The 138640-nt window shown below is 49.4% G+C and overlaps 3 protein-coding genes across 5 annotated transcripts; 2 read left to right on the top strand and 1 right to left on the bottom strand.

Moving 5' to 3' along the window:
• The first annotated feature begins 20967 nt into the window (after window positions 1–20967).
• LOC122392290 (zinc metalloproteinase nas-15-like) lies at window positions 20968–45020 on the top strand. Of its 2 annotated transcripts, XM_043386981.1 has the most exons (10): window positions 20968–21260; window positions 31340–31421; window positions 31730–31761; window positions 34437–34569; window positions 38610–38858; window positions 42152–42251; window positions 42677–42813; window positions 43261–43542; window positions 43645–43755; window positions 44217–44514. In XM_043386981.1, the coding sequence occupies exons 1-10, from the start codon at window positions 21042–21044 to the stop codon at window positions 44495–44497; spliced, it is 1626 nt and encodes a 541-aa protein (XP_043242916.1). In that variant the 5' UTR covers window positions 20968–21041; the 3' UTR covers window positions 44498–44514. The 2 variants fall into 2 exon arrangements, with proteins under 2 accessions (XP_043242916.1, XP_043242915.1); XM_043386980.1 differs by having other exon boundaries at window positions 43261–43755; window positions 44217–45020.
• LOC122392289 (CUB and sushi domain-containing protein 3-like) lies at window positions 45009–101937 on the bottom strand. The gene is made up of 18 exons (XM_043386979.1): window positions 101531–101937; window positions 82869–82983; window positions 68388–68446; window positions 62560–62769; window positions 60572–60787; window positions 58228–58506; window positions 57819–57968; window positions 54948–55124; window positions 53986–54165; window positions 52719–53069; window positions 52246–52419; window positions 51759–51969; window positions 49960–50095; window positions 49489–49738; window positions 48899–49075; window positions 47922–48101; window positions 46630–46810; window positions 45009–45990 (listed from the first exon to the last, which is right to left on the bottom strand). Exons 1-18 carry the CDS (start codon window positions 101625–101627, stop codon window positions 45555–45557), a joined length of 3579 nt encoding a protein of 1192 aa, XP_043242914.1. The 5' UTR covers window positions 101628–101937; the 3' UTR covers window positions 45009–45554.
• Window positions 101938–122247: 20310 nt separating this feature from the next.
• Window positions 122248–129837, top strand: LOC122392300. Of its 2 annotated transcripts, none has more exons than XR_006258494.1 (2): window positions 122248–129533; window positions 129736–129837. XR_006258494.1 is itself a non-coding variant. In XM_043386996.1 (2 exons), the coding sequence occupies exon 2, from the start codon at window positions 125138–125140 to the stop codon at window positions 129014–129016; it is 3879 nt and encodes a 1292-aa protein (XP_043242931.1). In that variant the 5' UTR covers window positions 122248–122388; window positions 122591–125137; the 3' UTR covers window positions 129017–129837. The 2 variants fall into 2 exon arrangements, 1 of the variants encoding a protein (XP_043242931.1); XM_043386996.1 differs by having other exon boundaries at window positions 122248–122388; window positions 122591–129837.
• Window positions 129838–138640: the final 8803 nt, after the last annotated feature.

Below are 138640 nucleotides of genomic sequence, written 5' to 3'. Positions count from 1 at the left end.
CGGCGTCTGATTTTTTCAGATTTATTTCGGCTGAGAAAGAACACTGTAATGTAACTGGCACGGTGCTTTAGGACAACGCGAGCATCGATCGCAAAGTGGGTCTGATGCTTGATTTGTGTCTTTGAACTTATGAACACGGAACAAATAATTTAACTTCACATGAAAAAAAAATATGCAGCCACCAGAAGTTAAACTACCTTAACATTTACTCTTCTTGCTGACCGGCGTTTCGATATCCGAATCACTGTCCTCTGACGACTCTTCTTCCTCAGCAGCATAATCCTCTGAGCTATCTTCGTCCTTGTATTTGGCTTCTAAGTAGTCGCAAAACTCTGAAAAGTTTTGTGACCGCCGCTGAGCCATTGTTCCCATATCCTGTCTAATCCGTTTTGCTTCAAGAGCCTCTTCATTTGCTTTTCGTTTCCTGTTTTCTCTCGCTTCAAAATCGTTGTGAAACTTGTCGAACGCCGGCACTGTTTTCTGTTCGATCATTTCTTCGATAATTTGTCTGATGCGGGGTTCATCGGCGACGGTTGTACACATCACGTGTTCAAGGATGTAGTCCATGCAACCCCGACCCTTGATATAAGCATCTTTGATCGCTCTTTTCTCGTCGCTAGAATTCCGATATCGCTGGGCAAAACTTTCGATGTCGTCTGTAGTGATTCCAGATCTAAGTCGCCAGTTATTTTTACTGGAGCTCGGCTTTTTGTCCATATTCGAGAAGAGCTTATGTTTGAACGTTTGAGCTGATTTACCTTTGATTTTGTAAATGTGTATATTTACCTGCAATTTTGTTTATACATTGAGTGTCGCTTTATATTTTACGGATTAATTTACGAAAGCTGCACATTTGATACGGGCGCTTGAACTGTTTTTGCGAGATTAGCACACCCTTTTATTGTTGTGGTGCCTCCGTCAAAATATGATTACGATGTGACGCCCGTTTGCTGTATTAACGTGCTCACGAAAACTTCTTGGACACATATAACCTACCTGTCAAAACTATTTTATTCCTGTGACATCTTCATTACTCTCCATGAATATCAACGAGGGACAGGCAAACGATGCTCTTATGGTCGGGTAATGTTGGCCTTAGAATGCCTTAGTGTCAAGATATTGGTAGGCCACGTTGCGTTCTTTCGCCAAATGGAGGGATTTAGCACTTAGCATGCTGTGCTATATAAGTCGAAATAATTATTTTCCTTCTATATCTTTGTCTTGGCAACTGGCATGTATTTCTTTTTTCTCCCCCTAGGTATCTCTGACCTTCCCCCTCCCTCTCCCTCTCTCCTCTTCCTCTCAACACCCTCTTCTTTGTTGAAACGACAAGCTTGATATTGACCAAGCAATGGCGACTTACGACTTCATATGTACCTACGTATGTGCAGGATGCCTTTAAAATGAACCACTTGAAATGAACCACTTGATATATGTCCCTCTCATCACCCGGCCTTCGGCGATTGCCGGTATAGGTACACAGCCCAGCTGTGAGGCAGCATCGGCACTAGGAGAGGGTTAATGCAAACGAGGCGGCACTCATGGTGCAACACTTAGCGCTGTGAGTGGACGGCCACTCGACTGGGCAGGGTCGCCCGTGCGCAGCCGGGGATGTGGCGTGGCGTTCAGCAGAGCGGTGAGTGGAGCTCTGTTCCCAACAGACCGGTCTTATCACACAAACCGGAACATAATGCAATGGTGGCGTACGTAAATCACAACGGTGCATGTGGGTATGCAGGTCTTATGTGTCCACCTAGGTTAATTACTTACATCCCCATAAACGCAGCGCTCACCTTAAAGGGACCCTCCCACCTTAACATTAGATTTGAGTTGAGATAGCCAAAATGGGGTCCCTGGCTCACAATTACCGGTTTCGGCACTCACAACATCGAGAAATGCCTTAAATAGGAAATATTGAATTTCAAAATTGCAGCATTTTGATTCAGAGGGGCTAATGCATAGGAATACCCCTCTGAATGTGTGACGTCAGCGCAGATATCTAACGATTTTTAAATGTTTGACTAAAACGTTTTGTAGCACGCGGTGGTACCTATATGCTGCTTTGCGCGCAACAAGTGCTGCACTTTCAGCTGCCAAACTATAGCTTCCAAATAAAGTCGCTAGGAATAGCGGAGCTCAACACATCTAAGGCGTTACGCTGTTAGATACCATTCGTGACCTAAGATGACCTCAGGGCATAAACAGGGGTCACGGACACCATTTTCATGTTCAGCGTGTCTAAACCACTTGCAATTCAGTGTTTGGGAGTGTTTATAATGTCTTTCGTCCAAAAGAGGCGCATTTCAATTTTCTCCCATTGACTCCTATAATGGGGAGGTCGCAAAATTGACCTTACCTTAGGTAATCGATATCAAAATTCTGAGATATACATTTTGTACATGCTATTGCTCTTAGCAATCGTTGAAAGTTTCAAAGCGATCGGTCACTCGGTGTAGCTATGACAGACATTGAAACTTTTTATGAGGTGAGGTCACTTCAAGTGACCTGGTGACTTGACCTTGAATGACCTTGGTCTGAAATTTTTACAACATGTGTAGAATTGATGTATGATCCGTTATTGAGATATTCGCGAAAAACCACAAGGGGGGGTGTTCACTGTTCAAACATCCCCCCCCCCCCAGCAGGGCGCGGGTTAACCTTTGATTTTGAGCACATTTTCGGAATCCTCAGATTCTCTTCTTTCGTTGGACACCCAATTTTGCCGGTTTTATGCATCCTGCCGTCCTCTAGAAGTTAGAAAGCTTACTTTGAGATCACTACTCATGTGCTGGTTTTTGCCTTTGACCTTGACCTCTGACCTTAAAAATTGACCTGAGGTCAAAAATTTTGGGTGCTTCAGAAACATATCGTAAGGACCTTTCGTTTGGTATCACCTTTGTTTGCCTAGCTCCCTTATTTACGTAGTAAGACGGGGGGGGGGCGAAAACGCCCCCCCCCCCGGGCTGCGGTGGTTGGGATTACCCCCGGGCCCGGCCGTTATATATCGACACAAATAAAATATGCCTCTTAAACGGTAATTCGCTCACCTTCACTTATTTATCGAGTCTGTTTCCCAGTCCGCGCGCCCTGTCTAACTTCCGAACAGATGGTCTTAGAAAGACGGGGAAAGCGGCAATGAAAAGCTCTCAACGAGACGGAAATTTGGAGCAAAAAATTTTTTGCCAAGTTGGTCAGGGGTCAGCTCTAGGTTAGGTCAAGGAAACGAAACGCAAGTTTCTAGGGGAGAGTGGGGTAAGATGCCCAGGGTGGGAAAGACGCCCCACCCCCTCTAGCGGCGAAACAAAGAATCGAACCTGGAAATTAATGTTTTTAGCGTAAAGCGGAAGCCTGCCTTGTTAACTGCACAAAAATTTGCGGAGCTCAGTTGGGCAACGGCTGGCTGGTGATTGCATGTTTTTTATTTGCTGCTTTCAAAAAATATTTTGGTGTCCAAACATTGTAAATATCAAAGAAGGTAGATAATTTTTGCGTCCCTTGCTATAGTCGTCATACATTTACATGCTTGTACTGTGTCCCAAACAGTTTGTTTCAGGGTGTAGTTTTATGGCTAACAAATTGTACTGATTTAATGTTACTTCGGTACCTTGGGGTAAGATGCCCCCTGTCCTGATGGGGAAAGACGCCCCCCTAAATCCGTAGGCTGTCCTTCAATCAGCCCGTCAAATAATTTATTACATACTTGTGATGAGAGACAAAAGCCGATCTGGGACTATTGAGAGTCCAGTACGGTCGGGTGCTCCCCATGCCGGTCTCTCGGCCCACACAGCGACTTTTTGGGCGGCATCTGACTCTGAGAGCCTTCACGACGGCCTCTGTGGGCCCCATTATTGGCTCCAGGGCCCCTTACGACATCCTTTGAGGGCTCCCACGTTGGCTTCACGGGCCGCCCTGGCATCTGAGGTCCCCATGCGATGAGCTCGAGGGCCCTCAAGCATCATGAAGACCTATAAGGGCCCCACAGTGGTCTCCGAACGCCACCACAGAGGCTTGTTTGGCCGCGCTGGACTATGATGGCCCTAACGATGACCTCTGAAGCCCCTTACGACTTACTTTTGAGGGCCCTTACGATGACGTTTGGTGTCTACTGCAGGCTCGAAGGGACTACTGATTCGTTCAGGCGATTCACGTGCCCATTTATGTCACTTATAGTGCAGGGGGCATCTTCCCCAACGCCAGGGGGCGTCTTTCCCACCCTGTGGGGTAAGATGCCCCCTTTCACTTCTTCAGGAAAATGCTTATTAGCAAAAAAAGTTATCATATTTCAGGCATTGAGGTGTGATATTTTTGGAGAAAAATGATGTCGGCTTCCGTTGAAACTCCAAGTTTTTGCTTTCCGATCGTCATTTTCGAATAATATATGACATAGTAAAACCCTGGGCATCTTTCCCCACTCTCCCCTACCTTATCGGGCTTGGAGCGCAGTTGACGAAACCAGGATGGTTTATCCAAAACATGTTCTCAGGCTACCAAGACAGGATTCGTTGCATAAAATGTCATCAAGGGTCAAGGTAAAGCTCAGGTCAGGCCACCAAAAACGGAATACAGAATAGAACGTGTACGACACATTTTGTATGGGTCATTTTATTTTTATTCATAGAATTCAATGGGTACCTACACTAGTTTAGTGATATGGACCACAACTGGATATTAATTGAAGATCGATGTCAGGTCAAGGTCAGATCAAGTGCACACAGAAAAATAACTACCCCTCTATGGGATTTTTTTACATATGAGGAGTACCAGTACCCTTATTTCTCAGGTATGAAAACCTGAATAGGAATATTCTTAGGTGTTGTTTTTATCCGCTGGGACTGAGAGCGTGAGATGATGTTTTTCGTACTCCAGCGTAGATGGGTAGCCATTCGGCTTCCACGGTTGACAGTGATGACATCCGTCATCTTTTGCAAACTCGTTAAAGATTTGGGCTGTACGGGGATTCGAACCCCGGGCCTTTGGATACCCCGGGCCTTTGGATCCAAAGGCCCGGGGTTCGAATCCCCGTACAGCCCAAATCTTTAACGAGTTTGCAAAAGATGACGGATGTCATCACTGTCAACCGTGGAAGCCGAATGGCTACCCATCTACGCTGGAGTACGAAAAACATCATCTCACATGAATAGGAATAGTTACACACCGTTTATTTGGGGTTCCCGTACACCAATGGTTCTTTTTACACACACACTAGTAAATGTACCTTCAAAGTTCACAGTACCCTGCAAATTCGGGGTATCATTAACAAACAGAGTGGTATCTTTACCCGAAAAATCAGAATCGGTCGTGATAGAGCTACTCTGGCAGCATGTTTTTTTACTACTTGTCACTGAAAAGCAGGTACCTGTAACATGCATCAACTCATAAGGGTGTATAAGTACTTAAATGCGGTTTTCTGACTACTTATTTTTAGGTAGTTACCTTTTTGTTAGTAATTTTACCTGATGCTGTCAGAAACTCAGGGGGCGTGACCTAAGTCGCGCATGCGCAGAAGGGTGTTGCTCTCCACCAATCATCGTTCCACGTTTGACTGTTTTGGCGCGCAGGCCTGAACCGGAAGTCGCCCTCCGCCCCTCCACCCCGCCCGGCCGGGCACTCTATCCCGAGCGAGCGTCGATACGCCGACGCCGTCCGGGGGACTAACCCCCGCTGCTCGGGACCTCAGGCTGGACCAGGGCAGCGCTCCGACCCGAATCTGACCCCGCCGCTCAGATACGGCAGTGGAGCTCCCTCGTCCGTCGCACACAGAGTCGACGGAAACTGTCACGGCACCAGTCCCCCAGACTGTCCCCACCCTCGACGAGACGGACACGGTCACAGAGACTCCGAAGGGAGCAGCTCAGCCTCTGGCCGAGGTGCCAACTGAGACCCAGCCAGACCACGTCCACATGACCCCTGCAGCAGAACAAACTGACGCGGTCGCTGTAGCCAAGGCATCTCTCGACGACTCAGAGTCGGTGACCCCTGTCAAGGAGATGCCCATTGAAACCCCTCAGGCTCCGCTTCCCGCAGGCTCCGCGGTCCCAGAGACCCCAGACGTTGCCAGCACGTCTGTTGACTCCGCAGAATCTCTAGATTCTCTTGACTCGCCCAACGATACTGTCGTTGAGGAACAGTTCACACAGGAACTTTTCGAAAGCCTCGTCTCCGCCGACCACCCAAAACCCAGGCCCATGTCTTCTCGAGCACCCTCTCCCGCTCGTATTCGAGAAAGGTCTTCATCTCGCTCCAGCTCTCGCTCCCTTTCGACGGGAAGACGACTTACTCGGTCGCACGCTTATACCCAAGAACACCAGTAAACAAACACACACACGGTAAATGACTCAATTTTCTGAATTCTTTCTCCAATGGAATACGAACTCGTTGGTATCCCATTGGGGGGAATTCAAGAACTATATGTTAAATAAAAAAACCGTTACTAGCCGCCATCCAAGAGACCCATTTTAAAGATTCAGATACATATAATTACAATTTCAACATTCGTGATTTCTCTTTATATACAAATAACGTAAATGAAACCCACCGCCGGGGCGGCTCGGCTCTTTACGTTTCAAATAAACTTTTGCATCATGAAATTTTCCTCCGAACTACGCTTAACGCAGTCGGAGTAAAAGTTAAAATTGCACAACTAGACCTCACTGTCCTTTCGATCTACCTTTCACCTAGCCTCCCACTTTCCTGTCCTCTACTCCTAGACCTTTTCTCCCAACTTTCTCCGCCTTTTATAATCATGGGGGACTTCAATGCACACCACCGCACATGGGGGTGCACAGAAACAAACTCGCGCGGAACACAACTTCTTAACGTAATTAACTCACTCGATTTAATACTCATTAACAATCTCACGCCCACATTCACACGCACACGCAATGGAGAGGTCGTACACTCCGTCCTAGATCTCGCCATTACAGACACAAACACCGCGACACTTTTTACACAACACGTTGAAGATGACTCTCTTTTCAGTGACCACTACCCCATACATTATTTACTCAACGTCCCTTCAGGACAGACAAACTTTAATTTTTTGCCAAGGTGGAACTTTAAGAAGGCCGACTGGGCGTCTTTCCAAAAGTATATTGACGAATCATTGTCTACACCTCCACCAGATATAAACACATTTCTTAACGTCATTCTTGCCGCTGCGCATCAAAACATCCCCCATACTGGCCCCCCAAAAGAACATAGAAGAGCTCCCTGGTGGAATGCAGACTGCCAACGCGCCGTAGCCCTTCGGAAACGCGCACTCCGCCAGTTCCACCGCCGCGTGTGCGAAGCAAATGCGGAAGCCTATTGCAAAGCAAAACATGAAGCCTCTTTGATAATTAACCATGCTAAAACCACCGGCTGGCAAAACTTTTCAAATAACTTTAATCGTTTTACTCCTTTGTCCAAAATTTGGTCACTAATAAAATGTTTCTCGGCAAGACGCAGCAACCCTTACAAAATCCCTCATCTTCACATCAACAACACCCACTACACTATCCCTTCAGACGTTGCAACACTCTTCGCACAGCATTACGCGAACATCTCCTCAGCACAACAATACACACCGCAGCTCACCGAAACACTCGCACACGAACTGTCTACACTGAACTTTCACTCAAGCAACCGTGAACTGTACAACACACCATTTACGAACCACGAACTTACACATGCCATCTCGCGGTGTGGCAACACATCAGTAGGTCCGGATCAGATTTCTTACTCCTTTTTCAAAAATCTGACTGAATCCGGTCTCAATACCTTTTTGTCTTGCCTAAACTCTCTATGGGAGAACAACAGCTACCCAGAACCCTGGCGCACCAGCACACTTATACCTATCCTAAAGCCTAGGAAACCACCTTCTAACCCATCTAGCTATCGTCCTATCTCTCTAATCAGTTGTGCCTCTAAAATAATGGAACGTATGGTCAATGGGCGAATTAGGGCTTACCTAGAAACGAACTCCCTTCTCTCTCCGTTTCAAAATGGCTTTCGTCACGGCCGATCAACTGCAGACAATATAACATACATTGTAGATGATATCCAACGTGGTTTTCAAACAAGAAAATATACCCTTGCTGTCTTTATTGATCTCCAAAACGCATTCGATAAAGTAAATAAAATTGCCCTTCAAATAAAACTTCATAAAAAAGGATTGCGGGGCAGAATGGCCTCATACATTACGAACTTTCTGAGCAACCGAACTTTTAACGTAAGATGCGGCAACACATATTCACCTCCTTTCCGACAGGAGCACGGGCTACCACAAGGCAGTGTGTTGTCCCCGACCCTTTTCCTTGTAATGATTGATGACATAATAGAAACACATAATGCTAAACTTAAATTTTCAATATATGCCGATGACATAGCCGTCTGGGTTACTGATTCATCTGTACAAACGGCGTATGCTTACATGAACACAGCACTTGATGATATTAGAAAGTGGTGCGACAAATGGGGACTTACCGTGTCCCCAATTAAAACAGTGGCAATGATATTCGCTCCCCCTAGAAGCCGTTTTACTAACCCCCCTAGACTACAGATAAACAACATACCTATTGAATATGTAAACCAATTTAAATATTTGGGAGTCACCCTAGACAATAAACTCACATTCAATAAACACTTCGAAGATATAGCCCAACGCTGCGAAAGACGTATAAACATACTTAAATGTATAGCTGGTAAGAAGTGGGGCGCAGATAGAAGCACACTTCTCGGACTATACATTTCCCTAATTCGCCCTATCTTGGACTATAATGCTTTTCTATTTGATGATATAGCTTCTAAGAAAATTGAGTCATTGCAAATAATCCAGAACAAAGCACTCCGCATAGTTGCGGGCGCGATGTCCACGACAAACATAATATGCCTCCATATTGAACTAAATCTGCCTCTACTTGTACAGCGTCGGAAATACCAGCTCCTTCGGTTCTTCGCTCGGTCGTGTTCCTTCCCCTCTCACCACACATATAAAATACTAAATAACCGTTACACTGAAGATCTGCAGCCAACTGCTCCTCAAAGACGCTTCCTGGTTATCGCCTCTCGAATTCAAATGGTACTCAACGTCTTTCGAATATCCCATCCGAACATCATGCCCTCACCTCCACTTTCCTCTTTCTTCTTACAACAAATCAAGCATATCGATTTCCTATTTACCGATAAAAAGACAAAAATTACAAAAGAGGAAGCACAACAGCTGTTCTTTGAATACAAAGAAGAACATCAGGCAGACGCATATATTTATACCGATGGTTCACGGAAAGACGGACACTCTGCCGCAGCTATAACTTCGCAAAATTATGAAAAAACAAACAGACTTCACGACAGCCACAGCATATTCAGCGCTGAATTGATAGCGATTAGTTCAGCTCTTAAATATATTGCAAGCAAACATTTTCAGAAAGCAGTGATATGCACAGACTCGGCTTCCTCTGTTAGGACTTTGACGACAAGAAAAACGGAAACACATCCTTTGGTATACAAAATAAAAAAGCAGCTGATTGCTCTGCAGAAAGAAAAGAAAGAAGTAAGAATCCTCTGGATCCCCGCACATATGGGGATCCAAGGTAACGAACGGGCAGATAACCTTGCCAAAACTGGACTCCTCTTCTCGTCTCGAAATCATCTTCCTCTTCCAGTTATAGATTTCATCAACCATATTTACGTCTCCTTTATGCAACTTCGACAAAGAGACTGGGACACAATCAAACATCCACATCTCTATCCGATTAAACCATCAATTTCCCATTTCTCTTCTTCAAATCAACCTACAAGACAAAAAGAAACCGTGCTGGCCAGACTGAGGCTAGGACACACGTATCTTACACACTCGCATATATACGACCGTGTACCACCTCCAATATGTCACTATTGCCCCACACATCCAAGATACACAATACAACACTTCATACTCCACTGCCCACGCCTACAGCACCACAGAAGACACATTATAAGACACATTACCACACATGGCCTCAGTCTGGATTTGCCAACTATCCTTGGCGACCATCATCCAGAGCTTCATGATTTGCTTTTTATCTTTCTCCAGGAGGCACGTCTTATTAACAGCATATAGAAACCATCTCACTGAGACAAAAGGAACCCCGAGCACGGGCATGAGTGGGCGCCGTGGGGACGATAGTAACGCGGCGCCCAGTTCCTTACTCGTACAACCTAAATCCCGGTCGTTTATTTACATTTTCTTTTGATTGCATCGTGTGCTCGCGCTCTAGCCATTGATGTTTCTTGCACTGTGTAACTGGCATGTGTAACTGGCGGCCCCCTATTGCGCTCTCCGACCCGCTAAGGCGGAGTCGTTGAGAGCCAACGCCGACTGGCAGCCAAGGTGTTTACGCCTGTGGTCGCCGGGCGCCCCTCCCCAGCACGGGGCCGTCATTATCCCTTCCCTTTTACCTCCTACACATTAGATTAAACAACTGTAGGGGTTTTTCCCCGCGCTCTTTGGCTTCAGCGCGGGGTTTTCCCCTTTGCAATAGGCGTCAGGTTTTTTGTTATTTAGGACTTTTTCCCTGACCAATACACCCCACACCAGTACACTGACACCTTACACAAGTGTATGAATATGTGATGTAAATAAATGTCACCGTTTCTTCATCTTTGTTTTGTTCCGGCTTTTTCGGCACTTCGGCAAAAGTAAGTACCCCCATTAGATTTGCTCACACACACTAAGGATAGGCTCCCACGTTGCTATTGCTTCCGGGTTCACATAAACCGGCTTAACGTAAAACTTTGTTCCTGGCCAAAATTGCCAGATGTAATGACCCCCGGCTCCAGACTGGCTTTAGGCTGGCGGAGCAAAAAAAAAAAAAAGCTTTCAGTTTGTGCCGCCGTGGCCGGCGTGATGGGTGTGTGTGTGAGGCTGGGAGCCGCACGGCGAGTGCTAATGGCGTTTCACGCGTTTTATTGTGCAAGTGAGCTGCGCGACTTTCTTTCCCGGTCGAGTGTGGTGGTGGATCGTGTTTTGCAAGGGCACCAAGCCGTCAAGTCAACAAGAAACAGCACTGGGATGTCAAGAAACGCCGTCTGCAGTACCAGACACCAGGTGAGTGCAAACGAGTGTGGCTGAAATAAAGCCAAATGACCATGTCACATGTGACAACACATGCATGTGTTTGGAAAGTCAAGTACGATTTTTTAAAATTGCTTGCGACGCAAGAAAAAACGAAAATTTTTCGATTCCATTCCCACCTCTGCTAGGATAACGAATATACCAACGTTGGTATATAACAGATGGCGCAACTAAGCGGCACGAAATACAAATATTTTGTCGTGCAAGACGCCTTTATTCTCAACGAATAATTCATTTAAGCGATTCTGTAAAGGAAAATTATTTTAAAACATCATACTTTTCAATTTACAAAAATGCCTACCAGCTTCCTACCAACTAAGCGCTCGACCAAACAGATCGCTGGAATCGCCGGCCGTCCCGGCGCCGGCGTTTTCCCCGTCTTTCTACGACCATCGGTTCGGAAGTTAGACAGGGGGGGCAGAATCTGCCCCCCCCCCCAGCAGGGCGCGTATGGCTGAATAGCCCAGCGGGGCGCGGGATATACTGCGGTGTGCGTATATTTTAGCAGATTGTTCCGGTGAACTGCGTAGCGGAATGTAGCAGAACCGACGCGTGGTGTACAAGTACCTGATGACACTGGATACGAGCACCTGGTTACGAAACCCTCAGAACCGTGGTACCCGCAAAAATGGCAGATTTGGCACTCTGCAGAGCGATTGGCGTACATCTACACCACATTGGGTTATCCGACCCATATTTATGCGCTCATAATAGGTTACACTACCCCAAAATACGAGGTAAATGAACCTGGGGCATGGTACAAAAACCCGAAAGTAGTGTATTACTACCCGTAATAGTTGCGTAGCGTTACCTCAAATAGCGGAGTACCCTGAAAAGCGTCTTCGAATGAACGGAAAATCAAGAGTAGGAAAAAGATGTAATGGAATTCGGGTACCTTGATTATGGTGGTAGCAAGACACGACTGGGATGGGATTACCTGCATTTTTAAGGTAAACATACCCGAAATAGTAGTGCAGAATCGGTACTCTGTAGTACCCTATTTTTTGGGGTGATTTTTTCTCTGTGTGTGGGGTCAAATTTTGAAGTTGATTGATTGTTAATCCTCGCCAGGCGAGGGCCTTGTTCATAATGCGGACGGCGAAGGGTACGACCCCGCTCGCTATTGGCTCCTATGGCACTTAAAACGCCAAATTTGCAGGATAGGTGGGTCCATAGGATATCTCACCCCTATGCAAATTTTATTGCTATATGTCACTAATTAGGGGGTTTGGGGGTATAATAAAAAAATCGCTGAAACATGTCAAACGTTTCCGCTTAGGTATGTCTTTTTATCTAGTACCTAAAGAGAGCAAAAATAAAAGCACCAGTGAACTCAGCACGTCCGTGCGCATCATACGATAGGTATAGGTGCCTACTTTGTTACCAATTTAAATGAACTCCAAATTGTCTTAAAAATTAAGTGAACTTAAAGTAATTAATTAAGTTCAAGTTAATCAAAGTGCATAATATCGCATATCATTCAAATCACCTGATTGCAAGGAACACAATGACACCATTTTGGAAGCTTTAGCTTCATTGTGTGCCAAGATATGAGTAAAAATGTAATTTGAACTTAGTTGACCTCAGTTGACCCGACCTTAGCGTTCTTGCAGCTTGCAAACACCAAGTAGATATAAGTCAAGGTAGAACAACACAAAGACGTTGAAATGGAGCACAAATCTCCCATCTTTACACACTTAGACGGGCTAGACACATTCGGGCAAATTTCCTTAAACTTTGTCATGACCTCTGGATGACCTCAGGTGAACCGAATTTGGAAAAAAATGCGATGCATATGATGGCACTCGGTGAGCTAAGCATGTCCTGCAAGTTTGAATGATAGCGATGAAGAACTCTAGTTTTCTTGAACAAATAATGCATTTTTAGTACCATTTTGACAGTGTACCGTTTTTTTTTTTTACCTTGTGCCGTGACCTGAAGTCACTGAAACTCAAAACTCCCGGGTCATGTGACACATAGATGCACCAAGTCGTGTCTAAAATTTGGTAGCGCTACGTACATACCATTGCACTCACGCTATCGACGACAACCTCTGGCATTCAGTTGCCGCTTAACTAGTCCAATTTTCCCCAGACCTTGTACCGGTATTTGTGACCTGGTGACTTGACCCGAAAAGACTGCGACCTGAAATTTTCAGAATATGTGTCAAAAGGCTGCCTCAGAATGTATGCAAAATTTGGTATTTTTGTTATTTACGAAAAAGCTTAGAGGGGGCGGGGGGGGTGCATCAGATAATCAGTCGCCGGGCTGCGTATTGAGTGCTGCGTATCGTAAAAGGTGAGCACGCTGCTACATCCAATATCCACCCTCACCCCCCCCATCCCACCCCTATCTTGAACGGGCCGGAGTATGTAGTGAAAACCGATAGGTATGTCCGGCGAGGGTTATAGTCTCTGTCCCTTTTATCCCCTGTTTCCAAGCCTGGGTCCCTCTAACCAAAACTGTCATAACCCAACCCAACACCTGACCTAACCTAACCTAACCTAACCTAACCTAACCTGACCTGACCCAACCCAACTAACCCAACCTAACCTAACCTAACGGAATTGGACCTCTCGGGCACATGCCTCTTATATCCCTTGTTCCCCAATCTATAGGTATCCCTAACATCCCCTGTTCCTGAGGCCGAGGCGGATCTGCTGACGTGTGAACTTGGCTGGCGTCAGAGCGGCGGCGAGTTCCCAGAACTGGCCCGCGTCGGCACTCGGCAGTGACCGCGCGGCCGAATCCCCGGCTCTCGGCGGGCCGATTAGATAGCCGACCGAGCCACCGTGCGGCGCGAGCGTTACCAACACAGCCCAGCCGCAGCTGGGACAACAAATACACTCGCCGTGCTGTCATAAATCATCATGTCAGTGTCATTCACCCGATTGGGCGTTCAAGATATATGTTCCATCCAATCGCGTCGGTTGATCGGGACAACGCGATTAACCCACACCGGGACGGGGGAGGGGAGCGTTTTTACGTTCCCTAAGGTGTTATTACACCTTATGATCCCTTCTTCTTTTCAGAACATGTGGAAAGTTAATGTCATTCAAGGTCAGGTCACCTGTTCACGTCCCGTCTAGGGGCCGCACACAGCTATGGTGAAACTGGATGAGACTCCCACACGAGCGGCAGTTTATGTCTGTGGAAGCCGTCCACTTTATTTTAATTAGTTAAAGGGACCCTCCCACCTTCAAAAAGTTAATGAATTGGCATGAAAGTGATGTCGCTCGGTTCAGAAAGAGCGAAAACGAATATCTACCAAATTTCATCGAAAAATATTCACTGGTTTTCAAGATATTAGACCTTTACGATTGTTTACTTTTTGGGATCTCCGCTGTTCCTAGCGACTTTATTTGAAAGTGCGGCATTTGTTGCGCGCAAAGCAGCATATACCACCGCGTGCTACAAAACGTTTTAGTCAAACATTTAAAAATCGTTAGATATCTGCGCTGACGTCACACATTCAGAGGGGTATTCCTATGCATTAGCCCCTCTGAATCAAAATGCTGCAATTTTGAAGTTCAATATTTCCGATTTAAGACATTTCTGGATGTTGTGAGTGCCAAAACCCGTAATTGTGAGCCAGGGACCCCATTTTGGCTATCTCAACTCAAATCTAATGTTAACCCGGCAGGCGGTGGGCCTACCAGCCACCTTCCGCGCGGTGAGGGGGGGGGCACTTTTTTGCCCCCCCCGTATCTCCGAAACTACTGGACGGATCCGGAAAATTCAAACGGCGTTCGATAGCCCTGTCAAATTTGTCGAAGGAAACCAAATTTCATTGACCTCTGGGTCACTGATGACGTCACAGGTCAGGTCAAAGATAAAATGTTTCACCGTTCACTTGGCTTCTAGGGAAAGCGCTATAACACCGAGTAAAACGCATTTTGTTGAAAATCAGCGATAAGGCGTCAGTTGTCTAGTACATATGTTGCTATTAGAGGTCACTGGTCATACCAGGTCAGGTCACAGGTCAGGTCACCAAAGGTCACCAAGGGTCACCACATGAGCCCAACTTTACTAAGGTTATGCGATGCATGTTTTATGGCCAGTTTTTCATTTCCAACTCAATGGTGTTGGTTATAAGACCATCAGGTACGGTTTAGGTCACTTTCTGGTGGAGGTCAGGTCAAGGTCAGGTCAAAAAAGGTCAAATTTTAAAGTTGATGTTTTTGCTTAAAATGGGTATTGGTTCGATGCAGCTCGTCACGGGGAGTCTATGGTGGTCTTTGTTTTGTGCTACGAGGTCTAGAATTGCTAAAAATTGAGTTTGAAAATTTGACGTCATCAATTTTGAACAGTTTTCTCGCTATAACTTGGCCACAAAAAGAGGTATCGATCTCAAATTTGGTATGTAGATAGAAGGCGGTAGGGGCTATCACATATATTCCGTTTTTTCGAAATTCAAAAAACTTTTTGGATTTTTTGGCTATTATATTCAAAAAATCTATTTTTTTATTTCTAGGGGTCAAAATCCAAAAAATTCGAAAAACCGAAATAGCAGTTTTGTAGCCCTTTTAATTCCACACCTTTTATGTCCGAAACATTTTTCTGTATCTCTAAAGCTGTAGGCCTGACAGCTCTTCCCGCGAAACCTTTTTTTGGGGGTCGAAAATGGCAAAAATGACGTCACTCTGACGTCATTGGCGGCCAACCTATCATAGCCTTTGGAAAAATATTTGGTCACCATGTGCGCTAGCTGCTCCCGGGAGGGTACTGAAAGTTTGGTGACAATCGGCGCAGCGGTTCTCGAGATATATTGAAAAAACTAAAGGGGGGGGGCAAAAAAATGCCCCCCCCCCCACCGCCTGGAAGGTTAAGGTGGGAGGTTCCCTTTAATTAATATCTTGTGGGCATCTAAAACAGAACAGAACAGAGTGAACAGAACGCAACAGCCTTCAGGCTGTTGCGTTCTCTTCACTTTTTTCATTTCCCTGGCTTAATTATTGTAACATTGAAATGCTTAAGTAGTTAGTTAGATAAGTAAAAATGCAAAATCATCGCCAGAATATTCCCAGACGACAGATCTTTGAACACAGTCGGTGTTCAAAGGTCTACGTCCTAATGTAATGGAATTTGCACCCACTCTCCCGGGAGCTTTCACATTATGCCACTTGATCTTTTGACGTCTTGTAACAGTGCTGCCGTTGTGCCGCGCAGCGTAACAGCGCCCCGGAAAGGCTGAGTCATCCCCCGAGTACCATACCCGCGCCACCGCTCGTTCTTTGGTTTACGCTCGGGCGCCGGTCAAAGTCCCGCCGCTCTGTCCTAGCTCTTCACCGAGGCTCCATTATGAGCGCGCGTCCATCGGCACATGGCAGCTGGGCAAAACCGGATGCCGGGGAATCAGGACGACACGCCGTCTTTGATACTAGTCCGCACAATAAGGCTGTAGGTGAGTGGACCGTCTTATGGGAGCGTTATCAGTGGGGTAGCCACACATCGTGAGCGAACCTTGAAGTTGACAGCTGTTCATGCGTACGTCTCATGACACGTCTCATTCACTAGTATTGAATGAGGCCTTGTAGGTAGGCGTGGAGACAACATTTAACTTCAGTTTAGCCATTTTCTTTTTATAATATTTTACAACCTGTATGCCTATAGCCTATAGGTTTATAAAGATATGCTCTGATTGCTGCATGAAGAGTCATCAGGTCTTTTTTAATGCAAGAGGTCCCATAAAGCTCAGATTCAGTTGGGAAAGCCGCGGACTCCCGGTGGTGAGAGCCCGGGCTCGCGGGACTCGAGTCGCCGAATAGAGGTTTGCCAATGGTGACCCTGTGTGACCTGGCCAGACTCAGAGGGGCCACTGTGACCTGGCCTGACCCATAGTGTCCAGGAGCTGCCTCTGTGAACTGGCCTGACCCGATGTGACCACAGGTGACCCCTTTGGCCTGACCCGATCCCATGTGACCCCATGAGTCGACCCACTAAAGCCCTTGGAATAGCCATGCGGCCCAAAATGTTCCCCTTCCTACACACGTGTCCGCATATATTTCTGATTCTACATATGCAGACGTCCCGGGATAACCCGGCCGGGCCCGGGGGTGACCCCAACCACCGCAGTCCGGATGGGGACAATATTTACCCCCTGTCTAACTCCGTAAATATAAGAGCTACGAAAATTAAAATGGTGCAAAACGAAAGGACCCTACGAGATTATTCTAAAGCACCAAAAGTTTGTGACCTCAGGTCAATTTTCAAGGTCAGAGGTCAAGGTCAAAAGCAAAAAATGATGCAAGTTCAAACGGGTGGGGCACGGCAGCAGAGAATCTGGGGAATCAGTTGATGTGCTTAAACCTCGAAGTCAGGTCAAGATCATACTCAAAACTGACCTCAAACTTTGCATTTTTTCGTATATCAATTGCATACTATTTTCCACAATGTTTTGAAATATTCTGAAGGTTATATAACCTTCCAGGCGGTGGGGGGGGCATTTTTTGCCCCCCCTTTACTTTTTTCGATATATCTCGAGAACCGCTGCGCCGATCGTCACCAAACTTTCAGTACCCTCCCGGGAGCAGCTAGCGCACATGGTGACCAAAAATTTTTCCAAAGGCTATGATAGGTTGGCCGCTAATGACGTAAGAGTGACGTCATTTTTGCCATTTTCGACCCAAAAAAAGGTTTCGCGGGAAGAGCTGTCAGGCCTGCAGCTTTAGAGATACAGAAAAGTGTTTTAGACATAAAAGGTGAGGAATCAAAAGGGCTACAAAACTGTTATTTCGGTTTTCGATTTTTTTGGATTTTGACCCCCAAAAATAAAAAAACAGATTTTTTGAATATAATAGCCAAAAAATCCAAAAAGTTTTTTGAATTTCGAAAAAAACCGGAATATATGTGATAGTCCCTACCACCTTCTATCTACATACCAAATTTGAGATCGATACCTCGTTTTTTGGCCAAGTTATAGCGAAAAAAAAACTGTTCAAAATTGATGACGTCAAATTTTCAAACTCAAATTTTAGCAATTCTAGACCTCGTAGCTTAAAACAAAGACCACCATTAGACTCCCCGTGACGAGCTGCATCGAATCGATACCCATTTTATGCAAAAATATCAACTTTGAAATTTGACCTTTTTTGACCTGACCTTGACCTGACCTCCACCAGAAAGTGACCTTAACCGTACCTGATGGTCTTATAACCAACACCATTGAGTTGGAAATGAAAAACTGGCCATAAAACATGCATCACATAACCTAAGTAAAGTTGGGCTCATGTGGTGACCCTTGGTGACCTTTGGTGACCTGACCTGTGACCTGACCTGGTATGACCAGTGACCTCTAATAGCAACATATGTACTACACAACTGACGCCTTATCGCTGATTTTCGACAAAATGCGTTTTACTCGGTGTTATAGCGTTTTCCCTAGAAGCCCTGTGAACGGTGAAACATTTTATCTTTGACCTGACCTGTGACGTCATCGGTGACCCCGAGGTCAATGAAATTTGGTTTTCCTCGACAAATTTGACAGGGCTATCGAACGCCGTTTGAATTTTCCGGATCCGTCCAGTAGTTTCGGAGATACGGGGGGGGGGCAAAAAGTGCCCCCCCCCCCCACCGCGTGGAAGGTGGCTGGTAGGCCCACCGCCTGCCGGGTTATCGGGCACCTACTTGTGATTCATGCTACAATACAAGGCTGTCTCAAGGTCAAGGTCGGGTATGAGTATCCTTGCTAGAGACTATTTCACTGATTTAAGTCAGCCATAATCAGGGCTGCGGAGTCGGAGTCGGAGTCGGAGTCGGAGTCGGTCGGAGTCGACAGTTGTGACCGGAGTCGGAGTCGGAGTCGGAGTCGATTTTAGAAACCCGAGCCGGAGTCGGAGTCGGAGTCACCGAAAATCTGTCGACTCCGCAGCCCTGCTAGGTCTGCGGAGTCGGAGTCGGGAGTTGGAGTCGGTCGGAGTCGACAATTCTGCCCGGAGTCGGAGTCGGAGTCGGAGCTGGTTTTTGAAAGCCGGAGTCGGAGTCGGAGTCGGAGTCGCCGAAAATCCATCGACTCCGCAGCCCTGGCCATAATACATAATTCAACCATTTTTGCTATCCTGACGCTCTAAAGGGATGCTTAGAGCGAAATCGATGCCAGATTCGTGATCAGTGGCTACGAATTCATTATATACCCAAAACCTTTCATGTGTCAAGATCAACTAAAGGTCATTCGAGGTCACATGAGGTCAACATAAGACTTGACCTTCTCGAAGTAATATATATATCATTCGACGCGTCTTGACAAGGCAAATGCGTTGGTACCACTGTCCTAGCTCTACGGGCATTTTTGTTAAAGTTATTTGCGAAAAAAACTGAAATCCCAGCTCGGGTTGTTGATTTGACCTTTGATCTCACATCACCATTCATTCTTGTATTTTTACCTTAGTCATATGCTACACAACCATGCTAGAAATTTGTCGAAATATCTTAAACTCATTTTTGGCAGCCGTTTAAAGTTCACGTTTGTGACGTAGAAATTGGCCGTGTAAGATTATAGGAAAATTGACCTTGTAACGTCATCAAGGGGACTGGGTCCATAGTTTTTTTTTTTTTTACTCCGGGTGATGTGAAATTGATGGGGGAAAGGGTGCTGAAAGTTAGGAGCTTCTAGCTCTAAGCGCTCAGGAGCTATCGCAAATGCCTACATATTCGTCAGGGGGGGGGGGGGGGGTAAATGATGTCCACCCGGGCCCGCGCGGGATAATGAAACGAACACCGTCGTTCCAATTGGCTGGCGATGCGTTTTTAAAAGTTATACTTTTCGACTAGACTGGGCGGGGACCTCCGTCAATGGCGGGCTGCACCTTTAGCTGAAGCTTTTATCGCGTCTTTGTGCTATGATCTTCGAGTGAATTACTTTACCGTTCATACTGTTTTCTCTTACTAAGAATGCCTACCACGTAGTGAGGCGATTTTTTTTCGCGAAAAATCCGACGGAGATGGCCTGCGGTTGATGGAAAAAGTCGGAATCAGTTACGATCAACTGAATAGGTAATTATGATGGACCCTGTCTTACTTTGAAGGTTAATTTTGTCTAAATTTTCGCTTTAGAAATTATCCAGATTACGTATACCAGAATAAAGTAATCTTGCCATGAATGGCCCGATTTGCTGCTAGTGTCTGCGGAACAAAGTGTGCTTACCTATCATGGGCTCCGGCTCCATGTCATTCCGTGCATTTGTTTTTAGTGTTAAAGCAATGGCTTAAATAAAAAGGAAAAGGGACACACAACTACCGAAGAAGCAACGGGAAGCACGAATCTTTTTCTTCCCTGTTTCTTTGATTATTTCAACAAGAGAACAATTTTGAAGAAACACGAAGACGAAATATGAGCTCAGAGTGTGCATAACAAGCTGAAACTTACATAAAATGTCAGACAGGCCCTAAGTGATCCCGACTGGTGACCCCATGAGCTCTCTGGGACCTATGGTTGGTGCCGTGAGGCCCCGTCGGAGCTCTAGTGTCGTTGGTCGGGAGGGGGGGGGGCAGATTGTGTGGTGTGGTCGGTGGGGGGGGGGGGCGGATTGTGTGGTCTGGTCGGTCGGGAGAGGGGGAGGGGGCGGATTGTGCAGTGTGGTCGGTCGGGAGGGGGCGGATTGTGCAGTGTCGTTGGTCGGGAGGGGGCGGATTGTGTGGTGTGGTCGGTCGGCAAGGGGCGGATTGTGCAGTGTGGTCGGTCGGGAGGGGACTGATTGTGCAGTGTCGTTGGTCGGGAGGGGGCGGATTGTGTGGTATGGTTGGTCGGGAGGGAGGGCCCGGTCGGCGCACTGCCGCACTATATTGTAGTCCGTCGGGAGGCTGCTGCGCGGCCCGCTATCGGCTCCGGCCGCCCGGTCGGGTCGCCGCCGCCGGCCGCAGCTGTGACAGTAGCCCGCCATCGGCTCAGCGGCACCAGTAGCGCACTGACGGCTCAGCGGCTCTGGCGCAGGGCCGACCGCGCTGCGCCGAGATGAGGACCCGTGGGACGTTGCCGGTGCTCGTGGTGTTATGGTGCTCGGCCGCCGCGGTCACCGGGGTCTCGGTGGCCGCCGCAGGGGCCGAGTGGGGTGTCCGGAGTGCCGGCCGAGTGCCGAGTGCCGAGGCGGAGCAGAGTGTCGCGGCGGTGGCCAGCGTGTGGCCGGTGTGTCCCTATAACGCCTCCGTGCCGCTGGAGCAGCTCCTCAAACAGGTGAGCTGTGACCTCAGCCGCTGGAGCAGCTCCTCAAACAGGTGAGCTGTGACCTCAGCCGCTGGAGCAGCTCCTCAAACAGGTGAGCTGTGTGACGTCAGCCGCTGGAGCAGCTCCTCAAACAGGTGAGCTGTGACCTCAGCCGCTGGAGCAGCTCCTCAAACAGGTGAGCTGTGACCTCAGCCGCTGGAGCAGCTCCTCAAACAGGTGAGCTGTGACCTCAGCCGCTGGAGCAGCTCCTCAAACAGGTGAGCTGTGACCTCAGCCGCTGGAGCAGCTCCTCAAACAGGTGAGCTGTGACCTCAGCCGCTGGAGCAGCTCCTCAAACAGGTGAGCTGTGACCTCAGCCGCTGGAGCAGCTCCTCAAACAGGTGAGCTGTGACCTCAGCCGCTGGAGCAGCTCCTCAAACAGGTGAGCTGTGACCTCAGCCGCTGGAGCAGCTCCTCAAACAGGTGAGCTGTGACCTCAGCCGCTGGAGCAGCTCCTCAAACAGGTGAGCTGTGACCTCAGCCGCTGGAGCAGCTCCTCAAACAGGTGAGCTGTGACCTCAGCCGCTGGAGCAGCTCCTCAAACAGGTGAGCTGTGACCTCAGCCGCTGGAGCAGCTCCTCAAACAGGTGAGCTGTGACCTCAGCCGCTGGAGCAGCTCCTCAAACAGGTGAGCTGTGACCTCAGCCGCTGGAGCAGCTCCTCAAACAGGTGAGCTGTGACCTCAGCCGCTGGAGCAGCTCCTCAAACAGGTGAGCTGTGACCTCAGCCGCTGGAGCAGCTCCTCAAACAGGTGAGCTGTGACCTCAGCCGCTGGAGCAGCTCCTCAAACAGGTGAGCTGTGACCTCAGCCGCTGGAGCAGCTCCTCAAACAGGTGAGCTGTGACCTCAGCCGCTGGAGCAGCTCCTCAAACAGGTGAGCTGTGACCTCAGCCGCTGGAGCAGCTCCTCAAACAGGTGAGCTGTGACCTCAGCCGTTGGAGCAGCTCCTCAAACAGGTGAGCTGTGACCTCAGCCGCTGGAGCAGCTCCTCAAACAGGTGAGCTGTGACCTCAGCCGCTGGAGCAGCTCCTCAAACAGGTGAGCTGTGACCTCAGCCGCTGGAGCAGCTCCTCAAACAGGTGAGCTGTGACCTCAGCCGCTGGAGAAGCTCCTCAAACAGGTGAGCTGTGACCTCAGCCGCTGGAGCAGCTCCTCAAACAGGTGAGCTGTGACCTCAGCCGCTGGAGCAGCTCCTCAAACAGGTGAGCTGTGACCTCAGCCGGTGAGATGTGTGACGTCAGCTGGGTGAGATGTGTGACGTCAGCCGGTGAGATGTGTGACGTCAGCCGGGTGAGGTGACGTCAGTCGGAGAATCGCTGCTATCACTGAAATGGACGGTTTCAGCCATGCAAGCATTTCATAGTTGAGGATGAGGCTAAATAACGTCATGAAGAGATGATTTGCATTTTTTTTTTCGGCAATACTTTTGAGTGGTAGGTACAATATACTCGTGTCGTGTAATGATATTGCCAATTTAGGTACTTGATGGTGAGGCACTGACTGACATGACCTCAAATGACCTTCATGAAAAATTCGAGACGGGTTTCCGAGTTGTTAGGACTCGGTAGTTGATATCTTATCTAGGTTGCATCCCCTGCAAAAAAAGATGCTGCGTTGACTGGCACTGAGAGCATTGCGACGCTGTGACATTTTAGACAGTATAGACGTTTAATTATGACTTCATAGGCCAGTGACATGACTCTAACCATCACCAGACCTATTGGCTTTCTACATACATACCGAGGGGGGTTGGTACGACCCCCCTCGTCGTTTCGCCCCTTATAGAGCTATAAGCCTCGCGGAAAAGACTGAGCTTGCGCCGTTACGAGACGCAGCGATTGGTACCCAATTTCGCAGGCCAAATGGTGACCTCTGGGGTCAGATCAAGTGCCCAAGTCGCTGGTTTGGTTTTGGTACATTACTTCGCAAAAATGGCCACAGAGCTGCGATTTTGGCGTCATCGTGCTCGCCTAGCTAAGGCGCGTCGAATAGTATATTTTTGTTTGAGTTAGGTTAACAAAATTAAGGTATTGACTTCGAGTCGAAGTCAGGTCAGAGCCCCTCAGGTCACGAAGTTGTTCGAAGGAGGTCATATTGCATATCATTCGATTCGCGGCTGGTCTTCCCGAGAGTCCATTGGTGCCTTTCCCAACTTTCTGGCTCAATTTGATCGGGAGTTATTGACAAAAAAAACTTCGAGGACCCTAGTGACGTCATTTTTGACGTCACGCAAGGTCAACAATGTAACAATGAAGCACCAGACCTAGCAAGGTGTGCATGAAATCACGATTCCATCTGCTTGAGATAGTTAAACCCTCGCATGTGTAGGGGGGAGGGAGTCGGATGGACCCCCATGGTTTTTCGCAAATAACTCGCGCAAAAAGCGGCCGATCACAACGACACTTTCAGTAGGGTAGTGTGGGGTAATTTGAACATATTTTTACGTCTTCTCCGTTGTACCAAATTCCAACTCAACCCTGGATGAAGAAAAACTTTCAGTAGCACATGTGTCACTTGCTTTCACCATGCAAACCTCATTTTTGGACGAGCCGAGCATACCTTGAATAGCATAGCATCACTTCTCCACCAAGTCACGGTGTGTTCAAATTGCCCCACCGTGGGGTAATTTGAACATACTGCCTTTACCTGCCATAAAAACGATAGTCTCGCCAGCACCGATGTTGTTTGACCCATAAACGAATAGGCAGAGCAATTCTAAACATACCATCATTTGAAAAATCAACACAACAACAAAAATAAGAGTTGCAGAGTATCAATATCTGCACGCTGCACACCGGTCAGTTGACAGAATTCGCCTCTCTTCAATTAACAGAACGTCTATCATCTCCGTTCGATAAAAACTCTACCAAACCTTACTTCATCTGTTATAGTGGTGCCAATCGGAACCTGGACATTCGGAGTTCCGATTCTTTACAATGTCCAATTCGGAATTGATTGCACAAAGGTATAGTAGTCTGGACAACGTTGGACGATGGCCTGCCACACTTAAGCATTTTTATCAAGTAATCGTGCGTAGCATTGATTGGCGAATGGAAAGCTTGTTAAGCTCTCAATATAATGAACACTTTTCGGCTGTTAAAATTACATGATAAGCAATATAAATGACGGTTTTGAGTGTTGATAGCTGCATAATTTTCGGACATATTTGGACAAATAGTTGACTTTAACATTTTTGGACGGAAAATCAACGAAAATGCCGGATATTAGACGGATATTAGACGTATTTTTTTTTTTTTTAAACTGGCACCACTTATCTGCTACTGCTTTAGGTCGAAAATATTGGCAAAAAAAAAACTGGGAGCGTTGTTTTTTTCGGAGCTATCCCTGTCTTCATTGAAATTCTCACACTATGTTCAAATTACCCCACGCTAAAAGTTATTTTGCCATTTTTAAAAACAGGGTTCAAAAGCAAATTTCTTGGATTTAAGGCACTGACTAGGTCATTGTACAACAAAATCCGTTGCGTATTAGGCGCTAGCAATGCAAAATTTTGCGCTGCAATGAAGTTGCAATGACGTGTTGTTAGGCGTTTATCCTTGCGAAATTGATTTTTTACACTGTGCGTCAACATCTTCATTCCCTGAAACTTTAAACCTCGTTCATATGATAGCCCTTTTAGTTACGATAATTTCTCTCCTTGGTCTTATTGTCATCCCACTTATGGATTTTCCGTAATTTTGTGTTATTCACACTATGTTCAAATTGCCCCACATGTTCAAATTACCCCACCCTACCCTACCCTCGAGTTGATCAATTTTACACCTACTCTGAAAATTTCAGGACCCTGACCCAAGTGACCTTTGACCTGTGACCTCTTTTCCGAGACAATGTTTGGCCGGAATCGCGATTCGGCGTACATGACCTGACCTGGAAGGTCAGCCAATGACCTAGGACCTTAAAAATGAGTATCATCGGCCTTCTCTCGTCACGGGCAGCACGCTCGCTTTTTCCGCGAAGCTCTAGCTCTAGCTCCATCAGGGACCAAACGGCAAGGGGGGGGGCAAAACAATAGACCCCCCATTACGCTCGCGGCTGGCAAAACACCAATACGAGCGAAGGATTAACTCTTGCGGACCGGGGGAGGCGTTTTTCGCCCCTCTGGCGAATATTTGCGATAGCTCCCGAACGCTTAGGGATAGGAAAGCGAAACTTTCAGTACCTTTTCTCCCATCAATTTGACATCTTCTGAAGTAAAAAATTTGAACCTGGCCCCTTGATGACGTCACAGGGTCGATTTTTTCTAGACCCTTGCACGGCAAACTTCGGCGTCACAGACGCGAACTTCAAATAACTGCTAAAAATAGAGTTTTAGAGATAAAGACAAATTATGAGCACGGTCGGTTGTGTAGCATTTGACCTAGACAAAAATGGAAAAATATTTTTGGTGACCTGAGGTCAGGGGTCAGGTCAAAGACCCTGAAATGTGGTTTTAGTTTTTCGCAAATAACTTCGACAAAAATGGCCCTAGAGCTACGGCAGTGGTACCATCGCATTTGCCTTATCAAGCCGCGTCGAATGATATATATATATATATATATATATATATATATATATATATATATATATATATATATATATATATATATATATATATATATATATATAGAGAACAGACTCGTTTGTGACGTTTCGATATATGTATATGCTTATATCTTCGTCAGAATAATAAATCGGCGTATCGTTCACACTTTTCGACAATAATGGCACACAAACACGATAAAGATGGGTACAAAAACACTAAAAACACGTAGCAAAATAATCACATCTAATTTCACTTTGTCCTTTCATTTGCAGGATCCAATATTTCTATGTGCCTCCAGCAACTGGATCCATACTATAATTCGACAGAATAAAGAGCAGACGGCGAAAGCAATGCAGAATACCCATTAACTGGGCTTGACGTTTGTACACAACTAATAATTTGCAACACCTGAAGTGGAAGAGATGCACTTGGGTTAGACCTTCCCACCTACCCTTCCTTTCGGACATTTTCTCCTTCACTTTCCCTTAGTGTTCCCAGAAGTCCCACCCACCTCATCTCTCTAAATTTCCTACGGTCCTCTGAGTTCCCCCATGTCCTTTCCAGACCGATTATTCTAAAGTCGCCCTCTTTGTGCCCCCCTCCTGAGAAGTGGCGGTTCACGGGAATCCTGCCCTCCCTCCTACACCGTATTGATGAAAGGTGGTTCTGGGTACGCGTGTATATTGTATCGCCTGTTTGTCCTACATATACTACCTTTTCACACTTATTGCACCAGACACCATACACCAGGTTAGATGACCTACACCCTATGGTTTTGTCATAGTGTACGGGCCCTCCCACTCCTGGTATTGAGTCACCCTCATAAAACACCTGACAGATTGCACAGTCCCTCCCGCAGTCCTGCCTCCCTTGGGTTGTAAGTGCCCTCCTCGTCTTGCCATGTACCAAAAGGTCTTTTAGATTCCTTCCACGCTTATACGCCACCATCGGGTATCAGGCCTGATAATCACGTAACAGCGCGGTGCTCAAACAATTGAGGTGGCTGCTAATCTTTCGACTGTGACCTATACGGCTTCACACTGACAACTGTGACAACACAGAGATCATAGATATGATACTGAACTGCGCGGAGGCATTTATCACCCACTCAACTTCTGAACAGAGATAAATACTGAGGGAAAAGACGTCACCTAATCATCCTCCGCGACAACTGACAAACCCGTCCCTGACCCGGAGTAGGCGGGCCTCCCACGCAGACTGCCTGATCGGGATAACTGAGGATGAAATGAGACATAAAGCCTAACATGTATGCAGAGTGTAGACTGTAGAGTGTAGGTAGACCATCGCGTGTTTATGTTTGCGTGGGTTACGGGTGAAGTCCTTTCCGTTAAAGGAACCCTCCCGGCTCCCAGTTCCCACTTTCAAAAAAGTTAACGAATCGGCATACAAGTGGTGTTGCATGGTTCAGGGTGAGCAAAATGAATATCTACCAAGTTTCATTGAAAAATATTAGCCGGTTTTTAGCTACCTATCAGACAATTACTTTTGTTTATTTTTCAAAACCTTCGCTGTTCCTACGACGTCATTTGGAAGCAAAAATTTGGTATCTTGAGAGTGCGGCAGATGTTCCCGGCAAAAAGCATATACCACCACCGCTTGACAAAGATGTAAATATAAGATTTTAAAATCGCTAGAACTGCGCTGACGTCACAAATTTAGAGGGGGCATTCAAATGCATTAGCCTCTCTGAATCCGAAGTGCTGCAACTTTGAAATTAAATATCTCCAAATTAAAGCCTTTCTCGATGTTGTCAGTGCCCCAGCCGCCAGGTGCAAGCCAGGGACCCCAATTTGGGTATCTCAGCTCAAAACTAATGTCAACGTGGAATGGAACGGATTCGGTTTTTGGCGAATAACTTCGCAAAACATGATCGCAGACCCGCGATTTTGACAGCATCGTGTTCGCCTTGCTCAGGCGCGTCGAATGATATAGTTTTGGCGTCAGGTATGCCTGAGCCTGTGCCAACAACACAGGAACTCAACGACGAGCTCCTGAGGATAACTCCCAGCGACTCCAGTGACCAGACAGGCTCGCCGCGCCCCAACCTGCTGGCCGGTTACGCAGAGTTGTTGGCAGAACTGAAAGCGGTATCGAGGTGCGACGAGAGCGATGACGGGGAGAGGCCGAGTGACTGAAGGGGCGGGATCGGGCTGTGTGTGTGTGTGGGTAATGCAATGCGCGTGTGAATGGGCTGTATGCTTCGCCCATGTATAACGATGTTCGCCTGACGATTCAATGTAATTTGCAAGTGTCTCTAAATAAATCGGTACTGGGTTTTGGCGTGGGTGAGGTCAACTTTAGGTGTTAATCTCTGATCACGGTCAGGTCGGAGCCCCCCCAGGTCACGAACTTGGTCGCAGGAGGTCATGTTGCATATCGTTCGATTCGGTTGGTCTTCCCGAGTCCATTGGTGGCTTTTCCGACTCGCTAGCTCAATTTGATAAGGAGTTATTGACCGAAAACTCTTACAATCCTAGTGACGTCATAAATTATGTCACGCAAGGTCAACAATGCAAAAGTGAAGCATCGAAACTTGCAAGGACTGCATAAAATCACGGTTCCGTGCGGTTCAGATAGTATGAGATCGTTATCGGCGCCAAAATAGCAGTTTTCATTTTTCCCCATTGACTTATAATGTCACGAAAATGACTTGACCTCATATGACCCTCACGAGATATCCGAGATAAGCAAATTGTTAGACTCCTAATTGATACTAGGTCCTGAAAGTTCAATTTCCCTGTGAAAGCTCCTCTGGCAGTAAGGGCGTTGCGAAGTTGCGACTTCTGAAGACCGTGCAGAGGTTCACTTATGACGTCATAGGTCAGTGACCGACCTGACCCGAAAATTCGGTTGATGTCAGAAGATCCGGCTTGAATCAAAGGTCAGGTATGCCAGGTTTCAGCTCTCTATCGCCAGCGTGTTTGGAACTATCGCGAAAAAACCTATGACTAGGCGGCACCCAAGATTACTTTACTACTCCGGCACCAGCCCTCCCCCTCGGCCGGCGAGGGTTAAAGAATGAAGAAAAACTACTGTTAACCCGCGCCCTGGTGGGGTCTGTTTATAACGCGACCTGGTGGGGGGGGGGGGGGGGCTATTTTTTGCCCCCCCCCCCCTCGTATCTCCGAAACTACTGGACGGATCCGCAAAATTCAAACGGCGTTCGAAAGGCCTGTCAAATTTGTCGAAGGAAACCAAATTTCATTGACCTCGGGGTCACCGATGACGTCACAGGTCAGGTCAAAGATGAAATGTTTCACCGTTCACGGGTCTGCTAGGGAATGCGCTATAACACCGAGGAAAACGCATTTTGTCGAGAATCAGCGATAGGGCGTCAGTTGCCTAGTAGATATGTTGCCATTAGAGGTCACTGACAATACCAGGTCACGTCACAGGTCAGGTCACCAAGGGTCACAGGTCAGGTCACATGAGCCCAACTTTACTAAGGTTGTGTGATGCATGTTTTATGGCCAATTTTTCATTTCCAACTCAATGGTGTTGGTTATAAGACTATCAGGTACGGCTTAGGTCACTTTCTGGTGAAGTTCAGGTCAAGGTCAGGTCAAGGTCAGGCCAAAAAAGGTCAAATTTTAAAGTTGATAGTTTTGCATAAAATGGGTATTGATTCGATGCAGCTCGTCACGGGGAGTCTAATGGTGGTCTTTGTTTTGCGCTACGGGGTCTAGAATTGCTAAAAATTGAGTTTGAAAATTTGACGTCATCAATTTTGAACAGTTTTTTCGCTATAACTTCGCCAAAAAAGAGGTATCAATCTCAAATTTGGTATGTGGGTGGAAGGCGGTAAGGGCTATCACATATATTCCGGTTTTGCGAAATTCAAAAAAAAACTTTTTGAATTTTTCGATCATTATATCCAAAAAAATTATTTTTTGATTTTTGGGGGTCAAAATCCAAAAATTTCAAAAATCCGAGATAGCAGTTTTGTAGCCCTGTCAATTCTACAGCTTTTATCTCCTTATCATTTTTCTGTATTTGCAAAGCTATAGGCCTGACAGCTCTTCCCGCGAAACCCTTTTTTGGGTCGAAAACGGCAGAACATGACGTCACTCTGACGTCATTTCCGGCCAACATATCATAGCCTTTGGAAAAAATTTTTGGTCACCATGTGTAAAATTGATGTCCAGGAGGGTACTGAAAGTTTGGTGACGATCGGCGCAGCGGTTCTGGAGATATATCGAAAAGTCTGGAGGGGGGGGGGGGGCAAAAAATAGCCCCCCCCACCAGGTCGCGGGTTAATGGGGCTTAGCGAGACTTTGATGCCTTGCTGATAAAATGCCAGTGCATTTACCTGATCTGATATTCAGACTCATTTAAAACTTTTTTTTAAACAGGTCATGCAGTTTTTCCGTTTTGCCCCACCGGTGGGTTAAAACGGGAAATGGCGCGGGGCAATACGGGCTCCGACGAGCCTTTCGCCTAGCTTTACTTTCTTTCTCAGCCTCCTATCTTCTATCTTCTATCTCCAGTCTCCTATAGTACCCGTCCAAGCCATTGAAAATGAAACAGTTTATCTCGGCAAGAATGTACAGATATATTAGTTACACACCATGAGCGTCGAAAGCGCGGGGGGGGGACGGGGACGCGTTTCCCCAGTTGAAGAATCCGGCGCGGGACGTCCCCTCCAAAAGGTAACCCATAAATGTTTTAAAAAGTGACCACTTGCAGCGGTCATTTATAATGGAGCCATGTAAACAGAAATAAGCCTTCTTCAAGAGAATGGGTACCTACTGATGCTGGTCAATAAACTAAGACCGTACACAAATAAGACCTAGCAGGTGCTTACTTACATCCAGAGTGCGCCAGAAAGATCTACCCATCGACAGTATCACTTTATTTCAAAACGGCCTGGCATACGAATGCCAACTTTTGCATACATATCACAAGTTGTTTCAAATTCTGACAGAGTAGCTTATTTTGTATATGTTCGTCTGCTGTCCACACTACGCACCTGAAATGTGAGGACGCCTCGGCGCACATCGGCCGGTCCTTTTCTCCTGGGATCACCACTGGGTGATGGCCCTATTTACTGCACTGCCGCCGCTGATTTGTCGCTGGTCTAAGGACTGCTGGTCGAGACCTAGTCCCGACCCGAGCCCCATGGACTTCTTCAACTGGAATATTCTAGAAAAAAAAAACAGCCTACCGAGCCCCAAAGCAACGCGAATGACCACGGCGCAGCATCGCCTCAGCATGTAGGTGAGGGAGAAAAATAAATGAAAAGACGTTGCGGCGGCTGCGTGCCGTACTTAATGTTCTCTCGTATCGGGTACCTAACCTAGGAAGAAGGTTTCCTAACTATATCTCTCCTTCTCTCTCTCTCTCTCTCTCTCTCTCTCTCTCTCTCTCTCTCTCTCTCTCTCTCTCTCTCTCTCTCTCTCTCTCTCTCTCCCTCTCTTTCTCTCCCTCTCTCTCTCTCTGGCGCCAGCGTCTGACGTCTGACGGCTGCAGCGTTGCTCTGTTGCAGGAGCAGCTGCTGTTCGCCACTCTCTCCGCCGGCTCCGACTTCGACTCGGAGGTCATGTATAGCTACTGCTCCAGCAGCACCGGTGAGCCGCCTGAACCAGATGTGGGTATCGAACTCGCTGACTTGTACTTACTACAAACGAGTAGATGACAGAGCGTATAAGACATTAATAATTACAAAACATAAATGACGTACAAGAGCCGAGTGCATTAGGTAACAGAGTCGCTCCACGTAACATAGAGCATCTATTGATTGAATACCTATTAGCTGATTCGGAATGAAGTACTTTGCTGCAAGTAAGTTTTATGTTGTACCTATTTGGAAAACAATCATATCTGAGTAGACCGATGACATTAGCTGTAACACTAACTGACGCTGTTTTGATTTCAGTATTCTACGAAGGAGACATATTTTTGGACGGGGTAAGTATTACTAACTAACTGATAAGTCTGAAATCATCACCAAAGTCGATGGGTATACCTGAATAATAAGCAGTTTAATAGCGACAACTAAAGTGTGCAAACATAAGTCTTCCAGTTTCTATGAATAGCTGGCTTGCTGCACATGGACAAAGCAATATCAATGTTGTTAAAATTGATTGTTCTGAATTATTGGCTACGTTCTTCATCATTATCCATAGGTATCTAGCGACTCATTCTGATAGGATGACACGTCTGTCGCGTTGCGGCGTGCGCGTGATAATGTCGCTTCCGAAGCAAATGCTTAGACGTCCAAAATTATCATCATTATGCAACATCCCTCGCCCATGTAGGGGGGGGGGGTTGGTGCAACCCCCCGCCCTGAGGTTTTTCTTAGCTACACGCCGAACCGTTTCAGATAGCCTGCTCAAATTTTCAGTACCCTCTGGGGCATCCTTTGCGCAACTTTTGGTATTTTTTGTCAAGGTCATGTCAGGTCACGGAGTTATGACGTCATAAAGGGAACAACCTCCGGCCAGATTTACGCTAAATTGGAGATTGCTTCACATTGGTATAAATGCCGACTGACCTGACACACTGATGAATTGTTTTAGAATCACAACTGGCTGATTTGACATTGGCACAATGTCCGTTGACATTTTGAAGGTTACTAAAGGTCAAGGTAAGGTCAGTGACCTCGGTTGACCTGCAATGACTTCTTGCACTTGTATGCCTTTTCGGGGTATTTTGATGCCCTGAATTCGAATTTGCTATCCATTTCAGGCATCGTCGGTTGTTTCTTGTAGTTCATTTTGGGTCAGGGTCAGGTCAGTGACGTCACACGCCTGACGTGACCCAATGCACAAATGACCTTGCAGACTTCCGATGCTCCCAACGCATCATTTTTAGAGTTATGACATCGAAATACACACCAAACGATAGAGAATTGATCAAGGATCACGATAGTGAAGGTTTCAAGTCGATATCTCTTACCGTTTTGCCGCAATCGGCGCGGAAATATGAAAAAAGTTAGTTTTTTCCGAAAATATGACCTTTGACCGGTCATAAGTAGGTCAAATGTTGACCTAGGACCAAAAAAATATACCACCAATCGCGAGATCTCGTTGAGAGCAATCCGTTGGTCTTTTCCGCCTAAGCTTTACGACGCTCCGTTTTCAAACGCCAGGGGGGGTCGCACCAACCCCCCCCCCCTGCACGGGCGAAGGTGGCAAAACACCGTTTACGGGCGAGGGATATACTTGCACTCAGTTCACTTTAAATGTAAACTTGTAGACACCGGTACCTTAGGTAAGTACCTACGTACACATTTCAGAATTGGGTTCTACAAATGTCTAATACTATGGAAAGCTTACCTACTTCGTGATATTTTAATGATAAGATTATGACTTAACCCGCGCCCCGTTGGGCTCTGCCGAGCAGCGCGCCCGGTTGGGGGGGCCATTTTGCCCCCCCCCCCCTAAGATCTCGAGAACCACGCAACATAGCGACAAGCGGTAAACGGCGTTGGATAGCCCCAACGGGGAGTTACCTTGTGACCGAATTTTATTGACCTAGGTCAAACCGATGACGTCACAGGTCAGGTCAAAGGTCCAATTTTAACCGTTTACAGGCATTTCAAGAAATGCGTTGTAAAATCGAGTAAAATGCATTTCATTGCAAATCATCGATGGGGAAATGTTCTTCAAACACATATTTTGCTATTTGAGGTCGCTGATACCAGGTCAGGTCACAGAGGTCAGGTCACGGGGGGGTCACAATATGAAAGTGTCGTGTGATACACGTTTTATGGTCCATTTTACATGACAAATGCGATTATGTGGGTCAGGCAACCTTTGGGGCCAGCTTAGGTCACGTTTTGGTCAAGGTCAGGTCAAGGTCAGGTGAAGGTTAGGTCAAATTAGGTCGAATTTCAAAGCTAATATTTTTGCATAAAATGGGTATTGACTATTGAATCGATGCAGCTCGTCACGGGGAGTCTAATGGTGGTCTTTGTTTTGCCGGACGTGGTCTAGAATCGCTAAAAATTGAGTTCAAAAATTTGACGTCATCATTTTTGAAAAGTTTTTTTTTCGCTATAACTTGGCCAAAAAACGAGATATCGATCTGAAATTTGGTATTTATATAGAAGAGCGCTGGGACTATCACATATATTCCGGGTTTTTCGAAATTCGGAAAAGTTTTGGATTTTTTTCTAGTTTTTCTAAAACAAATCAATATTTTTAATTTTTTTGTCAAAAACCAAAAACTTTGAAAATCCGAGATAGCAGTTTTGTAGCGCCGCTTTTTGTCTACTAGACCATATAAAGAACTTTAAAATTGCTTGATAACTGTAGATTTGGTGAGCGTTTCAAGATTGCATGTTTTTTGCTCATTTCTGCTCGAACATGACCTCAGTTTGACCTCAATAACTCCTGACCTAAGGTGACCTAAGACTTGAAATTTGGTGTGAAGGTGTCAAATTGATGGCCGGGAAGGTGCTGAAAATTTGGCGGCGCTGCGCGCCGCCGTTTTCTTGCTATTCAGGAAAAACCACAGGGGGGGCCAAAATGGCCCCCCAACGGGGCGAGGGAATAGATACGATGCCATTCATGAGCAATACCACCCACCTGTATCAGTCCTGCATTGCCCGGCCCGTCACCGGTTTGCCCTGTGCGCAGCTGCAGCCGTGGAGCCCTGCCGTCCAGCCGTGGAGCCCAGCCGTCCAGCCGGCCCCCGGAGCCGACCTCCGCTACGTGTACGACGGCGTGGAGCGGTGGCAGGACGGCGTCATCCCTTACGTCATCAACATGAGTGAGTAGCAGGGTTGTATACGACTCAGTCAATAGCAATCAATTCAATCACGACAAATTTGGGAAACCAATCAAATCAATCAAGTCAGAGCAGTTTTCGGGAATTGATTCAATCGACTCAAACGCGACAATGAAAGGAATCAATCAACTCAATCAAACGACTCAAACCAAGACATACATTAGGTTTTTTGCCCACCAACTTGGAAAAGTGTCCATAGCAGTCTGGTGTACCTACCTACCTACCTACCTACAGAAGAAACATAAAAATATTGTCATTTAAAATTATAAATTGCCATGCCATTCAAAGTTTATATGTACCTAATAAGGAAGGATACCTAGTGATGGACAGGTGGATCATGATATTGAGGTTCAATGGGTAGAATTGGAGCAGAAGTTTCATTTAATGGGTGCAAAATAACCCAGTAGTTGACTTGCCCCTTAACCCAAATCACCACCTTTCACCTAAAAGTTGTCAATTTAATTTTGGCCATATTCCAACTCCATTTACACTAAATATCAGATATTGCAGTTGAAAGTTGACTGCTCGGATTTTGGCAGTGTTCGTGATTTGGCCATTTACCCTACACCATGTCTATTTCAATGGATTATATGCATCAATAACATATTAACCATAGGGAAATAGAAATAAATATCTTACCTGTATGTGACGGTTTTGGTTAGACAGAGACTGACGGGCAGCCTGAAAAATCTTTCCACACAATGTGCATTTGAGACGTGGGATGTTGTCAGATTGGGAAGGAAGAGATTTGAAGTATTTAGCGGTCCACGACTCTGGACGTGGCATGTCAATGTTAGGTACCTATGTGAAGAATTCAAAACATTTGTGTTTGAATTTTATTGCAATACAATTTGAAACTGTTAGGACTGGGGGATAGGGATGAGGGTTAAAAAATATATTTAAAAGGAAATGGAGAGGACAGGAACTCTGGAACCACAGTATAAGTTAAGGACAAAGGAAGTGGGAACGAGGAAAATTAAAACGCGAAAACGGGGACGACGGTGAAAACAGGGCGCCTTGGGCGATTTGACCAAGGTTGGTGAAATTTACACGTGACGTTTAGCATGTAGAAGACCCACGAAGGGGGAGCACTTCCAAATGTCACGTGACTAATATGCCCTCCGGCGCCCTGTTTTCACCGGCGTCCGAAAACGGCACGGTGCGACTGCATGAAAACGTTTTGCCAATAAGTATGCTAAGCTTTTATAAATCCTTCTTCTACGTCTTTTGATTTTTTGGTAAGATGACGTCATTGATTATCATGTAGTATGGTAGATCATCATAAAATAAATCGGTTATACAACACCAATTTCGTTTTAGTTATTATTTTATTTGAAATAAAACCACTTAATAATATTCGGTAAAATATTTCAAGGAAAATGAAATATATTAAATATGTTATGCTTAGGCTCTCAGGAGAAAAGGATCAACAAACGTTCTGCTGCAAATTAAACAATGCAGCAAATTAGCTATTAATTAGGCACGTAAACGTAAATAGCGAGACGAAAACGGCGCTTTTGTTTCAGTTATTTTTGTAGGGGTTTCAGATATTTATGGAGTTCAGTGGGTTGTTTCTGAGATGTGGAGATGTGAATTATTAATTAATCACACTTTATTAGTATATAGGGCCTTGCACTTTATCATCTGGATTAGAAAAAACGTTTCCTGCTGAGTGCAGAAAGGTAGGTAGGTGCATCGCCAGGTTCTATCACCAGGATTGGTGCAGTTATTGCAGTTGAAAGTCAAAGTTGGCTGTTCATGTTTAGGCCCTGTTCTTTATTTGGCCATCTACCCCATATTGCAGTTGTGATGACAAGCAGTTTTCAGTTGTGATGACAAGCAGTTTTCAGTGTAGTTTTGTGATCTTTGATGTCATCAATTGGTGTCATTATTTTTCGTCAACTAAAAGTTATTTGAACTCTCCTTTCAATCGACTCAATCATACGAGTCACTCTAATTTTCAGGAATCAAATCAGTCAACCAGTCGCTAAAGTCAAACGAGTCAGTCAACCAGTCATCTCGAAAAGTCAATCGACTCAATCCAATCAACTCAAAATACGCGTTGAAACAAATCAATCAATTCAATCGACTTGATTGGTATACAACCCTGGTGAGTAGACGACCGTACGTCATCAACATGTGTGAGTTGGCACCGCCGGCCGTAGTACGTACATAGGGGAAAGTGGGGTAAGACGGGCACCTTAACTTTGGAGCCATTTTTCGGCCGGTTAGAAACATCATAGAAACGGGAAACTGAGTGAAAACCCTTTTTCACTCAGTTTCAGTTTTTTTACATTTTACTTCCATTTGCCAGAAGATGAGACTTAGACCTGATTCAACAAATAAACTGCAGCTATTTTTGCAAAACCTTGCAAAAACCCTCTTGCCCCACCCCATGGGGTAAGACGGTCACATGGGTAGGGCAAGACGGCCAGCTTCTTTCACCGACCAGCACAGTTCGCAACAAATGCCCGAGATTAGCCGCATTGATACAGTCGCTCGTTGGTCTCAAGTGCTTCGGAAATGGCAGTATACGAGATTCGTGGAATCGTGCAGAAGGCATATGCTCGCATACAGGCCCTAGTTCAGAAGCCATGTAGAACCGTTTCTCACATTCATTATTCGAGAATAAACTGTGCCGAAGGAATATTGCTGACATGTATATGAGCATCAGAATCGAACATATTATGATTAGAAATGCTTCTTTTTTTACTACAGCAACAAAAAAATTTTCACCATTACAGACCCATTGGATTCATAGTTGCCCGTCTTACCCCAAACTCAATGTCAGAAGTTCAGCACGATTTTTCTCTGTGGACAATTTGATGCAGACAAAGCAAATCCGCGGTAAATGAACGCTGGTGGCATATGAGTGTACCACAAGTGATTGCGAGTTTTTAACTCTATAGTCCTGAGGCCTCTTGCACCAAACTACCTAGCTAGGTAAAATCGAAAAACCGGTTTCAGAATAAGCTAATCTCACGGTGGTAAATTTGTTTGCAATGGCCCAATACATAATCCTACATGTGCTTGCTAAATTTTGCACGCAAATTGTTACATTTGAGACTTGGACTTGGTATACGATGCAAAATAATCCAAGCATTGGTGCAAGAGGATTTTGGTGCAAGAGGCCTCTGCACATAAAAGCTTGCACAATACATTATGGAGGTTTTCAATGAAATGAGTGTTTTAAAGAAGTCAAAATAAAAGATTATCGACTGATCACAAAGTCACCAGACTTCAATGGTGGTGTGTAGTGAGAAAGACAGTTCTGGTCCTAATTGTTTTCGCTCGTAGCGCTATTGGTTTGGTCTGCAGAAGGGGTGCCCGTCTTACCTACCCTGACCGTCTTACCCCACATTCCCCTACGTCATCAACGTGTGTGAGTAGAGAGCAGACACCGCCGGCCCTGGGACAGGGAGGGAGTGGACAGGGGGGGGGCTTTTGAAAACATTTTTGGTCACAATGTATAAAATTGATGTCCGGGAGGGTACTGAAAGTTTGGTGACGATCGGCGCAGCGGTTCTGGAGATATATCGAAAAGTCTGGAGGGGGGGGGGCAAAAAATAGCCCCCCCCCACCAGGTCGCGGGTTAATGCGGAGTGATCAAAAGAAGATGTCAGTAGCTAAAGTTGCAGCTGCAAGGGTGACGATACATATAAGCTACATTCAAAGTTTCATTGTAGTCTGGTAAATCGTTCCTAAGCTTCAGAAGCAGAACATACCCATGACTGAAACCCCACATTACTTCTGCTGTGGACTGTACGTATACGTCGAGCCCCGCTGCCTCCCACCTGGCAGCTCCTGTAGTGCCCCAGTCTGCAGCTGTATATGACGAGTCCCACTGATTGCCCGCCGTCAGCCCGCAATGTGGAGACCACCGAGTGACCCACTGACTCCCCGGCCCTCGCCCGTCAGCCCGATTGACCCACTACCTCCCCGGCCACCCCTCATCAGCGCGCAATGTGGAGACTCCCGAGTGAGTCACTGCCCCCCCCCCCTCCCCGGCCCTCGACCGTTAGCGCGCAATGTGGAGACCACCGAGTACCTGATGGAGCTGCTGGAGAACGAGACGGCCACCGCGTACCGGCCGCGCTGCGTCCACTTCCGGCCGTACCAGCCGGGTGACACGGATCACGTGTTCATCACCGACCAGTACCCGTGCAGCTTCTCGGCGGTGGGCCGCCGCGGCGGCCGCCAGATCCTCAACATGGGCGACAACCTCAGCGGAAAGCTCGGCCAGATCCTCCACCTGCTCATGCACGTGCTCGGTGAGTCGCCGCCGCCGCAGCAAAGGCCGAGATTTTTTGATAAATTTAGTCAGTAACTTTTGAATGGGAAGATTCAGAAAGACAAATCCCCCTCCCCCCCTAAGAAGAGCTTGTTGCGTTGGCCCTGCCTGCTGCCATCTGCCTTTTGATCTCCCAATTTTTTAGCTATGGCAGAATTTAGAGTCCGAAGTTTAAGGTACGCGCATAGCCGCGCACGGCCGGCTTGCAAAAAAGGCGCATTGAAATTTTCTCCTATATAAACGTATAATGAAGCGGATGCACACTGGGCGTGTTCAAACACACCCGGCCGGGCCGTATCGGGTTAATATTAATCGTTTGCACGACGGGCTATCTCGCGAATGCATCTAATTTGACCCGAAATCTGCACCAAATCTCATTTACAATAAATATCTCCACATGAATTTATTTCAGTTTTTAATCGAATACATGTCGAAAGATTTTAAAAATGAGGTACATACCTACCTAAGCATGTGTTTCAACCCAAACTGATAACTTTTTAGATATACTGAACCTAATTTGACAAAATCTGCACATAAAAGCCGTTTTCACGACATGCTATCCGGCGAGTGCACCTAATTTGACCAAACCTGCACCTAATCTCTTTTACAGCAAATATCTTTATTTCATGAATTTATTTCCGTGTTTTAATCGATGATACGATACTCTCTGATAATATGACAAAGCAGGCATATAAGCAATTAGTGCAACCCTAGCTGATCGCTACTAAGAAACACACTGAACCTAATTTGACAAAATCTGCACCTAATCTGCACCAGATGTGCACCAAATGTGTACCAGATAGCCGTCGTGAAAACGGTTAATGCGCACCAAATATGTACCAAGTAGCCGTCGTGAAAACGGCTATTAAGGAAACGTTTGATTATGTTAGCCCTTATAACGCCTTTCTGGCATAACTGCTCTAACCTTGAACGACATTATACAGGCTTATTTGCACAAAATTTCATTAATACTATAAAAGGCCGTCGTCATGCGACGATCACATTTGCTGGCACTATCCTTACGGTAAGTAAAGTGGTAGGTATGCTGTACCGCAATGCAAGCATTCACAGCGGCACAGCATGGAACATCGGACTGAGCCCTCAACTCTTGAGCAGCTGTAGGGAAAGCAAAGGCCTACTTAGGCCATAATTCAATTAAACATGAATAGTTGCGTGCCTGGTGGCATTATAAACACGCTAACAATTAACATGTATATGTTACGGGTCATATGCTAACTTGGGCAGTATGCAAACTACCCGGGCAGTGTGCATACTACCCGACAGCCCGGGCAGTATGCATACCGCCCGGGTAGTATGCATACTACCCGACCCCTTGGGCAGTATGCATACCGCCCAAAACTTGGGCAGTTTGCATACTGCCCGCTTCTCATCTTGCAGTTGCGTATTCTATGTCCATTTTTAACATATTAATGACTCTCTGAGTAATGTAGTTCATCCGCGATGTCCTTTTGCGCCGTCAAACGTGATTTATCGACTAAAGGATGGAATAAGGGTTGGAATATAAAAATTCAAACTTTTCTTCTCAGAATTTCATTGTTAATTAGCCAACGGCCAACAAGTCACGTTACTCTAAAATGACGCCAGATATAGCGTGACGAGAGTGCCATCACTTGCTGGCTTTGGTTTGGCACATGAACCTGTAGAGGGCTTTACTACAGCTTCAATAGCAAATGCTGCATGAAACTATTTACACGTAAGACGTTACAATTGTGCTGATGGTCGGGATATCAGGTCAGTTCAAGTGACCTTATATCTCAGAAAAAGCTAGTATGCTCGCCATAGCTGTACCGACTCAACATCGCTTTGAAACTTTTAGCGATTGATAAGAGTAAAAGCATGTAATTGTACAAAACCCATATAATATAATTTTGATATAATATCGTTGATCTCAGGTCAGGTCAATTTTGCGTAGTCCCCTTTAGAGGTTGACAGGATAAAGTTGAAAGATGCATTTTTGGATGAAAATAATTTTAAATACTCTCAAACATTGGGTTACAAGTAAACATGACAAGCCGAATCGGAAAATGGCACTTGTGGCCTCTCTTTATGACCATGAGGTCATCTCAGGTCATCAAATGTCTTCAGCAGTTGTTTTACGATAACTTTTAATGGAGACATGTTTGAGCGATGTAAACAACTTAAGATGTGTTCAGGGCGACGACAATGATTGGCTAATAAAGAACAAGACCTTTCATGTCAGGTCATGACCCTGACCTTAGGTCAAATTTTCAAAGTGGCCTTTTAAGTCAAATTAGGTACAGTGCATTCGACGCGTCTCGACAAGAGAAACACGATGCTGGCAAAAACGATTTCGTACCTATCTTGGATCAATAAATATTCTAGGAAAATCGTCGAAACAGCAATTTTAAACATTGTTGCCTTTTTGAGGCTAGACCGTTAAACTTAGGTCAACTTTGAATGCTTATTCCAGAAAGCGAGTTATCGAATGCAGCTTTCTGTGGCGCTGTAGATCTACTAGCTTACGAGTTATGGGCCAGTTTGTTAAGAAAGCCAAATTTGACCTTTTTTAACTCTATTGACCTGATCTTTGACCTGACCTAAAAATGACTGCAGTAGCTTCGTCATGATTTTTTACCCTATTTTGAATGCTGCTTACCGCATCTTACATGTCGCTTACTCCTGTGCCGCTAAGTTGCACAGGAGCCGAGCAGGGTTGTTCAACTCCCCCCCCCCAGCCCGGCACGGCTGGCGCCGAGCACCGCCCCAGCGCGGGTTAAAGCGTCTGTCATAGACATGTATGCGAGCTATTGCATTAACCAGTCTCACGAGCCGCGGTCAGCATATTGCCCGAGTAAACATCTTGCCTGTGAGATGAAAGGTGGGCAGTATGCATACTACCCGGGCAGTATGCAAACTGCCCGGGCGGTATGCATACTGGCTACTGCCCAAGGAGTCGGGTAGTATGCATACTACCCGGGCGGTATGCATACTGCCCGGGCTGTTGGGTTGTTTGCCTACTGCCCGGGTAGTTTGCATACTGCCCAAGTTAGCATATGACCCGTAACACATATACCTATCCATGCATTATAGGTGATTCGAGGTTAACTGAAGCCTGAAATTATCGTGTATGAATACCTATAAAGATAAGTATTATTGATGGATGTTGGATAGTAGGTAGGTGTACGTTTTAATCATTTTACAGATATTAGCGCCTTTTTTGTTTCACAAAGCTTTCGGTTAGAATGTAATACTAAACCGCATTAGCTAACCAAAATGTCCCTCGCCCGACAGGATTTTGGCACGAGAATAACCGGCCCGGCCGAAGTGCCACGATGAGCGTGGCCTACGAGAACGTCTCGGACGGCTACGCCTGCTACTTTCAGGAGTACACGTATGTTCAGCTGGCACCTGCGCGTGTAGTGTGTGCACATATTATGTGAAATGTGGTTTATTATTTTTTTTTTTGCGTGCTACCCTCAGCGCCCGGATAGCATAGCCGATGTCACGGGCATCACTTTCTGAAAATTATTCATGGGGATCTAATGGTTATTTCAAGGAGCCATTCTTATTTCTTACGATGCATTGTCAAAGGGCTTATGTTGAAATACCTGAATTATTGGTAGGTCTCCCGTCTCGTATAAAACAACACATACGTATAAAACAAACCGTTCAATCTCGTTGCTTCCGTGTCTCAAACGTATGGAATTAAGGGGACATTGAGCATTGTGCGGTCGACCGGGATAAGTGCTGCACCCCCCCCCCCTCCCCACCCTGCCCCCACTGAGGGAGGGCCCCCTGCCGTGTCGCCGATTTCAGGGAGTCTCAGTCTGACACGCAGTACCTGCCGTACGACATCTGGAGCATCACACACGCCACCACCAACATGTTGGCTAAGACCCGCGGCGCCCAGACGCTGGTGCCCAGGAACCCCTACATCAACGACACCGTCAAAGGCAGGTGGTCCTCGTGGCGCGTGTATCCATCAGCAGCCTGCGGCGGGGCGGGAGGAGAGGAGGGATATCGAGCCGATGTGCCTGTTTAATGGAGTCTTTAGTACTAGCGAAGTGCCTATCATGTTCCGCTCACGATAGGACATGGATGTGCAGTTTGCGACAGTAACAAGTTAATGAGACCTTTACTCCACAAGAGATCTTTCGGGACGATGGGGTCCGGTTCGGGATCCTGTGGAGTAAAGTTGTTATGTTACGTTCAGCTACCAATTGCGGCTCACGGCGAATCACGCAGAGATGCAAACTCGCGCTACATTAATGTTTCCACGAGAACGCTGTTCTCTGACCTGTGAGCGCCACTGGTACGTGTTTGTGACCACCACTGGTCCGTGTTTGTGACCACCACTGGTCCGTGTTACAGGCTGTGACCGCCACTGGTTCGTGTTACAGGCTGGATCGGCACCCGTAACTCGCTCTCTGACCTGGACATCCACCGGATTCGCTCCTACTACGAGTGTTTCCCGCCGGCGCCTACCGAGGCGCCGCCCACCGACCCGCCCGTGACGACCAGTACCGCGGCTGAGACCACCACTACAGAGCCGACCACCACTACAGAGCCGACCACCACTACAGAGCCGACCACCACTATAGAGCCGACCACCACTACAGAGCCGACCACCACTACAGAGCCGACCACCACTACAGAGCCGACCACCACTACAGAGCCGACCACCACTACTTCAGAGCCGACCACCACTACTTCAGAGCCGACCACCACTACTTCAGAGCCGACCACCACTACAGAGCCTACAACCACTACGGAACCTACTACTTCTACTACGGAACCTACTACAACTACTACGGAACCGACCACTACAACCGAGCCAACAACAACGGCGCTGCCGACGACGCCGTCTCCCTCCGACCTGTGCGCCGGAGCCAGCGGTAAGCAATTCCGAGATCACGATCAACTATCACGCGACATTCTTAGCTGCTTTCGCCAATTTTCTACTTGCGATTCAAGGCACGGTGATTAAAAACGAAACCTGAGTGAGTCATCATCATTCATCAATTGATCGTTAACATTTAATTCATTTTCACTGGGAAGTGGAGCACAATTTAGTTCGCCGTTCAGTGGCCCTGCCGTCACCTGACATATCCCTGACCTGACCTGACCCAGACCTGACCTGACCCCGACCTGACCTGACCCAGACCTGACCTGACCCTGACCTGACTTGACGGAGACCTGCCCCTGACCCAGACCTGACCTGACCTGACCCTAACCTGATCCTGACGTGCCCTAACTCTGCCCTGGTCCTCTGGCCCTGTCCTAACCTTGACGTACCCCTGACCCTGCCCTGCCCTGACCTGACCCTGACCCTGCCCTGACCCCCCCTGTCCGGCAGACGGTGACCTGGTGGCGTTCCCCAGCGACTGTCACATGTTCGTCAAGTGTCTGCCCAGCATCCAGCGCTGGTACCCGTGCTGCTGCGGCCGCGACCACTACACCAACGAGACGCTGGTGTTCCGGCCAGCCGGCCAGCAGTCGGCCGCCGGCTGCGTGCGGCCCCGCGAGGCGCCCTGCTCCACCGAGGGCCAGCCGTCGCGCTGCGACCTGCCCGACGCCGACACGTGTAACGGTGACCGGGTGTTCACCGGCAGACCGCCGCTGACTGGACGCGTCTGAGAGACGGGGACGGGGGCGGCCGGAGCAGTGGGATGGGGGGGGGGGGGAGCTGGAGAGAACAGCGGAGCAGAGGGAGAGGAACGGAGAACATGGCTGCAGTGGGCAAATCATTGAGGGACACAGTCTCACCGATTGTCCGATTGTCGTGGACCATATCATCGCGGCTAAGCTAGCCTGGGGATACCCGAATAAAATTGTCAAAGACCTCCGATGAAGCGCAGAATCTTATTGTCATTTGCCCCGCTAGTGAATATTAATCCATCTTTGTGTAAGTGGAGGCGTCGGCTCCACTGTGACTGCACAGCAAAGAAGCTCCACTTTGTACCAGGGATTTCTAATGCTGCGTGAGCATTCGATGAGTTTAACCGGCACGGCATTTCTCTCATCCTTCAGCTGAGCTGGAGACCGACTGAAGGAATTAAATTCAGATTGGTAGATTCTTATTTCAATGCTGCAATAAATTATCTAAGGTGTATGTACATAATGTTATTTGTTAGGCATCAATAGACGATTTATTTAGTTATTCATATGTATTTGACCTGATACACGCATCATTGGCATAACATATATCATGAAGAGCAGCAGTACCTACCGGCCAACAGTTTGCAGTATCCTGACAGTAGTGTGCTCACGATACCCCCCCCCCCACACACACACATACGCAGACGACTCGTCAAGGTTACAACTCATACACTCACAGGACACTGGTAGAGGACTGCCGGGACTGAGGGAGCCACAGGGGCGCGTACTGCTCCGCCCCGTCATCACTTCTCTCAATATACACATTGCGGCTACTCTAGGAGCCAACACAACGTCACTAGCCACTCCAGCTCTAACGACGCACACGTCTGCGAGTTTACGAACGCACAGTCGGCATGTGCGCCGTGTATGTCCCTGGGTTTCTGATTCGTATCGCCACGGCCCAGCACGACCACCGGCGGCCTCCGTCGCACACGTTAGCGTCCTTTCGCCTGTTTGTGCCCCAGCCGGGGCCACTGGTGCGCACCAACACTCGTCTAGTAGCTACTACAGCGACCGGCGCCCGTCACAGCCTCCCCTAGAGCGCCATCCCGTTCACGGTGACGGAGCCGCCGCCGGCGGGCTCACCGCCGCCGTTTGTGTAGGTGGCAGCACCCTCGGCGCCGTCGTTGTTATAGGTGACGCTGCTATCGCCGCCGCTGTTGGTGTACGAGGTGTTGTGGTCGTCCACACCGTTGGCGTAGGTGGCGTCGCGGTTGGCGTACGTGCGGCTGGCCGGCGGCGACGCCGACCCGGACGAGAAGCTGTCGGCCTCGGCGTAGATGTCCTCCTCGTCGGGCCGTACGGGCAGCGGCCGGTTCTGCATGGGCGCTGCGCCGGCGGCAAACGCGCCGTTGTGCGCGCCGAACCGGCCGCCGTCAGCCAGGTTGGAGAACTTCATGATGGGTACGCTGCGCTCCTCCATCGCCTTCATGCCCTGCACGTTCTCAGAGTTTTTCACCACGTGGGCTCGCCTGAAACAGCCCAGGTCAGTGAGACTTGCGTAACAACGACTTCTGAGCGAGCTGAGGCGTTCTCACAGTCCACACTCCACACATTATAATCGCTCTTCTGAGCTTATCAATAACGAGAAGAGCGAGTAATCCAGGCCACCGTTCCGTGCTTCTATCCTCAGGATACTGAAATCCTTCTCCTCCACGCCGCAACCCCCCTCCGGACTGGACAGGCAACTTTATCTCATGTGGGCTGCTCCCTTGGAGCGGCACCGTTGCTCCCGAGGGAGCGCACCCCGTAGCCGGGTGCAGTGAGTACTTTGGGGCTGGGTAGCCTGTCCTCTGGACGGGCTCAGCCCTGGTGACTCACTAGGGCGCCTGCCCAGACCAATGTCTCCCCCTAATTCCTATCATCCTTCCGGCTCTGAAATGGTCTCGTCAGACCGAAAGAGCCTAACCTAACATAACAAATAACAAAATAACAAAAAAAAAAACAAGTAATCCAGGCAATAAATACCTGAACGACATCCTAATCATGCGTGAAAACTTCTCCATTTAACCACACTCCAGGTAGAAACAGGATTCCAGGCTCCTGGTTCATCGCTCTCCCTCCTGTCTCTCCCCCTCCTCTCTCCATCTCCCCCTCTCTCTCTCTCTCACCTCCTGAGGCAGAGCACAGCGGTGATGATGCTGACCAGCACAAACAGTCCGACGGCCACGCCGGCCCAGATGGCCGTGTTGCGCGCCGTGGCGTAGTCGTCCGGGCTGAAGCCGGCCGCCGGCACGTTCTGCGGTCCGTCCAGGCCGGCGTCCAGGCCCGCCGACACCGTCTCGTTCATCACTGAGGGAGGGAGGGGGGAGGGATGTTACTAAAGGCCCGCCGACACCGTCTCGTTCATCACTGACGGAGGGGGGGGGGGGAATGTTATTAAAGGCGCGCCGACACCGTCTCGTTCATCACTGACGGAGGGAAGGGGCCGGGGGGAGATGTCACTAAAGGAATGGAGGCAGACAATCTGTCATTAGGCTCCCTTACTGACTTCGTGCAGTCCCCGATGACGTGCTCAGCTTCCTTCATAATGACCTGTGCTGTATCCCTGCCCCACCCCCTAGTGACCGGTGCCCTCCCAGCGCCGTGTACTCACAGTCCCGACCAGGAGCTCCCCTGCCCTCTCGTTATCCCGGGTAGGTACTCACGGAGACACCGGATTTCGGGCCCCACCAGGGCTCCCCTGCTCTCTCGTTATCCCGGGTAGGTATTCACGGAGACACTGTGTGACGTGCCCGGACCAGGAGCTCCCCTGCCCTCTCGTTATCCCGGGTAGGTACTCACGGAGACACTGTGTGTCGGGCCCGGACCAGGAGCTCCCCTGCCCTCTCGTTATCCCCGGTTGGTACTCACGGAGACACTGTGTGACGTGCCCGGACCAGGAGCTCCCCTGCCCTCTCGTTATCCCGGGTAGGTACTCACGGAGACACTGTGTGTCGGGCCCGGACCAGGAGCTCCCCTGCCCTCTCGTTATCCCGGGTAGGTACTCACGGAGACACTGTGTGTCGGGCCCCGACCAGGAGCTCCCCTGCCCTCTCGTTATCCCCGGTAGGTACTCACGGAGACACTGTGTGACGTGCCCGGACCAGGAGCTCCCCTGCCCTCTCGTTATCCCGGGTAGGTACTCACGGAGACACTGTGTGTCGGGCCCGGACCAGGAGCTCCCCTGCCCTCTCGTTATCCCGGGTAGGTACTCACGGAGACACTGTGTGTCGGGCCCCGACCAGGAGCTCCCTGCCCTCTCGTTATCCCGGGTAGGTACTCACGGAGACACTGTGTGTCGGGCCCCGACCAGGAGCTCCCTGCCCTCTCGTTATCCCGGGTAGGTACTCACGGATACACTGTGTGTCGGGCCCGGACCAGGAGCTCCCCTGCCCTCTCGTTATCCCGGGTAGGTACTCACGGAGACACTGTGTGTCGGGCCCGGACCAGGAGCCGTCGGCCAGGCAGCGCCGGGTGAAGGGTCCGTGTCGCAGGTACTTGGGGAAGCAGTGATACTCGACCACAGAGTCGTAGGCCGTGCTCTGGTTCACCTGGTACACGCGGCCGTTCTCCACGGCGTTCAGCGGGCCGCAGTCCACCCCTGGAGGAGAGCAGGTCAGAGGTCAGATACAGAGGTCAGATACAGAGGTCAGGCACAGAGGTCAGAGAGCGGAGGAGGTCAGATACATAGCTTAGAGGTCAGATGCAGAGGCCATAGGTCAGATATAGAGGTCAGATACAGAGTCCAGAGGTCAAATACAGAGACCAGCGAGCGGATGTAGGGTTCAGATACAGAGATCAGACAAGATCTCAGTAGTCAGATAGATACTTCAGAGAGTGGAGGTCATATACAGAGGTCAGAGGTCACATAAAAAGGTCAGAGGTCAACAATGATACATCTGAGGAGGTTGCAGGTCAAATTTAGATAAGAAATCAGGAAAGGTCAGAGGGTGCCTGAGACTAGAGGTCAGAGGTCAGAGAAGGCAAACTAAGGTTGTCCGTTGGCACGACTCGCTTGCGAAAGTCTGGTCACGGCAGGTCAATCAAATAAACGCAAACGCTCGGTATAAAGGCACTCAGTACCCACTACGTACTCTGCAATCGACTGGCAGGTAGGCGCCGTACTTTGTACTCGGTGCTTTGTACTCTGTACTCTGTACGTACGCGGTACGCGGCACTCGGTACTCGGTACTCGGTACTGGATTCTCTGTACTCTGTGTACTCACACTGACAGGTGGGCTCTGCTCCGCCCCAGTGTCCGGTACTGGTTACTCTGTCTGTACCCTGTACACTCTGTACTCACACTGACAGACCTGGGCTCGGCGCCACCCCAGTGTCCGGTACTGGGTACTCTGTACCCTGTACTCTGTACTGGTTCTCTGTACACTGTGTACTCACACTGGCAGGTGGGCTCTGTTCCGCCCCAGTGTCCGGTGCTCAGACACCGTCGTACCGCGGCGCCGATCAGCTCGCGTCCCTTGCCGCAGTTGTAGGTGGCCGTGTCACCGACCTTCAGTCCAGAGGTTACCACGGAGAGCACCTCCGCCGGCGTCTCGGGCACCTCGCACACAATTTCTGTACAGAGGACAGAGGCAGACAGGTCAGACGGGGTCAGACAGATCAGATCGTCTCCGGAACCTCACCTCACACACGGTCTCTGCGAAAGGACAGAGTGGTCTATACCGTTCGTACCGGTGCAGAGGGGCGGCTGGCCGCTCCAGGGCCCAATCTTACCAATGCCGTGAATAGGATTTGGCAGCACTGGCCGGAGTTTACGGCACTGATATCAAAGATGTCCTTTTTATTTACCTCCAGGTAATCTTGTCCAATGATTTTGATAGCGTGAATGATTATGAATGTCGCCAGAACGAATGAATAAGTGAATGTGGAATAGTTCTGAATGTTACCAAATGCCGTGAATGCGCATTCACGGCATTTGGTAAGATTGGGCCGTTCTGTGCAGTGTATACTGTATATACAGTACGTACCAGTGCAGAGCGGCGGCTGCCCGCTCCAGGTGCCGTTCTCCAGACAGAGTCGCCGGTTCAGGCCCTCCATGCGGTAGTTGACGTCGCAGCCGTACTCGGCGATGGCGCCGTAGTAGGTGGCGTTCAGCGGCAGCGTGACTCGGCCGGAGAGCGCCGGCTCCGGCGCGCCGCAGTCCACGTACACACAGGACGGAGGCAGGCCCGACCAGGCGCCCGTGCCGCGGCATGAGCGCAGAGCGTCACCCACCACCTGGCGGCGGCGGCCGGAACTACCGTCAGAGACAACTCACACCGAAACACGGTCCGACAGACTGTGGCAGCTCGAATAGACGAGACGAAGTCGGATTCTCAATCGCTAAATTTATTCGATTACATGTGCTATTCGATTACACTTAAGCACGAGCATTGATGAACTAAAGCGGTCCAAGTTAGCCGAACATAGTCGGTCCGTCTGATTGAATACCCACGCACCTTGTATCCTGGCTTGCACTTGTAGGTGACGGTGGATCCGACCCGGAAGGAGGTGGACTGCGGCGCCAGGTTCCCGGTCAGCTGGCGGGCCTTCTGGCGCATCCGGTCGTTGCCCGAGATACTGAGCACAGAGTTCCTGGGAAACACATGAGGGGACCCCGTGAGACGGGAGGGTTCGGACAGCGGCGGTCTGAAATCAGCGTCATTATATAGCGCTCCTTTTTTATTGTTACTCTGACTCCTAACCCTCGCCCCGTTGGGGGGGGGGGCCATTTTGGCCCCGCCCCTGTGGTTTTTCCTGAATAGCAAGAAAACGGCGGCGCGCAGCGCCGCCAAATTTTCAGTACCTTCCCGGGCATCAATTTGACACCTTCACACCAAATTTCAAGTCTTAGGTCACCTTAGGTCAGGAGTTATTGAGGTCAAACTGAGGTCATGTTCGAGCAAAAATGAGCAAAAAACATGCAATCTTGAAACGCTCACCAAATCTACAGTTAACAAGCAATTTCAAAGTTCTTTATATGGTCTAGTAGACAAAAAGCGGCGCTACAAAACTGCTATCTCGGATTTTCAAAATTTTTGGTTTTTGACCAAGAAAAATTCAAAAAATTGATTTTTTTAGAAAAACTTTGAAAAAATCCAAAATTTTTCCGAATTTCGAAAAAACCGGAATATATGTGATAGTCCCAGCGCTCTTCTATAAACATACCAAATTTCAAATCGATATCTCGTTCTTGGCCAAGTTATAGCGAAAAAAAAACTGTTCAAAAATGATGACGTCAAATTTTTGAACTCAATTTTTAGCAATTCTAGACCACCTACGGCAAAACAAAGACCACCATTGAACTCCCCGTGACGATCTGCATCGATTCGATACCCATTTTATGCAAAAATATTAACTTTGAAATTTGACATAATTTGACCTGACCTTGACCTGACCTTGACCTGACCTTGACCAAAACGTGATCTAAGCTGGCCCCAAAGGCTGCCTGACCCATATAATCGCATTTGTCATGTAAAATGGACCATAAAACATGTATCACACGACACTTTCATATTGTGACCCCCCCGTGACCTGACCTCTGTGACCTGACCTGGTATCAGTGACCTCAAATAGCAAAATATGTGTTTGAAGAACATTTCCCCATCGATGATTTTCAATGAAATGCATTTTACTCGATTTTACAACGCATTTCTTGAAGTGCCTGTAAACGGTGAAAATTGGACCTTTGACCTGACCTGTGACGTCATCGGTTTGACCTAGGTCAATAAAATTGGGTCACAAGGTAGTTCCCCGTTGGGGCTATCCAACGCCGTTTACCGCTTGTCGCTATGTTGCGTGGTTCTCGAGATCTTAGGGGGGGGGGGGGCAAAATGGCCCCCCCCAACCGGGCGCGTTGCTCGGCAGAGCCCAACGGGGCGCGGGCTAACACCACTCTTCAGTCTCCTCCCATTTCTCCTCATCTTCATCCCCCCACTTACTCTGTCCTCTGGGTCGCCGCAGCGCACCTCTCCCTCTCCCTCCCCTCTCCCCTGTTCTACTCACTCTGTTCTCTCGGGGTCGCCGCAGCGCACCTCTCCCTCTCCCTCCCCTCTCCCCCGTTCTACTCACTCTGTCCTTTCCGGGTCGCCGCAGCGCACCTCTCCCTCTCCCTCTCCTCTCCCCCGTTCTACTCACTCTGTCCTCTGGGTCGCCGCAGCGCACCTCTCCCTCCCTCTCCCCCGTTCTACTCACTCTGTCCTCTCCGGGTCGCCGCAGCGCACCCATCCCCTCCCTCCCTCTCCCCCGTTCTACTCACTCTGTCCTCTCGGGGTCGCCGCAGCGCACCTCCTCACAGACGGGCGCGCTGCCCGACCACCGACCGTCCACCTGGCAGGTGCGCAGCCGGTCTCCGACCAGCTGGTAGTTTCGGGCGCACGAGTACTCGAGCTCGCTGCCCAGGTACGTCTGGCCGGTGACGTACTGCACGTCCCCGTGCAGCACGGCGAACGCCCTGCCGCAGTCGATGTCTGTCGGGCGGGGCAGAGACAGACGAGCCGGTCAGAACGGGTGCAGCAGCGGGAAGACACGACATTGGGCAAATCCCGATCGGGGCGAACATCCAGAGCTTGGTGACAATTTAACTGAATGCAGTTCTCCCCGGGTCAATATCTTTCCGTGTTCCCTGGGTCCATAATTCATATCCCATTATCCCCCTTCCCCTTCCCACTCACATTTGCAGAGAGGCACGTCTCCGGACCAGGTGCCGTCTTTAACCCTCCCCCCCTGTTCCCCTTTCGACTCACATTTGCAGAGCGGCACATCTCCGGACCAGGTGCCGTCTCGCTGGCAGCGGCGGACGGGCTCTCCGACCAGCAGGTGGCCCACGTTACAGTGGTACTCGACGTCCGAGTTGACGTGGAAGTCGTACCCAGTGACGTAGCTCTCCTCGGGAACGTCCGGCTCGCCGCAGTCAATCACTGAAAAATCAAATGAAGGAGTGGGGGTCAGAGTTTCAGTCAATTACTGACGGAAGGGACTCATTCACAGCCACATTCACAGTCACATTCACTAATATAGTAACAGCCACAGCCCACAACCAGTTTCAGTTACAGCCATAACCAGTTACAGTTACGTCTAAACGCGAGTACTGGCTAAATCAACCAGCCAATCACAGTAATGTTAAATTCACAATCAGCCATTCAATACGTCGTCAGTTATGCTATGCCAGTTACGGGTAGATATATCCTAGTCATGGACATCATCAGCGCTCGCTCACATTCGCAGAATGTGTCCTCGCCGCTCCAGGTGCCGTCCTCCTGGCAGGTTCTCTGCTCGGCCCCCAGCAGCCAGTAGTCAGCGCCGCAGCTGAACTCGGCCGAGGCGCCCAGGTAAGTCTCGGAGACGGCCACCTCGCCGTGCTGGGGCGCCGCCGGCCGGCCGCAGTCGATCAGCCGACAGACCGGCGGCGGGTCGCTCCACGCCCCGCCCAGCTGACACGTGACCACCGCGCGGCCAATCAGCTGGTGGCCCGGCGCGCACGTGAACGTGACCTCGGTGCCGGCCGTCAGGTCACCCGACTGGGTCACCGTGGCGTTCTCAGGCGTCTCCAGCGCCGGACACAGCGAGTCTGAAATGGCCGAACGGGGAGGGAGTCCACGGCAGCGGTTATAGGCTGAGCTGAGAGGTGACACGATCGCAGTTGAACTATAAACGAACACCGAGTGGTGAAAACAACTGTGTCAATAAACGACACATCCTATATGTTTGATGCCCATAAATTCACGCGTAAACGTATAACAAGCAAGCGAAGAAAGTTTGTAGGCGGTCGGAAGCTGAATGGTAAAATGCAGCGTTTCAGCAATGAGACTGTATAATGGCTTCACTACGATTCTCATAGCCTTTCGTTTTCCTCGCCCTAACCACCCTTCTAACGACTAAACCGCATGCATTTACTATCTACACCGTGTCGCAAGGCAAAGGCGCACACGTTATATCAAGATTCAGTCTTGCAAAAGTGGACTGGATAACAGATAACATTATTTCGGCCACTCTATCTCACGGTATAATCTGGTTTGTCCCTTGTACATAGCTTGCCGGTTTGTTACTAATTGCCCATTGCCCGGACAACCTTAATTTTATCGTATTTCAGATGCAGACGATAACATTTCAGTTAGACCGTAAATGGTACATCAGAATGTTTCGGTTTAGCCAGATACCATAACCAAACCATTGCAACATACTTTTCAGCTGAGTTAGTGCTTAACTGAATTTACACATTTTATACATCTCACCGAAAAGTCACCATGTCAATGTCACTATAGATTCAAAGCGCACCCATACCGGCGTCTCCCTGCCCCGCTACCGGCCCCACCATCCCCCGTATCGCCGCCCTGTACTCACAGAGACACTGCGGCGGCTCTTCGGTCCACGCGGCACCACCCCACGCCCCGCCCTACACTCACAAGAGGCACCGCCGTCCCCCGTCCCGCCGCCCTGAACTCACAGAGAAACCGCCGTCCCCCGTCCCGCCGCGCTGTACTCACAGAGACACTGCGGCGCCTCGTCGGACCACGCGCCGCCGTCGGAACAGGTGCGCAGCTGCTCGCCGACAAGCGTGTAGTTGGCGTCACAGACGTACTCGGCGCGCGAGGCGTACGTGGTGCGGTTGTCGACCAGTGTCAGCTGGCCGTGAGCGATCTCGTCCAGCGGCCCGCATTCGACGACTGTCGGCCACAGCAGGGGAGAGGACGTCAGTGGGGTGCCGTGGGGAACATATACAGGGGAACATGATCACCAATCGCCAAAGAATCATATGTAAAAGCTTCACTCCGAATCGGGCCACATAAGAGACTTTGGCCTGGAAATGGTCAAGATCGCCGTTGTCACAGGTTAAGCAGGGTCACCGTTCAGTAATTTAGTATCACTCAGTGTAATTTCATCATCCGGAACCGGGAGAGAGCTATCACTGCGGTCGGGGAGTGGGATTTCGGTCGTCGGGTCAAAGGTCCGGTCTCTGCCGTAAGCCGACGGGGCACGGGAAGACCCTAGAAAGGTCACGGAAAGGTCATGGGAAGGTCACGGAGAGATGACGGAAAGGTCTCACATCAGTTGGGGAATTCGCGAGATGGAACGGGTCGGCTAAAGGCGAAAGTCGGCAAATGATAGACCAGTGCTGTGCATTTATGACGGCTGAGCTAACTATAAATTACGCTATTACACGCGACAGTCACACAGCATGTGATAAATTCGGGTGAGTCTGTAAAGTGTACCCTGTTCAGTGTCATAGTGTGCAATGCGCAACAACAGCTCCGGAGTGCACTAACAGGCATACGTCGGGTAGGTGCCCGGTACTCGGTACACTGTGTATTCTGTACTCTGTACCCTGTACTCTGTACTCTGTACTCTGTACTCACACTGGCAGGTGGGCTCGGCGCCGCCCCAGTGCCCAGTACTCGGTACTCGGTACTCGGTACTCGGTACTCAGTAATCAGTACTCTGTACTCACACTGGCAGGTGGGCGCGGCGCCCGACCAGAAGCCCGTCTGCTGGCACGTGCGCACCTCGTCCCCGACCACCTTGTTGCCCTCGGGGCAGCGGTAGAAGATTGTACGGTTCAGGCCGAAGTCGCTGCCCACGATAGTCGTGTTCTCGTTCTTGTCCGGACTGCCGCACATCTGGGGCTCTGGGGAGAGGGGGTAGAGGGCCGTCAGAGCGAGCGAACGAAAGAGAGAGAGAGAGAGAGAGAGGGAGAGAGAGAGAGAGAGAGAAAGAGAGAGAGAGAGAAAGAGAGAGATAGAGAGAGAGAGAGAGAGAGAGAGAGAGAGAGAGAGAGAGAGAGAGAGAGAGAGAGAGAGAGAGAGAGAGAGGGAGGAAGGTGGACGGAGTGGTGGAGGACTGTCAGAGGGCAGCCGCGGAGAGTGGTGCTAAAAGTTGAGAGCAGCACGGACAATTATCACATGTGTTACCCATTCAGATGTGATTGCAGTTGATGTAAAATGATCCTTGAAGGCCTCATTTAGTCACTGCGGCTTACAATTACCAGGCTGTATTATGCTCTCATAAAGCCGAGACACCCGTAATAAACGTAATTAGAGGCGGGTTTGTGTCAACGTCTTTATAGGAGATTGAATTACCGAGACATGACGTAATGACATGAAGGGAACTCGGGGAAAATGGACTGCGAGTTGATAAATAAGCCGTTCATTTGGTTTCAACAGACATTGCGCTAAATGAAGTCAAATGCATCAACAGTTCTAGTTATATTTACTAGAACTGTTTATTATATATCAACGTGTCTATTTATATTTACGTGGCATTTACTCGGCTTCAGAACAATAAAGTAATCCGAGGCCCTTTTCACTGCATGACCTCACTGATCACTAGACTTCACTCAGTGCGGTCTCTTACAGTTGACCCGACTTACAGTTACTGTACTCGCAGATCCAGTGGAGGAAGTATGTGTTAGCAGTTAGAGGTGAATTTACTCACTGTACTCGCAGATCCAGTGCAGGTAGTCTGTGATAGAGTTGTATTTACTCACTGTACTCGCAGATCCAGTGGAGGTAGTCTGTGTTACTATGTATTTACTCACTGTACTCGCAGATCCGGTGGAGGTAGTCTGTGTTATATTGTGTCTACTCACTGTACTCGCAGATCCAGTGGAGGTAGTCTGTGTTACTATGTATTTACTCACTGTACTCGCAGATCCAGTGGAGGTAGTCTGTGTTATATTGTGTCTACTCACTGTACTCGCAGATCCAGTGGAGGTAGTCTGTGTTATATTGTGTCTACTCACTGTACTCGCAGATCCAGTGGAGGTAGTCTGTGTTATATTGTGTCTACTCACTGTACTCGCAGATCCAGTGGAGGTAGTCTGTGTTATATTGTGTCTACTCACTGTACTCGCAGATCCAGTGGAGGTAGTCTGTGTTACTATGTATTTACTCACTGTACTCGCAGATCCAGTGGAGGTAGTCTGTGTTATATTGTGTCTACTCACTGTACTCGCAGATCCAGTGGAGGTAGTCTGTGTTATATTGTGTCTACTCACTGTACTCGCAGATCCAGTGGAGGTAGTCTGTGTTATATTGTGTCTACTCACTGTACTCGCAGATCCAGTGGAGGTAGTCTGTGTTATATTGTGTCTACTCACTGTACTCGCAGATCCAGTGGAGGTAGTCTGTGTTACTATGTATTTACTCACTGTACTCGCAGATCCAGTGGAGGAAGTCTGTGTTATATTGTGTCTACTCACTGTACTCGCAGATCCAGTGGAGGTAGTCTGTGTTATATTGTGTCTACTCACTGTACTCGCAGATCCAGTGGAGGTAGTCTGTGTTATATTGTGTCTACTCACTGTACTCGCAGATCCAGTGGAGGTAGTCTGTGTTATATTGTGTCTACTCACTGTACTCGCAGATCCAGTGGAGGTAGTCTGTGTTATATTGTGTCTACTCACTGTACTCGCAGATCCAGTGGAGGTAGTCTGTGTTATATTGTGTCTACTCACTGTACTCGCAGATCCAGTGGAGGTAGTCTGTGTTATATTGTGTCTACTCACTGTACTCGCAGATCCAGTGGAGGTAGTCTGTGTTATATTGTGTCTACTCACTGTACTCGCAGATCCAGTGGAGGTAGTCTGTGTTATATTGTGTCTACTCACTGTACTCGCAGATCCAGTGGAGGTAGTCTGTGTTATATTGTGTCTACTCACTGTACTCGCAGATCCAGTGGAGGTAGTCTGTGTTATATTGTGTCTACTCACTGTACTCGCAGATCCAGTGGAGGTAGTCTGTGTTATATTGTGTCTACTCACTGTACTCGCAGATCCAGTGGAGGTAGTCTGTGTTATATTGTGTCTACTCACTGTACTCGCAGATCCAGTGGAGGTAGTCTGTGTTACTATGTATTTACTCACTGTACTCGCAGATCCAGTGGAGGAAGTCTGTGTTATATTGTGTCTACTCACTGTACTCGCAGATCCAGTGGAGGTAGTCTGTGTTATATTGTGTCTACTCACTGTACTCGCAGATCCAGTGGAGGTAGTCTGTGTTATATTGTGTCTACTCACTGTACTCGCAGATCCAGTGGAGGTAGTCTGTGTTATATTGTGTCTACTCACTGTACTCGCAGATCCAGTGGAGGTAGTCTGTGTTATATTGTGTCTACTCACTGTACTCGCAGATCCAGTGGAGGTAGTCTGTGTTATATTGTGTCTACTCACTGTACTCGCAGATCCAGTGGAGGTAGTCTGTGTTATATTGTGTCTACTCACTGTACTCGCAGATCCAGTGGAGGTAGTCTGTGTTATATTGTGTCTACTCACTGTACTCGCAGATCCAGTGGAGGTAGTCTGTGTTATATTGTGTCTACTCACTGTACTCGCAGATCCAGTGGAGGTAGTCGAGCTGACAGCTGACGTCGTTCCAGAGCCAGTCACGGCCTCCATCCAGCACCACGCAGTTCTGTTCGCCCACGTAGCTGTTGGGCTGGTCGCGGCCCCAGCGTGGCTGGACCACCTCAGTGCCTGGGGGCAGCGGCAGGGGGGACGATCAATGATTGGGGGGGACAGAGCAGCCAGCCGCACCACCTCAGTGCCTGGGGGCAGCGGCAGGGGGGACGGTCAGTGAGGGGCTCCTCTGTCGCAGCCACAGCACAACACTGGCATTGAAACCACTGATTGATGCAGTGAGGTATCTGGAGTCACGCCCCGTTTCCTAGACGTCCGCAAGGTGTCAATCTGTAGAAAACACACACCAACCCATCGTCGACCCCGCGCCACTCACCGTCGACCCAGCGCCACATGTCCTTGCCGGGCACCTTCCTGATGCCCACCCAGATGAGCTGGGTGCGCATGGCGGCCTTGCTCCGCTCCAGGTGGTCCAGCAGGTAGGCGAACGCCGGGTCGGGCAGCGTGTGCACCAGGTCGCCGCTCATACGCTGACAGTGCTGGCGCGCCTTCAGGAAGTCGGCGCCCTTGTTCAGCTGCAGCTCGTAGCACGTCTTGTTGTAGAGGTTCAGACTGTCCAGAGGCACGTCCGGGGCGCACTGTTCCTTGGCAAACTCTGCGGAGAACAGGGCCGGGTCAGCCGGCCTATCTTAGAATAAATATATCATGATAATAGAAGTTAGCCTTGGTTAAGCAGCTTAGCATTCTGGCGCATCTGGTACGCACGTTTCCAAGTCTCCACTCTAAACAATGTATTTTCCATGAAATGACTGTCCTGTGGATTAGATATTGATTTAAGTACAACAAGTGATCGCTGCGCCTATTCAGCTCGAATAAATAGCAGGTCATCAATCTGCTGGCTATAAGAGTTTCCTTTCTGACAAAAGATACGGTGCACACAACAAATAACGGCCGCAGATTGGCATTTATCACATCACAATGGCATGACGAGCATGAAGAAAACGGTTATAAGCCGTCACATATAATGCGGTGAGACGCCTAGCACCATAAAACGTCTCAGTAATGCATGGCTGCACACGTCTGTACCAAAACTGCCAAACTGAGCATCAACGCGATACTACAGTTATGAAATCGCCATTGTTTTCCCCCATACAGAAACCAAGCTTCCCAGGCATTTCTCCCAGCACGATAAGGCGTGCGAACTCCCGGTCGAAACTCCACCGAACCGCCGAGCCATTCGCCTCAGCTCCTGAACCGCCGTGCGGTTCCCGGCTGCACGCTGGGAGGCCGGGCGTGACAGATTCGCCAATCCCGCGGCGGATAGGGGCTCAGAGAACGACCACAGAGGAGAACCGTTCCACCCACCCGCTCCAGACGCGGCAGGAGTCGCTGAGAAGCTGCTGTTATGAAGAACGGTTCCGCCCGCCCGCCCCGGACTCGGCAGAGATTCGTGCGATGTTGCGATTCCGCCCCACCCCAGACTCGCCAGAAGACTGCGACGCCGCACATAACTAGTTCCGCCCGCCCGGACTTGCTCTAGCTCTGTGCGATGCCGCGGTCACGCACACCGAATACCACTCGGTGGCCGGCGTGAATAATGCTTTCGCTCATGCCGGCGGGGCGCGGCGGGGGCCGCGTGGAGCAGCGCGGCGAGGCAGATACAGCACATGGCGGCGAGATGTGGCGCAATGTGGCGGTCGGCGCGCGACGGGTTGTGTAACTGGTCTGCGGCCCGGCGCGGCTGCCTGTGGTCGCCGCTCTGGAGCGGGTGGGGTAGGTTAGAGCAAACTCCAGCTGCCGGCTGACAGCCATTCACGAGCTGGGACACATAGGCGGTCGGGACAACTCCCATTCACAATCACGAAACGCACATCTCGCACAAAACAGCATAGCGGAAGTCGTTCGTTGATATTCTCTCACGTTCCTGAGAAATTCGGCTGCCTGGTGGGAGTTCAGCGCACAGCGGAGCGACATAACGGTGCGCAATGCGAATCAATTTGTCGCGGCGCGCCTCGGCACGGTGACGGCACGCGGCGGCCTCTGACTGACAACTCAGCGGGCGCGATCTACCGCTCTGGTCGTGCCTCCGGTCCGCAGTGGCAGCGGCTGCAGGCTGCCGCCCACCCGTTACCTCCGCGGTGACGCAAGGGCGCGCCACGAGCTCCCTGATTAATGACGTCATGTTTCTCTCGGCTCGTCTCGTCCGCCCTTCCATCCAGGATCCATGGGGAGCAGTCACGAGTGGCCTTGTTCTGGGCGAGTTAGGCGGCCCTCCCGCCGGGGAGCAAGGTCAAACGGTGCTCGGCTGGCGTCTCCTAAACACTCTAATAGCGCTGCAGCGGCTCATCATCCTACAGCGCGCCGGAGGTGGATGTCGCCCGTCATGTTGCAGGCATGGTGCAGACGGCGATATTCCAACAGTGGGCTAGCATTTGTTGGATCATATTTTGTTCACCGTAGACGTACCGTGGTCCGTGGTAAGGGGTATTTTAATAATCAGCGTGGTCTGCAAATAATTAAATCTTATCGAAATCAATGTAAAGTGCTAGCGAGTATCGTGATGTAAAAGGAAGTATACCTTCTCTCTAGCAGGACATGTGCCAAACACGTCAACCTCAGCACGCCTGACTAGCTGCATGTTGTCAGCGCGCGTTACAACTGTTCCTGTAAAAGGTCTTCACCTCCTTCGTCAACACCTACCACCCGTTTATCGCACTCACCCTGCGAGCTGAAGACCTGCACCTCGCAGAGCGACAGCGCCCCCTCGACGCCGACCATCTGGATGAACACGTATCGGCCCGTCATGGGCCGGGCGCACTTGAAGTCCTTCTCGACGCCCTCCTCCAGCGTGCCCGGGAACCAGGCGCACAGACGGTTCTGCTGGAGCGTCGGACTGGTGCCCACGCGGATCTCAATGTCCTGCAGCGGCTTCTGACCTGCGGGTGGGTCAGAGGGGAGGGGGATCAGAAGGAGGCTGACGGAGGGCGGGGTTAGCTGGAAGGTCAAAGGGCGGGGTCAGGTGAGGGTGACCTGTGGATCTGGGTGGGAGGGTCAGAGGGCGGTGTCAGGTGGGGGTGACCTGGAGAGGGCAGGGTCGTGTGGAGGGTGGCCCGAGGATGGCTCGAAGGGCGGGGTCAAGTGGAGGCGGGGGCTGCAGAAGGCTGCTGAAGCAGTTCAGGGCGGGTTGGGATATGGAAGCGGCGCCGTGGTTGATAACGTATCCACACCATAGCCATTAGACAGGAGGGCAGCCGAGGAGGCGCACCGCCTCAAACATTGTGCAGACCGTAAACTAGTGGAGAGGACGGAGAGTAGGTCAAAGTCAAAGTTCGTTAGGTGTTTAGGTTGTGCACCAAAAACTGCAGAAATCGTGACACACCATTGGGTAGGAGGGGAATGGGGACATGAACTGAGCAGTGGGCTTGATCTGCCGTCAGAACTGACGTCGCCTATCAAAAGATCAGACCGTTCGGATGCAGCCTGCCTGCGCGACCCAGTTTCTGGGCCGTATAAGGGAGGAAGGTGCGGCAAAAACTGCAGCCCCGACCAGCGAGATATCGGAGGGATAAACGGGAGAGAACGTCGGGAACGGGATTTTGACAGGAATGGTCGTCACAACATCGAGCGGGGCTGAACTGAACAAAACTGATGATAAAATATGAAAATGTTCTTATAAGAGAAATAGTGAGAACTGAGTGCTTCTTATTGATCGGCCGGTCTGAGATCTGCTCTGTGAAAATCAAACAAATGTACTTACTTTGAATGGGCTGGAGATATCAGATAATGATATTTTTTGCGCTTTTCATCGCATTTGAAAATTGCATCAACGCGGTTACTCGTGTTTTGATGTCTATGACGTTTTATATTTAGTCTATTTCATTACAAAATATATCCACTAAATCGCAGATGTAGTACCTAAATCAATGAATTTTACACATCACTTGATAAGTAATTAGAAAGGTTTCACCAAAATCTATTGGATATCTATCGTATGAAAGATCACCGGCAATCACATTTCTGTCGGACAAGACCACCTCTCTGTCTCGGTCTCAGTATGCAGTATTTTTGTTGGACGGGACCGGGGCCGGGAGAAGAGGGGGAGGGGTGGACCGGTCAGCCACCCGCCCACACCAGTCGAGGATGTATGAACGACCGTCCGTCCGTCCGTCCGCCCGTCCGTCCGTCGGGCAGAGCTGGTCTGACCGGTACCGGACGGTGTCACCCCCTCCCCGTCCCCCCGCTCCCCGCGCGGTGACACGGGCCACCTCTGCAGCCGGCGCGGTGACCGCGTGACCTCCACCCCGAGCGGGGCGGGGGGGGGGGACTCGGTTACCGTCCTTAGACGGCCCTACCCTACAAACAGGGTGTAACGGGACTCGGGAGACTCTGCGCGGCAGACGCAGCCGGTCAGGAGGGGTTCAGAGAAAGGCGGTCAAACCAGGGCAAAGTCGTGACAGTTAAACTGTGCAGTGGGTTTTGCGAATTACGATAGCCTTGGAGTCATGAATGAAGCTCGCTTATGGCTGCTACGGGAGGAGTGACAACACGAGCTTAAAACTCTCATGAATTACGAAGCTAGTTTGATAAACGTTTTACGATTGAAAAGCATTGCACTTGATTACGGACTTTTAGGTGTAACTTGCGGCATGGGCATTGGACTCGCTATGCAGCCGTGCCTGCAGCTGAGGCAGCTGCACAGTGCACGTACCGCAGCAGCCGCGCGTGGTGATGCGGATCAGGTCGACCGGGTAGTCCGCCAGCAGGTCGACGCGCCACCAGGGCGACGCCTGCTGCAGCGTCTCCGTGCACCGGCCGCCGTCGTGCAGCGTGCTGCGCTGGCCGTCGTTGCCGTTGGAGGCCGGCCCGCCGCGCGCCGTCGACGACTGGTTCGACGGCTTGCCCTCCGCCACGTTCGTAGCTGGAAGTGCAGGGGAAATGTCAGTCGTCCGTTCAACAGCTGTAAAAGAGATTTGGTGCAGACTTGGTCAAATTAGTTGCATTGGCCGTGCGTCGTGAAAGCGGCTAATATATTTCAGAATCTGAGCTAAAATTTAAACGCTCATTGTAACCGAAGGTTTGTTGTCAATAGTTAAAACACTATTCTTTAGAATTGTGTTTTTCAATTGAAAAACAAATCTGAGTTCCCTGACAATTTGGGAAAAGCTGCCTGTATAGGATTTGTGGTGTCATTTCCGTTGGACGTATGTTAACATAACTCGTACAAAACCATCGGGAAATTTCGCCTTTTCCTAAAATAAAATTGCGTCTTTCCAACTGAGTCGTTTGGGTACGCGAGACGCTTGTCTTACCAACAACCTAGTAGAAGTCTGATTCCAAGCTCTGTTGTGCGGCAGACCTATACCTAAGGAAACAACACAGTCTTACAACGAGCAAGGCAAGGCGAAAGTCAGTTCACATGACATTTCGACCTGATCAGTTAGGGAAATTACATTATTCGTTAGACGGTAGCCGACCCTTAATTCAGCTTGGAAAGTAACCAGTCACCATCACAGGGCCTCGGCTAAGGAATTTTGACTGGTGGGCCACTTGGGCAGCGACATGGACTGACCTTCGTAGCCAGAGCCCCCTCCCCCCCCATTTTCGATTTCTCCCCAGATTTCGGCCACTTTATTCTGCAAAAAACGGATGGCATTAAAAAATGTAAAAAAACGGGGCTCGTCCCCCCCCCCGACTCTTCAGAGAGAGAAGAGAGAGTAAGGACCCTCAACCCTCTCAGTGGTGATACTCCGGCGGTGCACATAAAGTTGCACAAGTATGCACAAAATATTGACGCAGATTATAAAACTTTGGACGATAACTTACGGCCGGTCGGATGTTAAAAATCAGCGAGCCCTGAATGGATCGCTCGCCGACTAGTTAGTCGGAGATTCGGAAGCGGTCGGACGGGATCGGGCGTTGTCGGGTGGATCGGGAGGAATTGTGAACAGCACAAGTGCAACTTTATATATAAAGTGGGTTGTAGCAGGAACCCCCAAAAAAGGGTTGTAGCAGGAACCCCAAAAGGGGCATTGTAGCAGCAGCCCCAACATCTCTGAAAATGATCATTAAGCCTATTGGTGTCGCATGGAAAAGAATTCACCCAAAAGCGCACTGCGCAACCCTAATATTTTCTTAAAAAAAAAACTAAGTTATGTACACTTCTAGTGAACAATGTCCCAAACTTCAGATTTCTCTTGGGTGTCTGAGTGGAAAATTCTAGCCACCCAAAATGTGAAAGTGGAAAATTATCCATTCTTTTTCTTGAGTGTCATCTTCAGCCCGAATGAGAAATTTTTGGAACGCTGACTGTGAACGGTTCGAAATTCGTCCAACTGGTCAGATGTGCGACTGCAAGCATCATACCGTTCGTGAAGACGCATAATATCGCTTGCAGACTTCAATCGGCTGGAAGTTGCCGACACTATCTGTAATTGACAGAGGCAAACGTCTTTCACGATTATTGCATGAAATTTAAAGCCTCGGTTACACTTAAACGGATTGGACCAACGGACGAGAAACGGACGAGAACTGTCAGCGTCCGGTGATGTCCATTTGTTTCCGTTGGACGTCCGTTTGTCATTCTTTAATATCCGTTCCATGTCCGGTGGTGTCCGGTTGAGCACACCGGACACCACCGGACATGGAACAGATATTAACGGATGAGAAACGGACATCCAACGGAAACGAACGGACATCCCCCGGACATCAACGGACGCCGTCCGTTTCTCGTCCTTTGGTCCAATCCGGTGAAGTGTGACCGGGGCTTAACCTACGGCTGTCTCAAGAAACCGGGAATTGTGATGGTATTAGGCGGGCAACGACGATCAAGTTCTTACTTTTAATAAATGCAACAATGTAGTAGGGCCTCTGTCTCTGTCTGTATCACAATGTTACCTATGTCGTGATGTAAAATGTGAAAACTTCGATTTTTCAGAAAATTACTGGTGGGCCAAATCTTTGAGGCCGGTGGGCCATTTCGGGTCACTGGTGGGCCATTTGGCCCACCAGTTAACATGTTAGCCGAGGCCCTGCACCATCAAAATACGCTGCAGGCTGTGCCATCAATCACATTCAATCACTACCCGTGTCCCTAAATAGAGAGCAACCAAACCAAAGCGTCGGTCTCCAGCGGTTGCCATGGTAACGACCTGGACGCGCCGCGCCCCTGGCTCCATCCAGCCGTGAACGAGCTCGTAATTCGAATACAGTGGTCGACTAATAACGATCACTTTCTCTTCCGTAGGCGACCGGCGCCGGTCGGTGGAGACGGAGGTATGGAGGGGAGGGGAGGGGGGGAGGCGGCCCACCGGTGGCCCTGGGCTTTCTCCGCTCCGCTGCTCTGCCGATGGGCCGAACCGGGCCGGACCGGACCGATCAGCTGCTCGGAATTGGAGCGCTGCCAGCCGAGGGCAGATGGCTGGGAGTTAGACCGAGACTGGTCGGAGACACCTGGATAACTGGGTACATACACTAAATCTGGAATGGGATGGTATAGGGGAAAGGCTGCTAGATAAAGGACGCGGGATTGCTGGCTGAAGTCTCCAAGGCGACTGGCGAAAGGATTTGAAAGGCGACTGCCTTCGTCAAGCTGCGTCGCACTAACATCACACGCGCTTTAGCTATTGCAGCCTTTTTGTATAGCGGCGTCTCAATTAAGCTGCTTCTGAGCAGACAATTAACATTCACTCCGACCCATCACAAGGTGTTTTAATGGCAAGAAGCGCTGGAGGTCCTTCTGTTTTGAAAACAATGCCCGATTTATCACCGAGCGTGATTTACTACCCCGTCCTTGGTCGGATATCAACACCCGCTTCGCGAATAACTTCCTTTGGCGATAAATGTCGGTGACACGTACACTGAGAAAAAAAATTATTCCCCAGGGGTGTTTTACGGGTGTCAGACACCATTGGAGGTGTCATCGAACACCCAGATTGGTGTTGAAAAATGCTGTTTAGGGAATCATTAAGGTGTACAACACCACGATGACACCATTTCAAGTGTTCGTTCGCATGCGAGCGTTTAAATATACCTTAATGGGATTCAGCATGACACCTTAATAGGTGTCCGACACCCACACCCATCCGGGTATCAAACACTCTAAGGTATCAAACACCCTAAAAGGTGTCAAAAATGTTCTTTTAAAAGCATCTGACACCCTTATGATGCCTTCACAGGTGTTGCCATTTATTGAAGCGGAATGTTAAAAGTGTCCGACACTGCTAGAGGTGTCACATTGACACTTGCAAAGGATCTGACACCAAAAACAGCGTGAAAAAATGAGGAAAATATTCCCATGGGGTGTCTCACGGGTGTCGGACATCATTGCAGTGTCATATATAACGCCCAGATTGGTGTCAAAAATGTTGTTTTGGGAATCATGGAGGTGTACAACACCACGATGACAACCTTCAAGTGCAACGCGCTTTTAAACACACCATAATGGGATTCAGAAAGACACATTAATGGATGTCCTACACCAACATCCATTCGGGTGTCAAACACCCTAAACCATCAACACTTCAAAAGGTGTAAAAAATGTTCCTTAAAAGGGATCTGATACCCTTGTGATATCTTCACGTGTGTTGTCATTTGTTGAGGAACATTCCAGAGTCATGTTTGAAAGTTGTCGTGTATTCGAACCCAAATCATCACATAAATTTTTCTGACGTCACTTGTGTTAGGAACCGAGGATGCGGTGTCTAACGGATTTTCAGTGACTCGGACTCCCGCTCTGTCTTCCAAAATGGACTCCTATTCCGGCCAGAACTGCCAACTCCATCAGACTCCGACTCTGGCTCCGTAGCACTGCTAGAAACCACAGCAGGTCCAGTGGTTTGAATCATTACCCAATCAGCAAGCTGCATTGTGTGACGTCATTTGTGTGCAGGTGACGGCGTCAACCATGCGAAGATAAAAAAGCGCCACCTTGCAGGAAAGCCGTTAGATTTCAGTTGGCGGCGGCTGGCCACGTGGTGCGTGTGCGGTGTGAGTGATGGCAGGGCTTTTTTGAATTTATGTGGATATAGTGGCGCCGAACGTTGTTCGCAGTGTACTTCTTCAAGTGATTGTGCGTTAATGATAATGTTTGGCTTTTATTTGTAGCTTGCTCCGTGTTTATTCAAATGACGAGGCGGGCGGTACTCGGTGAAATTTGAAGTCTGGAGTGAGGATGACAACACAGCATTGCACCATGGAAACGAAAGCAAGTGAACTGCGGAATAACATCTGGTTGGAGATAATCGACGGTTAATTATCATTGTTGAAATGCGAACAACTTCTCACTGTGAATGGACTCGATGTGTTTCGGTGAGTTTTCATTGGATTTCTCCATAAATATAGAGCCCATATTTTTTGTACTTTATAGTTTGTTGCTGTATACAAGATAGGAATGCCATGTATGTAAGCGATATGCCTGTTTTGCAATAAATGTAAGAATGTGTCGACACCTTTTTTTGGCATCCAATGGACACTCTTGTAACACCTTTAAGGGTGTGTACCAAACTGCACCTCGCTGGGGTGTCAGACGGGTGTCACTTTTGACACCAATACAGGTGTCATTGGGAATCAAACACCGGGTGTCTGACACCCTTTTGGGTATGCACCCAAAAGGGTGTCAGACACCTAAAAGGGTGTCAGACACCCGGTGTTTCATTCCCAATGACACCTGTATTGGTGTCAAAAGTGACACCCGTCTGACACCCCAGCGAGGTGCAGTTTGGTACACACCCTTAAAGGTGTTCCAGGGGAATAATTTTTTTTTCTCAGTGTAACAGCAGCTTTTGGAGAACGTGTTATGAAGTAGCTTCCGCTTGTTAAACTGAACCACTACTAGCGTCTAGCAGAATGTTCCGCATTGTTATTCACCTTGACAAGCCAATGCACCTGCAGTAAAATGTCTTTAGCGTTTACGATCAATAGCAATTCCACAGCGACGTTGGACCGGTTTCCCGTTTCCGAATACCTACAAAACATCTATCTTCAGTGCATACCTACTCCTCTACGATCGAAAAACCAATGGTTAAATACTAAAAAAGATGAAACAAATTGAAAACTTAACTTTCATTATCTAACCGGTACCCACTTTCTCGGATCTGCCTAAATTCATCCCGTCCTCTCAACGGGCTAGCTCTGAATTCGGAGGTCCGGTGTCGCTCCCTGGGGTGGTGGGTTCGTGTTGAGGGCATCCCTCAGGCGAGGATGTCCCCAAAGAGACTGTCCCGGGTACCCTAGGGCTGTAGGGGAGGATGTCTCCAAGGCACTGTATTGGGTCCCCTGGGGCGGTGGTTTCGTGCCGACGGCGTCCCTCAGGGGAGGATGTCTCCAAGGTACTGTATTGGGTACGCTCAGGCTGTGTTTCGTGTGGACGGCGTCCCTCAGGGGAGGATGTCTCCAAGGTACTGTACTGGGTACGCTCAGGCGGTGTTTCGTGCCGACGGCGTCCCTCAGGGGAGGATGTCTCCAAGGTCTCCGCTAGCCCCGGGGCGCCGGCGGCCGCCGACGGCTCTGGAGCCGACCCGTCCCAAGGTCCGCACTCACCGCAGGTGGGCGGCTCCCCCGTCCAGGTGCCCTCGGACGTGCACAGCCGGCTGGCGTCCCTGCGAACGAACGGGGAACGGCGTCAGACGGGGGAAACGGCGTCAGACAGGGTAAACGGCGTCAGAGGGGGGAACGGAAACGGAGTCAGACACGGGGAACGGCGTCTGACGGGGAAACAGCGTCAGGCAGCGGGTCGGCGCAGCGTCAGACAGGGGAAACGGCGTCAGACGAGGGAACGGAAACGGAGTCAGACGGGGGGAATGGCGTCAGACGAGGGCACGGGCTCAGACGGCGGGGGGGGGGGAGTTAGATCCCGGGCACAGTGGCAACTGCCGGGCCGAGGACGGAAGGCGAGGGGGAGGTAATCCGAATACAGGAAAAAAAACAATGCTTCAGATGTGCGGAAACCGTGAGAGGCACGCAGCAGGGACATGACGGCGCTGTACTGTGGTCGTCACCGCTTTCCCGTGAACGGAAGCGTGTAGGAATGAACAAAACGAAGATGATTGAGGAGTTCAGCAGTTGTGTGTGTCACGGCTGGAGAATGTAAGTACCTGCAATCTCGACAAACCCACCCAAATGGCCCACCTAAATCACCTCCCAAACTAGAGCAATGGCAGAGCCCAAGGACTGTCAATGACGCTTAGTCCAATCAGTGTCTCACAGTCACCACGCGAGGATCCATCCCTATCACGGTGCCATCAGAGGGCCAGCTGCCGGACCGGTACCCCCAAGGCCCGGGTACCCCCCCCCCCCGTACCGACCAGCCGGGTGAGCCGGAGCCGGTCGGTGGGGTACCTCTCTCCCACGCCGGTGGCGGCGGGCACGCGCCGTTCCTTAGCCACTCTGCCTCAGACCGCCGGGACTCTCAGGGTCGGTGGCGGCCGTGCGGGCGTCAAAGGCGCCAGGACTGAGCGAATTTCCATATTCCCGGGAGGTGTGGTGCGCGGGTTTCATGTGAAAACCGAGCAGGTGTTTGAACATACGAAGATGGGAGGGGAGCCCTTTAATTAAGATAAGTGAAGTGGGCACGTTCATACAAACGTAGTTATACGAGCTCCAAGGGTAGCTCCATTCATAAAATCCGTGAATAGATAAAATGCCTCAAATACGCCGACAAATAACATAGTAGTCACTAGTCAGCATTCTTTTTTTCAATCTGGAACAAATCACTTAAATCTTATTCGAGGTATGATTACAAATTGAGTAAAGATGAAATGCCGAAATGGATTGGCGTTTGATTTGTCCAAAGCTCCAGCGGTCGTGAGACTTGCCATTTGCCAACGCCTTTATGTATTGCAAAGAAAAGTCATTCAAACCGCACCCTGTGCTTCCGCGGTCACTCTGCATTTAATTACATGCCAATATACAGCCGCAACTTCAGACTTCCGCGGTCAGTCTGAGTTCAAATACACGCCAGTGTTCGGCCGCAGCTCCGGGCAGCGAAAAATCCAGCAAAGAGTGAACGAACTCCACCCCAGCCGCCCAAAGTTCAAGGGCAGCTGAGGATTTTCGTCAGGAAGTGAGGGTGATGTTCACGATAAGTTCGAGACAGAGCGACAAAGCGACACGGCGGAAACGAAAACAAAACCAGACCTCACAGGGACATAAAACGAACTGGACAATAAACGCATGTAAGACGATGCAATAAATGATAGCGCCCTGCACCTGTGAGTTATTCAATGCGCGGGCCCAAATCAAATTAAGAATAAGCTTAGTCACTGTACTAATGTTATATGTGGCTTAGTGGAAAATTTTGGACTGGAAATGGACTTGGGAAATCCCGGTAGGCGGTAGAGACAAGAAATAAGAACAGCACATACCTACCTACGGGTAAAATAATGCACAAACGATATTCTCTATTATTCAACTAACTTAAAAAAGCACCCATTGCCGTCTGTTACAATTGCTGATGGGCACCAAACGCCATAACATGAGTCATGAGACAGAAAACACTATTTCTAAAAAAATTCACCTAGCAAAAGGCCAGCAGTAACACCCTTCCGGCTTCATTGAATGTGTTAACATTAAGTGTTAAATTTCGTCCCGCAAATGATCAGATATTTTGGTTTTATTCCATTAATTTACCTGCATGCTTATAAACCTTAAACAACCAACAGTTGTTGCACCCTTCCCACTTCTGCGTCGTTGGACGATGGACATCGGAAGGCACGCTGTGGGGATTATTCGCTCGCCTATTGTTCTCGCACTTTTGCTGAAGATCATTCACGTTTTATTGTTGCGTTTCACATTCTTCAGTGTGGTCCTCTGAGGCGATACCAATCTAAAAGCGCACGGTGAGTCAACTCACGCTGTACTCACAAACCGTGAGAAGATGTCCATCCAGGTAAAAACGGGCGTTTCCTAACTGCATTACACCATACCCGTCTCATGGAACCCGCCGGTTCATCTATGCACAGTGTTCTCTTCTCCAGCCCCCTTCGACCGTCAGCCACTTGTTAAGCAGTGAGCGGCGCAGTCTGCTGGTGCTATACGGCCGAGAGCTGACTGTCACAACACGGGGAAAACACACACTAGACGGCCCGTGAACGAGTCCTCCGCGCGTGAAATCCGCCATTGTACGCTCGAAGGCGCACGGGGCGGTTCGGACGCGAGGCCCGCGCGGCACGGCGTTTCTCAACATACGCCGCTGGTTCAGCAGCGGCGCTCGGTGCGCGCGCTGGGCCGTTTGACCGGCGGCCTGCACCGCAGTGGTCTCGGCTGGGTGCTTCCGAAGGTGACGCAGCCACCTGTCGCGGCGGGCCCGTCCTGGAAAACGGTTACAGAACAGGAGAGAGGACAGAACCGAGCTGAACCAGGACGCTCAGACGGACCAGAAATGTGGAGCCGTCAGAGGGTGCAGCGGGGAGACAATGGAGAGCGTGAACTGAGGCACCGACTGATAACGAACAAACGAGAGCAGCGTTTTGCTGGGCGACAAGCTGACGGAAAGTCGACGAAGAGAGCGTAGGTATAATTTAGGCTGGAGGATTGATTAGATCTAGAAATTATATCGGATGAATACACCAAGAGCCGTTAGAAAGAAGGACGTCAGACTTCAGAGACCTGAATACTAATGGATGATGGAAGAGCTTAGCCACGGCAGTGCAGAAAGCATTAAACTCGACGCAAGGTATACGTGTACTTGGTTGGGTCCAGCATGCACGTGGCGTGGTTGGCGGCGACGACGGCGTAAGAGACGTCATACAAAAACAGGTTCCAGTCCGGCCTGTCTGGCCCGGGCGGAAGGACGGGCGAGGTTTTGCGTCCACCTCGGGTGAAGAAACACGCGAGACGCCAACATCCGGTGTCTAGTCGGTGACAGGTAGGTATTTCAACAATAGAGGTGGCAAAATGTGGACCCGAGGACCCGGTTCCTGGATTTTTTTTTCTTACGGGTCCAACCGGGTCTTACCATAAACCATACATCTTGCACACTACGCCTGATTGCAAAATATGAAGTGAATGGAAAGAAAACATTTTCTTATATGTTCCTTTCCACACTGCAGCTCATAAGTATTCCCAGAGGGAAAAAGCTGTTTTACATGATGCAACTAATGATTTCTACAAATGGTTTGTATTAATTGACTTTTGGGGAACGGGTCCAAATGGTTCCGATTCCAACTTATAACGGGTCTGACTGGTTCCAGAAATGTCCAGCCGGGTCTGGTTCGAGTCTGGTTCCCAAAATTTTCACCTTTTGCCACCTCTTTTCAACAACCGAGCAGAGCAAAGAAGGGATACGGTCGGTATCCATAAGTTAAATGAATACCTCTCCAGCAAAGACGTTCGGTCTTTCAAAGACGTTCGGCAAAGACGTGACTGGGGTTGTAAATGATCAGAAGTGCCCAAAGGGCAGGGTGGTGTCTATGGACTCCCCTTATCACGTGATTGTCATTTCAGACATTCAGATTTTGTTTTAGCCGTTAATATTTCTCAGTGAGTAGGCATCTTACCACAATATTAGCTTTAGACCATAAAATTTGTAGCAAATGAGCAGGAGCCACATCAGCAGCCTAATCCCTCAAAGTCGAACAGAGGTGCTTGTTGACAGCCGCCAGACCGGGCCTCCCATCATTCAATCAAACTGGCCATAAAACGTCTAATTGCAAAAACGACAGCAAGCAACGCAAAGGGCGGATTTATGAGATAATGCGTGATTAATGTGCATACATAAAGCTAGGGATGTCACGCCGTCAAGTACCCCTACTACTACCCCTACCCCTACTACTACGTACCCCTACTCAGGTCGCACCTGAGGGTCAAGGAACAACATGTTTCATACCTGAGATATAGGTTACGAGTAAGCTTCTAGCAATAGTTGAGGCTGTGATATGGCTTACCTACCTATATGCTCATTGCTCATTGCTGAACCGAAGTAACTATCTGGGGCATTCCACGATAGATCGTACCAGGCCCGTCACCCTCATCTCTCAGATTTGAATGAAAATTGGTACAAGGGGTAATCATAGGCTCTAAAAACACCTGCCAAAATATCAGACTTCTCAGATGAAAACCTTTTGAGTTACATTGTATAATATTTTCTGAACTTCAGATTGTAAGGGTGAGTTTGATGAGCTATAACTCAAAAACGAGCTAAGCAAGCAACAAACGGTAAACAGCTTTGAACTAAGGATGAATCAAACATTAATACAGTATTCTTAAAATTGGAAAGAAAAGCTTTACATATTGAAAAAATTCGTAGTATTTTTTTAAATTGTCTACAACGGCCCTTGGGACCAAAATTTTTGCCATTTTTATTTCTTCAAAATAAACCTCAGGTCCTTTAAAATCGACATGCAAAAAATTAGAAAGGTGTTCTTTCTATAAGTTCCTCATTTAAATGCACACAAAATGGGTTTCCGGGGTGTCGGTACGACCCCAGCTCGCCGTTTCGTCTCTAATGGAGCTAGAACCTTGCGGAAAAAACGAGCATGTGCGCCGTTACAAGATGCATCGAATGATACCACATTTTAAGGTCTCGGGTTTATTGGTGACCCCTGAGGTCATTTCAAGTGACCCAAATTACGGGTCCGGTTTTTGATAGATAACTTCGCAACAAATGGTCGCAGAGCCGCGATTTTAGCATCTTTGTGTTTGCCTAGCTCCGGCGCGTCGAATGGTGTACTGTTTGTTCTGATGAGGTCAGCTTAAGTCGCTGACCTCGGGTCAGCACACTGCCGTGTATTTGGCTCCGCGCGCCGACCGGGCGGCCCAGCCGGCAGCCAGCGGCCCAGCCCCCGGGCATCACGTGACCGCCCGAGTCCGCGGCAAAGCCAACCAGCGCGGCGCTGGACAAACAGCGCCGCCACAGAGATGGTTAACAGTCGGGTCAGGCCACGAAACTGGGTGAATGAGACTATATTGCACATCATTCGATTCGCAAGGTCTTCCCGAGTCCATTGGTAGCTTTCCCGTCTCTCTAGCTCAATTTGATCGAGAGTTATTGACGAAAAACTATTATAACCCTAGTGACGTACGAATGACGTCACGCAAGGTCAAAAATGCAAAAATGAGGCAAAAAATGACTTCAATTGAACTTTCAGTAACCAGTGATGTCACTAGGCAGCTTTACCACACCATTTGTAGGGTCTCTTCCGAAATCACAATTCGAGACCATTACGGTGACGCAAAATAAGTACATTTATAGAAAGAACACCTTCCTAATTTTTTGCATACTACTTAAAAATGATCCAAAAATGTTTTTAAGTAAATAAAAATTCAAAAAAATTTGGTCCCAAAAGCATAAACATGCAAATGAAAGGAAACTCGAGGTGTTATATATCAAAAATAGTATATATTTCAAAATTTTAAAAATGCATATTATTCTTTGTTTCAATGCAAGTTCAATGCCGTATAGCATTTGGCATTTGGATTATCCGTCTTAGAGTTACAGCCCGCCAAACTTGGGGCTGCAACGCAAGATCCAAAACATGTTATACACTATAACTCAAAAACCACTCATCTGATAAGCCTGAAATTGTTACAGGTGGATTCAGAGCCCCTGATTACCCCCTAGACCAATTCTCGTCAAATTCCGAGAGATGAGGGTGTCAAATTGGAAAAAAGTGGTACGATCTATCGTGGAATGCCCCATCTGGCAAAAGTTCATCTGAAGCGATTTAAAAATTCGTTTATAGTAACGTGCGCTTCTCATGTCATGTAGGAAAGACTGCAAATAAAATAAAAGCCTACGGGAAAGGAAAATGGCTTCCCTTCAGAGAAATTCAGTTTTGAAACCACCCTGTGTCGGCGCTATTTTTGAGTCATTTCTGTGGCTCCGCTGGTCCTGACTTCAGGCTGCTAATCCTCCGTTGACCTTCACAGCGCCTCTCGGTCCGTCTTTCTCGCGGCTGAAGTTTCACTACAAAACCACCGAACCCCGCGCCGGGCCGGTTTATACCAGCGTGCCGTCGTTTTTTTTTTTTTGTCCCCGGGGAACAATGAGACGAGGTCGGGCGCCCTTCAGTGTCGCTGCATTCCAGACGCTTCTCCTCCCCTTGTCAAACTGGACCTGAGCTGGAACAGTGGGACCAGCCCTCTGGAACAGGTATAAATGGGGACCAGTTCAGTGGGACCAGCCCCATCGACCAGGTATAAATGGGGACCAGTTCAGTGGGAACAGCCCTCTGGACCAGGTATAAATGGGGACCAGTTCAGTGGGATCAGCACCCTCGGCCAGGTACAGAGAGGGACCGACTTTCGACAAGATACAGAGGGACCAACTCCTAACTAGACAGAGAGGAGGATGAACCAGCTGGGAGGCTGATTACCGGGACATACCAGCCATACACGGTACGGCACATGGGTCATTAACGAAGCTTCATGGTCTTCCGTCGAGGCTAAATCGCTAACAAACCTGGGAATGCGGACAGCTCCAGATTGAGGAAGTCGTTCTTGGTTCCAGTTGGATAAACACGTGCTAGATTTTCTCTCTCCCTCCCTCTTCCCGTGTTCCGGTTGATATAATTTGTAAGTTGCGTGTCACTGTGGTCCGCCTTGGTCCGCTCACTGGCCGGGGTCCTCTGACGTAGGTCCGCAGCTCTGAAACTCGACTAATGGATCACCTATACGGATCACTGTGACGGGGAACGGAGCAGGTGGGGCTCGGGCTGGGTTCGGCTGACCAAAGACGCAATACCTACTTGGGACGGAATAGTGGGAGACGAAGAACGGCAAACAATAACGCTTATTATACTTTACAGAAAAAAGGTGCAGATAATAAGATACGAAGGCATATAAAACAAGGACCGTAAAACTTGGTCTGCGCGCCGCATGATACAGGATATCAGACAAAAATGGATGCCTTAAAGCCAACAATATGGAATTGCCCGTGTCCTTCCTAACATTTGCCTAACCCCTACTCAACCTATTAGTCTTTACGCCGTATAGCAAGCAAGCGCCTCTTGTTGACTTCTGCACAAATGCATAAGCTCAGCTCATTTTTCCCAAAGTTTGAATAACTGACTACAGCACTTCATCACTTTCCCCCAATCACTCACTGCGTCGTGTCCAATTTCCAGCCCAGTCAGCCGGCCGACCCTGGCCGTAACGCCAGGCGTGGCCCGAGGGCCGCTCTCTCAGCACGCGCCGCCGAGCGGCTGGGCGTGGCCGGCTCGGGCCGCCGCCCGGGGCGATTTCCACGGCGTGACGCGGCCACCAAGGCCGGCCCGTCCCCAGCCACCGCCGCGCCCGTCCCCAGCCGGAGGTGCCGCCGGCCGAATATGGCCAGCTGGGCCGGCTGAGGCTCTATGTATGTATATTGTATAGTCAGGGTCGGCCCGAACCGGAGCACGGGATGGGCACACGCGGGAGGAGGCAGGCGACGCAGTGGGCACCCTAAACTAGTCAGATCGCCATACAACGGCAACGGTGGAAACCCAGAGCCAATGATCAATCAGACACCATGGATAATTCTCGCGGACATAGGCGGCGGAACGGGGAAGGCACCGGGGCACCGTGCCCCCCTTTTGATTTAGGCATTTTAACATTAGCCCTATGGCCGTTGCATGGAAAGAAAGGGACCAAAAGTCGGCAGTGTCCCCCCCCCCCTTTAATTGAAGGTGTTCCGCCGCTACTGCTTGCGGAGCACGGAAAACGCCCTTTCAAGCATGCATTACAGAATGGCTCATCAACAAATATTTCAAAGGAGTACCAGAGTCCATAAAAACTCCAACAATTTAAACATGCCCCCAGCCATAGTTCATTTGGAAGCGCTCCAGTTCCGACACAAACCCGTCCAGGCTGGCGGCCCCATACCGGCTGAATCGTTCAAATGTGCCCTGCCCGGGCCGTGGTGCGAGACAGGATCGGCGTGTGACAGACTGCCTGTGATAGACTTAACGTTTGAAGGAGTCGACGTAGACTCACGTTCGTCTCACGCTCGTCCGGGACGCAACCAGAGTGCTGCCGTGGCACGTGATGGTTTGTGACATTTTGAGACAATTTGTGACGGTTTGTGACGGTTAGTGACGGCTTGTGCCCGTGGTTTATGACGATTATGTCCGTGTTTTGTGACGGTCTGTGTCCGTGGTGTGTGACCGTGGTTTGTGACAGTTTGTGACTGTGACCGCGCGGCACACCCGAGGTCGGCACGGACTGGAGGCGGAAGCCGTGATTTTGCCGGCCGGCGCGGCGCGGAGAAATTGCCCGCTCTGAGAACATTGCGGCTCCGTGACGAGAGACAGTGCGACTGAACGCTCCGATCTTCACACGTTCAGTGGTGGCAGACCATTTTAGCAATTGCAAAAACCCATGCATGCGGTGACCGTTTATTGCAACTCGTGTCGTTCCTGCGCCCTCTATTTTTTACATTTAGGAGGAATACACATCTTCGCTTGTAGAACTCAGGTTATATGTCTATCTCAGCGGAGCTCCTACGCTTTTTGGCATTATGCTTCTGATAAACAAAAAATTTATAGAGGTAGACAAATCTCCCCCCCCCCCGCAGTGCCATGTCGCGTTGTCGCGTTCCGGCAGACCGGGTGCCTTCTGCCGCGCGGCCATGGCCGGCGTGTTCCCTATCGGCCCCGCCGGGCACTATAATGACCTTATAATGGCCCCGCCAGGGCCATTATAAGGTCGCCGGGTCGCCGGTCAGGCACGGATGGCGATAACGGGCGCGGCACGATAACCGTCTCAGTCATGCACGGTCCCGGCCGGGTCACCGGGCTGCGCACGGCGCCGCCGTCTCAGACGGTCGTTAGACGGCCCCGGATAATGGGCACGAGCGGCGCCCATTAGAGCTGCCTGAGAGAGTCGGCTCCACAGCAGTGTCATACTCGTTATCAAATCATGGGCACGTGCAAAATCACAGGCCGCGCGCGACTGCAAGACGGATAGACGTGAATCCCGCACTTCACGCGATGCACGCTTTTGGGTTGTAGGTATTAGATGCATTGGTTGATCATCGAATCATACACCACTGCTGCAGCGGAATAATTTGATTTTTAGTCGGGCCGCTTATCTGCTGAGAGATTGCCATGCTTTTTCCAGCGTGAAGTCCTATCGCGTGAGACCGGAAGGGCCGCTGCATGTATGGACACGGCGTTTTTAAGTTGATAATTGTCGGCGGGAGACGGGGTGCCCATGGCGGTGCCTCTGACTCAGCATACCACCCACCCGGCTGAAGGCTGGTGCACGATATCTTAATTACCTATCTTGTAAGGTTATTTGGATTTACATAATAGGAAACAGTCAGCGCCACGCATGAAGCATTTATGCAATAATGCATTTAATCTAATGCATACCTCTGTGCAAGCTTCTCTGGATGGCGGATGCATATAGATATTTGTTACATAGCTACTTCATATGCAAAATAAGGGCGTGCCAACAGTGGGCGTAACTACTTACAGCAGCGCTTTCAGATGAAAACAACCATGAACAAAAAAAAAAATGAACAAACGACCAAAATAAATTGCTGACCTATATGGAGAGGTGCAGGAAGCGCAAGAGAAATTGCCTAAGCAGTTGTTTGGGTCTGAATCGTTTTGAGTTGTCGCCCCGTCCTACATACATACCAATCAGCCTGTAGCCATTGCTAAGCGAACCGTGCCTCATGACGGCACGCAACATTTGGATTCATGCTGCGAGAATGACGTCAAATGAACATAGTTAATTGGCCACGCGATCCGACTTAGACTGACAGATTGGACGGTGAAAGCTAGTAATATACCAGCCAAACTGGTTCCTTGGGATCAGTTCGAGGCTCGAGCCTGTTTTCGAACTTTCGGGCTCTTAGGTATATTGCAAAGCGGTTGCAGTTTTTTCTTTTTAATGAAGTTGCAAAGACTCACTCGTACATTCGTGCTGAGTTAACTGGTGAGAGCACTGAAGCGTTTTACTGTCGTGGCTGTTGTGTCTCCTATGTCGCGCCATATCATTTCCATCCAGAGTATATAATTCCCACCAGCACGACCCGTCCTCGTGTCGGCCGTTTATCTCACTCAAACCCACCTAAACCTCCCGACATTACGGCGCTGGCTGCAGCAGCAGTCTCTCACGGCCCCCCGAGACGCGTCCAAGGCCGGCCCGTGCGCCGTGACTCACCCGCGCGGGTCACGGCGCCGAGCTGCACGCGTCACGCATCCGTCACGAGCCGCGCCCGGCCGCGTCACGGCCGCGCCACGCCGGAACAGCTCGCCCCGGGCGCCGGAAACGCCAACAGTCACAAACGCGTATCAGGGGACATCAGCAGCCTTTGGGACATTGTATGTCTTGTAATATAGAAGTGTTTACATGAATTGTTCGTGGGCAATAAAATAAAGGGAAAAGTGAGTGTTTTTATTGTAAATTCGGTTGTTCAATACCTTCAAACGTAATTTAGACTGAAGCAGGGCCTATTTTAACATGTTAACTGGGGGGGCAAATGCCCCCGCACTCAACGGAATTGCCCCCCCAGTCGTCGAGATTTGCCCACTATAAAAATGGGCATAAAGGAACAGGGTGACAAACATACTACTGTGATTGTTTTGCAATGGATGTCAAATGAGTCAGTCTGCAAGTAATAACCAGTGGTGGATCCAAGGGTGGGTCATTTGGGTCATGACCCCCGCCCCTTGGGGCTCGGGGACACCACAGGCCTGCCAGGGGCACCAACGGCCTGTCGGGGGCACCACAGGCCTGTTGGGAGCACCATCGACCTAGCAAGAGCACCATAGGTCTGCCAGGGGCACCACAGACCTGACAGGGGTCCCACCGACCTCGCAGGGGCACCTTGGGCCTGTCAGGGGCACCACGGGCCTGTCGGGGCACCACAAGTTTGTCAGGGGCACCACAGACGTGTCAGGAGCACCATCGGCCTAGCAAGAGCACCATAGGTCTGCCAGGGGCACCACAGACCTGCCAGGGGCCCCACCGGCCTCGCAGGGGCACCACCTTGGGCCTGTCAGGGGTACCACCACAGGCCCGCCAGGGGCACCACAGGCCTGCCAGAGGCACCACAGGCCTAGCAAGGGTACCACGGACCTGTCAGCGACACCACGGGCCTGTCGGGGGCACCTCAGGCTTGTCAGGGCCAAGGGACACCACAGTCCTTTCAGGGGCACCACAGGCCTGTCAGGGGCACCACAGGCCTGTCAGGGGCACCACAGGCCTGTCAGGGGCACCAGAGGCCTAGCAGGGACACCACATGCCTGGCAGGGGCACCACCGGCCTCGCAGGGACACCTTGGGCCTGTTAGTGGCACTACGCGCCTGTCGGGGACACTCCAGGCTTGTCAGGAGCACCACAGTCCTGTCAGGGCCCAGGGGCACCAGCGGCCTAGCAGAGGCACCACCGGCCTAGCATGGACACCACCGGCCTTGCAAGGGCATCATGGGCCTGTCAGGGGCACCACGGGCCTGTCATTGGAACTTCAGGCTTGTCAGGGGCACCACAGTTCTTTCAGATGCACCGGCGGCCTAGCACCATGGCACCATGTTTGGCCGGGATCGCGATTCGGCGTATGTCGCCTCGCATTAGCCGCGCGTTTGGCAGTCTTTTCGTGGTTTCAAACGTTCAAAACATGGGATATGATGTTGCTCCCATGCATTATGGCGGGTGTCAAGGTTACCGGAAGGTCAGGTCAGGTCATTTGCCTTTGATGACCTCGGTTCACATTCCGAGTTTTATATGTTTCTACTTAGGCTAGTTTTTGGAGCTGAATTCAAATTTAGCAACCATTTGACCGTTTACACAGGGTGTCTCAAAAGTTCGTTGACAGGTACCAGCCAGGCTTTTTTTGTCAATAATTCGGAATCAACAAGAAATTAATAGTCAAAATTTTGCATGGGCATTGGTGAGAGCCTTCCTCAAGCAGTTTCATTGTTTTCAAGCGCATTCGACCCTTCATGAGCTCACAAATAGGGTTCACCTTTGACCATGGATCAGACATGAAAGTGGAGGTCGCAAAATCGGGTCGGCTGAGAAGCAGACAGCAGACTCGTGCTCCGAAGAGCACCTGAATATGCAGTCCTAACTATTGAAAACTGACTAGAAGCTAACAGACAAAGGTTACCCAGTTTCAAAAATTGCAGGTCATCATAAAATAAAGACAAAGACAAGTGACCCTCCAAAAGTGTCAATTAATGTTAAGTTTTATCTTACGAAGTTTCAAGAGGCAGATCTGAAGCTAATAGCTTTCTTTTACACACAAAATCCGGACAAAACCGCACGATGGACATGTTTTGGTCGTTCACAAAGCAGAACCTCTCCTGAGGAAAACACTCCGGAACCTAGCGAAGGTCTTGGCATGGGAAATGACGAGCGTTTGGGATTTGCAAAATTTGCACAATGTGTCTAAGAAACAGATGACCGACACATTTTGCTACGATATGCTGCGAAAAAATTGCCGCTGGCACCTCCCATTTGTTCAAGAATGGGGTTGTTTTGAAAAGGAAAATGGTACTTGGGAGGTCGGCGCCAGTCATTCATGAAGGAGTTGGTGCCAGAGAAGACCTACGAAATACTCACGGATGGTGTCGATGCAAGCTGTCGGCTTTAAGGGAGAAGCGGATGTTGCCAGGAAGCTCGTCAAACTTAACTCCGACGCAGAAACTGCAGGGGATTCCCCTGCAAGAGCTTGAAAGTTGAAAGCTGGTAACCTTTTATCAGCCTCTGGCAGCTGACGGAGCGACGAAAATCGGTATGGGCAAATATTTTTGGAGATACAGCAAAGGGTTTGGTTTCTAACCTTCCGAATCAGTTGTCAAAGCATGCATATTTGTCTAGTGTACACACAGACACCAAAACCTTAGATTTTTGGCCGGTTCTTATATGCTTTATTGGCATGGGAAATGTGTCAAGGAACTTTTGAGACACCCTGTAGTTTTGGTGCCTTCGTAACATGTTACGGAGCTGTCAGAGGCGGTTGTCACCAGCTACGAATACCCGGCAAAACCCTTACTGGTTGACCTGACCTGACCTGACCTGACCTGACCTGGCCTAAATGCATGAAGACATCATCTATGATCATAACTAAGATGATATTCGTGATCAGCACCCCGAAAAAAACCATAGCAGCCACCCTTTACTATGCTCTAACTCCCGATTTTCCCGACTTTTGGGTCATTGACCTGACCTGGAAGGTCAACCGATGACCTAGGACCTTTAAATTGGGTATCATCGGCTTCCTTTCATCACGGGCAACACGGTCGTTTTTTCCGCGAAGCTCTAACTCGATCAGGGGCGAAACAGCAAGGGGGAGGGTCCAACGGACCCCCCCCCCATATATACGTTCGCAGCTGGAAAACACCAATACGGGCGAGGGTTAATGGAATTATTAAAGACAATTTTCCAGGTTGCCCCCCAGTCAAATTCCCTTAAAATAGGCTCTGGACTGAAGGAAGACAGCCGGTGCCGGGACACATTGAACCAACTTTGAACCAAGTCATCGACATCATAGAGACGACAGACGTGCAAGCTGAAACGTGAGCTCACGGCAGGTCTGACTGGCATTTGTCACGTTTACTCATGAGTTCAAAGACATGTGATTGATCATTTCCTTTCAGAGATACGACTCGGTCCATGAATGGCGATAACAAAGTTAATGCCAATTTCCTTCATTCATGCCATAAAAAGTCTACCCAGAACCTTGATGGAATGACAATATGCGACGCAGACTGTTAGAAGTAAGGTAAATATTGACCAACCGTAATGACTTAGCAGATAGAAAGCTCTTTATGGATCAGCTACGGCCCACGCTACAATTTTCTTGGAGTTCTGGCAGGTAAACATTCTAATTCACGCAATAGACACACGTATACGACCATTATCTCACGGTCACACCAACAGTAAATCCAGCTTCCAGCAACATAATCAGTGCTTACCATCACTTGACTGAGGTTCCAGGTAAAGACGGAATCTGGACCAGAGTCAAGAGCAATATTACTTCATCCTTTAGATCACGAGCACGAGCAGACCCTGGTTTTCTCACACGGTGCGAGTGAAAACCGCAGAGACAGCCGCGGGACCGGTGCGTCCGCCGTCCACCGGAGCACTCACCCGAGGCGCAGGAAGCCATTGTCACACGTGTAGGTGGCGACCGTGTTCTCCGTGAGCTGGTCCGAGCTCAGCTTCACCTTGCTGTTGAGGTTGACGGCGGGGTGTGGACAGAGACCTGAAAACACACAGATATTCGTCAGACGCCGTGCGGGGATGTATACCTAGAAAAGTCACAGCAGTGAGCGCTGCAGCATGTCAGAAAACAGTGGCGGATCCAGGGGGGGCAAAATGGGCATTTGCCCCCCCAAACGGCATGATTTTAACATTACGCCTATGGACGATGCATGGAAAGAATCGATAAATTTTTATGGTTTGCCCCCCCCCCAAACCTCTGAGCTGGATCCGCCTCTGTCAGAAAAAAGAGTTGAATTAGCGAAGAATTAAAAGATGAAGTGAGTGAGTTAGTTAACGGGTGAATGAGGGAGTGAGTGAGTGAGTGAGTGAGTGATTAATTGGTTGGTTGAGTAAGTGAGTGAGTGAGAAATAGAGAGGGAAAGAGATAGAGAGAGAGAGAGAGAGAGAGAGAGAGAGAGAGAGAGAGAGAGAGAGAGAGAGAGAGAGAGAGAGAGAGAGAGAGAGAGAGACACAGAGAGAGAGAGAGAGAGAGAGAGAGAGAGAGAGAGAGAGAGAGAGAGAGAGAGAGAGAGAGAGAGAGAGAGAGTCAGAAACACACAGACGAGAAAGATCGCCCACTGGCCTTTACGATGACAGTGGAGCCGACTGAGTCGATTCGGTTCTCTGTGTCTCTAAGCCGATTCCCTAGGAATCGAGCCTATTTTTGATTATCATTAATTGTGTCGTCTGCCAATCCCTCACCAAATACTGGCCTAGGGAGGTCAGTGACACCCCGACCTTGTTCGAAGCCTGCGGCGACCTCCTCTCCTTTCCCTGGCCGTGTGCCAAACCTGAGAACATCTGTCGCCGGTGTGAGCCGTGTGTTCGAACCGGGAGATTACCAGTTACCACTGGCTGCGGACGGCGGACAAGATGCTGTTCAGCTGTGCCGCAGTAGCTGGCTTTGTGGGATCTTACAGAAACACTGTCCACAGTCACAGGTACTGTGGTAGCTTTTTTGCGGTGAGATCTTTGAACTGACTCCGCCCAGTGCCCTCGGTCTCAAACACTGCTCTGGGTGCAGGGCAGGAGCCAATGTGTTCTACCTATCAGAAATAGCCGTCACGTGTTGCACGTCCAGACACGTGTTGAAATGTAGGTATTGCCATATGTCTTCTGTTCTAACAAGCTGTATCACGTGCTGTACCATCGGATACACGTGTAACGAGACAGATAAAACAGACGAAACTACAACTGTAAGACAATTTTTTTCTCTCTTGTAGTCGGTGATATTGGCCGGTGGTTCCGGTGAAAGGTGAATCACCTGTGTAATTAAAATTAAAAAATACCTACACCCTGTTCTATGCATGTTGTCGTGCGGCATCCTTTAGATATATCCTTTTGTCTTCGCGTCCTTTGTCCTACCTCAACAGCCACATTCGTGGGGACCGACTTACTGGATCAATACCAGAGTCGGGTCAAGCCGGCGCCAGCCCCCTCACAAAAAGGATCACGTGCTCCAAAACAACTTCCGTCCAACCAATAGCGTTGCAGCCCTTGTTTTCTCTCGTCCAATCGTTGCTTTCCGCGTAGCGGCCACCACCCAAAGAAGAGTCGGCCAACGCCCAAGTTTCTGTCATATATAAACCTGTGTTCGCTTTGTTCAATACATTCTGTTCCCGAACTCCACGTCTTTATGTCGGGTAAGTCTGAGTTTAGTCCTTCACTTTAACCCCCGACATTTTGGTGGCAGCGGTGGGATACGAACCCACGCCTCCGAAGAGGCGCCGTCACTGCGGCGTTCTCCATACCGGACCCTTTGCTGCGTCACAGCCTCCCACCTAGCCGGCCGGCCAATCGGCTCTGCAATCTCCCCGCCCGCACCGGAATACGGTCAGAGCGAGGCCGGTCTGTAAAACTGGTCCGCCCTCCGTCCTCCGCTCGCAGACCGGGGCTGGGCTGGGGAGAAGACCCCTCCCCTCCGCCCGCAGAGCTAGGCTGGGCGTGGGCACGGAGGGCACCCCCTCCGCTCACAGAGCTGGATTGGGTTCGGGGACTTTGAGCCGCCGCCCGAGCGGAGTCCAATACAGCGAGAGAAAACAGGACGGTTTTGGTGAGACGGACAGCAGCTCTGCATGAGCTGCTGTCCACAAATATTTTGAGCCGAGAGGGCACCTCAGCGGGCAATCGCACCGAGAGTCCCTACCTTGCCGGGCAATTTGTTTGAACAAGTAATTGAACACAAACTTGTTTTTTCATTTATCAACTGATTCTAGCAATATGTGGTCTCATGATTAAATGCATGGATAATCCATGCATTTAATCATGAGACCAAAGTCAAACATCTTTTAAAATTAATCATGTCAGCCCTTTTTACTGCAGACACTCGCATCCATTCCGTTAGAACGCAGCAGTGCCCGTTCTCACCGCACTGCCCGCGGTCGCAGATGCTCTTTGCCTCAAAGTCGTTGCGTTGACCAGCAATTTCAGCAAAAAGAAAGCCCTGTGACCGCTCGGCGGCAGCGGGCCGGACCTCAGCCGCAGACGGCGCTCCGCGGGCCCGCACACGGTCACAGACGGCGTGAAGCTGTACTTTCTTATAGCATCCACTGGCTGAGCGGGAGCCCCCCCCCCCCCGGGACCGGCGGGATATGCGGACTGCAGAGGGGAAGTGCGGATCGGACTGCGGCGGGATATGTGGACCGGTGGGCCTGCCGTCTGCGTTGGAAGGTGGCTGTAGAGTCGGTTCGCGTGACTAAGCCTGCGCGATGTTCAGCGCTGGGTGAGCGCTGGGTTCCGAGTTGTAAGGCAGGAGCCAGATGAGTGCAAATAAGCATGAGGTAACGCCACGGAGAGACAGCCAGCCTGTCTGTCGCTGAGACAGCCCGCCTCCTGCCTCGTTGTCTCAGAGGTTAGACCTTGTTGGCATCGAAAAGATATTAACAATGACGGTTGCGGTCAGATGTGCACCTGATCGCGAAAATCGGTGACACATAAACACCATTGCCTGGGAAAGATGTGGAACTGCAGACTTCGCCGGCCACACCGCAGCGACCGGCACACGTCAGCCGTGAACGACATGTAAAGTAAGAGCACCGCTGTCCGCACGGGAAACCGTGGAATATTCGGACCGATGAGCGATTATGAGCGTTCGAGCACGACCATTCCACACCGGTGAGCAGCCAGAATGGACATTGGCCACGGCCCAGTGGACGGGCCGATTTCGCTGCAGCAGACTGTTGGGTCAGGATTCAGACGGGGCGTGACGAATGGTAACACGCTTACTTGAAAAAAAAAATCACATGATGTCTGTACTCAATACTGTCCACCGGGTGAACAACAGCTTACTTTGACTTTAGTTTCTGTATTAATTTCACTGCATTTTCAATGGACGGTGACAAACATACTTATCAGAGAGCGATTTTAAATGTCGACATTCTGGGACTGACTGGGACCCTTTGGCATTGTAAGCAGTGCATAAGGAAGAGGCTCGATTTAAATAGAAAAGACACGTCTGTTATCGATGTAGAGCACACTGTATGCATGATTCAGTTTATGCACGACAGCCGGGCACGGACCTGTGCTCGGGTCATATACGGTGTCGCCGCCGAGCTGGTCGCTCCTGTCGGTACCGGCAGGTCCGATCGCCGGCCGGCTGACCTACCAGTTACCACCCTCTCTGACGTCACCGGCCCAGTCAGCTGAGCTGTCGTCAGCTGACCTACCGCTCGAGGCGGTCCAGCCAGCCGGTCACTGCGTAGCGGACGGTGTCGGTGACGGTGTGACAGAGAGGCGTCCACACACAGAGCCGCCGCGCTGTTCGAGCGAACAGCGCTACATGATGCCCGCTGACTGATGTGTCAAAATTTGAATTTGAGCCAAAGAAAACTTACCCCGCGTTCGATGTCTCTCCGATAACGAAGATTCTGCGACGTCTGGCCAATCCCGTTCAAGGTCAGCGGGGGCTCGGCTGCGGTTATGGATTATGGAACGTGATTGGCCGGACGACGTAGAATCTTCGTCGTCCGAGAGACATCGAACGCGGGGTTAAAGGGAGATTATGACCTTTTTCCACAAAATCTGAGTTAGGACCATTTTCTGACAAAACACAACAAGTTATAATGTAAATTAAAACCATTTTGCTCAATTCGGTACCTTGCCGCAAATATCTCAACTTGAAGTCACGTTAGCGGGGAGCGCTGAAAATGACCGTTGAATAAGTACTTACATCACTTTTTGGTACTTGCATGTAATTTTGTAAAATGAGCGTATTCATTACATTTGATCTTCATCACATCTAGTTAGTTAATGGTCGTCTATAGTGCCTTCAAAAGATATTCATGGTTTGGGGGTGGTTTATGTCTAAATTTACGCAACTATTTTTCCTGTTCATCATCTGTCGCCATATGCTGCTATTTTAGTAGCAACGACTCAATTTTGAATCGGTCCCGCCGACTGCACAATAAAAGAAGATAGATACAACACTTTTGCGGCATCACTGAAAAACTTATGCAGTACTGTTATCAAAATTCTCATAACACCGTTCGACAAACCTGAAGTCTTTTTGAAATAAATATGCTTGTATTTTTCGCTTCAGGCTCTGAGGCCAAAATAATGAATTTCGTAGTCGCAATCGCAAGATTTGGCTGCGATTCTGGCGCATGCCGTTCATTTGTGGCGCAAAATAATACTTGGAAACAAAGAAGAGTAGGCACTATGTACCCCCGAATTAGAATCTAATTAATTCTAAACCGAATTGACTCTAATTCAAATTAGAATCCTTACAAACAAGCAACGACAAGGCGATAACATAAACAAAAACCCAAGCGTCGCTGTTTGAAACAAAAGCGCCATATACTGCGACTTTTTATAGAGAAGGACAACGCATTTCGGTGGGTGTTACAAGTACTGCAAGTACTGCTTCTTTTTTGCAAAAATAAAAACCTTTTTCACATACGAAAATGTGCTAGGAAATTTTCATATTTTATAGAAACTACAGTAGAAATAGTATAGATGTCGAGTAATTTTTATTTAAGAAAAAAGAAAGCTCATAATCTCCCTTTAAGCTTTCTCGCTAGGTTAGGTAGGTACTAGTGTTGTCAATCGGTTGCGTAATTCTTTTTTCCAACCAAAGGAAGGCGCTATACGGAGAATAACCCATTGCGTCATTGAAAAGTGACTTACACCTCGATCCGGTCAGCTGGCTGCGTGGCGTAGCGGTTAGCGCACTCGCCTGATGATCTGATAACTAGGGTTCGAATCCCGCCGCCGGCCGAAATTTTTGGCGCGTTGTAGGTTAGGTTAGGTTGTAGGTTTGTAGGTTGTAGGTTGTAGGTTTGTAGGTTGTAGGTTGTAGGTTTGTAGGTTAGGTTGTAGGTTTGTAGGTTAGGTTGTAGGTTTGTAGGTTGTAGGTTAGGTCAGGTTAGGTTAGGTTATGTTAGTTTTTGTTTGGTTTGGTTACAAAGAAGCATCTTCGGGTACAGCGCCTTCCTTTGGTTGGAAAAAAGAAACACGCCAATCGGTTACCAATATTTCGGTATACCGATACCGAACCAATACCGATTCGGTATTCGGTATTTTATACCAAAAGCATTTGGTATTTTGTCGGTATTATGAAAGTCAACTACTGTCATAAAAATTTGAAAACATTTTTGATAAACCTTCTGAACTCAAATTTGATTTGCTAAATGACATTGGATGAAGAAAAAGGACAATCATGACACATTTCTCCCAAATGCATGATGTCATAACAAATGGGCAAACACATTAACTGTAACATCAAACACATCAGTCTACCAATGTTAAATGGCAACTTATCAGTACTAGCAAATTCCAACACCATGAGGATAATTATCTTACAAAAAAGCTAATGTGCAAGACATAAACATGTATCAATGTTTAACTCATTGTATACTGGAAAACACACTTTAACTATACCTTAGGTACTCAAAATTTCCAAAGCTTTCATTAGTAGCAAATTTGACTTTGTTTTGAGGAGTCTGTGATTGATCTTGACCTTGTCTTGCTCTCCATTTTACTGCAATGCAGTTACATTATCCAAAAGTCAAAACCCTGTTTTTTATAGCACTAACTTCACCATTATCATCTAATATTGAAGGCAGCATTTATCACTTCATCATCACCCCACATTCGCAACATTCCACAAATTCTCAACTTCGCAGTCAACTTCAAAAAGATCCTGTGGATAATTTATTTCCTTTAATTAGTGTTCTCTTTCCTGCTCTCCTCAACAGATAGAAATCGCCAGCAATGTAATCAAAAGCATTTCTAAAATATAATTGGGTGTTGGCTTGAATCGCAAATAGCAGTTTTAAAACTGAACACATCTAAGAACTTTTAAATGTCGCAGCTGCGCCGAAACCCGATGTAGCTCAATAACTAATTGAAAATAATTGAGCAAATTTGTTTTTATGGTTCTTCATTTTTTAGCAATAGCGGCCTTCAATCTTTCTTGAATTAATTGTAAGATACCAAAATATGAACATCATATTTTTAAATTATGTGTACGAATTGTAAAAAAGGAAAACTTTATTTTATGCAGTTCCGTGCGTTTCGTATGGCCGCCGCCTGCAAGGCTGCCATTGTGGAAGAGATGCCACGTGACACGTGTCAATGATTCTGTAAAATTATGGACATTTTACTTAGCTTTCATCGCGATATCATTACAGTGGTGTCTGCTATCTATCAGTGTGCCTCGTAAGTAATTATTTATCAAGATTTGTTGTGTTAAACGTTTGTTTATGATGAAAAATTGGCTGCGTCACTATCGTCACCATCGCTACTTGAGTTGAACTGTAGGTATCATGGATTTTGTTTACATTAATGGTGTAGCCCAGCCCATCACTGTCATTTGGTTACCATTTTTGGATCATGATAACACATGTAACCCTGCAGGGGCGTCGCCGACGGGGGGGTCGGGGGGGTCGCGACCCCCCCACTCGTCAGAACCGGGGGGGTCGACCCCCCCCCCACTTTTGGCGATGCTGAGTATGCTTTTTTTTAGCTATCATGTCAGGGAAGTTGGCGTCAGCAACATCAACAAATACAACGTCAGATTCAGAATCGCTTCAAGAGCTCCCTAGTCCCTATTGCTTATAGGTCAATAAGCTGTGGGCTAGAACATCAGCATGCCAATATGATTTTAGTCCCTTTTTATCCCTCAAATGAGCGAACGCGTCAAAACTGAACCAAGCGTTCGTCTGATTGTCAAAATAATGGTTGCAGTCGATTCGTCGGATGACGTATCAGTAACTACGAGGTACCTACCTGGCTAGCCTCAGCCCTGCTACCCTCGGACCTGCCTGCATAGGGGAAATGGGGTCAGATGGTGGATCCCTCTGGGGCTTTCCTTATAAGACGCGCAAAAAGGAGTACACTCGGGGGCAGATTGATGTTCCACCACTCCCTACCCATCGGGCTCCTATGGCTCAGCACTGGCTGCTGCCAGTGTTGCCTGCCGTCAGCACTGCTCAGCACTGCCTGCCAGTGCCAGTGCTGCCAGTGCTGCCACTGGCAGCAGCCAGTGCTGAGCCATGGGAGCCCGATAGGTAGGCAGTGGTGGAACATCAATCTGCCCCCGAGTGTACATTGCAACGAAACTTCCAGTGACCTCGAGTTCATGAATTTTACACCTATTCTAAAAAATTGGCCCTGATTCGAATATGGATGACCTTGGTTAACTTCTCTGAGTTTTATTTGCCTCCACTTACAAGTGTGGTTTTTGGGGCTGATTTCGAGTTTAGCGCCCGTTTGAACCGTTTCAAGTAGTTTTGATAAATGATGGTTATGTAACATGTTACGAAGCTATCGTTGGTGGTTGTCAGTCACCCACTCTAGATGGCCGGCAGGAAGCCTGCTGGTCGACCTGACCTGACCCGACCCGATCTACCCAAAATGCATGGAGTCATCATCTTTGTTCAAGACTAACATCGAACTCGTACTCGGGACCCCGATAACAGCTACGGCTCACTAAGTTCTAGCAGGCGGCCAGATTTTTCTACTTTTGGGCGTTGACCTAAGATGACCCGGCCAAGACCTTGAAATTGGGCATCATCGGCTTTCTCTCATCACGGGCAGCATTTTCGCTCTTCCGCGAAACTCTACCTCGATCAGGGGCCGAAAGCATGCCTTATGCGTTACGTTGGTAAACGTTTTACCTTAGCGACCCGCAAAATACGAATAAGAGCTACAGCAACACAGAAAGCGTATTCGATAGCTTTTTAAAGCTCTTTCGCCAACTTCGCCTCAGATATGACTTCGGGTCTATGGCTTCAGGCTTGTGTACCATAGAGTCCAAACAGCTAAACGGACGGATTTTGCCGAAACATTTGTTCTGTAACAACCTATGATTTAGTGAATGTATATGATATTCATGTTATCACCATCGTTTTTGTTTCGTCGAAACACGTCGCATGGCTTACAATTTGAACTTAAAAACTTGAATAGAAAACTTGACATCAGGTAAAGGTCATGACCTGACCGGAAAAGAAGCTGCTGCATATGGATCGATCTGTGTTACTGAGCTGAACACACTCCAGGTGCTGTCATCGCTCTACAACGTCTCCATCAAAAGTTGTTGTCGAAAATGTGTTAGAGACCTTTGATGACCTAATGACTGACCATTTCAGTCACCACTGGTCATTAGCTGCACCTTATCTCTAAAATGAACAAGGTGTCATGGCTACAAAAGTATCTAGCGTTTTTAGCATATTCTTTCAAAGCAGAGGGCATCGTGCTTTTTCCCATATCTTATCATGATTGGTGAGGTCACACACCTATTTAACCTGACTTCGCTTCTCATATGTAAAATCCCAGATTCATGAACTGTTGGCACTTATAATCCCATTCATTACACGAAATTTCAGACTTATAGGAGTCAGGAGACAATCTATAGGAATGACAAGATTGCAGTTTTAAGAGGCATTAAAACTGAACTTGACATGACATTGTTACCTGACCTCGGGTGACCTCTGCTTGATTTTTATGCACGATGCAAAATTGATGTACAATACGATATACCGCTGCTTTCGCGGCGCTGCGTGCCGAGGTTTTTCTCCGGGCACACGAAAAAAACCGGGAGTGTGGCTAAAAACACCCCTACCCATCAAGACGAAGACCGGAAACCCGACCCCCCCACTCAAAAATCCGTGGCGACGCCCCTGTAACCCTGTCTTGACTGGACTCAAATTGAATGACTTGAATTGAAAGGACGTTTGATGGTTCAGGCATGGATCAGATGAATGAGATTCAGGGTTCAAGTTCTTGTCCTATCACCTCATCCAGATGACTTAAATCCACATCCCAGGTAACTGACCTGAATATTTGTTAATAGTTACACAATACAGTTACATTTTTTTTTGCATTGCAAATAATTTAGAGATTTCCTGACTTGTTTTTGTTGCCTTATTCTAAAGTATTAGGTACCTTTCAATGCTTATCATTTGTTTTGAGAAAGTTTGAAGCATTTGTTTCATGATTCCCTGAATTCGGTACCTAGTCGGTATTTCACCCTATTTCTGAAAATCGGTTCGGTTTTGGTATACTCTCAGTGGTTTTGGTCGGTATCGGTTTGGTATTGGTTTCCAAAATTTCTGAAATTAACATCACTAGTAGGTACCTATATCTTTGCAGAAAGGTGTTGCCTACTGAATGCTCAGTTTGGCTTTGGACGGTGTTTGATTTTAAAATCAAACGTGACAGTAATGCCTGTCTCCCACCATGCATACATGTATGTGTACCACGACTGACAGTTATGTGCAAAATCTCAAACTCAGGTGTGCCTCAGATGTCCTATCTCTGGGGTGCCGGGTCATTCAACCCCGATGCTGTGGTAACTGGTTATACTCGATATGCATGCGAACATGCAGTGTATGTGAGGACATATCGTTCCAACACTGTACCTAACTTGTTACTTGATATCACGGCTCTCGCTGACTCATGAAGCGCTAGGCAAGTCGTGAATGCTGATCTCGGGGCGACTGGATGCAGCCTATGTAAAGTAGCAGGACACGATCGACCCAGCTTTCAGTCATGACAGACCACAACGGGCTCTGCCCGGATCGTGGCATTATTCGTGAACAAACTCGCTGTCCAGCCCCACTGGAATCCAGTGCCGCACCATGGCCTTCTGGCGAGTCCATTTCCGGGCCTTCTGGCGAGTCCATTTCCGCCTCCGCTGCCTCCATTGTGTCAGCTCAGCAACCATCGCGCCGTGGCAAACAGAATGTCAACGATTTCTCAACCGCCGGCTCACAATCAGTTCGGAAAAAGCCCTCCCTTCGCCACCTAACCCCGTGCTCAACACCGTGAACCGGGCTCGGCCGCCCAAAAACAGCTGACACACGACCTTTCGTAACGTCTGGCAGCCGGGGGCCAGACACGCAGCCGCTCACACTGAGGTAATGCCGCTCGGGGCAGCGCTGAGATACCGAGATACAGCACAGAGAGAGGAGAGGAGAGCAGAGCAGAGGGAGGGGGCAGAGGGAGGAGGGCAGAGGGAGGTGACAGAGCGGTCCCGGGGGCGGGTGAGCCCGGTATTGGAGACGGGACCGGACGGACCGGGCCGGTCGGGACGGGTCGGGACGGCCGGCACGGGCGGTAACTTTCGCTGGCGGTCGGCGACCCCCCGGCGGCGGCCGAGTCGCGGCTCACCCCGACTGACCTCACTGACCCAGAAACGGCCCGCACCGGCGGTCACGTGACACACACCCGACACGCCGGCGGCATGTCCCGCTGCGGCAGCCGGCGAGCCTCGGCGGCCGGCAGACGCCTTTGGCCCGGTAATGAACGTCTTCAACAGACGGCGAACGTGCGTCGAACTAGCGACTGTTACAGGGGTGGCCATGGGTGGATATATTGGGCCTTGGCCCTAGCTCATGACGTGAGTGAAGGGAAGCAAGGAAATAGTTCATAGGACCCTGGAAACTGAAATAAAACAGCAAACGACACACTTCCAGAAGAGAAGCCTGCATCAACAATAACACACGGTCAGAAATGTGGCACCATTATTCCGTAGAGCCATTCCGACCCTGAGAGCGAGTGCTCGTTACCGCCGCCCTAATAGACTGGCAGCGGCGTCAAACAATGACAGCTGCAGCCGCGCCCGGGGTCCCGGGGCGGCGCCGGCCGGAACTGGCTCCTAGTTCTCACCGGCGCTCCATCGCGGCACCGGCGCCGACTTCCGGGCGGCGCGGCCGGCGACGAAAGGCGCTGCCCGGGCCGACACAGGCCGAGTGCACGGGACGCGCCCGGCTGTGACGGCCGACCCTGGCGCCTGCACAGGGGCGCAGCTGAGCGTGACGGTCGCCGGCGACGCCCGTTACCCAGCCCGACTACCAGCGCTGCCAATTTGCTGGAGCAAAAGGCGAGGCGACCACGCGCCGGCTGATGTCTGTTGTGCATGCCGTGCTTTGTGTGCTGGCAGGCTTGAGTATTTAAAGCGGGAATATTTCAGCATGGACGACCTTCTCTGTCTGTTTTTCGACCTTGTCAGCTTGTAGGATTCTAGGATACATCAGTCGGTGGATTACATTGCATGTTGATATAGTAAGCATGGCGGGACGGTCGCGTATCCATGACGTTAGCGTATCATTAAAATCTTTCCAAGGTGAACCACGAGATGCTTATCTTCATCTCAGTCCTCACACGGACTCCATTTCTGGTGTGGCGATTTGAAGCGGGCACTATCCAGCCGGCATCTCTGTACCATACCGACATCCATGTACCGGGCTGAAAAAGCGGCACGCCTGATCGTCGGCTTTGTCGCCGGTTCGTGACGACATTTGTCCGTCGGCCATGACGGGAGGCATGATATAGCCCTGTGTCCGCCGGTTATCGCAGCAGGGCCCCGCCGTAACTCCGCGGCCGTCAAATTTCCGAAGGGAGGTGAGCTGTTTGCACTAGTTCAGTCAAAACTGTCGTATTTATGACAGAGCGCTGACTTATCGAGCTGTGCTTGTACAAATGTAGTTCAAATGGAACATAGGAAAGGCACGAAAAACTAGCACGTTGAATCAGAGAAAAACCTGAAGAAAGGATGTGACAAACATGGAGCGTCAGAGTCACGCTCTTGCACGCCATCTATTAGTCAATGCCACACGAGAAACAGCGTGCTGGATGAAAATTGGCAAAGATACAAACCAGAACATTTTATTTTCGCTCATATCATTCATCCACCGGCTCGGCACATGTCAGTTGCCACATCCTTTCACCTGCCGTCTTACATTGAAACCATCACTTAGAGCCGTGATCCGTCCTCATTTCTCGCATGACAAATCATTTTCTTCTGAATGCCTCTTACCCTCCATACTTCTAGGGAGTGTAGGTACTTTTACTGCCGATTTGTATGCGGAAGATACCTACATACTTCGCAATTTTATATATTAATGAAAATGTCTGGACGAATACATTATAGGTTGCAATCAGTCAGGCGACAAATTCACCTTACTACAATCAGTCAGAATCACCATCTCAAGCCTTATCTTCTCACAATAATGCTTCCTGCCGACTTACAGAGCTATGTCACGCGTGCTGACACAGCTCCAGCAGGTCACCGTCCCGGGATTACAGAGACGAGGCCCGGGCCGGCGCTCCCTGAACAAACAGCGGCCCGACACCGGTCCCAGCGCCGGCTGACGGAGGTGGGTCACGGCGTGGGCGGGCGGTCGACAGCCGGTGACCCAGGCACCCGGGCCGGGCCGGGCCACCCGCCGACCTCAGAGCGCGCAGTCCGGCGCGTCCCACAAACCGGCTCTCCATGACCGGTCCCCCCCCCCTCCGCAGCACGGCACACCGGTACTGGCTCAGTAAGGAGGCTAATCGGTGATCAGTGGTTGGATAAGTCTCTGAGTCCTCTCGGGGACATGGGGAGGTTATGAGGCAGTAAACGATGAGTGCGTAACAACTTAACCCGCGCACCGACGGGGGTCTGCGCCAACTTAGTACCGACGGGGGGGGGGGGGGGCGGATGACCGCCCCCCCCCTGAGATCTCGAGAACGAAGCAAGATAGCGACAAGCGGTAAACGGCATCGGATACGCACGGACAAGGTCTACAATTTTTACAAAGGTCATTTTCAGGTCAGGTCAAAGATGACGTCACAGGGGTCGAAAAAGTCAAAATGGCGGCGCTAGATATGGAGAGGGTTTTTCTCGAATAACTTTCGAAGTAGTCAAGATAGGAACAAACTAAGGGCAGCATCGTGATCCTCTCGTCAATCCGCATCGAATGATATATATGTTGACCTCGAAAGGTCAAGGTCAAAGGTTGACCTCAGGTCACGTGACCTCGAGGTCATCATGCATATCATTCGATGCGTCTTGACGAGCTGAACACAATGAGACCATCCGCGCGGCTGTATCTTGTTCCTGTAAGGAGTTATTGGCAAAAAACCTTTGGTGACCTTTGATGACGTCACATGACCTTACAGCTGCCCAACAGCAAAACAGACCTCAAGGTAGTGAAGGTTGATCGTATGTGAAGTCATGTATGGTATATGGGGCCATTCCGACCCGTTTTAGTGGTAAAAACAGGGAGTTGATTTTTCCCCCATTGACTTATAATGGGGAGGTCGCGAAAATGACCTGACCTTAGGTCACCGACATCAAAATTCCGAGATATACAAATTGTAGATACTAATGACCTAATAACATCCTGCGACTTTCAAAGGCCTCCGACATCTACTGTAGCTCTGGCACGGTGACAAAGTTGCAAAAAAGTGACTTGAGGTTGGGTCATTCAAAGTGACCTGGTGACCTGACCTTAAAAGTTAGGAGGTTCAAACTTGCACACCATGTGTATAATTGATGAGAGAATAGTCATACCAAATTTCGCGGCGCTTCCCGCTATCCGCGAAAAACCTCAGGGGGGGGGGGCGGATCTCCGCCCCCCCCCCCCGTCGGTGCGCGGGTTAATTACGATTGTATCAAATAAACCCAGCATGTGCGAGCTATTAGCTGTAAATTTCATAAAGTGATAGGTTAAAACTTTGCTTATGGCGTGGTCTGCAGATGTTATGTCGTTTGCTTGCAAGTACAGTAAAGTAGCTTGTTTCACCTTGACTTACGAGCACTGCGCTCCGGAAACCAAGGCATATAAAGGCAGCCCGGTAAATTTAGCTCATAACGCCCTGCCATTTACCTCACTCGTGCATCTGGTTATCTGTCCGGTACGGCTTATCGCCAGCGGTGCCACTTTTTTCCGCGGCCAGTCACATTCCGATTTTTTGTGCCATTATCCGGCGCCGCAATCTGGTCGGACCCGCGCACCTATCACCCTCCCCGGTCCAGGAAAATTACCCCCGCCGGTACTTCGAGCCGCGACAGATCCATAGTCGGCGATCCCACGACACGCTGTCGGACAATGGACGATAAACCATCCCGGCCGCTCGTCGACTGCCCCAAATTACCTAACCCTTCTCGCCCCGCAGCCGAGCTCTCGTCGGACCGCTCCACCACGCCCCCAGAGAGCCCGTTCGGAGGTAGGGCGGGCCACAGGGTCACTGCTCTCCGCGGAGCCGGACCTAATCAGACGGGGAAGTGAAGTGGAGGAACAGTGGAGGACAGTTATAACTGAGAGGACCGGGAGACCAGCGGGAGGACGCCGGGAGGACCGGGAGACCAGCAGGAGGACGCCGGGAGGACTAGGAGTCAGCGGGAGGACGCCGGGAGGACCGGGAGACCAACAGGAGGACGCCGGGAGGACTAGGAGTCAGCGGGAGGACGCCGGGAGGACCGGGAGACCAGCAGGAGGACGCCGGGAGGACTCTGGGAGACACAGCCCTATTTGGTGGACGGTGACTGCGAGATAAGCCCGCTCCAGTCCCATCCCGGCTTACTGAGCCTCCGGCCCGCAGCAGTTCCATAGTTCACGTCCAGAAGTGACTCGAAGATGGCACCGGCCCGCCGACCCGCCGTGCCGGGAACTCGCTAACGGTCCGCCTGCCTGACCCAAATCAGCCGTATTCAGACGCGCGCTGCTCGCCGGCTGACGCGCGCTGCGGGCTGCACAGCTGACGGGGCTGTGGGCTGCGCTGCTGACGGGGGCCACAGGTCGCTTCAGCCCGCCGCAAACGGTGCCACGCGCCGCCGAGGGTCCATCGTCTGGTGTACGCGGAAACCCTGTGGGACCTTGGCAGCTCAACTTCCTTGGCGAGATAGTTTGATTTGTCGCGGAAGAGGAGTACAGGAAATAACGTGCAAGATGCCGTACAAATTAAAAACCGTTGAGCACAAGTTTGTGCTACTGTGCTTGGTGGTTATCCTTGGTTTCCGATGCGATATTTTGATAGCGTTAGCTGCTGGCTTCATTGCGGCGGTGTCGAAAGCAGGCTATTGTTGTCTAAGTCACCTGCTGGGCAGCCGACAATGTTGTTTATAAAGTGACTGGAACACCTCCGGTGTAGATAGCCTTACAGTTAAGGAGCACGCCGTTAACCGACTGGTTTAGTACCGCGGCCGACACATGGCCGAGGCGAGACCCAGGTGACTCGTCTGGCGCCCCTCGGCAGAGTCAGGGGACCTTCAGAGGACCGGAACGCCCTCCTGGGAAGTCCGCCGTCAACTTGTGAAAGCCGCCGCGTTCCAGTCTGGTCCTGGGAACAAAGCGGCTACAGAGCCCGCGCCGCATTGGCTGAACTCGGCGCATGGTCCGCTTTCGTTCGAGCCGTCCGTCCGTCCGTCCAAACGGCTGGTGTTTGCGCCTTGTGCCAATTCGCCGCGTGCAGTCACCGAGAGACTGCGACGGCGCAGCGGAGCGTAACACCGGGCCGCGTCTGCGGCGGGGAGCACGCGAGGTCCCGTTGGCGGCGGGTGACGGCAATGACAGCCCCTCAGCGGCTAAACGGTCCCTAATGCACTGCGCGGAGCAGTCTCTAATGAGGACGAGCGCGCCGGGTGATTGGAGTAGACGGGCGCTGATGGCGAGATGGATGGAACACACGGAAGGCGCGCCTTGAGGGCAGCGATAACTCAGCTGCAGATTAACAGGAGACAATAGGCGGTGAAACGTACACTTTCATTGGCAGTAATTGTGTGCAAGTGAACTTGAGTTAGCTGTGATAGTCATCTGTCGTACCTAGGGGAAAGACAAAGCTGGAGTTTCATTTTACACGAAAGTGACATTTTAAATTCATCTTGAGCAACAACAAGTTGACTGATACCTCAAACCAATAAACGGGCGACCAGACTAAAATAAGACAAACAAACCGAAATTCACTGCTGTCGGAGCATTGAGGCTCCATGCATGGGTGGAGCTTTTCCAGGGAAATTGGTGGGGCAAAAGGTCGTCAAACTCACAATGTCCGATTATGAAGATGAATAAAATACCACACTGAGTCAATTCCTATCATTACAGTCCAGATACAATATTTTGCATTAAACAGACATTCCAAAGCTCTTCAATGCGAAAAAGATTAATTTGCAAAGCAACAAAGTCTTAGAAGTCAGCTAAAGTTGGTGGGGCAAAACGCTTATTGGTGGGGCAAAAAGCTAAGGTGGGGCAGCCGCCCCACCAACTGTATAGGAAGCTCCGCCCCTGGCTCCATGCCTCCACTTATCTAGCAAGCAGGTTCCACAAACCGCATTTTATTGGCAAATATCTCAATAGATATATAACTCTGATAAATCTATGAAATTCTGACTATGGGACTCTATCTGGGACTCTGACTGTGGGGCTCTGACGAGTGACGCTGGAAGCACGCTTCGTGCTGCTGCTACAGATCAGCACGGGAAGCGAGAGTCTGAGACTCCCAATCCCGGCCAGCGTCGTCACTGACTAATCATGCCATGCTACTGATGTCGCTCCTCATATCCAAGATTCTTACAGATACTCATACCAAAGGAAAAATATAACCCTCGCCCGTATAGGGGCGGGGGAGTCGAACGGACCCCACCCCATGGTTTTTCGCGAATAACTCGCGTAAAAAGCGGCCGATCGCGACGAAACTTTCAGTACCCTCGCGTTCAACAATTTCACACCTACCCTGAAAATTTCATGACCCTGACCCAAATGACCTTTGTCCTGTGACCTACTTTTCGAGACCATGTTTGGCTGGAATCACGATTCGGCGTATGTCGGCTCGCATCAGCCGCGCGTTTGCAGTCTTTTCGTGGTTTCAAGCGTTCAAACATGTGATATGGTGTTGCCCCCATGCATTAGAATGGGTGTCAAGGTCACCTGAAGGTCAGGATGACCTCGGTTCACTTTTTCGAGTTTTACATGTTTCTAGGCCAGTTTTTGGAGCTGAATTCGAATTTAGCAACCATATGAACATTTACGAAGTAGTTTTGGTGCCTTCGTAACATGTTACGAAGCTGTCAGAGGCGGTTGCCACCTACTACGAATACCCTTACTGGTTGACCTGACCTGACCTTACCCGACCTGGCCTAAATACATGAAGACATCATCTGTGATCAAAACTAACATGATATTCGTGATCAGCACCCCGAAAAACCCCAAAGCAGCCACACTTTACGACGTTCTAACAGGTCCCGATTTTCCCGCCTTTGGGGCCATTGACCTGACCTGCAAGGTCAAACAATGACCTAGGACCTTAAAATTGGGTATCATCGGCTTCCTCTCGTCACGGGCAACACGCTCGTTTTTTCCGCGGAGCTCTAGCTCGATCAGGGGCGAAACGGCAAGGGGGGGTCCAACGGACCCCCCCCTTTATACGTTCGCGGCTGGAAAAACACCAAAACGGGCGAGGGATAAGACGCAGATGATGGAGTGCCCGCTTCCACTCATCTTGCTAGAGTTCTAACGCAAATTATTTACGGGACTTGGTGAGTTGATTACATTTCCGCAAATTACTCAGTCAGTTATTTACATCGCTATGTGAGTTACGTAAATCGTAATGTATCCAAAGGATTGAAGTACAAAACACTTCCATGAGAAACTCTGGTCTCTGTGTGCTCTCACTCTGTACTCTGTAGATCCCAGATTTTCATCTTTTCATGGAATTGTGAAAATAAGCGGATTGAGCTCCGGCAAAACCGCAGCTCACAAAGCCTGGACTGGCCACGACGGCCAGGTTCCGGACCTGCGCCGGTGGTAGAAACTAGAAACGACACCAAATATTGCGTATGATAAGTATCGAGCGTTCAAGTATCTGGAAATGCCTCCTTTCACAGTGCGTTTGGTGCGCGTTGACTGTGACAGGCGAGCAAAGGCTTCGATATAGAGTAGAGAGTAGAGACACTCATCATCCAGTCCAGAACGACTGACAAATTTACTGAATCACTCCAAATAAAACAGACGAAGAAATCAGCCTCACCTAGATAGCTCAAAACGGATTATAATATTGCAACAGGAACAGTGACCAATCGTTAGTGGTTGATAACAGTATATAGTGCCGTCAAGACAGCAGCTCACTGCTATGTTACAGGCCACAGAAGGTCACCGTTGGCTCACTGCAAGGTCACAGGTCACAGGAGGTCATCGCTAGGCCACACGGCACAGCAGATCACCGCTGGGTCACAGGCCACAGCAGGTCACCGCTGTGTCACAGGCCACAGCAGGTCACCGCTGGTCACATCCCGGAGCGGTGCGATGGCGTGTCACCTCCACCGTCCCCGGCCCAGTCCAACTCACCGTGTGCCAGGTGTCCTGTGCAGATCAGCAGCAGCAGAAGCGCCGTCCAGGAGGCCGGCGCGGACCACCCCCGCCGCGGAGTTTCCCGCACACTCATCGCCGGCGGTCCCGCTCGGAACCCAGCACTGCACCGCCCACCGCTCCTCACTGGGGGGCGTGAGAGCACTCACTCACTTCCGACCCGCGCACTATTTCCTCCCGGTAACCTTTGATTCTCTCACTGATATCTTGTCGGAACTTGCACTCGTACGTTTTTTCTCACGATTACCACAATTTTTTTTGCACGTCTCGTTCCGTTCGATCCTGGTTCACTCGGCCGGCCGTTTCCCAGCTCCCTCTCTCGGCACAGAGTCACGCCACACCGTCACCGTGCCGTCGTGCGTGGACCGGGCCCGGCGAACGGCGCGTGTCCCTCCCGGCCGCGGCGCGCGCGTCGACTGAGTCGCGTCGGCGCACCGCTGTCGGCGGCCCGGTGACGTCACCGCCGGCCGTGGATGACGTCACAAGCCGGGACCGGAACACCGGAACGGGCCGCCGCCCGGCGCCGGGCGGGGTGGGAACACCTGGGCTAAACGGGGGCCGAGTGCGGGGTGCTGGTAATTAGGGGGACGTGGGAGTGCAGTCTGAACTGGGTCACGAATGCTCCGTGAGACGTCATCATGGCCAGTCATGGCCTAGGGCTGTTTAAAGGGAGATAATGACCTTTTTCCACAAAATCTGAGTTAGGACCATTTTCTGACAAAACACAACAAGTTATAATGTAAATTAAAACCATTTTGCTCAATTCGGTACCTTGCCGCAAATATCTCAACTTGAAGTCACGTTAGCGGGGAGCGCTGAAAATGACCGTTGAATAAGTACTTACATCACTTTTTGGTACTTGCATGTAATTTTGTAAAATGAGCGTATTCTTTACATTTGATCTTCATCACATCTAGTTAGTTAATGGTCGTCTATAGTGCCTTCAAAAGATATTCATGGTTTGGGGGTGGTTTATGTATAAATTTACGCAACTATTTTTCCTGTTCATCATCTGACGCCATATGCTGCTATTTTAGTAGCAACGACTCAATTTTGAATCGGTCCCGCCGACTGCACAATAAAAGAAGATAGATACAACACTTTTGCGGCATCACTGAAAAACTTATGCAGTACTGTTATCAAAATTCTCATAACACCGTTCGACAAACCTGAAGTCTTTTTGAAATAAATATGCTTGTATTTTTCGCTTCAGGCTCTGACGCCAAAATAATGAATTTCGTAGTCGCAATCGCAAGATTTGGCTGCGTTTCTGGCGCATGCCGTTCATTTGTGGCGCAAAATAATACTTGGAAACAAAGAAGAGTAGGCACTATGTACCCCCGAATTAGAATCTAATTAATTCTAAACCGAATTAACTCTAATTCAAATTAGAATCCTTACAACCAAGCAACGACAAGGCGATAACATAAACAAAAACCCAAGCGTCGCTGTTTGAAACATAAGCGCCATATACTGCGACTTTTTTATAGAGAAGGACAACGCATTTCGGTGGGTGTTACAAGTACTGCAAGTACTGCTTCTTTTTTGCAAAAATAAAAACCTTTTTCACATACGAAAATGTGCTAGGAAATTTTCATATTTTATAGAAACTACAGTAGAAATAGTATAGATGTCGAGTAATTTTTATTTAAGAAAAAAGAAAGCTCATTATCTCCCTTTAAGTCCCCCAAAAAATCTGAGAGGATCTTAGATGAGCTTTAGGAAGCACTGTTTCCGGACTGCTACAGGAGCATTTCTGAGCGGATATAAGCTGGGCTGTACGGCAGACAATTCATGGCGAACCAATATTTATTTTGAGATGAACATTAGCTTAAAAAAATCTTCTGGAAAAATAATAACTTACAACTAGAAAGTGTCTTATCATCCTCTGTCCCTACAAACGTATCCATCATATCAATGTTTGTATGTATGTGTGTTTGTATCAAGGCTCTATAGAAGTATCAATAATTCACACTTGACACAAAGCCAGATTGGTAGTTGGCACAAAATATACGACACAAATTATATGTCTTCACTTTGGCATAATAAATGCCTGAGCTGTCAGAAAAAAAGTTCAGAAAAACAATGAAAAACGAAGTCATTTTTTTGCTTAACCCGGCAGTTGCTGGGTATTTCGCCACCCACCGTTTGCTGGGGGGGGGGGGGGCGTTAAACGCCCCCAGCCGATAACTCGAGAACCAATAGGCGCAGCGAAACGGCACGAGGCGGCAAACGAAAGAACGCGACGAGACGCTTCAGATGAGTACTTAAAAATTGAATTTTGAGGTCACAGGTCGGGTCAAGGTAAGGTCAAGCACCTAAAATCGGGCTTTCATTAGCATGGACTTCAGGACTTCGCAATGGGCGCCTCTCGTCATAAACTCTGTCAAAACGGTGCACAATCCATCATATAAAGTATACAAGAGTGTCAGCTCCATGTAGGGGTCAGTCAAGCATAGGTCAGGGTCAAGGTCAGGTCAACCGGGTAGGCACATATCCCCGAAAATCAAAACTGATATTCGCAGCCTGTGGCGCATGTTTTATGTGTAATTTGGGGCGTAAAACACGATGGTGACATTCATTTTATCATACATATGTGTACGTGTTCGGCTCAAAAAGTTCAATTTAAGAAATACATGTATCATGGTTGTAAAGTAGTCACGAGAAATTGCCGATATTCAGTTCAAGATTTTGGAAAATGCGGAACGATAATCAATAATCGAAGATAGCCATTTGATTGTTCATGGTATTGGCAGTCTAATGGCATTTACGGCTTGTCTGTTCTGTGATTTTATATGATTTTTTGAACATATGCCGTTTTTGGTCGAAAACTCAGAAATCATGACGTCACTAAAACCTCGATATCTCAAAAATTTTCCGACTGATTTTTTGAAACTTTGTCACAATAAACTTCAATCAATTCTCTACAGGTACCCAAAATTTGCGCGCCGTTTTTATGCTATGGCCCGGCGAAAAAAGTGGGGGCGTTTAACGCCCCCCCCCCCCAGCAACTCGCGGGTTAATAGGTACGCGTTTGCTTTGACGAACTGCACACTTGAAATTTTTTCGTGTCTTTGAAAAGAAAAGTAATAGATTTGCACATCAATTTTTCGCTCTACAGCCCTGTTTGTACTTACGAACAGACTGAAGCCGTGTGCACTGTGCAGTGCAGGTGATTGCAGCTCCCATGTCGGCCGGCGGCACCCTGTTTTGGCTCTGTTTGTGGGACAAAATAGAGTGGCGGCGCTGGCGAGCGCAGAGAGCGGGCGTGGGAAGGTCGCCGATCGGCACCGTGTGGGTGCAGCCGCGCGAATAAATCCCCGTGAGCAGGTCTTACACTCCTGGTCCACACTGCTTAGACAGTGCCCGCACCGCGACGGCTGATTGCCGTCCGACTGAGAGCATGAGGTCTCGCTGGCTGCGAAAGGACAAACTGGTTACAAGTGCTTTAGTTTGACATTTTTTTTTTCGCAGAATCCCTGACTCGAGCACAAAAAGAATAAACAAGAACCGTTTTTACGAAAAATAAACATGCACATTCAGTCGATAAGGAGCATTTGTTGGGTGGTCTTGCGTTCGACCACTTACGTCGTCTATAGCCGTTTTCACGACGGTCTATCCGGCGAATGCACCTGCTTTGACCAAAACTGCACCTAATCCCTTTTACAGCAAATATCTTCATTTTATGATTTTATTTCAGTGTTTTAATCGATGATGCTCTCTGATAATACGACAAAGCAGGCATATAAGCAATTAGTGCAACCCTAGCCGATAGCTGCTAAGAGACACACTGAACCTGATTTGACCAAATCTGCACCTAATCTGTACCAGATGTGCACCAAATGTGTACCAGATGGCCGTCGTAAAAACGGCTTATATAGTCTCGTTTACCGATCAGTTAGCTTTAACCCAGCAGGGCCCGGGGGTCCAATCCCGACCACTGCTGTCCGGAGGGTCGTTTTTCGCGGCTTCCCTTTGATGACGAATGAAGTGAAAAATGATAAATAAGAGTATGATTGTGACGCTTGGCTGATCTATGACACATAAACTAAGATTCTTTTTTCTCGTAGAATTCAGAATTTGATAAGAATTCTACCTGCGATCATAAAACACCATTACGCATATCTTCTAACAGTCTGGATGCAGAGCATCGTTTCAGTGTGAGCGAATGTCCTGTGTCTTTATCTCAGTGCTCAATTTTCCGCCCCAGTGAGACATTTCTCCCTGCCGTCACCGGAAGAGGAAACCGCAGCCATTCCCGTCTGAATTGGTCTTCAGTCTCGCGGAATCTCCCGCTCAGGTGCGGCGACAGACGACAGCTGTGGGTCGGCAGTCGGCGCTGGCGCGGCTCGGCTCCGTTTTCCAGCCGGCGCAGGTACCGAATCACCTTGTGCTGGCTCCCGGAGCGAATGACGATCGCTTCCTGTGTTCAGCCGACAGTAAACGCCACAGCAAATACTGCTGGAGTACTGAGAGACTATCCCAGTAATCAAATGCGTTAATCCGAGAACGGATCAGCAGTCCAAAGTAACGTGCAAACTGTAACTTCTATGGGCCTGTTTGTACTATGTATTAGTCTCAAGATAAAAGCTCCAGCGACTGCAGTAGTTTGGATGTGACCACTGACCTGAATATGCCAGTTGTCAGACCGATGACTGTTAGCTGTTGACTTGGGCCGAGTGCACCCATCTCCGCTCGAGAGTGGGGACCAAAGTGAAAATGTTGGTCAAATTCAAAGTATATAGGTACTGATCGCTAGCATCCCTATCTTCAGGCTAAATAATAAACTGTGCTGTTGATATAAAAAGCATGTTTTGTAACTGTACCCTGTAATTCGAAATTATTTTTGGAAGATTTCTTCGTTTGTAATTGCAAATGGCGACTCATATTTTTACTTTTGAATTTGTAGATAAGAGTGAACTTGTTAGTGCTGCCTAAAACACCTTACGTGAAAATCACAAAAATACAGCATATTTAATGGCTGAAAGACAAATAATTGTAATAAAAAGTTTGATATAGTAGAACGGTACAAGTGGCCGTGGCACCTTCACGTACTCGGGCGGTACCAGAAGTGCGCTGTCCGTATGCCGCTTTCACCCCGGTCCGCTCTGGGCATGCTGCGTAAGGTGTATAGCGTATGCCACAGTCGGGCCGTGGGCCGGCGACGACTTTCCATCCTGCCGGCTATCCAGGGCCCAGATTCCACACAGGATGAGGTCGCCCGTTCCGATCAATTAGCCAACGAGCACGCCAATAACTATATGCAGAAGCGCGCATATGTTTTGACAGCTAAGCTACTCTCTTGCGAGCCTTAAGGTTGAAAGTGATGGCATGCACGATGCTGTTATCACGAACTACATTCTTAATTGGTCTTCCAACTTACTTGGTCTTACAACTTAATTGGTCTTAGTTATTATTTGTGGCAAATAAAACATCATTAAAATGCAAAAAAAAAAAAAATGACAGCAATTTATAGATGTCTAGTAAGTTATAGACGTCAGATCATATACCCAATTTTTTTGATAACTTTCCACTGGGTATAAAATATAAAATAGGTACGCGACATGGAACTGAAAGACAATACGGGAACAGCGATACCCGTGCCTACCTCGGTTGGCGGCCACGATTCGAAAATAATTAAATCTCTGTGTCTCTAACGAGAAACAAAAGGTTAGAAAGGTTGGTACTAGCCCCGCTGCTCTTAGCCGAGGAGTGTTGAATCATTTTCACTCCAGGCTCAGTTATACAATCTGTTATCTGACATGAACAAAGGGTGGCAGGATTTGGACGTGAGATGTCAAAGGTCCGGTGGCTGGGGTGTCCGCATACTGCTCACCAGGACGGCGCACATAGCCCTGTCAGAGTGCCAGGACGGCGCACATAGCCCTGTCAGAGTACCAGGACGGCGCACATAGCCCTGTCAGAGTACCAGGGCGGCGCACATAGCCCTGTCAGAGTACCAGGGCGGCGCACATAGCCCTGTCAGAGTCCCAGGACGGCGCACATAGCCCTGTCAAGAGTCCCAGGACGGCGCACATAGCCCTGTCAGAGTCCCAGGACGGCGCCGATAGCCCTGTCAGAGTCCCAGGACGGCGCCCATAGCCCTGTCAGAGTCCCAGGACGGCGCACATAGCCCTGTCAGAGTACCAGGGCGGCGCCATAGCCCTGTCAGAGTCCCAGGACGGCGCACATAGCCCTGTCAAGAGTCCCAGGACGGCGCACATAGCCCTGTCAGAGTCCCAGGACGGCGCACATAGCCCTGTCAGAGTACCAGGACGGCGCACATAGCCCTGTCAGAGTACCAGGGCGGCGCCATAGCCCTGTCAGAGTCCCAGGACGGCGCACATAGCCCTGTCAAGAGTCCCAGGACGACGCACATAGCCCTGTCAGAGTCCCAGGACGGCGCCGATAGCCCTGTCAGAGTCCCAGGACGGCGCCCATAGCCCTGTCAGAGTCCCAGGACGGCGCACATAGCCCTGTCAAGAGTCCTAGGACGGCGCACATATCCCTGTCAGAGTCCCAGGACGGCGCACATAGCCCTGTCAGAGTATCAGGGCGGCGCCCATAGCCCTGTCAGAGTCCCACGATACGGTACCCATGGGAAGGCTTTTGGAGGACGGCTTTGTAGTTTAGTAGTTGAATTTCCGGAGCTCGGACAGTGGCCTTGGCTGAGCGGGGCCCAGCAATCAATCGCTGGTGCATACGAAATGCACTGACAAAGAGCGCACATGTACCTATGTGCACAGCAATGAAAGATACAGCATGCGAGAAGTAAAACGCACATGAGAAAAATGTGTGTTCGACAAGACATTTCCGGGCAGCACGAAAGGGCCCTTTTCGGCTGTCTGGTAAAGGTAGTCGGTAGCCCGGAACATGAATCTAGGATAGGGTGGGCTGTTCCTAAAGATACAAGAAACGGACCAGCTCAACAATAGGGGAGAGTGGGGTAAGACGCCCCCCTTTAGGGAAAATGCGAACACTCCCCGCATAACTGCGTCCACAATTGAGATACATATATGTATGTATGCACTAGAACAGAGGCCAGTTTTACCAACAGAAAAATAGCCGCCTGCCGGAATTTTTGCGTAAAGACTGCTTCATATACGGAGCGCAAACGCGATGGGCAGTGGGCACGTAATCGGATAGGGCTTTACCATTTATGCTCCGTATGTAAAGCGGTCTTTAGACAAAAAAAAATCCGGCAGGCGGCTATTTTTCTGTTGGTAAAACTGGCATCAAACCAACTATTTCTCCTTCTTTACGAGCTGAAAATTGTGCATTATCACCTACGTAGTGAGCGACACAGACGTTTTAAAAAAGTCTTGCAAAAGGGCGTCTTACCCCACGGGGTGGGTAAGACGCCCCGGGAACGGGCGTCTCCCCTTATACTAGGTAACCTTACATTCGTAGTTATCCTTACTTTAATTACCTTATACAGGGTGACACAAAAAAGCGGTCATCACTAAAATTCGAATAACTTCGGAAGTTTTATTCAGATCATCACCAAACTTCGGCCACTTTAGGTCACACCTATGTAGCATACATCCACTAAGTTTCAAGTCTTCACTACGAATACTTTTAGTACAGTGTGTGTATTACTGACGCTCCACAATGTGCTCCAGGTGAGCGCCCCGGCGCTGCAGGGCGTAGGCACACCTGCATCCGGCGGGCAAAGTTGTCGATAACCCGATGGCTGTGCACTTTACAGAGTGCAATGGCCTCTGGAGACAGTGCTCAGGGGGTGTGCTACCCCTGAAACGTTATTCTTATCGGGTTATCGACAACTTTGCCCGCCGGGTGCAGGTGTGCCTACGCCCTGCAGCGCCGGGGCGCTCACCTGGAGCACATTGTGGAGCGTCAGTAAAACACACACTGTACTAAAAGTATTCGTAGTGAATACTTGAAACTTGGTGAATGTCTGCTACATAGATGTGACCTAAAGTGGCCGAAGTTTGGTGATGATTTGAATAAAACTTCTGAAGTTATTCGAATTTTGGTGATAACCGCTTTTTTGTGTCACCCTGTACTTACCTAACCTTACACTTAATTTATAGTCGGAGTCGATTATGGAATTAAAGCCGGAGCCGGAGTCGGAGCCACCGAAAATCCATCAGCTTCGCAGTCATTCAAGGTCTGCCGAGTCTGAGTCTGAGTTGGAGTCGATTGGAGTCGACAGTCGAAGCCCGGAGTTGGAGTCGAAGTTGTTTTTTGGAAACCGGAGTCGGGGTCGGAATTGGAGGCGTCGAAAAGGCATAGACTCCGCAGCCCTGAAGCAGACAATGAATTGTGTGTGTGTGTGGGGGGGGGGGGGGGCTTACCCTTAACTACCGAATGTCTTTGAGCTCCATTTTTTTTCAAAGAGATTTAATCGTGAGGCATAGACTCGTTGCAACACGTAAAGCGCCTCTATGAGCTATGGGCAAAATGCATCTGCAACATAATTTCAAGGCTCTCTCCCAGTTATAAGATGGAAACGATGAGACAAAAAATCATATCAGAACATATCAAAACATAAAGTGCTCACCGCATGCAAACGACACCACCTCGTGACCGAAAATCATGCCCATACAAACAAGACGCAGAAGCAAACGTTGTAAGAACCTAGTACCTACCTACAACTATAATACCTATATGTTAACAGTTTCCTGTTATATTGAAAGTGCGTCTTACCCTCACCTGGGCGTCTTACCCCACCTGGGCGTCTTAACCCCACCTGGGCGTCTTACCCCACTCTCTCTCCCCTACACATTGGCTGGAACTGGAAGGATGAAGTGAGCATGTCACGTTAACCCGCGCCCGGCTGGGGGTCCTGGATTTCCACGCCCTGCTGGGGGGGGGGGGGGTGTTCAAACACCCCCCTTCTAACTCGGCTCCTGGGCCACGTAGCGATACGCAGAAGGCGGCGTTCGAAAGAGCGTCAAAAATAATGACGAAATCACTTCGGTCAATTTTTTGGTCAGGTCAAAGGTCAGGTCACCAGAGGTCATTGAAGGCAAAATTTCGCCGATTTCCAGGTCGAATGTCGACAATTTCCAAGAAGCTCACGCATAACTCGGGAACCAATAGAGCTACAGCGCCGCGGAAAAGCGCATTCGATAGCCCTGTTAACGCTCTTTCTGAGCAATTCCCTCAGATTTGACCTAACTTCAACGGTTTTGCCTGCAGGGGGCAAAAACTGCAAAAATAGCCGATTTTTTCGGAAACAGTTTTTCTGCAATAACTTTTGACCAAAGCCTTGTACGAGCTTACTTTTACCGGCAGTATTCCTCTCGTCAGGACGCGTCGAATGAACTGTAACTTGACCTTTAAAGGTCAACTTGAAAATTTGACCTGAGGTCAAGGTCAAGGTCATGACCTGACCGGGAAGGGTCATGTTGCATATCAGTCGATCCGTATCGTCGAGCTGAACACATCTAAGGCGTTTTCATCGCTCTAGCATGCCTCTATCAAAAGTTATTTGCGAAAAACTGTTAGATACCATTCGTGACCTTAGATGACCTCAGGGCATAAACAGGGGTCACGGACGCCATTTTCATGTTCAGTGTGTCTAAACCACTTGTAATTCAGTGTTTGGGAGTGTTTATAATGTCCTTCATCAAAAAGAGGCGCATTTCAATTTTCTCCCATTGACTTATAATGGGGAGGTCGCAAAATTGACCTGAACTTAGGTCATCGATATCAAAATTCTGAGATATACATTTTGTACATGCTATTGCTCTTAGCAATCGCTGAAACTTTCAAAGTGATCGGTCACTCGGTGTAGCTTTGACAGACATTGAAACTTTTTATGAGGTGAGGTCACTTCAAGTGACCTGGTGACCTGACCTTGAATGACCTTGGTCTGAAATTTTCACAACATGTGTAGAATTGATGTATGATAAGGTGTACCAAAAACGGCGGCACTCCGCGCCGCCATTTTTGAGATATTCGCGAAAAACCACAAGGGAAGGGGGGGTGTTCAAACACACCCTCCCCCCCAGCAGGGTGCGGGTTAAAGTTGCATGTTAAATGTTTCCTTTTACTCTGGCCCCTGGGTACGCATTACAGCCTGACCTCATCAGGCTTTGTAAGGCTGGGCCGTTTCAGAATGAGTTTGGTTGCCCCCTGTCCTTATCCTAACTGCGCCCATGTATTTTAGAAATCTGCTTTCAACACGTCAAGCAGCTCAGTTTTGGGTCGACAGTAGAGAGAGAAAGCCGTGTTTGGGAGCCCAGCTCCGACGCCAGTGCCACCACGACGAAAAGCATACCACCGACTCTGTGTAGAGGACGCGACAGTCGCTAAACGAGCGGTGACTTCCAGTCGAGTCCATAGGTTCGTCCATCATGGCTGCGTTCTGGCAGACTGCCAGGGCTTACACTGCTTGAAACGCGAATGAATCGAATGATAAAGTCGTTCGATAAAGCGCAAGCGATCTGTTGCATAAGTACAAAGCAGCCACACACAACAAAGCAACAGCACTGGTTCAAGCCCTAGGCGGCGGAACGGGGGGGGGGGCACCGGGGCACCGTGCCCCCCTTTGATTTTGGCATTTAACATTAGCCCTATGGGCGTTGCATGGAAAGAATGGGACCAAAAGTCAGCAGTGCCCACCCCCCCCTTAATTGAAGTTGTTCCGCCGCTACTGACTTCAAGCTGCCTGAACAATGGACTATATAGCGGAGCCTGCGCGGACTCTCGAATGCATGAGCAGACGGACAAACACGTGACTCGTCCGAACCGCTCAGATGTTATTGTTACACTGGCCTGTGGCCGACATCGATCGTCACATCAGAGCAGACATGCCATAGGCTCAGTGTTTAGTGTTTACCCTACGTTTTACCTCCCGGCACATGGTCCGTCGGTAACGTTATGAAAACCTAGCAGTTGTTAACATTTGTACCAACAACAACTACATATAGACAAAGACAATGTAAGTACCAATCAATCAACAGGCTGTGTCTTTGCTATGCTATTTGCTATATTTGTCTAAACTATGCCTTTACGTATAATTTTAGGTATGACAACAGCGCACTGACATTGCTGTCATCGAAGAGCCACAGTAGGATGCGCATTAGATACGTAGCTCCAGAGCTCGGTTAGGATAAAACACATTAGAATTAAATCCTATCTTTGCATATAGTTGCATACTTCAAAGGCGGATTAACCCGCGCCCTGTAGGGCTATCAGCGGACCCTACCACCCGTAGGGGGGGGGGGCTTTCGGCACCCCGAAGACCTCGGAAATTTACCGGCCGATTTTCAAAACTCAAACGGCGTTCGATAGCCCCACCGGGGAACTACCTTGTGACCAAATTTCATTGACCTAGGTCAAACCGATGACGTCACAGGTCAGGTCAAAGGTCGGATTTTCACCGTTCAGGCATTTCAAGAAATGTGTTGTGAAATCGAGTAAATTGGTAAGTTATTGAAAACCATCGATGGTACATAGTTCGTCAAACACATACTTTGCTATCTGAGGTCACTGATACCAGGTCAGGTCACAGAGGTCAGGTCACTTGGGGGTCACAATATGAAAGTGTCGTGTGAAAGTGTCGTGTGATACATGTTTTATGGTCCATTTTACATGGCAAATGCGATTATGTGGGTCAGGCAGCCTTTGGGGTCATGTTTTGGTGAAGGTCAGGTCAAGGTCAGGTCAAATTAGGTCTCATTTCAAAGTTGATATTTTTGCATAAAATGGGTATCGATTCGATGCAGCTCGTCACGGGGAGTCTAATGGTGGTCTTTGTTTTGCCCTAAGAGGTGTACAATTGCCAAAAATTGAGTTTGAAAATTTGACGTCATCATTTTTGATTTTTTTTTTCGCTATAACTTGGCCAAAAAACGAGATATCGATCTGAAATTTGGTATGTAAATAGAAGACGGTAGGTGCTATCACATATATTCCAGTTTTTCGAGATTCAAAAAACTTTTTAGATTTTTTGGCTAATATATCCAAAAAATGCTTTTTGATTTTTGGGGGTCAAAACTCAAAAATTTCAAAAATCCTAGATAGCAGTTTTGTAGCCCTGTCAATTCTACACCTTTTAAGTCTTGATCATTTTTCTGTATCTTCAAAGCTGTAGGCCTGACAGGTCTTCTCGCGAAGGTCTTTTTTCGGTCGAAAATGACAGAACATGACGTCATTCTGACGTCATTTGTGACCAACCTATCATAGCCTCTGGAAACGTTTTTCGCCCCAATGTGCAAAATTGATGCCCAGAGGGGTCCTGAAAGTTTGGTGGCGCTATCTCCAGCCGTTTAGGAGATATCGACTTGAAACTTGAAACTTGAAACTTATTTATTCACAACGAGTCCACTGCAATCAGTGGCTTTTCGTCATTGCACGTCACAGAAGTAAACAAACATCGTTGATGGGGGGCACTCGTTCACAGTCTCACAGCTCACTGCAAATCAGACACGACACACCACTCATTCCCGAATAACGTCTGCGAACGATACGAGTACATAGGCGTCAATCGCGGCGGCTAAACAGATGCTGCTTGGTAGCGGTTTTAAAAGACATTCCGGGTGGTCTCGGTACGTCGTTGTACGCCTTCACAGCACTGTAGCATAAACGACTGCGTCCTGCCTCGGTGCGGATGCGCGGCACAGAGAGGAGACCCGCAGTCCGTGTATTGTGATCGTGCTGATGGTGAGCGGGAGGGCAGATAGTCTGAGCTATGGGTGACGGCACATGGTAGTCTAACAGTCGGTGAATGACTAGAACTCGGTGGTAAGTTATGAGCTCTTCAGCAGTAAACCAGCCCAGCGCTCGTACTGCATCTGAAATGTGATCAGTTTTCCGGCGTCCGGTCACACGTGCCGCAAAGTTGACTAATTTTTGGATTCGACGCACCTGGGTTTTGTTGCAAATTCCATAGACAGACATGCAGTACCGCATTGTGGGAAAGACTAGAGCTTGCACAAGGTACTTCACAGTCGCGATGGGAATAACATGTTTGGCATGGTTCAGCGCGAGCAGCATTGCAGTACATTTTGGAATCAAGTGATCGACATGTGGCTGAAAATCTAAGTTGCGGTCGAAAATCACACCAAGATTGCGAACCTGGCTTGTGGATCTGATCGTTGCATGGTTAAATTTAACACTTACATTGCCAACAAAGACGGTAAAGGACAGGGGGGGGGGGCGTTTCGGCCCTCCCCTGCGGGGCGTGGGTTAATACCCTGTGTCCTGTGGAGACCAGTGAAAGTTGTGCAAAGAGGTTACTATTTCATAATGCCAAACGTCTACGATGTTCGAATCACGGGGTTATTAGGTACTAGATACAAATACATGCTGCAAATGCGAATACACAAATACAAATGCATAGGTACACACATAGGAGGTATGAATAGGTGAACGCTGCAGACGCATGTGACACATCGAGGGAAGTTTTCTACAGAGCAGCTGCTCGTGCTATCGCGCAGGGGTACGACAAAAGCTGCTGAGCCAACTGTGAATCACATTAGATTGCGGTCTGAGGGGCAACCTATACAGTTCCGGCTCCGGCAGTAAAAAGGCGTGTAACGTGTGTGATGAGGCCACCGCCTTTCCGGTAGGGGGTTCTTACACAGGTCTGTAACTGGTAACTGGTAACATGTCGGTTTTGGCTTACTCATGTCGGTTTGTTACCATTGGCCTGATGATAGGTCGACTTCGAAGTTTGTCTTAGTAGATGATCTCGTCCCTATTTTTGTGTGTCTGATTTTTCTGAACACGAGATGATCTTTATTTTGAAAAAAAATATAGGTAGCAGAGAAGAGGTCAATTTCAAATAATCTATGTTATATATGACATTATACGTCCGTCAGAGTTTACGTTAATAACTCTCGAGCAAATGGATCTAGCGAGTCACGGAAGCCTCCAATAGACTCAAAAAGACCTGTGGAATCCAATGACATGCAGCATGACTTCCTTTGACCGGCTTCGTGACCCGAGTGACTTTGATTTAACCCGCGCCCTGCTGGGGGGGGGGGGGGTGTTTGAACACCCCCCCCCCCTTGTGGTTTTTCGCTAATATCTCAAAAACGGCTTCATACATCAATTCTACACATGTTGTGAAAATTTCAGACCAAGGTCATTCAAGGTCAGGTCACCAGGTCACTTGAAGTGACCTCACCTCATAAAAAGTTTCAATGTCTGTCATAGCTACACCGAGTGACCGATCGCTTTGAAACTTTCAGCGATTGCTAAGAGTAATAACATGTACAAAATGTATATCTCAGAATTTTGCTATCGATGACCTAAGGTCAGGTCAATTTTGCGACTTCCCCATTGTAAGTCAATGGGAGAAAATTGAAATGCGCCTCTTTTGGACGAAAGACATTATAAACACTCCCAAACACTGGATTACAAGTGGTTTAGACACACTGAACATGAAAATGGTGTCCGTGACCCCTGTTTATGCCCTGAGGTCATCTTAGGTCACGAATGGCATCTAACAGTTTTTCGCAAATAACTTTTGATAGAGGCATGCTAGAGCGATGAAAACGCCTTAGATGTGTTCAGCTCGACGATACGGATCGACTGAATATGCAACATGACCCTTTCCGGTCAGGTCATGACCTTGACCTGAGGTCAAATTTTAAAGTTGACCTTTCAAGGTCAAGTTATAGTTCATTCGATGCGTCTTGACGAGAGGAACACGATGCCGGTAAAAGTAAGCTCGTAAAAGGCTTGGGTCGAAAGTTATTGCAGAAAAACTGTTTCCGAAAAAAATCGGCTATTTTTGCAGTTTTTGCCCCTTGCAGGCAAAACCGTTGACGTTAGGTCAAATCTGAGAAAATTACTCAGAAAGGGCGTTAATAGGGCTATCGAATGCGCCTTTCCGCGGCTCTGTAGCTCTATTGGTTCCCGAGTTATGCGTTGGCTTCTTGGAAATTGTCGACATTCGACCTGGAAATCGCCGAAATTTTGCCTTCAATGACCTCTGGTGACCTGACCTTTGACCTGACCAAAAAATTGACCGAAGTGATTTCGTCATTATTTTTGACGCTCTTTCGAACGCCGCCTTCCGTGTATCGCTACGTGGCTCAGGAGCCGAGTTAGAAGGGGGTGTTCAAACACCCCCCCCCCCAGCAGGGCGTGGAAATCCAGGACCCCCAGCCGGGCGCGGGTTAACATCAACCCGAGGTCAACACCCTAAAGCTGACATCACTAGCAAAAGTATATCATTCAATGCGCTTAGGCCGAAAAGAATACGGTGGTGTCATAATGACGGCTCCGCGGTCATTTGGCAAAGTTATTTACCAAAAAACAAACCCCTAACTTGAGACACTCGACCTGAGATCAACGGTTGAGGTGACACTTTTAAATTGGGAACCAGTTGTTTCGTCTCGTAACGCCGCATTTGGGATGAGGACATTTTTTCCCACATAGCTCTAGCTCATTTAAGAAAGAAAAAGGCAACAGCGATGGGGGACCCACCAAACCCTCTCGATACCAATGGGCGTGCTTAGAAAACCGATAGATCGGCGGCGATTGTTAAATTTTCAACACCTAGCAGGCGTTCTATTATCTAACCAGATGTTCTCATCAGTGTGATGTACAATTTATAAGCTCACACGATTCCACACCGTAACTTGGTAGGAAGTTCCACTGACATAATGGTTCGAATTCCGAATAGGTCGCGTTTGCAGCGCCGGCAGCGTGTGTGCTGCGGTGCCGCGGCCCCCGTCCCCCCGTCAGTACCGTCCACCGCCCCTGTCGGTACCGTCCACCGCCCCTCATGGAGCTGTCAACAGCCTCTGCTGCAGTACCTACCGCCCACCGGCCCTGACGGAGCCATCCCCCACACTAACCAGAGCCCCTGCCAGTATATCCCGAATCCTGACAGTGTCCCTGCCAGTGCTGCCCACCGCCCAGCTGGCAGTGCCAGTACGTCCCTGCCAGTGCCGCCCACCGCCCAGCTGGCAGTGCCAGTACGTCCCTGACAGTGCTGCCCACCGCCCAGCTGGCAGTGCCAGTACGTCCCTGACAGTGCTGCCCACCGCCCAGCTGGCAGTGCCAGTACGTCCCTGACAGTGCTGCCCACCGTCCAGCTGGCAGTGCCAGTACGTCCCTGACAGTGCTGCCCACCACCCAGCTGGCAGTGCCAGTACGTCCCTGACAGTGCTGCCCACCGCCCAGCTGGCAGTGCCAGTACGTCCCTGACAGTGCTGCCCACCACCCAGCTGGCAGTGCCAGTGTCCCTGACGGTGCTGCCCACCGCCCAGCTGGCAGTGCCAGTGTCCCTGCCAGGTAACACAGGTGTTGTCCGGTTTCCCGGTGTGTCCCCACCACACTAGATGCTCCGATGCATATCGCCCCTGCAACTCTGAAGACGTGGCACACACTTCCGCTACCGCCTCTCTCTCTCTCCCCTCCCTCCCTCTCTCTCTTCCATTCTCTTACACTTTTTTTTCTCTCTCTCTCTCTCACTCTCTCTCTCTCTCTCTCTCTCTCTCTCTCTCTCTCTCTCTCTCTCTCTCTCTCTCTCCCTTCCGTTCTCCCATACTTTACTATCTCTTCCCCCTTCTCTGTTTCAGGTTTCTCCACTCTCCCTTCCTCCCCCTCTCTATTTCTCTCTCCTCTCTTCTTGTCTTATCGTCTACCTTGATTTCTCTCTTCTGACTTTCAACATCCAATGGCAGGTTTTGAGTTAATTACGGATAGAAGAAATCATGGTATTTAACGGACGATAGGGCTGTATAAAACAAACTAAAACAAAGACTCTCAGTTATCACCCGGCTATGAAAACAGTGAGCCAATTAATGTTCGTACGGCTCTGATAGTTTGAACGACCTCGCACAACGTTACACACTCATGTGGCAATAATGCAACATGTGCTACACTCCACAGGATTAGGACGAGGGTTACTATGCAACTGCAGCCTGCATTTGCATCACAATGCGGCACGATGCACACGGGTACATCTCGCCGACAAGTTCAGTGTCGGCTGCCCCGGCCGCACAGGCTGGTCGACATTTCCGCGCTCATGAATACGTAAGACAGCTCAAGTGGTAGACAAACATACGCGTTCGCATGGTGCACATTCACTTCGCAGTTTTCCTTGCAAATGCCCCTTACCTATTAACCAAGTCGCTATCACAGAACACCAATCAAGATTTCATCGATGACATGTACAAAGTAGTATTCGCTTGATAGTTGATGTGTTGACACTGACTCATAATTAATCGAATCGAATGAGTCGGCGATACCTACAGCAGGAGGCGGACCGGGCAAAAGCTGCGCGGCAGAGCGCCTCTCCAGCCTCCAGGGCGGAGGAGAAAGGAAAACACAAATCAGACAGCTGTCAGCCAGCATCTGGCAACAGGTAACCATAACTTATCTGACAGCACATTGCAAAATGGCAGCATCTGCCCCACCCACAGCAGAGACAATGAACATACGGCTGTTTTCCACAGAGTTTTTTGCAAAATACGAGCATATGTTTAGCTATGCATAGAGATGGTATTTGCTTTGCATAAAATTCATGTTACCTATGACAAAGGTTAAGGAAAGGGGAAAGTAAGCGCGCCAGGCTGGTCCATTATGTAATGCACATCTGGTTCACTATATCGTGAAATAATAGAGAAAGAGAGGGAGAGGAGAAACTCAGGGACATTGAAAGAAAGGGAAAGGCATAGAAAGAGTATAAAATGTGCTGCAAAAGGTTAGTGATACGAATATTTGGGGACATAATAGCATTAGAACGTTAAATACCCGTTAAAAAGAAAACGGAAACTTCTTATTTCGTACTGTATATTCTTAAGATAAAATGATGGCGGGGCTGGGCTGCAATCAGCTCTCCAGACCGGTGGTCCCTCCGAGACCGGCGGTCCCTCTTAGAGTCAGACCAGTGGTCCCTCCGAGACCGGCGGTCTGCCACAGACCGGCTGCCTGCAGCTGCCGTCGCGCCGGGTAGCGAAAGCGGTCGCCGCCCGCTCCCCCTCCTCCGCGGCACCGTGACGACTTCGTGACGCCGTGACGGTGCGTCACGGTGCTCCGTCCGTCTGTCGCGCGGTGGTCCCGGTACGCTCTGACGGCCCGGGGGCCAGCACAGAGCGAGGTGGGCCACTTTGTGTAATCAAAAGGACAGAGAAGCGGGGAGAGGCCGGGGAGCCTCCCAGTTTTCAGCTACGCTGCTGGGCTAGGCAGGCAGATATGATTCCGTAACACTGTGCGGTGTGCAATGAGCATCGCGCTGATTGTCTCTTTGTTTTATCTGTCCCTAGCGTTTACATGCATACCTTCCCTCAGATCTAACTCACAGAATGAGTAAGAGAGTGATAGAGAGAGAGAGGGAGAGAGAGAGAGAGAGAGAGGAGAGAGAGAGAGGAGAGAGAGGAGAGAGGAGAGAGGAGAGAGGAGAGATAGAGATAGAGATAGAGATAGAGATAGAGATAGAGATAGAGATAGAGATAGAGATAGAGATAGAGATAGAGATAGAGATAGAGATAGAGATAGAGATAGAGATAGAGATAGAGATAGAGATAGAGATAGAGATAGAGATAGAGATAGAGATAGAGATAGAGATAGAGATAGAGATAGAGATAGAGATAGAGATAGAGATAGAGAGAGAGAGAGAGAGAGAGAGAGAGAGAGAGAGAGAGAGAGAGAGAGAGAGAGAGAGAGAGAGAGAGAGAGAGAGAGAGAGAGAGAGAGAGAGAGAGAGAGAGAGTTTTGCTGTTATTAGAAGACGGTTAAAAATCGTGTGAATCCCTCCGCAGCAAAAAGTACGAGGAACGCTCCTACTGCTCCGGTAACTGACTCTGAACATAGAGGATCCATCGGCAGCATGTTGAAATGGAAGGGTGCCGTCTCGCCGCCTTTCATCTGTCTCACGACGTACGCCCGGCGGGCTGGAGGCGGGCGCTGTTTGGCAATATCGGGCCGGTCCGGTCTCCACATTTGTCATCCAGCCCGACCAGTGCGCGGGCCGCACGAGCCGCCGTCTGCAGCCGCCCGTGCCGTGAGCGCACCACGCGACACAACGGCTTCTGTCCGCTTTCCAAGGCAATCAGTCCGCTTCCTGTCAACAGCACGCTGCAGCGGAGAGCGGCGCCCGGGAGGTGCCTGCTCAGAGCCCGGGCGGGAGAGGTGCCTGTCTGGCGGCCGCCCGGCGCGCTTTCCCAGGAACTGGTGAATCCGAGAGTCAGGGCGCCGGGTCGCTGACGGCGGCGGGCTTTCTCGCGTGGATCTGGAGCATTGGATCGCGATCCGTGACCTCGTGGCTGCTCCGTGCTGGTCGTCACGTCACCCGGGGCGGCCGGGCGGCCGCTGCGGGGCGGCGCGGGCGCACTGACCCGGCGCCGAGCTCCGTCATGGGCGGGACGCCGGGGCGCGATCGAGTTTCCCCCACGACCTCTGCTCCAGGAGAAATGCTGCTCCAGTGAAAGGATGCCGTGTCTTATGGCCCAGCTTACATTGTCGAGCTTTTGCTTAAAGTCAACTCTCCTGTAGGTTCCTTTATAAGATGTCCTGATTGCTCGCACCTATTACTAAACAGCAATGCCTCGTGCGAGATTCGTTAGTCATATACACCTTTTTACGGCCAAATATAGAAAAAGTGCACACAGTTCAGAAATAGTGCAACCATTTCGACAGTTCGGCATAGTGCACCGCTTCTTAGGCCGAGTGCATGAAATTCAGTAATAGTGCACACGGCTCCGAAACAGTGCAAGCAATTTAAAAGAGAATGCATTCATTTTCAGTAGTTGCGATTTCAGTTTCGCCAGAGTGCATTGCTTCGTCATATGCATTGGTATTCGGCGTACCGCAAAGCAATTTAGTTAACCTTCAAGCGAATTCGGTGCCCCATCTAGAAAATATTTTTGACAACGCTCTTGCTGTTCATCAAGTGTAGCGTGGTGCCGTTCAAACAAGCTGCTAATGAAATTTTACTAAATTATTGAAATTTTACTGCTAATAAAAATTAGCGAGATTTTAATGAATGTAATGAAAAGGCCCAATTTAGGCGGCAGTGCACACATTTCAAAAATAGTGCAGGCGATTTCGACAGCACGGCATAGTGCATTGATATATTGAATCGCGGCACGATATTCGCCATATTGCAGCCATTTCGTCATAGTGCAGGTTTAAAGTGACCCAGGTTCAGGCATATTAGACATATCGCACATTATTCGTCAGATCGTTTCAATTTCGGGGTCCCGCATGTAATTTAGGCACTGTTCAGTAACACGGCATTGCATAAATAAGTAATAACAATTTTTATTTGACATTTCACGCTACCTGAGCCTCCAATGACACTCGTAGTCAGTCAGCAACGCAAAAAAGTCAAGTAGCCAGCTGCACTGCTCTGGATGCAAAAGGTAGAGGGTATTTAATGTTTCATCTGGGTGCCTTAGCTTCAATCATATAAGACATAGTGCACATAATTCGTCGGGTGCTTATATATTCGGCATGAGCAATATTTTTTCGGCTTTGTTCAATCAAATTCGCCATGATGCTGAAAGGCGATAACAAGAATCCATAGCATTTCTGATCTTTTTGAACCAGCAACGAAGTTATGCACCCGATTCAGAAGCCCTGAATGCCACGTGACCGCCACTCGACCGTGTCACCGAGTTCTTAGAGCGAGACTAATGATAGACGTAAGTTAATTCCTGAGAGCTGAAACTGCATTTGAGCAGGTTTTTGACCAAGATTCACGCTACTCTTGACAGGCAGATAGGGGATTTCAAAAATATTTTCCCAATCCAGCAGTGTTCCCGCGCGTACAATTTGGTTGCGTTTTCCCATTGCGTTTAAGGCGAAACATGACGCGCGCCGCGGCGAGCGTGGCGCTTCTGGAGGCTCCAGCGCGGCCCCTCCGACGCCATATTGACGGGTCGGTGAAACCCCCGAACGAAGTAAGCTGAAATGATAAAATTGATATTATGTTGAGTTGTGCAAATCATGTTATTGTTTAGGTTGGTCGTTATGTTGAGTGTCTCAGTTGTTTATCTCATTCTCTCATAGATATTACTGTGATATTCATTGATTTGGTTTTGCAGTCGCGCGCCATAACCGTCTCTTAATCATTATGTGACTGTTATTTATTCTTCCTTTCAGTTTTCACGTACCGTACCGTTTTGTACCACGTGATGCCAGCGGTTATGAGAGCAGCGATGTATTATCCTATGTACTATACCGGCAATAGAAAACTAGATTGAATGATGGTCTTTTGTCGGCCGGTTCAGTGAAAATTCGTTCAGTTTAATTCATTTTACTTTCCCGTTTTTGATAGTCTAATCCATAGATGATTTCCCATGAAGTAGCTTGTGATATCTCATTGTAGTGAATTTTGATTTGTGTTGATTGGTCAAGAGATTGACTGATCTTCACATTTTCTTTATTTTATACGTTCTGGCTCGTATTTTGCCTGTAGTCACAATTTGTGTTGGTTATGTAGTGTAGTGTGGTTTTCATTGATGACACTGTTCCCCCACTAACTACTGTGATTAAATCCAGACCTATCCTTCTGTTCGATTGACGTCTATTCCCAATCCTCTGGTTCTCGACCCACACTGACGCGATGGATAACCCAGAGGGAGCTACTGATGACTATAGACCAGAGACCCGCTCGTCTCATGAACTGAAGCTGACAGAAAAGGGCAGAGAGTACCAAACTGGAATGAAACTGAAGGTGTTCAAGCAGATGCTCGTTAAGTTAGAGAAAGATGGTACATCCCTGCTAGATGAACTCGCAACTCAAGACGAAGATGAGCAAACGAATGAGAAGATGGCTAAGAAGGTTGCCAAATGGAAGCACAGTCATCTGCTGCTACTGCAAACAAATGAAGACCTGCGTCCCCTGCTGGGAGCAGAGTACGAGGTGCACAAGTCCACCTATGAAGGCAGATTGATGCAGTTAGACAGCACCCGAGCAACAATTGAGTCCCTGATGCTTCCAGAAGAAGTCACAAGTGAGAAGCCCAAGAGAAGACCAGACGACTGCTCGTCTGTGGCTCAGAGTTCCAGATCATCTTCAGGCTCTGCCATGAGAGCTCAGCTCTTCATGCTGAAAGTCCAAGAAAGCCAGCATGCAGCAGAGACAAAGGCAAGAGCTGCTGCCCTGGAAGAGAAACAGAAGTTGGAGATGGAGATGAAGATGATGGAGTCAAAGATGCAGGAGTTGAAGTGGAAAGAAGAGATGCATCAAATCGAGACTGAAAGAAGGATTCACGAAGCAAAGGAAGAAGTACTCGAAATGATGGAGCAGAAGGTTGATTCGTTCATGACGCCAACAAGACAGGAAGAGACAGAGAAGGTGAAGACGCCTGGTATTGGAAGACAGGGGACAACTGAGGCACAACCAACTGACTGCCACGAAGCAGGTAAAGACGTGACAGAACCTGTTGTGCCTTCCACTGATACCCCTGTTCCTGTCCACTGCCAGGACCATGAACCTACTCCCACACCAGAAACTGCTGCTCCGACACAGGTAACAGCCACTACTGTGGCTGATATCCTGTCCATCCAAGCTCAGAGATCCCAGCTACCTCCCACAGAGCCAGGAGTGTTTAAGGGAGACCACACGACCTTTTGCATTTGGTTGAACGCCTTCGAGACCTATATTGAGTCCAGATGTTCATCACCCAGAGAGAGACTTCATTATTTAGGCCACTATACAACAGGGGAAGCGAGAAGTGCAATCACAGGCTTCCTACAGATGGGCACTGATGAGGCTTACCTGCATGCGAAGAAGCGCCTGAAGGACAGGTATGGCAACGTGTTCATCACCATCAACGAGCTGAAGAAGCGTCTTCAAAGATGGCCTGATGTGAAGATGGGTGACAGCAAGGCATTCACCGAACTGTCAGACTTCCTGGAACTCTGTATGGTGAATTCCAACAGCATGGATGGTCTGAAGATATTTGGCAGTCCATCTGAGATAGATCCTATCCTGAAGAAGCTGCCCAGATACCTCACAGACAGCTGGAGGCGAATCGTGGACCGGTGGATTTACGAACCAGGAGAAGGAGCTCATCCTCAGTATCCACCGTTCGAACACTTTGTACAGTTTGTCAGCAGAGAGGCCAGAGTCGCCTCCGGTCCAGTGTTGGTGAGGGGCAGTGAAGAGGAGAGGAAACTACAACCAAAACCAAGAAATGCACGTGTTCTGCTTACATCTGCGCCGAGCGACAAACAGAGACCACAGGACAGCGGCCGTTGGATGCAACAACACCACTGTGTGGTGTGTAAGCAGGATCATCCCGTGGACAGCTGCCCAGCATTCTCGAGGATGTCCCTGAAGGAGAGGCAAGAGCTGGTCCGCCAGAGAGGACTATGTGGAGGTTGTCTGAGGCGCGGCCACAGGTGGAGGGAGTGTAGGAAGAGACAACACTGTGTAAAGTGTGGCAGGCAACACCCTACCCTGCTTCATGATGACACTTTCTCCCACAGGAATGACAAGGCGACATCGAAGGGCACTCAGACCAGCGCCGTCTCCCTCCATGCGACTTCATGTGACACAGCTGAGCAACCCAGGTGTACCCACACCATGCTGGTGCCAGTTCGCCTGAAGCACAAGGACTTCCCTGCCAGGGAGAAGACTGTGTATGCGCTGCTCGACCCCCAGTCTGACACGTGTTTTGTTAAGACGTCTGTGCTGCAGGAATGGGTCTGAGTGGAGAGGAGGTCACCCTGGAGGTCAGCACGATCACAGGCAGGACGACGTCGAAGAGTCAAGTTGTGCACGGTCTGGTGGTGATGAACTACACGGGCGAGACCGAAGTCGAGCTACCATCTACGTACACAAAGACGGACATCCCTGCAGAGCGACAGCTCATCCCGCGGCGCGACACGACGGCTGAGTGGCCTCACCTGCAAGAAGTTGCCCAACATCTACCAGAGTACCTCCCAGACGCCGAAATTGGCATCCTGATCGGCATCAGCTGTCCAAGAGCATTGAAGCCACTTCAGGTTGTTACCGGCGGTGACGACGACCCCTGGGCGATACGCACAGGCCTTGGATGGAGCGTCGTTGGATGCATGGGGCAAGCAACCAGCGATGCATCATGCCTCTACGGACGTGAAGGAGTCAGCCACTTCGCGTTTCGAGTGAGGGCTCGCGAGGTGCCCCCCGAGCAGCTGGCACGACTGTTCGATTCTGATTTTACTCCACAGACCGACAGCAAGGGCTCCGGGATGGCGAAAGTGTCCCAGGACGACCTTCACTTCATGAAAATCATGCGAGATGGCGTGCACCAACGTCCAGATGGTCGCTTCGAGGCACCTCTCCCTCTAAGGGACCGGAAGATGACACTGCCAGACAACGTCCATCAGGCTCAGACTCGCCTTCAGTCGCTGAAGAGGAAGCTGCAGAAGGACAGCAGCTACAAGGAAGCGTACACCACTGCAATTGAAGATATGCTGACCAAGGGTTATGCTGAGCCCGTTCCACAAGACGAGCTGGAGACGAGCAACGGGCACGTATGGTATGTGCCCCACCATGGTGTCGCCCAGCCGAAGAAAGGAAAACTTCGAGTGGTCTTCGACTGCAGTGTGGAGTTTCGCGGACGCTGCCTCAACCATGAGCTCCTGCAGGGTCCAGATATGTCGAACAACCTCGTCGGCATTCTGACCAGATTCCGAAAGGACGCAGTTGCACTAACGTGCGACATCGAATCCATGTTCAACCGGGTCTCGGTTGCTCCGAGCGACAGGAACCTCCTCAGGTTCCTCTGGTGGCCAGGAGGTGATATCGAGAAGGAACCAACCTTCTACAGAATGACGACGCACCTCTTCGGAGCTGTCTCCTCGCCAGCGTGCGCGATGCATGCTCTGAATCGGACTGCGGAGCTATACGAGCCCAAACATGGAAAGGAGGCAGCGAACTTCATCAGGAACGATTTCTATGTCGATGACGGACTCATCTCGACGCCAGATGCCAGCTCGGCAACCGCCCTCATCGACAACACGACAAAGCTCTGTGCTGAAGGTGGGTTCAGGCTCACGAAGTTTGCGTGTAACGACTTCACTATCATGGAAACTATCCCCATCTATTCGAGGGCCAAGTCTCTGATTGGCCTGACCTTCCAGGAGAATCCACAGGTCTGCGAACAAGCACTAGGCGTCAGATGGGACTTGAGTTCTGACACCATCCAGTTCGGAGTGGATCTTCCTGAACGGCCTGCTACCAGACGAGGAATCCTATCGGGAGTAAGTTCCTTGTATGACCCACTGGGACTGATCTCACCGGTGATTCTACGGGGGAAGAAGATCGTCAAGGAGTTGTGCGGCCGGGACTGCACCTGGGACGATCCAGTCCCAGACGAGCTGAAGCTACAGTGGCTGAGATGGAAGGCGACGCTGCCTGCTCTCTCAAGCTTGAAAATCCCCAGGCAGTACGGCTCGACGCTAACGTCTGACGAGCCGCCTGCAACCTTTCAGCTGCACCACTTCTCCGACGCGTCTACGAGCGGATACGGCGCTTGCAGTTACCTGCGCATCATCACAGACGGCGGAGAGGTATCTGCAGACCTGGTGATGTCGAAGGCCAAGGTGACGCCGAAGAAGGCTGTGACAGTTCCGCGCTTGGAGCTAGCAGCAGCTGTACTAGCCACCCAGATCGGCGAGTTTCTTCAGGACAGCCTGAACATCTCACAGATCCAGCATTACTACTGGTGCGACAGTCGCGTGGTGCTGGGCTATATCAGGAACAGTTCAAGACGATTCCACGTGTACGTGGCCAACCGCGTACAAACGATCCGCAGTCGTACCTCACCGACTCAGTGGCACTACATCCCGTCAGATCAGAACCCCAGTGATCTGGCCTCACGCGGATGTCTCGTTGAGGAGCTGATCGATAGTGACCTGTGGTGGCATGGACCTCCATTCTTATCCTGCCCAGAAGAGCCACCTCTCGAAGATGACGAAGACATCGTTGACCAGCAAGACCCTGAGGTGAAAAAGGCGGCGACGATGATGACGAACAGCCAACCTGTCGCAGAGCACGCGACTCTCCTGGAGCGACTTGGACGCTTCTCTACCTGGTTCGCCGCCAAGACAGCCGTAGCAAACTGCCTCAGATATGAGAAGAAACTGCAGGAGGCGTGCAGAAGAAAGCGAGGCAAAGAACACAGAGAAGATTCAGACAGACACCTGAGCGTACAAGACCTGAAGGAAGCTGAAGCAGTCATCATCAAGGCGCTTCAGAAGCAAGTGTTTGATGACGAACTGCGCCGTCGAGACGGAGAAGACACACTGAAGCCTCTGATGAAGAGTGCTCTGACCAAGTTGAATCCAGTGATGAGAGAGGGAGTGATCTGCGTAGGAGGACGGATCAGACGAGCAAGTCTGCCGAGAGAGGTAACGAACCCAGTCATCCTCCCGAAGACCAGCCACGTCAGCACCCTGATCATTCGCCAGTGTCACCAGAGAACAGGGCATTCAGGAAGAGAGACGACACTGGGCGAACTTCGACAACAGGGATACTGGATCCTGCACGGTCGGTCCGCTGTCTCCAGCTATATCATCAACTGTGTGCCGTGCAGGAAGCTGCGTGGTCCCCACGGGGGGCAGAAGATGGCTGAATTGCCAGCTGAGCGGCTGGAACCGTCTGCTCCCTTCACCTTCTGCGGGGTCGACTGCTTTGGCCCATTCTACGTGAGGGAGCGACGGAGCCAGGTTAAGAGGTGGGGTATCATCTTCACGTGCCTTGCCTCTAGAGCCGTGCACCTGGAAACGCTGAACTCCATGTCCACCGATGCGTTTCTGAACGCGTACCGAAGATTCGTCTGCAGAAGAGGTCCAGTGAGGGCTGTGTACTGCGATCGCGGGACGAACTTCGTCGGAGGTCAGGGAGCACTGAAAGCAGCCCTCGCAGAAATGGATCAGGAAAAGATCAGGACAAGTCTACTGAAAGATCAGTGCGACTTCGTGGACTTCAAGTTCAACCCACCTCACTCCAGCCACATGGGTGGGGCTTGGGAAAGGCTGATTCGCTGTGTACGATCAGTCCTGACAAGTCTGCTGGTCGCCAACGGAGAACAGATGGATGACGAGCTGTTACGAACGCTGATGTGTGAGGTCGAGAACATCCTGAACAGCCGTCCTATCTCACTAGCTGACATGTCCTCTACTAACCAGCTCGAGGCTTTGACCCCGAGTTCCCTCCTAACACAGAAATATAGAGTAGTGTTACCCTTTCCTGGTAGATTCGCTGCTCCGGACGTCTACGCTCGTCAGCGGTGGAGACGAGTGCAGCACCTCTCCAACGTCTTCTGGAGCCGGTGGCGACGAGAGGTTATACTGGCTTCACAAGAGAGGCGGAAATGGCAAAAGACGACGCCCAACTTCGAGACTGACGACGTCGTCTTGATCATGGACGATGACCACCCCCGTACCCAGTGGGTGCTGGCACGGGTCGTCGCTACACGCCCAGGCAGCGACGGCCTAGTCAGGAAGGTCAGCGTACGGACCAGCAAGGGGACGGAGCTCGAGAGACCGGTCCACCGCCTCGTCACGGTTCTTCGGAGGCGTGAGACCGGGTGAACCCGTCCGTCGGTCTGAGATAGCGGGGATGGAGGACGCCGCTGAGTTCATGCCGGCCATTGTGTTGGATGCGGGCCTGATCACCTCGTGGTGGGACATCGTGTCCGCCCGGGGTATGGACGCAGCGCTGGACGAGATCCAGATGGACGCGTGTGTGCTGGACGCCGAGGCCGGGTGCCACGGCGTGGCGTCAACATGACGGACAGAGTGCGTTTGTACTTGTGCCGTGATCGCGCGACAAAGGCTAGCGCTGCCCGAGTCACCGTGTAGTGACTTGTCACGCGGTGCTGCCAGCGATTCCCCGTCGAGGAGACATGTCGATGGGTAGAAGCGAGAAGTGCAAATTTTGTTTGCAAAATTTGGGGGAGCCATGTTCCCGCGCGTACAATTTGGTTGCGTTTTCCCATTGCGTTTAAGGCGAAACATGACGCGCGCCGCGGCGAGCGTGGCGCTTCTGGAGGCTCCAGCGCGGCCCCTCCGACGCCATATTGACGGGTCGGTGAAACCCCCGAACGAAGTAAGCTGAAATGATAAAATTGATATTATGTTGAGTTGTGCAAATCATGTTATTGTTTAGGTTGGTCGTTATGTTGAGTGTCTCAGTTGTTTATCTCATTCTCTCATAGATATTACTGTGATATTCATTGATTTGGTTTTGCAGTCGCGCGCCATAACCGTCTCTTAATCATTATGTGACTGTTATTTATTCTTCCTTTCAGTTTTCACGTACCGTACCGTTTTGTACCACGTGATGCCAGCGGTTATGAGAGCAGCGATGTATTATCCTATGTACTATACCGGCAATAGAAAACTAGATTGAATGATGGTCTTTTGTCGGCCGGTTCAAGCAGCGAATTCACTTGAACATCGCCTAAATCGCTTTGCTGGACGCCGACTATCAGGCCACATGACGAAACCGTGCACTATGACGAAATTGAACCTACGGCTCATTGAATTTGAACGCACCATCTTCTAAATTGATTGCTCTTCATTTGAAACGTGTGCACTATTACCGAATATCATGCACTTGGCCGAACTAGAGGTGCACTATGCCGAACTGTCGAAATCGGTTGCACTATTATACTGAACTGTGTGCACTATTTCTATATTTGGCCGTAAAAAGGTGTAGCGCATTTCACGTTCACGTGACATCCCACATTCTTCATTAGCTCCAGAGCTTTGCTGAGGGCTTAAGTTGCGTAGGAAGGTGAGATTTGTTTACATAATCGCTTATTTATACCGTGCTGGATTTATTTGAACGTTGCCGTAAGCACATGCCGTATGTCGAAATTGAATTAACCTGACGAATTATTATTTGCACTAAGTCCAATATGTCTGAACCTGGGCCACTTTTAACTGCACTATGACGGAGTGGGGTGCACAATGACGAATATCGTGCCGCAATTCAATATATGAAGGCACTATGCCGAACCATCGAAATCACCTGCACTATTAATGAAATGTGTGCACTTCCGCCTAAATTGGGCGTAAAAAGGTGTATAACATATATGCTCTTTTAACCCTCGCCCGTAAACGGCGATCTGCCAACTTCGCCCATGCAGGGGGGGGGGGTTGGTGCGACCCCCCCCTTGGCGTTTGAAAACGGAGCGTCGTAGAGCTTAGCGGAAAAGACCAACGGATTGCTCTCGCCGAGATCTCGCGATTGGTGGTATATTTTTTGGTCCTAGGTCAACATTTGACCTACTTTTGACCGGTCAAAGGTCAAATTTTCGGAAAAATAGACTTTTTCAAATTTTCCGCGGCGATTGCGGCAAAACGGTGGGAGATATCGACTTGAAACCTTCACTATCGTGTTCCTTGATCAATTCTCTATCGTTTGGTATGTATTTCGTTTCCCTAGCTCTAAAAATGGCGCGTTGGGAGCGCCGGAAGTCGGCAAGGTCACAGTCGGCGGCAGAAATTCGAAAAATCAAAATTTAAATTTTTGAAATCTGATTGTATTTTTGGATTTGGGATGTCCATTTGCTCCCTATAGAAGCTAATATTGCTGCATATTCCCATTGAGGTGACAAGAATTAGCAAAATAGTGGTTCGGGCGCTTTTCAAAAATAGTACCGGACGCTGTTCCTCTTGTGACGTCATAGCTCCGTGACCTGACCTGACCCGGTCAAGTTTCTTATACCATATGATAGCCAATACTTGCCCCAACATGCATGGGAAGTTTCATCACGATCCATCAACCGATGTCCGTACCACCGGCAGGAAACCTCGGGCGTTGGCACTCAGTTTGTGAAAATCCGGCCGGAGGCTGTTCCCTTTGTGACGTCATAACTCCGTGACCTGACATGACCCGGTCAAATTTTTTTATCAAAAGATGCGCAAGGTTTGCCCCATAAGGTACCCAAAATTTGGCGGCGCTGCGCGCCGCCGTTTTTGCACTATTTCCGAAAAACCTCAGGGGGGGGTTGCACCAACCCCCCCCCCCTACATGGGCGAGGGTTAAACTTCATTTTCTACAGTTGAAAAATAAATCACTGACCCTGACTCTGAGCAAAACGTGAAGAAGAGTAGGACTGTGGCCAGTTGCAGCACTGGTTGGATTTGTGTCGGCTGAATATAGCCCTGAGCGCTTGCCGCTACCATGGTTTGTCCCATTTCCTTTACAGAGAAATATAGCACTGTGAGCGAGTCCATCAGATATAGCCGATATGTACAGGTGTAGGATGTAACACAGTCGTGTTACATCACGTGGGACTGATGTTATGTCTGTTCTGTCGGTTATTGTCTCCTGTGGTGGGTGATAACAAGGTCGCGCGCTATCGATGCGGTAAGGCATTTGTTACCGACAGTTTTATCAGAGCCATGGTATGGTACATGTTACTCGCTGCTGATACCCGTAATTGACTGGAATGCCGTTTGGCTGACTCCTGTTACGACTTGGAAATTTCGCACGGACCTATCTGATTTTACTCGTAGGTATACTCGAGGAAAACGGAGCCTATACCTCCTCGCCATAGGCCTAAATTCTATTGGACAGATATTCAATCACTTTCAAACATTTACTGTCCATTGTCCAGCTTGGCGTTTGGTGTGGTTTCTGTCGAGTATCCGCACATTCCTACATATCATTGAAAAGGAGGAAGTCATACATATTCAAGAGACAAAGCTTCTTTTAGTGGAATATGCGAAAAGATAAAATCATGGTAACATCAGCCCAATCAAACTGACCCAACAGGTAAAACAAAACGCTTACAAATCGTAGGCATGATCTCCTTCTGAAAATACAGTTTTTAGATAACTTGAGTAAGGTATTTTTACAGATGTGGCTCAACTCCTACCTTGGCTTTGAATAGTCTACCTACTTTCGACATCCGCATAGAAATTCAACCGGCTCAAACTAGCAATATCATTCTTGTTTCTCACATACAAAAATATAATGGCACAAATGTATCAGAAGCAGTAGAGGCTGTAAGAAAGTCAAAAGTACAGCAACACTGCACATTCAAAACTGTCACATAACATAACCGACAATGGAACCAAATGCCACCATTTCAGTTCTGAAATTCCCTTTCGACGTCCGCTTCTTTCGAATATCGTTAGCATATCAAGGAAAATAGCCGTTATCGGAGGAATTTCCCACCCTGCGCTCAGATCATCCTGTGCGTATTAACTGTGGAAATCACGGGCTGGAAGCACTCTGTGCCGTGACGACAGCTGGATATACACGATCACCAGGCTATGTGGCGAATAAGTCGCACTGCTGTTCGGCATTCAAATCCAATACTGCACTGTCATTGATGGATGGACGCATCAATCATCCACCACTTAGGTAACACTTGGGTAACACCTGAATCACTGCAACTGCGCAACGCACAATAGTTGTACGAGCGACTGGTCGGCAGAATGGCTTGGTTGTACAAGCTGCCGCTGATGTTAGATATGACGGTATTACAATTTGCAATGCGAGGCAGCACACAGTGCGAACAAAGCATGCAGTCGTTGAAGGACTGGCGAAAACACGTGGCACATCGCGGGCGAACAGAGATGAATGATACGGCCTAAAGAATGTCTTCTTGCTGCACTGTAGCACACAGTTGTCATGAGTCCTCAACATAGAAATTAGAGAATGATCAAACACGGCAACATCATTTGATTCTATATGAGGACGGTGCCACATTAGAATCTGAAGTCTTCAGCTAGTTTGTAGGTGAATGTCTAAACATGCGAAATGTTTACGCCTTTGCAACGCACATGCGTTCTTGACATAAACAGTCATTGAACAGTTATACAACATCATCATCAATGCCGCGACGTAATTTGTCAAACGACGCCTAAAAGACAAATATGGCCAAACACTGTCCTTGCAGTTAGAAGCCATTGAACTTCGCATGCAGTTTATTTAGCGAGTAACGCATTATCAGCCGTATTCTCCCTAATTTGTCCAGTTTCCAGTGGCAACCAACCGTACCTAACTAACCGAAATGGCGCATTTGAGGAAGTGGACACATTTAATCCGGCAAATTCCCTCCCCCTCTCACCTAATTCAAGGCTTCGCGCATCAGCACAAAGCCGGCGCACACAAAACATGCTCAAACACAAGGCCTTGCGGGACTCACGTCCAATTTTTGGCGCTTCTCAATGTCGCGATACGACCTCGAGACTGTCGCCCTTTAGCGGCTTGGCTGTGTGTGGCGTGTGCTTAAACGCTTCCAATCCGATTTCTTCGTGCAAAGTGTGAACAGTGACTTGCCGCCTGCCATGGCTATGCTGTTCAACAAGTTCTTATCGCCAAGCAAGCTTCTAAAAATGATATAACAAGCTATGAAACGCTTAGTGGGTTTCAGTTTAGTGGTAAACCGGTAGTTCTTGATCACAATCATTGCAGATGAAGCATGAAGCCGATTTGAAACAATGTCAGCGGCTGTGTCCCATATCAATGTTGTCGCTGTTTTTTCTCGCATCAGGGGCTCGTGCAATGGGTTGCATGCAAACTGAACAAGCAGCTATATAATCGTACACACTGCTCACTAAGCTGTCCGCATCACGACAGAAGTAACGCGCGAACAATAATCGCAGCGTTAGCATCCATGGTGCCATCAATAACTACCTGACGGCTGACGCACTATTTCAAACCGTTTTTTTTTCTTTTATAGGTCATTATACGGCCTGGAGGTCCCACTTGACGGACGGCCGCCAATGATGTGGAGTGTGGACCCACCTGGTGACGGTGGTCACCCGGCACCGGCAGGCAGCGGGGGCGAGTCGGGTCATCTGGCCCAGCGTGAGGGGACCGCCCAGCAGAGAGGGACGCCCGGCAGAGTAGAGATGTACGGACCGCCCGGCACAGCAGGGTCCACAGCCACCGCGCGGGGGGTGGCCGCCCGGCAGAGTACTGCCCTTCAGAGCCAGAGTGGCCGCCCGTCAGACCGGGTCCGCAGCCACCGCGCGGCTCCCGCTCCAAACCGAGGTCAAATCACCGTCGGCGGCGGCACCGGCTTTTCCCAGGCCGGCGCCGCGGGTTTTCCGAGCTGATCGGACACATTTCCGGACATCTATGCACACCGGTCTTTTTGTATTGTTTGTATCTGCCAGGTGCGAGCGTATGTGTGTGAATGAGCGCGTGAGAAGGAAGGAGGTGTTTTGACATTCAGCAGATGCATACCCTACGCTGTTAGGCTCGTGAAGATAAAGTTTGTTATTTGATTATGCTAGCGAAAGCACACGATATGCAGCTTGCGTGCTGTTTTGTTTGAAGATGAAATGACAGCAACGTGACGATGGTATACAAAATCATCCCGACAAATCCCAAACTCTTCATGGTTTTACCACGGACCAACCATGCTACACAAAAAGCAGGTATTTTTCCTTGAACTGAGGACAGCAAATCATGTCTTCAGCCAGAATTTAAGCCATTTATCAAAAACCATAACAATGAATTCGATGACAAGTCTACTTAGATAAAATAGCCCGCTCATACAGTGATAGGATAAAAACGTGGCTAATGAGCAAACGATCATTCGTCGATCCTAACTTGAATCACGATTTTCCAAGTCACCCGGAGAAAACTGAGTGAAGCAGCTTTGTTCTGTGCACACATATGCACTGTGCAGTGCCAGGTGACGATGGCGGCGTCACGGCCGACTCCCGTTAGAAGTCGATGCAGCAGCCTGTCAACGGGAAGAAACGAAAGCCGACCACCGTCAGAGTCCCATCTCCAGTCGGGCCTCCGCCCGGCGAGCGCTCGATGTGCTCGTGGCGAACAATGTCGGCGTGTTGCTGTCTGCCGTGAAGTAGCGGAGTAGAGGAAGTAATATGTATTTAGTGTGATACTCAGCAACCAAATAGATAGCCCGCAAGTAAGCAAGGTAGGAGAGATGCGGGCCGGAATTCCGCCATGCCCGCCTCTCTAATTGGACGTCCTTTTAGCTACCTCTGAGGCCGCCAGTGCGAACAGTTACAGAAACACTTTTCACCGAGTAACTGGGGGACGCATGTCACCAATGTAGTGCACTTTGGGGGCTCAGTGTCAACTGCTGGGACTGTGAGCCGCACGCCTCCACAAATCACAATGACATTCTGTTGCGAGGATGCTGAATGTCAGACAGATATTCTGCTGTGCGCGCACCCGCACATCCACTCACCGTACACTATCTCACGGTGCTATTACCCTGCTGCTGAAATTAACTACCGTGGGGAAATCCCAGGCGCCTGCACGCCGCCATCCCGTGGGCATCCCTCACACCGACCGCGGCATCATCACAGACATATCACAGCGACCCGGCATCATCACGGACATATCACACCGACCCCGGCATCAGCACCGACATATCACAGCGACCCGGCATCATCTCAGATATATCACACCGACCCCGGCATCAGCAGACATATCACATCGACCCGGCATCATCACGGAAATATCACACCGACCAGGCGGCATCATCACAGACATATCACACCGACCCCGGCATCATCACAGACATATCGCACCGCATCAGCACAGACATATCACAACGACCCCGGCATCAGCACAGACATCACACCGACCCCGGCATCAACACAGACATCACACCGACCCCGGCATCATCACGGACATATCACACCGACCCCGTCATCAGCAGACATATCACACCGACCCCGGCATCACCACAGACATATCGCACCGCATCAGCACAGACCAATCACACCGAACCCGCCATCAGCACAGACATCACACCGACCCCGGCATCAACACAGACATATCACACCGACCCCGGCATCATCACAGACATATCACACCGACCCCGGCATCATCTCAGACATATCACACCGCATCAGCACAGACATATCACAACGACCCCGGCATCAGCACAGACATCACACCGACCCCGGCATCAGCACAGACATCACACCGACCCCGGCATCAACACAGACATATCACACCGACCCCGGCATCATCACAGACATATCACACCGACCCCGGCATCATCTCAGACATATCACACCGCATCAGCACAGACATATCACAACGACCCCGGCATCAGCACAGACATCACACCGACCCCGGCATCAGCACAGACATCACACCGACCCCGGCATCAACACAGACATGTCACACCGACCCCGGCATCAGCAGACATATCACACCGCATCAGCACAGGCATATCACACCGACCCCGGCATCATCACAGACATATCACACCGACCCCGGCATCAGCACAGACATGTCACACCACACCGACATCATCACAGAAATATATCAAACCGACCCCGGCATCAGCACAGACATATCACCCCGACCCCGGCATCATCACAGACATATCACACCGCATCAGCACAGACATATCACACCGACCCCGGCATCAGCACAGACATATCACACCGACCAGGCGGCATCATCACAAACATATCACACCGACCCCGGCATCATCGCAGAACTATCACACCGACCTCGGCATCAGCACAGCGCGGCAGGACCGAGCGCCATGTGCCAGCGAGCGGCCGGGGGCCGGGCTGGCTCGTCTCACTGGCTCGGAGGGCCGGGCTGGCTAGTCTCACTGGCTCGGGCGGAGGGCCGGGTGCCGGGCCGGGCTGGCTCGTCTCACTGGCTCGGAGCGCCGGGGCCGGGCTGGCTCGTCTCACTGGCTCGGGCGGAGGGCCGGGTGCCGGGCCGGGCTGGCTCGTCTCACTGGCTCGGAGGGCCGGGCTGGCTCGTCTCACTGGCTCGGAGGATCGGGCAACGTTACGGCAGCGATCTGTATATCGATACCGTCAGCCGGCTCCAACTAAACAAACGCACCGGAGTGCGGAAATTCCCGCGGCGACGAATTACCAGCGCATCAACGAGCCAGCTTTTGCCTGCTCCGCACTTGTTACGATCAGTGTAAATCAAATGACTCATTGGCAGCCCTAACAGTCGGACAGCACATTAATGTAATAAATCCAATAAGTGCACTATGGGTCATGGGACCGGCACACTCAGAACATGCTTTATCATTGTTTTTATTGCTGCATTAGATGGATTGGCCACTGGGTTACCTACACTCTATGTGTAACGCGGTTGACTTGAGTTGGTGTTCTACAGAGTTACGGACTCCTAGCTCCAAAACTCCCCGGTCTCAAAACTCTAACGACATTGGATAGAACCAGATAAGCTACTGAAAGAAATCCATTTCTTTTTTACTTTAACCTACGACCATTGACCAGCTGTGGGGTCGGATTCGACCTCCCCTTCATTTTGCTTAAATAACTCATGAACCGATTGAGCTGGCAATGTGTAACTGGACATACCTTCTTTTACATTCATTTGACGTGCGTTTTCACAGAGCTTTTTGCGATTTGATAAAAAAACTTGCTGAGATATACCCAATGTACTGACCTAACTATACGTCATTTTTGTCACTATAGGGTGAATGTTTGAAAAGTCTCCCAAAGCAAAATATAACTCAAAAACGTCAAAAGATGCCAAACAGCAATTCCTCGAATTGGCTTCTCGGGTTTTTGAAAATAAAAGTTTTACCCAACACTAAAATGGAAAAAACTTACTTTTTTGGACTTCAATTCATTTAAGCAAAAAATTCAAAATTGTTAAGTAGGTATCGGAACATATGTTAGGCGGTACATCGGCTAACGGGCGTGTTTTGTTGTTTTTAAAAAGAAGGTGCAGATTTAGTCATATTTGGTGCATTCGCCAGATAACCCGTAGTGAGAACGGTTATTATCAAAATAAACGTCAGGTCTATCCCTAAAGAGACATCGTAAATCTTGTCGATTGTTGTCTCAAAGTGACCTATTGTGACTTGACCTCGACATTGACCCGCGCTCAGTACCTAACATATGACACTCATGCTCCAAGGTCTTTTCACAAAACTAGTGAGATCACTTTGGCTGAGTTTCGGACAGAAGCTATTGATTCCGCCCACCATAAGCCTCGTCATGCAGATTCCCAGCATTTGACATTTGACCTGATTTTGACCCGAAGGCAGACCTCAGCCTTGAACTCTTAAGTATTGTTTGGAAGGTCTCGTGAAGAGCTTTTACTCGCCTACTTGCGGGGCTCGATATGAACGGTTCTCGAGATAACAGAGGGGGTCGGATCCGGCCCCCCAAGCGGTCGCGGGTACGGAAACAGCCTAAGGCGGAGCCGGGTTAAGGTCACCGAAAAAGTCGCACGTCAGGTCAAATTGG

This window comes from Amphibalanus amphitrite, unplaced genomic scaffold (assembly GCF_019059575.1).
Source record: "Amphibalanus amphitrite isolate SeventyFive unplaced genomic scaffold, NRLGWU_Aamphi_draft 000480F_arrow, whole genome shotgun sequence".
NCBI lineage: Eukaryota > Metazoa > Arthropoda > Thecostraca > Balanomorpha > Balanidae > Amphibalanus > Amphibalanus amphitrite.
This window is presented reverse-complemented; position numbering and strand designations above follow the sequence as displayed.

Bases quoted from the DNA above. Each gene is read 5' to 3' on its own strand.
- LOC122392300 (XM_043386996.1), top strand. From the start codon at position 125,138: ATGGGTCTGAGTGGAGAGGAGGTCACCCTGGAGGTCAGCACGATCACA.
- LOC122392289 (XM_043386979.1), bottom strand. From the start codon at position 101,627: ATGAGTGTGCGGGAAACTCCGCGGCGGGGGTGGTCCGCGCCGGCCTCC. The intron at 82,984-101,530 runs GTGAGTTGGACT...GTGTGTTTTCAG, and splicing joins CACAGGACACCTGGCACACG to GTCTCTGTCCACACCCCGCC. The intron at 48,102-48,898 runs GTGAGTACACAG...GCTCTCCTCCAG, and splicing joins AACAGAGCCCACCTGCCAGT to GGGTGGACTGCGGCCCGCTG.
- LOC122392290 (XM_043386980.1), top strand. From the start codon at position 21,042: ATGAGGACCCGTGGGACGTTGCCGGTGCTCGTGGTGTTATGGTGCTCG. The intron at 42,814-43,260 runs GCAGGTGGTCCT...TTCGTGTTACAG, and splicing joins CATCAACGACACCGTCAAAG to GCTGGATCGGCACCCGTAAC. The intron at 43,756-44,216 runs GTAAGCAATTCC...CCTGTCCGGCAG, and splicing joins CCTGTGCGCCGGAGCCAGCG to ACGGTGACCTGGTGGCGTTC.